The sequence below is a fragment of the Pleuronectes platessa genome, chromosome 18 (assembly GCF_947347685.1).
Source record: "Pleuronectes platessa chromosome 18, fPlePla1.1, whole genome shotgun sequence".
NCBI lineage: Eukaryota > Metazoa > Chordata > Actinopteri > Pleuronectiformes > Pleuronectidae > Pleuronectes > Pleuronectes platessa.
In genome coordinates this window covers 15,220,117-15,324,177 of record NC_070643.1, presented here as the reverse complement: position 1 = coordinate 15,324,177, position 104,061 = coordinate 15,220,117, and the positions used below count along the sequence as shown (strand labels likewise).

The window sequence follows — 104,061 nt, the reverse complement described above, 5'->3', positions numbered from 1 at the left end:
AAAAAAAAAATCGTATTTCAAATTCCACTTACTAACTTTTCTCAGAGCTTTCCTTTCTCGTAACAACTATGCAAGGTAAAGTGGAAAAGCTTTGGAAAAAGGTCTTATGACAGGATTTTGATTATTGTTTTTGATTTTGCATAACTACTATTTCTAAGGTCAAAATGAACTAAATCCTTGTTTAGTTTCATTTTAAGATTAATGCTGCAATGCCTGAGGGATGGAAAAATGATCCTGCATGTACAGTAATTCAGTGCAGTGATCATGTAAACATGATCAAGCGTTTCATCATACCTCAGCTACTGCATGGGAAATATTAAATATATCGTCTTTTAAAATTAGCCTAAAATTATGAAACCGCTGTTCCGTACATTCTGCTGTTAGATCAAATGACTGAAGAGTGTGGCTGCGCTGAATTGCAGGAAATGTTGGTGCTTAAAGGAATAAATCACACGTGTACATAAGCAATCGCACACACTCACATACAACACACACGCGCAAATAATTCATCAATTATTATGCTCTTGTATCGCCTCTCACATTTAGCACTTGACCAAAATTTACAAAAAGAACAGACGTTTAACACTGAACACTCAGGAACTGGATCAAACCTTTCCCATTTGCAACTGAGAATCCTGTGAAATGTAACTTCACCAGTGTTGGGAGGATACACAAAGAGGAACAGACTTTATACAGGAAGAGTTCAACTCTTTGTTTATGAGTGAATCTTCTGTTTTGTGCAGAAGATTCTGAGTGAATCTTCTGTTTTGTGCTCAGCAGTTGGCAGTTAATTCAACCTGAAATTAATTTTGAGGGCTTTCCAAATAAAAATAGGAAATTCGAATTAACAAGCAACACTGAAAACTATTCACTGAGGCTGTTGGACGGATGAGAAATAAAAAAAAAAAATCAAATACATCTGGAAATCTTTGCACACGTTCCCCCAAATCGGCCTTTTTTCGGTTTCATTTGACCACTCTGTGTTTTCACGGGAGATCTACAGGCACCTTATCATAACAGCACGTTTCCCCCTCTACCACATCAGCCTGTGAGTATTACACGTCCGTAAAGGATCAGATTTCTTTTTTACCTGGTGGCTGACATAAAGGGATGCAGTCGTTCTACCATGACACCAGCGTTTATCTCTACGTCTGTTAATCTCTGTGGGTCTGTTGGGACTTTGAAAGACGCGATCCATATTTCAGAGGATTCTGGGCTTACAATGGGGGGGTTGGGCGGGTAGGGGGGGCAGTCTGTTGGTGTGTGATGGGCAGCAGCTGAAGCTCTCAGGAAGGTTTGGGCTCTAGTGGTCAAACGCACTCCAGCTCTACTCTCCTGCCCACTGCTGGTCACCTGCTTTACTGCAACACTTGGCCTCTCGTTTCAGGCAACTTGGTTGCAAGGAAACTACCTGCAGCGAGCGCGCCGGCAGCAAAGATGATGGGCACGGCCTTGGTGATGCCGACGAAGGACTGGAAGATGCTGATTCCCAGTACGGCCGCCAGCTTGCAGAGAGCATTCAGGAAGCCAAACGCCGTGCACCTGCAGACAAGAAGACAAGAAGAGAGGGAGAAACACAGGGGAAATGTTTTAACAATACTGTTAATCTGATCTGTCATCAGTGTGTGTCTGAAGAGGATTTTTCCACATTTCTGCTGAAACAACCTCTTTGTTGTAAAAATGAATAAACAGTCGGAGAGAAATTAAATCACATAAACTTATATTTACAGCAATAATATAAGAAGTGTGTAACCAAGTAGTTAAATAAAACGATCTGTTAAAACTAATTCATCAGATGGTGTTGTTGTAGTGGTAAACATGCTACCAGGAGTCACCAAGGGATATTTTACTCAAAAGCAGAACCTATAAATAAATGATCAATGAAACATGAAATGGACTCTGGCTCCAGTCTGAAGCAAATCTAATTAAAAGCCTCAGTCATCTTCAGACTGACATTTAAATCATCCAGTTTCCATGTTGTTAGCCGTATTAAAGATATGCATAGTAACATAACATGTGACGTATTAGTCCACAAGTAAGTTTAAAAACCAGACTTGAATGGACATAAATGCTTCTCAGGTGGGAGATCATAAATAACTCTATAATATATATTCAATATAACAGAAATAGAAATACAATAAAATAAATGTATATATTGTTAGGACAACATCAGCATGACTAATAAAAACCTACGTTAAATTCAAATAATTCAAAATGAAAACATAATTAAAAGAAATAACTGCCACATCTATTGTTTAAATGTGAATTACAGACAGGTAGCTGCTGCTGTGAAGTCACAGGATGAGATCTTCTCAGTGGGAAAAAGCTGCTGTCACGTCACCTTTTATCCGAGGGGTAGAGCTCCACTGTGATCACATCCAGGGCGTTCCACGAGGCGATGCTGATGCCCCCGAACAGACACAGGAGAGCGATCATCCCCGACTCACTGCTGCCGAACATCAGGAAGAAACAGCTGATGCAAGAAATGACACTGGATCCCGCTGTTCAGAGAGAGAGGAAGCACGGTGACATTAGGTTGAATGGCCTCTACGGGTGCAGTGTGACGATCCTGCAGGGATTTCGATTTACTCACCCAACATCCGCAAACGACCAATCTTGTCCATTAATAGAGCCGACACGATGTTGCCAGGCAGGACTGCCAGTGTGCCGAGGAAGTTGACGAAGTAGATCATGTAGGCGTTGTTGAAGTCGTCGCTGAAGTCGAGCATGCAGCCCTCCTTGTTGTGGAGGAACGTGCTGTTGAGCAGTTTGCAGTTTTCCATCCTGTACTTGAACAAATCTGATGAAAGAAAGGGAGAAAAAATGTGTTAATACTTTGTAATATTAAATCTAAGGATTAGAAAATATGTATAAGTCTTTGTGGAAGCTGATAAATAAACATCCCCACATCTGCACAATGCAGGACTAGCACCCCCCCCCAACAGTATAAAGGGGAGGCAGATATTTCCTTCACTTGCTGGAAGTGGTTGACCAATCACAGTAGACTGGGCTTCATAAGAGACAGCAGCAAAAACCAAGTGTTTCGGACAGATGAGGAAAAGAGGAGCTGCAGTAACTGACATTATGAGGGAAGTGGTATGTTTCCTGAACATTAGAACATTAGAGCATGTCAACCTATGCAAGTAACAACACAAAGTTAATTTATGAATCTGAATTTGAGCAGAATAAGTCTCCTTTAAAGATTCACTTGGTATCTGCTGGTTTCATGGTTTATTTTGTGACTTCAGTGCTTTTCCCCCCAACTTCTGAAACCAAACCTCATACTTGCATCAATGACTACTTTTCCTAAAGGGCGAGAAGAAGGCATACAAATCATCTCCCTGCAGAAGCAGCCAGGACATACAAACCACCGCACAACTGATCTTCTGTCAGCATCTGTTTCTCATCAAAGTTCTAAACATAAAAACAGATTAAACTACTTCATCATTTTAGCTCCTGCAGTATCTTTAAATATACAGTGAATCAGGAAAGCAACAGAGAAGGTCAGGAGAGGTCAAACTACTTCTCCTCGATCTTACTCTGTTTATACCTCACTGTCTGCTGCCGCTGAAAACAGCCTGATTACATATTCTGCTGAAACTGCTTCCAATAACCACAACTGGTTTTATTAAAGAGAGTCTGGCATAAAAAAAAGTGCTGAACGATCATAAAAGTTTGGATGCAGAATAATGTATCTGTGGCTGCAGGGATGAGAAGTTAGTGCGGCTGTGATTGTTGGACCGGAGATGTTCAGATTCAAAACTAAAAATCTGTGAAAGCTTAGAACTGGAGGGAGAGCTACGTGGAAGAGTTTTCCAGTTCCTCAGATGTGTTTCCCAGATTGGAATCGGACATGTTGATTTAATGGCTCATAAGCAGAAAATCAAGACCACACACCAAAAACACACCAGCGACCACGGCCTTGGATAAGGAGGTATAGGGTTTGATCTCCAGCTCCTCCGGTCCGTATGCCAGTGTCCTCGGGCAAGACATTAAACCCTAAATTGCAACTGTTCCGACGTAGAGTGAATAATGTGCGGTAGAAAAGTGCTGCGTAGAGAAGCTGTTTGTGTGTGAGTGGGTGAACGTGACGTCAAGTGCTTTGAGAGGTTGTTAGGACTAGAAGCACTTAATAAAAGCAGTCCATTTACCCCTCTGAATACAGCTTGGACATAACAGAATTATCTTCAAGGCTTCTGTCACTACATCCATCTTTTCAGTGCATGTTTGTGTACAGGGACAGATCACATGTCAATGAACTATAGATACTAAAGAAGACCTAACTAAGAGTCAAAAACAAAAGCATATTCAAAAACGCATTTAGACAAAACAAGAGTGTAAGACAAAGTTCTTACTTATTGCTATTTTTTGTATATTATAATAAAATTACTCGTTAGATCAGCAGGTACCGTGTAGAGGACACTGACACTGAGACATAAGACAAATCTATATGTGGACATTGGTCTGTTCAGTATCATAAAAAGCTTTGGATCTAAGCATCCAGTTGATTTATTCTTCACATCTGTTTTTCAAAGCTCTGTTTCACATCCAATCAAATCGCTCCGCCTTCCAAATATCTGTTTTATTAATTTGTTTACGTTGCTACGGTAACAGCCCTGCAGCAGCGTAACCAGGGGATACTAGCATCACAGTGTTTCTATGGCGACAGACCTGCTGAGCTGCTCAAAGTTCTTTTTTTGTTTTTAACCTTTAAAGCTAAAATGAAATGGTTCTGAATTCATATTCAAGCTGGAATCAATTTAAATTGTGAGAATTAGAATCTGTGTTTAAAACTTGAGCTCAAATTAAATTAAAAAACCTTAAATTAAAAAATCAATCGCAAAACGTAACCATTAATTGAATTAAAGTTCTAATTAATGCTGTATTTCCATTGGTATTTACCTGTGTTGTAGAACAAGCTTGCAATGAAGGTGCAGTTTTTGAACAGGGTGTGTGTGGAGGTGATGTCCTCGAAGTAGCACTCCTCAAACACAGAGTCTTCAAACACCATGGATTTCATCTTCAGGTTGAGGAACCTGGAGAACAGGAAAATAAAATCCAGCTTTAGTGTCATGTCTGCACATTTGTATGTGTAGTGGTATTATATCTAATAATACCGCACTCACTTGTCATTGAAGTAGTGTCCCTGGCTATGCACTTGGTTTTCCAGTGTGAAATTAAAAGTGACATGCTCCACTCGTTCCTTGGTGAAGGTCTTTGTCTTTAAATCATACTCCTGCTTCTGGATGTACTTGATCATGTCCGGGAACCACACCGTCAGGCCGTAGTAGCTGCGGAGTTGAGTTGTCGAGAACGGAATCGAGTGAGAATCAATAGTGACCATGAAGCAGCAAAGATTCTATGAGTCTCTAGTTTACCTGAAGGACATGGTGAACCAAACGGCCATGAGCATGAAGGTAGTCCGCTTGTATTCAGGGCTGAAGCAGGCGAGGATGTTTTGCCGGATCTGAAACATGTGAACAGGAAGGTGAGGAAGACCTGATTCAAACTATAAATAAATGTACGGTTCATCGAATGACACTGAAGCTCTTACTTTAATTATACAATGTGATTTTTCTTTGTTATTCCTGAGCTGAAATATGCAACTTGCAAAGCTAGAATCCTCTTTATGAATATACATTAGCATTTGCAACATAATAGCCATGCAGGTTTTTTTATAATTTCCACAAAAAAAAAGCTCTAAACTATGTACTTATTGTCGAGGCTTTTCTCAGTAGGCGTTAGGTAGGCGGTACAGTAGCAGATTCAGAAGAAGATGTAGGCTGGATGCAAATTAAAATCAGGCACTGAACAAGTTTAAATGTATGAAAACCAAATGCAAAGGTAAAACCAATGCCATTGATTTAGTCAAACATACACGTATTCGTTAGTTTTACCTAATTCCGTTTTAAAGGACCATGTGTGTTGGATTAAGAAACAACTAGTGGTGATTCTGTACATTGCATCTAAATAAATACCCCTTCCTTTCCAACAGCATTGTATTTGTTTTCCTCCCTCAGCCTCACTCACCTGTTGGGAGAGGCTGATAATCTTCAGTCTGTAGCGTTTCCAAACCGGAGTGTCGGTGCCAGTGTCCGTCAACTCGTCAATCTGCTTCACCGTCTTGATGGTGGTGACCTGGGATGAAGGAGAAAAAGTCACTCAACCAGATGTCATGGTTTTGTAGCCACTGAGCTTTCCAGTGGGTTTGCTCTCCTGCTGCTTTTTTTGTTTGGGCATCAAAGTAAAAGAGACATTTTCTCCATGTACCTTATAATAAGGTTACACATGAGCCCTTTCATCACAAACTCTGTTTAGCTATTCTGTTTTATTCCCCCATAAATGTACAGTCCTGAAAACTCTGTTTGGATTTCCTGCTGTGAGGCTCCATTATTGTTCGGTGATTTTAAGGAAAGCACATTAGGTAGGTCCCAGGAGAGAAGTTTCATGTCTGCCGTGGTATACTTACAGAAAACACCTTCTCTGGGTGTCCCTTCGCTCTCATGTTTGTGTCGTGAACTTGCTTCAGAATCATCCAGCCCTCGTCGTGTTTGCCGTTCTGTGTGAGGAAAAGGTCATACAGCACATTTCATTGATTTGTTTTTTAGGAGCCTTGTTATATGAGCACAGGCGGCGACAACTGCCAGCGAGGGGCTAACACATCCGCTGACCTCCAAGTAGAAGCGTGGGCTCTCTGGCACGACGCTGAGGGTGGCGATGGCGGCAACAGACGGAAAAGCGCACACTAACACAAACACACGCCAGCTATGGAACTGGTACGCCGAGCCCATCTGGAAACTCCATCCTGAAGGAGACAGAAACAAAGCAACGCTCAGAACTTATTACACCTCAGTCCATAACGGAGAAGGTCAGACTGTCGATCTTCATGTAGCAACGGGTCTGTGGACAGACGTTTGCCCACAAATGAACTCGAACCTGCCTTTTCCTACCATCTGCTGCCAAGACCAGATATAATAAAGATACATTTCAAAGAATATACTCTGACATTCTGGGAAATATTCCTATTAGTCCTTTCCTTTAAGATTGACACCACTTCCATGTCTGTGATTTAAGTGTCAGAAAGGATGAGGATCAGCCAGTTTGGATCAGTGCAGAAGTAGCCAACCGTAAACCTTATCATTTCAGTGACGTGTGACCGGACTCACCGTAATGTGGGATAATAGCCCAGGCCATAGCCGATGCGTATATTCCCCCGATCATCCAGAACATGCAGAGCCAACTGAGGTGCTCGCCGCGCTTTTCTTGGGACAGGAATTCAGAATAGTAGGAAAACACGATGGGAATCGATCCACCGATCCTGCAAAGATGAGACACCAACTGAGCCAGGAGCAGAACAAATCCAGACATGCATACAGAGTTCAGGTTGTCACATTGACCTGCTTTCAGACATGCACTGAATCCCAGACCTTTTCCTGACGTTTTCCAGAGAGGCTGAGAACATCAGGTACTGGTTTACTTTAAATAACTGTATGATGGACATGACAGACACATACCACAGGTGGGAGCCTCTTACTTCTTCTGAGTCAGAGCAAATCAAGGGTTTAGTGGAGGCACCATCGCTCGAGTCACCAACCTCCAAACTTTAATCTACTCCGCTGGTTTGTTTTATTTGGTCACCGACGCTTTAAAGTAACTTTGGATTTCTCCTCACTTGTGATTCTCCATCGCTGTGGTGGAAAGACTAACTCACAGAGGCTCAGAGGGAATGGGATTGATTTAAGAGCAGAGGGGAACGACTTCAGAATCTCAATTTGCCACTGGGCTCCACCAGAGAAGCTGCTGTTTTTACTAATGTTATACATTTTTTAAACCATAGTCTAACAATACTTATTTGTTTTTATTTTAGTAATCTGGTAATCTATATACATTTCAATAATTCGTTTTAATAAATTTTACATTTATATAGTTAAGTAATCGCGTCAATCAAGTTTTGTATTTTTGTGTTTTCCTACTAGATTGTATAGTATACTATACAATACAGAATACTCTATATAAAGAGTGACGCAGCTGACAGGTCAGACATCAGAAAAAAACGGCCCAGATGGAAGAAGAATAAATCTTTCCAATTACCCGACACCTGAGAGGAGACGGCAAAACAGAAAGGTGCTGTAGCCCTGGACGAAGGAGGAGAAGAAGGAGAAGATGCTGTTGATGGAGAGCGAGATGAGGAGAGACTGCCGACGGCCTATCCGGTCAGCCAGAGCCCCCCAGAGGAAAGCCCCCACCATCATCCCGAAGTATACGATCAGACCTGAGGGGAAAGAGCAATGCAAATGTGAGTGTTACTCATCTTTTTTGGTGAAACCCAATGATCACACATTAACCTGTAAGTGTCTTACCCAGCATGCTCTTGTTCGGTTCAGACAGGCACATATCCTTCTCAGCACTTGGGAGGACGAAGCCGACCACGAAGATCTCAACGCCATCGGCCATGAGAGCGAGCCCCAGCACAAAGTACAGGGTCCACTGGAACTTCCCGTGACCGCATTCTTGCAAAATGGTCTCGTACTGTTGAGCCAGCACCTCTTGGTCCTTCCTCCTCTCAGCCTCGGCCGCTGCGACATCTTTGAACTGCTGAGCGCCGGCATCCACGGAGCCCGGCCCACCAGCCAGGCTGCCTTTGCCCGACTCGGCCCTGGGGATTCCTTGGTACTCGCCCTCGTAGATCTCATCGTCCTCATCGTGGCCCTCTGTGGAGTCACTGTGGCCGCCCTCGTCGTCATTGGCCGCCTGGCTGTCTCCGCGGTAGTAGCCTCCGTCCTGGCTGCCCTCCCTTGGGTAGTCGTCGTCATCGTCCTCTTCAAAGCGACTGTAGGAGCGCTTGCTGTATTCGTCGGTCACCCGATCCACTGAGCGCCCAACCTTCTTAGAGGCTTGCCGCTTGACCTCTTTGGCAATGTCTTTGGCACCTTTAATGAAGGCAGTCCGGTTTTGGTAGCCTTCCTCCATTTCAAAGAGGTTCAGTTGACGCAAAGGTGGTCAAAGGTGGTGGGAAGAGGCCTCCTGAACGCTCAGGACACACCTCAGAGATCTGAAGAGCTCGACTGACAACTGGCTTTTCTTTTCTAGAGAGAAAGTGGAAATAGAAAGTAGTCAATTATGTTTTGTTTCTGAAATCATCGAGGCATGTGGAGGAAAAGCAACACTACACATTTCTGGTGAACCATGAACACTTCTCGTTGGAAAGTTGATCAAACATCCACAAAAAGACACAAAGTATCAAAAGGAGACGCAAAACAATCACAAAGAAATTGATTTGAAATTAGTGCAAAACACAGAAAGAAGGACACAAAGAGATGCAAGACAATCACAACAAAGAAGCACAAAGTGACCGGAGAGATACAAAATGACTACGAAGAAATGCAAAACGTCAGGGAAAACACACAACACTCAAAAACGACAGCACAGAGAAACAACTTCCCCAAAGCAACATCCATGTTTATTGAACATATCGATGAGAAAGGGTGTGAGTTAACACGTCTGTATCAAGGAGCCTGACGTCCATCCCTATTGTCTTGTTTGAACCGATCATTCTTGTTTTTCCACTCGTTAAATGCAATTATTTAAAACGTAATTACACACTTCATGAGAATGGGATTTGGAGGGTTAAAACAGCCTGGGATATTTTACTGATTGACTGCTTGATTGTGGGAAAAGAACTTCCCTCCCAGCATCTCCAAGACAAAATGGTCTCCCCCCCTAAAACTGCCAAAGCACTTTATATGTTAATATTGTTGCGGCCTCATCCAATCGGTCTTTGAACTGATATTTATATTCTCTAGCTAACCAAACAAGCTTTTCCACACTACACCTGTTGCATTTCCAGATCTGCCCGGCATGTGCTCTCTGCTGAGTCACAGAAGGACGGAGCAGTAACTTACAAACAGGAAGGGACAATCGAGGATTTCACAGTGAGGCTTTTTTTTGTAATGCTCTTGTTGCATAGGTGCCCCTAATGCCTTGTTTTACGGTAAAGAGCTAGAGCACATCACCGTGACTCAGATCTACTGCTACTGAGATAATGATACAGAGGATGAGACACTAGCTCTTTGCTGTTTATATTTTCATCCAATAAAGCACGTTGACGTCTCTTCATTAAGTCGTTTACAGGCTGCTCACAGGATCCTGCACCACACTGTAAATCTGTGACTGTTCCCAGGCTTTCAACGTCAGGTCTGAAAAATATTGCACTAACATTATCGAATAAAGTTCAAGTCGTGGATTAATCAAATAAAACCTTCCTTAATTGAAAAAGTGAACAACTGCGGGTGTGGAGGCGATGCGCACTAAAACGACTGAAGCTTGAAATTGAGAAGACGCTACAAATTGATGTCCATTTTACGAGTCGGCTGCAGAGTCACATCTCCCCTTTGGGAAAAAAAACACTTATCCTGAAGAACACTTGTTAAAACCCCCTGACTGGTGCAGTTCAGTGGTGAGAGCCACATCCATATGTTCCTGTATTAAGACTCTGTGAGCCTCGGGTCAGCGTGGAATAAAACAACATGTCACTTTGAATTTGCGGCGCAGGGAAACAACAGACAGAGGATTAGAGAGAAACATCTCCGCAGAGCTCACTGTGGCCAGAACCGGGTCTGACAGGTTCTAACAGAGATGACGGAGCTTTAAATGTTTAAAGGTTGATATGAAGCCTTTAATACAAGTCCACAGACACAGGGTTCACCAATCTTCTACCTGCATTCAAATGTCAAGCTTTTATTCTCTGTAAAATGAATCTCTAAACTCCAAGCATATAAATCCAATGGAGAATTACTGAACTCCTTCATTATCTTTTTATTTATTTATGAATTTTTGGACTAAGACTAGACAGTAACTTTGGCTTAACAATATGAGCCTTTAAAAAACCACCATGAGTAATAACAGATAAAGGGCTATTAAGTTTAAAATTTTCTAAAATCTTCAAATTAGGACAAATGACTGTGAGTGTCCTCCGTGGGAGTTTCAGCATTAAATATTGACCAGGGAGAGGAAGTTAATGTTAATCAGCTCCTTAAAGTAAGATTAAAGAAGATATAAAAGAGACTAAAACCTTCTTGTCCTCCACAGTGAATTGGAACATTTGTCTTCGGGGCTTCTGCTCTACAGTGAATTCAATCGGTGACACCAGTAAAATCGCATCCTTGTTTGCTTGAAGGTGGAGATAATGCAAAAACAAGTGTCTGTAAATGAGTGGCAAATTTTTTATAAAGCAGAGATCTAATTTAAGAAGTGCTAATGTTTAAGGGAGTTGAGATCATTGATTTTTTTAGGGTATTTAACCAATTATTCATCAACAATTGGTCCTTTCATCTTGTAAAATGTGAGGAAATAGTGATAGAGGTCCATCCCATTATTTCAGAGGCTAAAATCACCCATTCTGTCTAAAACCTAAAGATTCTCACGTTGTTTAACATTAACAGAAAATTGTTGGTGTCTATCCTCAAAAACAGGACGTAAATGTAGTCCTTCCTCGCTTCAACTCTAAATCTACTTAGAAGTACGCCACCATCCGTATCCGGCTCAATACCAACACGTGGTTCATTTGTTTCCATTCAGTTTTAACTGGGATATCAAGTCCCATCACGAGGCCGCAAATCCCTCAGTGTCAGCAGGACGAGGCAGATTTACTGGCACAGACCGGCGGAGCCCCACCAGGTCTGGTCGTCCGGGCTAAACTGTGGGAGACTAAACTAATGATGTCTCAGACGGAGCCACTTACAGGCCTGTAATCACCATCGCTCCCAAAACACAGGCACACGGGCCTGGGTAAAATAATACCAGCATATGGAGCCGTGAGCGAACAAGAAAACACGTCAGAGCGGTTTGGTTTTAAAGCCATAAAACACACATTCACTCTCACAATCACACACACACACACACACACACACGTATTCAACCTGTTCTTTCGCTTTGCCTGATGGCAAAATGGTGGAGAAAGCACAGGTGTAACTAACACTATTAACCACGGTTGAGTTCTATTTAAATCTCTCAGTATAAGAATGCAGGGTCCATAAAACCGAAGCAGCTAAATCGAAGTCAGACAATCTTAAATTGTATTATTTAACACTTGCTGCAACATCAAAATAAAAGTAAAACAGTGACTCGGGTGAAGCTTCATCCCATTGCACCTACAACTGTTTTTAATTGTACTAATACCCAATGTGTCATTACCTCCACCAAGGTTTCCACTACTGTCCATTTGTTTGTTGGTTGATGTGTTTGTTTATAAGCAGGACTACAGAAAGACAACTAGACAGACTTCCATGAAATGTAGTGAAAGGATGCGGATCACTTTGTTTAACACTGTGAGATGCACACCATAGAAACCAAAGCTCATAGGCCATATTCATTATTAAGTGAAAAATAATGCGTCTCTGTAGGAACAATCTTAAATACCAACCACAGTAAATCAATAGACATTTAAGGCCGTTTAATTCATATTACAGACACACTGCACATCCCTTTAGATGGAGAGATTTAGAAATAATGTACGAAAAAGCAACCACAAAAAGATAACAATAGAAAAGGATAAGACAGGGACTGAGAACATGTCGGTCTTCGGCTATCGTCTGACCATGAATTAGCCCCTGAGGGCATGTTGGTTTTTTGTGGGTGTAGAGAACAGATATCTGGACTGAGACTCTCTCACAACCTGACTAGTGAATTTAATAACACGAGTCCAACATTTCTCAGAAAATAACAAAAAGCAGTGATACTTTTTGAAAATGTTTTAGGTCCAGAGGACATTTGGGCTCATCTCTATTAACAGCTATCTTAAATATGAATGCAGATCAATATAAAAGCTCCTAGTCGATGAATTTCCATCAATGTGTTCCACCTCTCTTCCTTCTCCACAGGGACTATTTACCTGCAAAGCCTGCTCAAACCTGATTGGTCAAACTAGATAACTGGTCAACCGGCAAGCTTTCGATTCTCCATATTCACATGCAGAATCTGTTTATAGAGATTAAATACATATATGCTGAAGTAACATTCTAGTTTTTTTTTGTACAAATGCCCTTGTGTCATTTGTATGTATCTTACACAACGCTTGTAATGGATCTTTCATTTTAACCCTTAAACAGGAGAGCAAACATTAGTCGTGCATGCAGAGGCTTGGTTTCTTACACCCGTGCATCCCACAGAGATAAAGACTCGTCCGCCTCAAAGAGAAAAGCCTAGAGCCCACTTTCCACACTTTCTCATCCCATCCATTCCCATTTCGCTGTCAAGTTGACAGCCTCTCCATGGCCCCCCCACGCTGCCTGCAACACACACACACAGCCCTGTCAGTGGAGGGGAGCGAGGAAGGCCTGAGGATGAGGAGGATGGCGGATGGAGAATTATTGCTCCCTGGTCTCTGTTTAAAAAAAAAAACCTTTTTCTTTTCTTTTCACCCTCGTTGAAAAATCAATCAGGGTCAGTTTACCACTTGCTTCCAAGGCCGAGCGGAGCAGATAGCCATCACATCACATGCACCAGAGCTTACTAAAGCAAGGGGGGGGGTTCTATCAGTCAAATGTCGTGCTGAATAACAGGGACACCTGAAGATAGCATCGCATCGAGAGAGGCAAACAACCCACAACCCCCAACCCCGAAAAGAAAAACATTAATATGATATTCTGCTTTAACAGGCCTGTTTAAATATCTGAGCTTCTTGTAGGGATTATTTCTCTAATAAATGGCAATTACGTGCGAATAGAATGAAAACGTGAAAGCAGGAGTCTGATTGAAGGTGAATGAATTGGAGGATCCAGTCGGCTTGTCTTCATTGATGATCAAGGGGGGGGGGGGGGGGGGGGGGGGCTCGTCGATTACACAGATATCCCCCAGCATTAAAAACAGGAACCTGATGATAAATAGCCGGTTTGTGTGCTCGCTCCCTCACATCTGTCCCTCGTTCTTAGAAATATCAGCCAACATCAGCATCTGGTCACGACTCGGGTTAAATCATACATAGCCTCGATTCAAAAAATCGATCCCGATAGCTGTGTGAAGCCAAACGACAGGAGAACACGCCCATCACCTCTTCCTCGTGATGATGTCTTAATGCCGGGGAAGGAAAATAAAAGAGACAAACAGAATCCCAGCCGCCATCGGTCCCCACATTTGGGGTTTGGATCTCACCTTCAGTTCCTGCGACGCTCGGTGCCTCCTCCGCGCGGAGATGGTGGTGATGAAGAATGAGGAGGATGAGGAAGAGGATGAAGCCGTAAGAGGCTGTTGCTGCGAAGCGGGTGATGATGCTGTGCGGGGCTGGAGGAAGAGAGAGAGAGAGAGAGAGAGAGAGAGAGAGAGAGAGAGAGAGAGAGAGAGAGAAGACCACGCCATCCATCCATCCACACACACACACTCAGTGATGCGCAGGGGTCCCCTCCCCCCATGCAAAATAAATCTCACGAGCACATTAACGCATTCATATCTGGGGGGGGGGGTTGCGCAGATTGTGTGTAGATCTGCGCCAAAACCCCTTTTTAACTAATTATGCGTTTTTTCCGCATCCAAAGGCTCGTGTGAGGTTTGCGCATCAAATGACTGCAAATGCATTTCGCATCAATTACATATATATATATATATATGTGTGTGTGTACATCCTCTCACGTATGCGCAGCCAAACACCTAAATTTCCCCATCATCTAATTTTTACCAATTCACGATTATTACGCACGTTAGAATAAAATTCGTGCGCACAGGCAGCACACACACACAAACACACGTGAGAGCACACCTGACTCCGGTTGCCATGCCAACCACTTGCCATCTTCTTGATCCCTCTGGCTGCATCAAGTCCTCACCAACAAGACACGCGAGGCTACACAGAGAGAAGCACCTCTCACGTACCGTTTATAGATCATGTGAAGCAGGATCTTTGTCTTTACGGCTCCAGCTGGGAGGAATATGATGGAAACTGTAAAGATGTATTTAAAAAGAATCCCCAATGCTCAAGGCAAGAAAAAGCCGGAGACAAACTCCTATGGTTGTTAATAAGCTGCAGGTGTCATTGGATGGTGTGAGATGAAGAAACTCTTGTACCATGTGTTCATGTCGTCTTGGCGGAGCAATGTCATAAATAATGGAGCACGACAAACTGATCATGATTCTGCTCCTTGTGCCAGTCGTGAACGTAAATGTAAGAGTTGATACTGATGCTTAAGAAGGTAAGTTATGAACTTAACATATTGAGATCTCATTAACGGGTACAAAACTCTATCTGATCTGTGTGTTGTGATCTGTTGTGTTCGGACAGCAAAACATCATGCTACGTGACGTTCTACTGATAATTGCTGACCGACCAAAAAATGAATTTATTAGTAGTACATCGAGGTGAGTACTTTTTTGAGCACTATATTAAAATAACTATAACTAGAGGACTCATGGGAGCTCACACCTCCACCAAGGCCAAACAGTCCCCTTAATAAACCACATTTAAATTCACTAGATCCAGAGAATCTCCACCAAATAGCAGTCCTCTACACAGGCAAGATTGTTTCGTCACGATCCATGAATTATCCATGAACAACAAATGTTGAAGAAATCTGTATCTACGGTCATGCCCCATCCCTACACAATATCATGGAATTTGGTTGAGTAGTTTTTGTGTAGTCCTGCTAACAGAGTAACAAACGCAGATGAAAATGAGCACAAAGATATTACTACTGGTTAGGATGGACCCACACAAAGCAGCCCACCTGCACACTCTGCTAAATTCCTGCTGCATCATCCCCTGTAAAGTGCATAAAGATGACATCAAATATTTTTTACATTTATTGACGAGGGCATTTGCAGAAATAAAACCAAAAGTCCAATGATCCAAAACTTGTACTAAAAACTTTATTCACCAAAAGGTCTTTCATCTGTACAACGACCAAAGAAATACAAACAGGTGGTTAAATTATTCTGGCGATAACAAATTTGAGTAGATCTGAAGATGTTAAAAATAAAAAAGCAAAAAGAGACTCCTTTTTCTGCCGTCGGCGGAGGACTAGGGTGGCATGGGAGCTCTCATAGGAATGCGTGGAGGGACACCAGGGGGTCTTGGTGGCATCGGAGGTCCTCTCTGGAAGCCAAACGGAGGAGGACGTGGAGGACCGGCTCCGTAGCCGGGTGGAGGCATGGGAGGAGGACCTCTCATACCTGGAGGCACAGGAGGACCTGGGAAAGACAAAGAGGGGTCACAACTACAGAAAACCTGCTTATGGTGAATAATGGCCAGTTTCAGGGATCCAGGGAACAATTCATTATGATGTCGAAAACCATCAGAAAACCTCCTTATAGTAAATTCCCATCAAATTCAGGTAAACTAAGGCTTTCAATAAATAGTTTATCCTTGTTTAAACAGGGTTTTATGTGGTGGCACATTCTCATAATCATACTCCGAACCATGATCAAATATTGACTCAAATATTGGTCAGAATATTTGATCTGATGTTGCAGATCAAATATGCCTCCATTTCGCACACTGTGTGAGAATGTGTGTCGGGCAGATATCATGTGAGATGTGTCAGATGGTGCAATGAACACCTGCTGGATCTTAAGATTACAATGTAAGACCAGAGATGAGACGAAAGCACGGAAATTATATCAAGTAGCAGCTTTCCTCTTAAGTACTTAAACGTTTTAAAGATTATTGTAAATTCTAAACAAGCTTTTTCAACACTCTTGACATTTAAATGTGATGGAAAAACTTACAAGGAGATGGTGAGACGAGGAGGAGCCGCCAGGGAAGAAAGAAAATGGAATTAGGATTTTACAAAGCGAGTGGTAAAAAAAATGTTACAACATTGAATTGGGATCATTTTGTACCAGACAGTTTATATTTTACAGAAATTCAGGACATTTCAAAGCTCCACATCAGCTATATATATAACTCATCTGTGTCTCATCTTATCTCGTTACCTATTCTAATCGAGGACACAAGACTATCCCTCACTTTTGTCATCTGTCTTTTCAGCTGTTCAACGGCTGAGAGACACAATTTGGTTCATCAATAGAAGGCTTATCCACAGTAGCCAATTTGTCATGGTAGTCATGGTAACATGGGTATGCATCAATACTACAAATCCTCAACGCTATTTTGCTGCATAATACAGATACAAGGAGTTAAGGTTATTGACCCTCAGTTCTTTCACAGACACTGAACTGAGTCGTTTTTTTTATCAAATCGATCTTTCCTTCAAATTTCCTTTCTCTGCTGGTGAGGTTTAAGACGCTTTTATTTAAAAACAAAGAAACGCAGTGCTCACCCATGGGATGTCCATATGGTGCTCTTGGTGGCATGCCCATAGGCGGAGGGGGCATGCCAGGGGGGAGCGGTGCCCGTTGGTTTGATCCTGGAGGAGCAGGTACCATGCCAGGAGGAGCGGGAGGAGGCATGGGCATCTGAGGCATACCTGTGTGACAGAAACAATGAAGTGGGTGGTGTTAACATCATTTGATGGAATATCTACCTTTGAATTCAGTATTACCCAGTAGTGGCCTTTAGATGGCATCTAACTCCTCTAAACCACAAGTTCATACCCTCCTTCCTTATTCCCAGATTTGAGTACATTCATTATGTAAAATAAGGACAATAGCAAACGTAAACGTTTTCAAAATGCCGGTCGTTAACTTTCCATTGGCAGCCACAATGGAAACACATCTTTTAAGTTAATAAGGCATTACCTGGATGCATGCTGCCTGGAGGGAAGGGTGGTGGTCCGGGTGGAGGTCCACCCCCACCACCCTGTTGGCCTGGTCCCCCTGCGTTCATAGACATAGACATAGACGGAGGCATTGATGGTGGCATCGATCCCGGAGGTGGAACAGGAGGGAAAGACCCAGGGGGTGGCATGCCTGTAGAGACACAAGTTGTATGAATAATATAAGTTATAAATTTCATATTACAACAAGCTGTTTGACTCATTAACAGATAAAGCTACAAATATGGCTGGTTACAGCCCGAAGAAACTTAACCAAAGAAAATAAACGCACGCTCAAGATTTAGATGTAGACTTTGACACCACATGGTGTCTTTGTACCAAGGTGGGAACAGTTTTGCAGCCGAATGTTAGCCTTAATATAATGTCATAATATGTTTGGATCCGACTGGTTGAGAGTCCAGCCACAACTTTTTAATCTAAAGGGAAATTAGGACTGGACAACAGGAGGAAATGTGACTTGACACAAAGCGAACAAAAGATGGTAGGACACCTTACATATATAGATATATATAATAGTATACAGATACTCCTACTACACACCTCACCATATAATATTTTCTCAAGGCTGTGCCCTGATATTTTCCAGGTAGTGGCTTTCTCATTCTTAGATGATAACTTAAAAAGCTTTACATGACATGAACAGTGCAGATAAATTAACTGTTATACAGGGTCGATTTTAACGAGTGGAAGATGTCCCTTGTTTCCATAAGGATGGAAACAAGGAACATCTTCTAGTCGTTAACATCGACCCTGTATAACAACTCTCGTTCAGTCATACCTTGCATGGACATCCCACCTCCCATTGAGGTCAGGACCGGTGTCGGAGCGCTCAGTGGCGGGGGAGCGTCTGCAAACAGCTGGTGAGGCCTGTCTGCCTGGGAGAGAGGGTTCTGTGCAGCCAGGAGTCGCTCTGCAGCTGAGCCATGTCGCTCTCCTTTGGAATCCTTCTTGAAGGCGTAGGACACAGTGATGGGCCTGTTGCAGAGGTACTGGCCGTTCATTGCCTCAATGGCGGCATCTGACGCGTCAAAGCTGGCAAAATTGATGAAAGCGTAACCCTTGGAGTTGCCAGTGTCTGGGTCTCGCATGATCTTCGGCGTCTGGAGGATCACGCCAAAGGCACTGAATGTGTCGTAGAGCAGTTTCTCGTCAATCTCTGGATCCAGGTTACCAATGAAGATGTTTGCGCCCACGTCCAAGTTTTTGTTGTGTGCCGATGCCTTATTAACTCGAATTGGTTTGCCATAGAGCTTTATCATATTCATAATTTTGATGGCATAGTCAGCATCCTCTTCACTGAGGAACTCCACAAAGCCATAGCCTGAGGAGAAAGAAAAACATTCAGCATCATATTTGTTATATATTTGGCTAAATGAGTATTGTTTTTTCCATGTCAGACATGTAGCCATCTCCACAACAACACGGTTTAGTTCTTAATGTCTGATACTCACCCTGGTGTTGGCCTGTGACTCTGTCTTTGGGCATGTGTGTGTTGACCACAGGACCAGCCTGCAGGAAAAGCTCCCATAGTAACGGCTCAGATACTTTCTCGTCCAAGCCGCCGACATAGACAGTGGCATCTGAAAAATGAAACCAATTTAAATTAGACTTCATGCAAGTATTTCTGAGAAAAGTCAAAATACAAATCAATCGAGATGCATACGAGACGTTACTTATTCTTTCATCTCTCAAATTAATACAGTGTGTAGAATGACTCTGAACTCTGGTCAACAGTGTACTTTCTTACAGAGTAAACAACTACATTTTAGTAAAGTTATTAACTACTAATTGAACTTTTGCAGCCTCATACAACTTAGACATATTGTCACGTTTATCATTTCAAGATAAGATGCGTGTTTATTTTATTTATTAAGGAGGAAATAGTTAATACAATTTCTGACACTAGCTAACAAAAATGACAATGGCGAGAGTCTGGCCTAACACCCATAATAATAACACGGATGACTGCCTATCTCCTGCCCCCGCTTCAACAACTGCTACGAAGGATCACACAAGACAAAACAACATCTGATTACAATGATAATCAACGTTTGATCATTTGTTTAGTCAGTTAAACAGAAGGAGGGGTTAGCTCCAACTATGTGGAGTTAGCTTGATAGGCTAACTGCTAGCCACCACAGCGTAGCACTGCTTCTGATTTGCCAACAACAAGGACCGCCACAGTGAACAAATCTATTAGAAAGAGCATCGCCACGTCTGACGTCCTCATCAGCAAGTATGTGAGATGAATTCAATTAAAGTTATTCGACTCAAATCGATAAATTAGCGGCAAACCAAGCTAGCGACGACTGAACACTTCCATGTGATCGAGCCGCTGGTAAATGTTCGCTAACCCGGCGGCTAACGACGCTAAACACACCGGCGCGGAGGTTTTAAAGTGCAGCGCACGACCAGGTTAACACACGAGCTCCACCGCAGAATGAAACGTGGATTTAAAAGGAGAAGTTACCTTGGTTTCTTTCTGAGATTGGTCCCGCTGCCATGTTGAATGAACAACGGAGGACGAGCGTGTTAAACTGAGGTCCCGCCTCTTCCTGCGCTGCCTACCGGAAACGGAACTAAACAAATTATAAAATAAAAGGATTTTTTATTCTGGTGCAGGAAACACATTTTACCATCTAAAACGAAGATACCCCAAGTCAGGGGCGGCTCCTGGGACAGGCGACATAGGCGGTTGCCTAGGGCGCAAAATGCCGAGAGGGCGGCACAAGAGACTGATTTATCATGACGTGACACATGCAATGTAAAACAACTAGTGTGTAACGTCTCACTATCGGGGACACACCGGAGGTATAAGCGTCGCGAAAAGCGGTCCGCTTCCTTTCCTCGCCCATGTTAAATACTTGGGCTGTTCGCACCGGCAGCGTAGTGCCGGATAGAACCCGGAAGCGCTGCGGCCACACACACAAGCACATAATCTCTGGTGGGGGTGTGGCGGCTACAGGCTTGCGTAGGTCAGTCACCTGTGACGACCAGCATCATTTACCCCTGAACCAGCGCGGAGAAATGATGATGATGATGAAAAATTAAATATAAAATTAAATATATATTTTTGTAATTAAATTAAAGTATATATAAAAACAATTAAATCAAATTAAATGATAAAAAAAAAAAAAAAACTGCGTGCGCACATCCTGCGCAGAAGCCTACTGCGCACATTCTGCGCAGAAGCCCATTGCGCACATCATGCAGCAGGCTTCTGCGCACATCCTGCGCAAAGCCTACTGCGCACATTCTGAGCAGAAGCCTACTGCAGGAGTTGCGCACGCAGTTTCTTTCTTTTTTTCTTTTTTTTTTAATTAAATTTTTTCCTGTTTTTATATTTAATTAATTTTATTTTTATAGTTTATGATATTTAGCAATTAATAGGAGAAATCCTGCCAAATTTAAGAGTTCAGTATATTGCCAGACTTAAATGGGCAAGAGTGGAACTCGAACCCGGGTCCTTCTTGTTCAGGGAGGGACTTTCTACCAACTTGGCCACACCGACCTGATGATTGCTGTGGGGAACTAAGCACTTTAAGAAGATGGACAAATCATCTTGTGCGTGTGTTTGTGTCATTCTATGCTGCTCTTGATACACACTTCAGAGAAAATATTTTCTACTTTACTACATATATTTGACAGCCGTACTTAGAAGTTACTTTTATATTTCTGGATTTTAGATCCTGGATGATTTATCATGCTTTAAAAACCTATTGTTAGAGAATAACTCAGTTCGGACGCCTTACAAAAATCACAGTCTGCTGTGATGTCCTGAGGCTGCCCCCTGCTGGCTGCTGGGTTCCTCTGCTGCTCCTGCTTGGTTTGTGCAGCTTGTGATTAACTAAAGTTGTCCATAAAAGAAGATCGTTATTATCCTTCAAAGGCAATTTGATTTACAACCAGCAATCAGTGCACAACAAAAATAAACCAATATATACAATGTAAATAAAACACAATATAAAAACCCTATAGACTAGTAGCAAGGGGAAATTTGCTTTTAATAAATGAATTGATAAGTCGACCAACAGAAAATTACCCGTCAACTATTTAGATATTCTCGAAACATTTCATTCTACTTTTAATTTCCTGTTGTGTTTCTAATAATTATAAATGTTGGTGACATGTCCTTGATAAATGGGTGGAGGTTTTATTACCTCTGCTAAGGAGGTTATGTTTTCATCTCTGATTAGGGCGCCAACATTGCCAGGATCGGCCCTGCCCCAAGTAATATTAATGATAGCAATACTACTATAGTAATAATAAAAGTAATACTGCTACTACAAATAATAATAATAATAATAAAGATCAATTAGCACGAACAGTTTCAAGGTGTTTTACAACTTAAACATTTATAATAGAAGGCAAAATTTGAATAATAATACATTAGGAAATCATTGAAAAGAGTTGGTAAAATTAGATTAAAATCATAGTTAAACTCCTCAAGCCTTGAGAATACTCACTTATAAAAAATGGGCCTTTAAGTGAAATAAAAGAGAATAAGGAGTTTGCCTGTTAAAGTAAAGTGAGGATGGTTTAAAAAGCTAATGAACCTTTCATCACATCATTCATGGTGAAGCAAACACTGCACGCATTGTTTCTATGGGTACACGTTAGGTACAGTACGTGGTCTCAAGCCAAAGTTCTGGTGTGATGTAGGAAGTCTCATGTAATCCCACACTGATTCCATGAAGTTGAGATCAGACTGTGGGGGCTCCACCATCTGCTGCAGGACTTTTTGTTCTTTGTGTGGCTGATGATCATTCTCCTATGTGACTCAGCCTGCCTGTGGTTGTTGCCATGGATAAGAAGTTTAATCTAGAGTGCTTAGAATGTTTGTACAGTGGCGTGGAGTGAGTAGAGCAACAGTACACTCTACTGCAAGAGATTGATTGTGATATAATTATTAGGCTAGGGTCCATTTAGTTTTGCTGTGAGTACATTTTGGTAACACTGAAGAAGAGAGATTAAATACGGATTAAATCAAGACATAATCTTTTTGTAATTTGGACTCTGCCTTTTATACCCATTAAGACTAATGTGGAAAGGCACATTATTTTATTGCAGGTATAAAACAATGATATTCTTTAAAATAGATATGGAACTACGGTGTGGTCATAACAATAATATGTAATTCCCAGAACTTTTTCGAAAATGTCTGGAAAAGCCATTTATAACTAGTACGAAATACACGCTATCCCATTAAACCATTTGCAATCTCATTACTTAATCCTGGTTAAAAATTATCCTAATCCTTTTTTCCAAGCAGCATAACAAGTCACATGACAAACCAGTAAAGATTTGTATCAGCCATTTATTACATCATATAAATCTACTAAAATTATAAACATGAGATACAAAATGTTCATAGAAAATACATACAATAAGGGTCTTCAGGAACACTTCAAAAACAATACTGTATCGAATATGAAACATAGAAAAACAGAAATCAATCAAAAACATCATGCATTAAAGCCAAAAGATGAAAAGCCCAAGTTTATTGTTTTTTTTATAAAGTGGATAGCAAAAAATAAACTGTTTTTGAAAAGTCTTTATTGATAATGATCACAAAGAAAGGTCAAAGGCATTTGTAAGAAGAATGGTGGTCTGAGATTAATGGCTTGCTGTCAGAAATCAAACACACAATAACAATGAGCGTCTTAATTAGAGGAAAAATGCAAAAACAAATAATTCAAGATCTCCAGCCTCATTCCTGTAACCTGCTCATTTGGAAACGTTCGATACGGGTGCACCAGCTAAAGCATGAAGTCGGACTTGAAATCGCTTCACGGGACGATACAATCACTGTGAAAGGAATCTTTAGCTGGGAGTCGTTGAGCGAATGTGAGATGAACGAGGCTGAATTCAAGCTGCTGAATAGAGTTCAACTGTCTCTTTAAACATTTCAGTATTGAGAGGACAAAACTTGTTTCTCTTGGTGGAGCTGACTCCATATTTTGCGAGCCCAGTACCAAACCAACGAAATATAATGGTTATAAATGTATAACAAACGTAGTGAGATTTAAAAAAAATCCTTCATAAGAACATATTAAGGTATTGTAACAGTAATATAGTGTGTAATCTGCACACTACAACATGTAACGTAACATCACCTCTACATGTAAGACAAAAGACGTAAAGTAGAGTAGCTTTAACTTTTAAAGACCCATTTAAATGGAGTTTAATGAGTCTAGCAACAACAGGCTACCAATTTACTTAAAGGCACAATGGTCCCAGAGACAAATACGGCAATAGAATATTCAAACGGATCTGGCTTTAATCGTACAAACATTCCTGCCCCCTTTGTTTTTAATTTGCAGGCTGCCTGAATTTCATGAAATCAGTTTCGGCTGTTGACGATCCAACATTGAGCAGAAGCACGAGCCCTCCCACTGTTTAACTCGCAGAACTCACTGCCCACATTTTTCATTCAAACCAGAGCCGCACATTATCAATTAAACTCTCAATCCCCTTTCACGGGGTCTTTAAAAAGGGACTCTTTGAAATGCCTTCATTCTTATAATGTAATAAAAAATACATTTTTAGATATGTCATACAGGGAATTAAAAGGATATCACATTTACAGTATAAAAGAGATCAGGTCCTTCTATGTAAAAAGGTGATTAAGTGCGAGTTACATTTGAGCTCGTGGACGTTCACCAGCACAGCTAAGAACCGAACTCTGCTTCCAATATCCTGAAAACCATAAACCACAAGCACTGGTGCTGTTTAGTATTGACGACAATGACTCACACGTGACTCACACATTGTAAATCGTCTTGTTAAAAAGGATCCTTTGACTCGTTTTTGTGTGAGGCTGTTTGTTGACGTCAATGAGACTCTCACCAGCTCTTCTGATGACAAACACAAACTCTATCATGGAGCAATTCTATCGCCTGGATAGCTGCAGTGGCTGAGTGCGCACTGAGAATAAACATTCAGCTAGTGTCCGTGAACGCTGGAATAGTTCAAACAAAGGATGGATGTTTTAAAAACCTGAGCTGCTGTCGGAGCGTTCAGTCTCCTGCTGAAGTATTTTTTCAATAATGTAACTGTTGCGTTCTTAAATTTAAAGAAGATCTCATTGTGATGTGCTTCCATTAGATTGCTGTTTCAGAATGATATTTTTCTTAGTGGTCACACGTAACTTGCTGTCAAGTTGAAGATTCTGGTTTTTGTTCTCTTTTGCTGCTTTATACCACTTTGATCCCGAGATGTGTAAGTGAACGCACCCATAACATTAAAGAAACTCTTTGATCAGATTAACAAATGATCGTCACCTCAGACGTGTTTGGTTTGTTGGTCATTTTACCTCATGACCTGTACATTCACAGATGAAAGGCAGGTTTTGTTTGTTACAGTCTGGAATAAAGAATAAAAACATGTGTTACCCCGTAAGCTGGTTCGCCAAGTATACAGGTAGTTTATAGAAAAGTAGTTTTCCTGTAATCACTAGGCACAAAGAGGTAACAGCTATTGTGGCAGGTGTTTGTTTGGTGGTGGGATGTGCATACTGTAAAATCAAGTGCTGATTACCTGGTCCTCGTGAAGAAACATATGATACAAAGGGTTTTAAGATATCAGACGACTCATCTTTATCTCTGTGAAATGTTCAATACTGTTACCAGGAATCCTGCGGGGTGTGAAGCCATGATTCCACGAGCCGGGCTTAGCGTGACGGCAGAGTGGCGGTGTTGGCCGCATTGAGCTGACCCACGGCTAACATCAGGATGTCTTTCTTCTCTTTGTAAAAACGCAGTTCTCTGCCCGCCAGTCGGGCGTCCTCCAGCTCCCGATCTGTGGAGGCCAGCTCCTGCGCGATGGTGCTCGCCACGCTCTGCTCTCGGTTCACCCAGTCCGCCGCCATCTGGGTGCGCATGTCGTCGTCCAGAGCCCGGTGGGAATAGTGGGCCAGCACCTCCTGCAAAGTTCAGGCATATAAAAGAGTCAACGTTTGAGGGAGTGAAGCCTTTTTCCCTGATGAAATATTCAACTAAGGGTTTTGAAAGAGTGAAGTTCATCTTCTGCCAGTGGAAATAAGCATTGTGATTTATATTATTTACTTTAGAGGTAAAGAATAATGTCTCTTAGTTGAAGTATTGTTTCTGATGCTTCACATGTCAGATAACCAACCAGGAAGTTAAACTATGAGGTAAATAAAATAAATATTTTAAAGCTGGAATTAAACTAATTAAAGTGGAATTTAATTTGCCAGGGAATAACAGTGCAATCACATAGTGTCGGAATAAGAGTTCCCGAAAATTCCCGTAAACACCGACTCAAGTACAACAACTCAAATGGTCAGCAGACATTTTGTTACACACAATCAGAAATTGGTACAAATTCCCAACTCTGGGAACGGGTCCTTGCAAGGAGCCATTAAATGTACAGTGAATGTAAAGTAATGAAACAATAAGGCATATTTAGAGGACTGATATGAATGAGTGTGTGTAATTTGGTGCAGCCTGATTGACTTTAAGGGGAGGTTGGACCTTGGCAGCTGTATGGGCTCCAGTGAGTTTAATTCTAGTTCAGGAACCTAAGATTAACAAAGAACTTCCTCTCTGCTTTACTTATTATTTCCAGCCTGCCACTGCTCTCATGCTGAGAGGGAGAAATTGGGTGATCTCTGTGGAACAGTACAGACCTGTCGTGTAATTACTTCACTGAAAACCACCACTGTTCTTGGATAATTGAACCCATCTGGGAAGTGGGCAGTTTCACATTCATTACCTGTCGGGAACACTGTCGCTCTCTCATGGCTTTGAGGCTTCCGTTCCAGTGCAGTAGCTGAAACACAGTCATCAGCTCCTGGAGACACAAACACAGCAGAGCACGCGTGAGACCAGACTCTCCTCACAGCACACAACATCTAGTAATGCAGTTATTCAAACCACGCCTTCAGACGTCTGCTTTCCAGTTCGAAACGAGGTCAACATGTTCTAGCTAAGGTCACGTGTGGGCTGCCACTACATGTACGTGCAGACCAGACGCCCACGAGCTGCGTAGCTGTGTCTGAGGAGCATAAAATGTGACCTAACACGACTCAGACATTCCTGATTTATATGCACCTGAAACTCCAGCATGGATTTTCCTTTGTTGGACTCGAGCATGAAGCGAAACGCTCCAATCCCCGTGTTGGGATTGTCGGCCTCCTCTCTGTTTCCCTGTGAAGCACAGCAAGCGGTTAATGAGCATATGGTGTGATGCTTGACTCATATAGGGTTTCATGGCTCACATATATACTTGCACTTTGACGTCAGCGTCACACAATGAGGGGGATAACTACAAGTTCAGATGCACATTGATATTGATAATTTACCCTGTAGTCCTCCCAGTCGTTTCTTCTTCTGATCTACGGATGTTGGTGAGAAATGCAGATTCAAATTTTAAAAGTTTGGCAAATGTTTTACGAGCAAGAAAATGAGATCCACACGCTGTCTAAGAGTAAAAGATCGACTCCATGTTTGCAGTGAGCAGCTTTGTTTACGCCGCAGGGTATCTTGTTAATGTCTCTGTGACATCCTCAATATTTTGCTTTCCAAAAAAATTATTTTCCGTAAATCCGTTTTCTTCCTCCAGAGATTTGTTGCATCTGTTTTTCATACGACTTAATCAGAGCCATGTTGACACACGCGAGTCTTACTGGGAGCTCGTCCAAGTCACGTAAGACTTTTTCAGACATGAACTAAACATGAAGAAGGCAGAAGGAGATCGTCGTGGTCAGACACTCAAAGCAACTGGCTCAGTTTGCATTCTCACATGGAGCCCCTCTATGGTACCAGTATGGCAGTCCTGGAAACTTGACTTTGCCTTGCTTCCCACTGACCAACGGCTTGATTCCTAAAGATCAACTTTCAGCTTGTTACCGTAACTTACATTGAAGGAGGCCAGAGCCTCGCTCACGCTCTTCTCGATGAAGTCGTCTGTGATGCGACGGGACGGATGTTCATTGAAAACAGAGTTCATGAGGGCGATCTTGGCAGCGCTGCGTCTGGCCTCGGCCTTCGTGGGACAGAACTGTCAAACAGTGGAGGAAACATGCACCAGCGGTCAGATACAAGCAGAAATACAGATGTTCTGCACAGTGAAGAAGGCTGGAGAACAACAGTGTTTATATCATGGATTGACTGTTTATAAAGATGGACGACATGTCGGTTCCCCAAGAGTGAAGCTAAAGCGTCTTGATTGCCCCCTTGCTGGCTGGCATGGAACCAAACTCCTCCATGTTGGTGGATGGGATATGGATCAAACAATATCTGGGAGGTTTTGGCTTCATTTGTTCGCGGGAGGAAGTGGAGACACGTCATCCATCTTTATATACAGTCTATGTTGAGTTAGCCACAATGTGCACGTAGCTTAATGTTTCCTCGTCTTGTGTTTAGATCCATGTTTAGGATGTTGTGTTTGCAGGCATGTTTGGATTCTGTAACCTTGTGACATGAACCTGGAATGACCATTTTTTCTCCATCACACAGTAAAGAAACAGGGCAGTGACTGTACCTGGAAACTTCCGAAGCAGCTGCCTCCTGGAAGGCTAACATAGCAGACATATGGCGGGTTGTTGGACGGGACCATTTCATAAACAACTAAAGCTCCGTTGCGCAGGTCGGCCCCTCTGGTCAGCTTCATCTGCCAGAACTCCTGTAAAGCCTCCACCACGTTTACTGCAGGGAACAGATATAAATAAACCGTCACACTGAGATATATCAAATCAGACTTTTATTATTAACTCTATTTAGAAGTAAAATGTTTTAGTGGCTGGAAATCCAAATGCTTTTTGTGCTGAGCTTAAGTGCCGTCGGTCTCTGGCCCCGTGCTCCGTAACATCCTCCCTAAGATGGATGGGCTGGGGGGGGGGAGGTCATTTCAAGGATGCCAGGGGATTTTCCCTGAAAATATTTATGTGGCTGCCTAAAGGAAATTCTGCATCAGCTCAGAAGAGCTGCTCGTTTAAAGAAGCACCCCCTCACCCCCGAAACTTTCATAAGCAAAAGTTGCATTCATGTGTTCCTCCAAGAGGAAACGGCAACAAAGAAACTGAGCCGTAAATAAGGATCTGAGTTTGCATCTGAGAGGGGATGGGGGCGCAGCCAACATTATCCAGGTCTCTGTCACTTCTGTCACCTCTCGGCTCTTTCCTGCTGAGATCTCGCTGTTTGATACGGACACAGACAAACTGAGGCTCCCTTTCACACAGACACACACAAACAGACACACAGAGAGAGAGAGAGAGAGAGAGAGAGAGTCTGGAGCCTGATCAGTATCAGTTGTTTTCAAAGCTGCAGCCTTGACGAACATAGAAATAGAAAACATATCCCGTCTTCGCATGGTAAATCACTAATGTGGGATCCAAAGCGGTTATTGCTTTTACTGTGTGAAAGTAAAGTGCTCACTATAAACTGTTTCTCTTGTTTTCAGTCAAATGTTAAGTAAGTTACCTTCACAAAAGATGACATGAATCTATAACGTGCTCTGCTGAAAATAACAAAATGCAATGTTTAACTCAAGTTGGCCCTAGATGTGTGGTGAGCTAGTGCATATGTTGTTTCCTCAATACAGAGGGTAAACCCAATAAGCAAAGTTCGGATCCTGACATGTTTCTGGAGCATCTATTCTAAATGGTACACGGCTGAAATGAGACTGTGAATTTCAGTCTGTTAAGGAGCATTTCCTTAAATCTACAGGACAAAGCGCCAGGAAACACCGGGAGATAGTGGAGGATGATTTATTACAAAGTGACAATGGTTCTGCTCCAGGCTCACACCCACAGAGCAGCAGTTTCCATTCACACTTTCACAGCTAGGGGCAAAAATCTGAAATGGGCTTTTTTTTTTAATTTCCACCTTAAAGAATTATTCATCCATATTAACTGTGTTTGTTAACGCCTGGTAAATCCCTGGTCCGGCACACTGGTGACTGTATGACATAAAAAGTGTGGATAACCCTGATGTGGCTGCACTTTTTGTTACCAAAATCCTGAAATATGACCGATGTGTTTATTTTGTAATGTTTGCAACAATTTACGCAACATCAACATTTTCCTCCCAAGAGTAACAAGAGAAATTGGAGCATTAAGGCACAAATAAAGCCAGTGAGGCGTCTTTAAGGTGCTGCCAATGTTGACGGTGTTAAGTAGCCTAAATGGGATCGAGGAGGGAAAGACAGGAGGGACAATCTTTTGGGATTAAATCCTATTAGCGCGGGACAGGAACACTTGTATCAGCTGTGACTGCCAACATTATTGCAGCATTTGGTGTAATAGTTGGTGTTAAGCCTCCTGCCAATGTGTTACAGTGAAAAACAACATGTTAATTACAGATCAGTGAACAAGGATCATTAGGTGATCATCAGCAGACAAGTTAACACAGATTACAGCTAAATCTCAATTCTGTTGTAAATTTAGCTACAAAGAATGTGAAATTATATCTAGAATCATTATTATTACATATAATATTGATATATGATGCAATGAAATATGTTTGTTGTGAGGTTGTTTGTTATTTGTGCTTTTTCTTTCTATTGTTTTGTTTGTGCGCTAATATTTGTATGGCTTTGTTTTTATGACATGAATGATACACAACTACCCACGAGACACAATTATCCATGTACTGACAGCAAATATCAATAGTTTGAAATATATGTAAATATTGTTTGAACTTTTGCAAGTTTAAGGTTATGTTTCATCTCAGATTGAGTCAAACTCTGTGAAACTGAACCAAAGTGTAATGAATAAATACATAAATCCTGCACTTTTTCTATTCTGTTCTTCAGTTTGACAGATATCATGATTATCGTTCTATGATTGTCTTGCAATACATCAATTATATCAGAATTGCTGTATCGTGATAGTATTGTGTATAATGAGTTACCCTGTGATTCCCACGCCTATTCGTCCCTTAAAAAAGTTTTTATGTTTTCAGAAGATTCAAAACTCAAGCTGTTCTGAGTAGGAGGCTCTGATCCTTGAAAGATCTTCATCCATCTGGTTTTACTTACACTCTGATGACTGGTGTGGATTGAAATATTCTGGCTACATATTGAAAGATGAATAAACTCAATTTTTCTCAATTAAAACTTAAAGGCTGATTTTACAACTTTCTTTTGTTATCTAACCTGACTATATTAACACTTATCACATTTAACGGGGCAGGATCAGTATTGTGTGGTGGCTCATGTATATGTATAATAGTTTATTGTTCGCAGATGTAAACCGGAGCCGTGGTAGTTAATCCTGAAATGAAGTGAGCTTGTGTAAATATCATAAGAAAAACATGATGGTGATGATACTTTAAGTGGAAATATTTAATCTACAAGGTCAATCTGGATACATGTGATATTTGACGCTGTGGAACTAAACACAGGAATGTAGTGTGTGTCTTTTTTTTACGTTGCTGGTCTATTCCCAAACAAATGGCGCAGCTAAAAGTGGTTTTCTGCCCCAGCTCCCTTCCCCAACTCAGCCTGAAACATCCGATCAAAACATGCTTATTTCACGCGGTTAACGGGACGTCGGCCCCGCGGGACGTTACCTCTGCCGTAGCCCTGTGTGTGTTTGGCGAAGCTGCGGACCACAGCCTCCACCGCTTCCTTCAGCACCGCCGGGTTCCCCGGGTTGCAGTGGCCGGCAGCCCCCGGCCCCAGCCCGGCCCCGATTCCGCCGTACAGGCTGTGGAACTGCAGCGGAGGCGGAGGCGGGGGAGGCCCGCAGGACGCGGCCAGGGAGGCCGGGGACGGCAGCAGCGGCGCGATGGGGACCGTGACCCCGGGCCGGAGCGACGAGGAGCGGAGGGTCCCGGTGGGTCCCGAACCGAATCCGATACCCGGCTGCAGCCGATGAGGGCGGATACTGTCCGGCATAAGGTGAGATTCCATTGTCCACACGTAACGTCTGCGGGGTCCGGGCTGTGCGGGGAATGTGCGAAGATCTGCGGGACGGGCTCGGGTTCGGACACGGTGTGTGAGAGCCGGGGGAGCAGGGCGGGATCAGGCTGGAGACAGTCACCGCCTCATGGAGCAGACACAGCCGAGTCTTCGACACATTTCACCGCAGCTCCTCATCCTCACTGCCAGGCTGCCCCAGACACAGGAGGCGTTCACTGACCCTGGGGAATCCCCACACTCTCTGACAACAGCTGCACGCCAGACAGAGTCTCTCCATGTTCAGACTGTTTAAAAAAAAAAGTTTAATCTGAAACTAATGTCTCCTAATGTCATTCATAGTATACACACTGTTAAATAAACCTTTTTTAATGTATCAGAAACAATTCAAGGACTCTGAAACATTAGTTATCCACTACAAATATCAATTGTTTATTATTGTGTTGCTCAATTCAGGTTTACATATACACACTTCTGATTTTACCGTATAGTACAAATATAACTGATATTCACCTGCTTCATGTATATGAACAACACAAATGTGTGTGTCAACCCTTGATCAGCTTGTTGTAGTGTTGCCCTACTGTCTTGTACAGATTCACTCTATTTGTACAACAGCTGTGTTAACTTTGGAGTCGGTTGTTGCTGTATGTCCATTAAGTATAAGAACCCTGAGAGCAAATAACACTGGAGTCAAAGTCCTAGTATGTGTACACATACATGGCAAATAAAGCGGATTCTGATTCCTCACTCAGGTTTTCCACTAATTCAATTGTGCCCACATACCCACCAAGTTCACTGTTGCCACATAGGCCACTATAGGTTAAAATCCTGATGACACCTTGTCTAGAGCACTGCATGTTTGTCAAAAAATGTGCTACTTTACAACTGGGCCACTGTTCACGTTCATTTTGTCCGGGCCCCAAGAAGGCCAGATGTGCCAAATCATTGTCTGAAGTGGTCAACATCCAAATGTACATTTGCCCTGGATGCTTGTTTGTTTGACTTCTTGTTATTGTTGTTTGAGTCTTTAATAAACTGGAACAGTATAATAAACAAAAAGGGAAAACATATTGTAACTATAAAATATCAATAGAATCTTCAAAAGCAAATAGGTACGTAAACACCACATTTCGGCAAATTGGTAGAGAGAAGTTATGGAAGTTATATGCATGTTGTTGTCATATTTCCTGCATTTTCCACAGGGCTTGAAGGCACCAGTGAAAAGTCAGAGAAATATCAAGCCAAGAAATCTGAGCCTGCTCTGTTCTCTCCTGTGGCTCCAACAGAGAACAACTCCAGTGTGGGCTCAGGCTCCAGCTCTGCAGCCTGAAGCATGTGATTAAAACCTGCAGCCACAATAACTGCGTTTAGTCAAGAGAGGGAGAGACACTCAGGTCATGTCTTCAACCCAGTCAGACAGAAACTGAGTTAGTAGTTAGTTAGAAGTCAGAAGGTTTAACTGTGAGTGAGTGGGACCACCAACCTCACACAAAACAAATAGTGGAAGGAGGAAACGGGACCTCCTCTCGCGCTTCCTAAGAGCTTTTTACGACTTTCTGGGCCTTGTGTAATTTCTCATCCTCGCTGTGGCCTGGGAGGAAGCCAGAGAAGTTCAGAGCAGGAACTCAGGAGCTTTTGATTGAATCTGTATTCTTTTTTTTCTTCCTGTTTTTCAAAGCTGAGTCTGCAATATAATAAACATTCAGTCATTGCACATCTGGTTCCACTAAAAAACACATTTTAAACCAATTACAGCAAAGTGTGAGGCTGAAACCCCCCGAGCAGACGAAGACGAGGCCCGTCTGACGTGGTTCACTACGGAGAGAGCAGACAGCAGAAAGAAGAAGGAGAAGAAGAAACAGACATATATCATAACTATAATGAGGCTGGAGGACGCCATCTGATTCCATGACATCAGTGATTAACCTCAGCTCCACTGCTTTACGTTCACATGACGTTTGGACCAATCTAATGTAATTCAATCTGCTCTAATCTAATGCTCAGTTTGCCTGAGCTGCTGTGTGTTTGTTTCAGAGTTAAAGTCATGTACTCACAATCAAGTTAAAGCGATAAACCAGGCTTCATTTAATTTGAATGTGCACGAGGCTTCATACCTCATTGCCACAGAGGATCATCTGACCTAAACATGAATGTACTGCAGGGCTGTATTCCATTTATTTGTATTGTTAAAGTATCACTATTGTAAACAACAGCCATTGTAAACAAAACAAAAACACAGAGACCAAAGAAACCAAGTATATTTACTTAAGTGCGATATTTAAATAACATTTTTGATGGATGGATGGAGGGAGGGAGGGAGGGAGAGAGGGAGAGAGAGAGAGAGAGAGAGAGAGAGAGAGAGAGAGAGAGAGAGAGAGAGAGAGAGAGAGAGAGAGAGAGAGACTTTTACTTTAAAGAGAGAGAGATAGAGAGAGATCAAAAAGGCATCCAGTGGCTTCAAACACACAGGGCATAAAAACGCCGTCTTTAATGTCTCTAAGTCCATTTATATTATATTATTGGTTTAGGTTACCAGTCATTTTTCTACACTATTAGAGTATTAGCAACAGGCATAAGAAAAAAAGCTACAAGAAGAACTTTTTTTTTACATTAAAAATTTTGAAAAATTAAGTTGAATTTGTCGAGTACTCTTTTATTCTTCCCTTCGCTCCTTCCCCGTTATCCATCTCAGGATATGTCAGATTTTTCTTGTGACCTTTGGACGGGTCATGGCTCTGATGGTCGGACTGGACATAACTCCAGTAGCATGCTCATATAACTCGGTTGTATCAGTATTAACATGATGGGTTTCATCTATTAGCAAATGTGTGTGAAAATGTTGCTGATTTGAACCTATACATGTTGATTTTGAGACTTTTACTGGAGTGTTTTAGTGAGTGTTTTTAAAACACATAACCGGTCAAGAGTTTTCATTCTGCATTCATGCCTGAACTAACACTAATAAATGTGGATGATTATTACTCTCTGTTATTTAGTGTAAATGTAGTGTAAAATCTTGGAATAAGAGTCAGGGTCTAGTTTCACCTCTTCTCAAGTTTTCATTCTGTATTCTGTTGCAACGTGAACAACTCACAGAGTCCAGGCTCATGGTGAACAGGCTCTGGACAGAGAGAATATTCTCTTGTTTAAAAACATGCCCACATCTGGTGTGGATTTGCATATGACCGTTAAACATCCAATTTCCTTCCAGATTAATAAAGAATTATTCACATTTGATCAAACAGCTCATGTTGTTTACAATATCTCGTCATATGTTAATATAAAAAAGGTGACTGGGGTGAAGTCAGGGTGGAAATAATTACTTTATGACGACTATAAAGATAAACTGGTCCCAATAACACGCTGCTGGATGTAAAGCAAAGGTAGAAGGTTTACATCCACATGTTGACTGTGATTCATGACCTCTCCCTCCAAAGTGCAACTTAATGACAATTCAGTCATACTTTTAATACATTTATATGGTATGTTATCAGATTTCTATGAAACTTGGTGGAATGGTGTGATGTGGGTCTGGAGAGAAACCATTTAATTTAGGCGCGGATCCAAATCAAATTGTGGAACTAGTTGATTTAAAGGTGGTTTCCTAAGGGGACTGTTGGGCCTGAAGACAGCTGACGTGTTGTAACGTTTAATCTCTATTCTTTATGTACTTATCTGTCGAGGCTGACACATAGTGACACTTAATGATATAAATACAATTCTTAGTCATAACGAAAGTAAGAATGTTTTTCCTGTGTACTGCTGTTGATACTTGATGATTGTCGGTGATGTGCGATCATAGAATCACATAATATAAAGTTTACATTTTACTTTTTGTGATCTAATAATTAGAATTAATCAATGCAACAAAAATACAATAAAACTTAGAAAGTGGAAAGACCCCGATGAGTATTACAAACATGACTTGTCTCTCCTTTAGACTGAAAACACAACTTCATGATAAACTTTATTTAAAGATCACTTTTCTTCACAAAAAGTTACAATATGCGCTCCATTGAAAATACATGTATGAGGTAAACTTTACAACTTTTTCAAGTACTTTTAATCTAAAAGTACTTGACAATCTAAAGGCCACGTGGACATAGTGGAAATCGAACAAACCACGAGACATTCTGTCAGTTCTCTTATTTGTTGTTGTATTTGTTCACGTAAGCAACCCACCCGGCCTCAGTGTTGTAACAGTGACGCTGCTGCTGCTGATGATTAAGTGTTTCGTTGAATCAACGTGATAAGATGAGCACTCAGGACGGATGTTGGACAGTCAGCAGAGGGACTGTTGGACTTTGGCTCGGTTTGCCTAGGTGGCATCATGAGCAGCAAGGGTCAGCGCTGTGATTCCCTCACTGGCACCAACGTCCAATCATGTCCCAGCTCTTTATCTTGTCCAATCATATTCACATTCAGCTGCATCACCGAGCTGGAGTATAAGAGGACTGAGAGTCCCACAGCTCGGCACCATCCGGTCCAACTTCTCCTGCAGTAAAGGTGAGTCTGCTCCTATTTCAAATCAACACGAGACACTTGGACACAAATCCCACAATTCTTCCTATTGTTCCTATTCCTATTGTATACAAAAAACTAGGATTTTAATTTGATCCTTTCAAAGTAACATATTCATCTTTCTCACTTTGAATGGGAAAGCTGATGTCAAATGATGCCAGGGCGGAATTTGAATACATTTTAAAGGAAGAATGTTCTTTCAAAGTTATGGCGTAATCATGAGAAAACGAGTTGAAGTCACATTAATAAAGTCAACTTCTTTATTTAATGTTTAGTTTTGCCTCACAGAGGTTTGTAGGAGGCAGCACACAGATATTGAAAATGTGACAGTAAAACCCTTCATCATTTAATTTCAAGGATATAAAATCACTATAGAAGAATCATTGTGTCACAGACTTTTCAAGCTATTTGTTAAAAACAGCTTACTGTAGTTTACATGAATGATTCTTGTATAAATGCAAAAACTGGCTTTTTTAAAAATACTTAACTTAACTAATTTTCCTTTAATGTAACATTATCGTGAAACTAGTAGTTTGATTCGTTTTTACACAAGTTAATGGTAAAGTTTTAATGGTGAAGAGAACAATAATCCAATATCAATGGTTGTAATGTGGTATAAAAAGACTGTTGATTACATCACAATACAAAAATAAAAATGTCCTTAAAATATTCAGATTTGAGACAAACGCACACCAAGGAATTCGGTAATAGAAAAGACACAAAAACCATTAATAAATATGGACCAACACATTATAGAAATTCCTTAATACAACATATACAAGAAGTCATTTATTTTCCACAACAGAAGTTCCTACTCTTTCTTCTTCTTCTACATTAAAATATCTAATAAAAAAGAACAGAAAATGCCAAATGTATAAAAAACAACAACACACAAACCAGGTTAAATATTTGTTTTGCTGCTCCTTCCTCAGAGCAGTAAAAAAACATGAGGATGGTTTTTTGTCTTTTCTTGACCTTATCTGTGATAAATTCTTTTTACAACTAAAGAATCCCACTGAACTGCAGCATGTCTGTGATAGGCCAGGTAAAGATTACAAGTTAATGTGTTTGATGTGGACAAACACGCAGGAGCTATATATTTATCTAAAACCCATGTGACAACAACAGAGATTCCTGGTAAACCTTTATCAGTGAGTCATCAGATTGAGCAACAGGAGGACGAGGCCTCCTTAGATCTGAAAAACAAACCGTGTAACTGATCTTTGTGATTAGATCCAGGGTAAATAAAAGGGAAGATCAACAACCACACAGAATAATAACTGAGCACTGTTTGTCTCTGTAGGTCTCCTCCACTCAACAACCATGAAATTCTCCCTCATCGCCGCCGTCGTCCTGCTCGCTCTGGCACAAGGTACGACCATCACACAGCCCCTGTTTGGAGGTGCAGCCCTGCTGTTCATTAGAAAGCTCTCTCCTTTACTGACTCCTTCTTCTTCTCTGTCTTCGGAAACCCGCAGGAAGCTTTGCACAAGATGCAGCTGACCTGGAGCAGGTCGGTCAGTACTTTGAGGAGTTGAAGAACAAGATGACTGCTGACGTCACCGCGTTCCTTAGCAGCCAGGACCTCGCCGGCCAGGCTCAGTGAGTACAACGACCCCCCCCCCCCCCCCCCCCTGGTACCAGCACCCTCACACACCAGGTCAAGGTTCAGTTGTGATTCACGGTCAGGATGATCGCATCTTCTCCCTGCTTATCACACTGGACCTTGTCCTCTGTTAAATACCAGTGTAGTACACTTGATCAAGTAAAAATCCAAGATACTAGTACTAGTCCTATCATATCTCTTTAGTATGACGTAAGTTATTAGTTACATTTAGCTATTATTAATTTACTTATGATTCATCATTATAGATTAAATAATTAGGGAAATTAGTAGTTACAATAAATACATGGTAAATAGACAAATCAATATGACTCTGACAGGGGTCATTCTGAATGAACAATTCTTTTGATACTTAGAGTATTTCTTGTTGCTGATATACATAAAATATATACAATTTTCTGTTTTGTATACATGATGGTTTATCTTCTTTTTTAACTCCACAGGACCTTCGTGGAGGATAGGAAGACCCAGCTGGAGCCACTGGCCACCCAGATCCAGGAACAGCTGAAGACCGCTGCCGCCAAGCTGGAGGAGCACATGAAGCCCCTGGCCGAGAACGTACAGCCCATGGTGGAGAACTTCCAGAAGCAGATGGAGGACCTCCTCAAGAGGCTGATGGATCAGACCCGTAGCGTTGCCCAGTAAACAAGCCGTCCTTCCAAAGGAACATGCAAACGTGCCACCACAACATCTTCTCCATCAAGGACTGAGCTCATGGAGCGGCTTGCATTCAAGGCTGGCCTGACAGCGCCACGGCTTAAAATGTGTTTCAGTGCTAGTTAACACTGATATTTATTTTCTTTGTCCAGAAGCACAATTAAAAACCTTGGAACACAAATCATGGTATTGAATTGTATTTGTTTTATCATCTCCATGTGTGAATGAAGGGTGTTGAATCAGGTCAGAAATATTTTGCTATGAACAAGACAATGAATATAAAATCATCACTTGTGTTTGATCATCTAAATTGTACGAATTGCTGGACTCTTTACCATAGATTGGACCCTTTATATTTAGATACTTTATATTTACCTGGGGAGAGGGTCTCCTCTTACAGTAATCTAAACTGGACCAACTAAAAACCCTTGGAGTTTTTATGAAAAATGAAGGATACAAAGGCTTCGGTCATGTTCAGGGTGAGGGCTATTCAGCTGCAACATGCAACTTCACCACTAGATGCTACTAAATTCTAAACACTAAAGCTTTATAAGAGATTGTGTCCAGGTTCATCATTTAAATTTGGGATATAACATGGAAATGTTTACATGCTCTAATATTCAAAACGCTTCATACTCTCCTTTGCTGTAAATCCTCTTTTCAAACTCTAGCTACATCCACACCACTACGTTACACCTAAAATTGCTTTTTAAACAAACTTTAACGATTTGTCCACCGAAGCAGTTTCACACCGCATCAGTATTAAATCCGATCCACACATCTGAAAATGCACATCAATGAAACACTCAACACTGGGTAGCCCACAGTGGTAACAGGAATCATTTGGTTGTTTGTTGCAAATTGCTGGAATTATAGCTAGTCTGCTACAAGTTGACAGTTACATCACAGTAAAAAGCCGAATTAACTGCACTGGAGCCTTTTCAGCTTCTAATGGATTATCCCTGTTTTACACTAATCACCAAGGCTAATGCCGGAGAGGGGTCATGTGATAACAGCCCAATGAATCAGCAGAAGCTACGCTATGACCACAGACCCCATCAGCAGGCAATTTTGAGTGTCTGGCTTTGTTAAGGGAACGATGCATTAAAGCCACTGGCCATGCATTATCGTATATCATCATGATGGTGCAAGTTTCGGCCCGACTACTGAAGAGGTGTTTCCGGAGCTTCTGTGTCGTCTGTGCAACCTTTACTACAGACTTTTGGCTTTTTAAGTTTGTAGACTTAAATCCTATTGAACACACTTGAGGGAAGAAAAACATTAAAACCTGTTATGAACATCAATAGAGGCTCATAATTCAGTATTTAAAATCAGTAACGTCTCCCACAGCCAACAACTGACACATTCATAATTTTGTAAAGTTTTATTGAAGCAAGCAACAAACATTCAACTGGGATAAAATGGCAGAAAGGAATGCTTTCAATCAAAACTCTTCTAAAACCCCTCAATCCTCATTTTTAATTTTAACTTTTCCTCTTTTTTTGTGCATTTTGTCTTTTTAACAGCGCAACTCGCCTGGTGTTCATGATGAGCCTGGCTGGAGACTTGTTTCTGTTTTTTTAACATATTTGACTTCTTTTACTTTGTTTTGTGTATTTTTTACTTTTTCACTGTTGGATTCTTTTTTTTGAATTTTTGTTTTCCCCCCCGTCGGTGAAGTTAGTCTCAAGGGATCCCCATTCCTGTAAAAACACAAAAATATGATGTGAATATACGTTTACAGTGAGAACAGTAAATTCACAGTACAAAGTTAAATCCACTATTAGTATTGACAGGTAAGTGGCAGTGTAATATGAGGAAAGTACCTTGAGTTCAGACACTTGGGGCACCAGCTGAATTTGTCGCAGGCTTCTGGGCAGTCTCCTTGGCCTGGTGGGCCTGAAGCACAGCCACTGCCTCATCCACCTACAAACATGAAATTAACTAATGTTAGAAGCATCACGTCATAGTGGGAACTCTGCTTCCACAGGATCTACTTTTCCTGTGTCTGAACGATACCTTCAATCTGTGTATTAGCCACTATTCTTTACATCTTTAAAAATCATCCGACTGATATCAGTTGAGCTCTAATATCATGGAACTGACCTTCGAGCGGAGAGACTCTGGAGACTCCAGCATGTGGAGCAGCTCGGAGTTGTCGATTTCCAGCAGCATGCCAGTGATCTTCCCGGCCAGGCTGGGATGCATGTTTGAGATCATTGGGAAAAGACGCTCACCTAGAGGAGGGACAAACAGATAACTCAAGTCAGGAGGTAATAAACACATACCAAGGGCCAAATGCTCAAATGTAGTCTTAGATGAATAATCTTGTGCCACCAGTCCCGAGTTATAGAAAGAATACCATGTAAATACATGAGTTATATAATGCACTAGAGGACCGAAGTAGCACATACTAAATGCTACATCATGCTAACACAGTATTCACTCATGAAGAGCCACTGCTGAATCTTACCCAGCATCTGCTTCTGTTCCTGTGGTGGAGCAGCAGCCAGCATGGAGGCAGTCAGAGGCTCCTGTCCCAGAACGTGGACTGCAGGCTGAGGGACACACAGAATTTTAAAGCACCGCCACACATTCAAAAATTTTTTTTTGCAACTAGAGGGCAATATAGTTGAGTGAGTCTGGCCGAACTATGGAATGTGCATTCCTACCTGCTGCATGGCGACCTGTTGCTGAGCAGTCATGTGCTGCTGGGGATTGCGGACTCCTGGAGCGTACTTGTACTGGGGGACTCCACGCACCGGAGCGGCTGCTGCAGCTGCTGCAGAGACTGGTCTGGGCCCCATAGACTGACCTGATGGGAGAAAAGCCAAAAAGGGAACATGCTTACATAAAAGAAACAAGAGGCAGTAACAGTTGAACCATAGTTGCTGTGCAGCTTAAAAGCTATTGACTGAGGATAGGGGACTGACCAACACGCTGTGTCATCATGCGAGGCACCTGAGAGGTAGGTCGCATGGTGCTGAAGGACTGAGGACGTGGGGCTGAGGGACGCATGGCACCTGGCATGTTCTGGAAATCTATGAAAACACAAAAACATAATGGCATCATGTACAAGTACAAACAGTTATTGTTAAAGTACTATAAATACAGTGATAGAGGGGTACATACGCTGTGGCCGGACACCTTGGGTAGTCCAGCGTGGGCCTGGTCGCAGCTGGGCCATCTGACCAGCTGCTGGGTAGTAAGCAGCACGGTTCTGGGTTTGAGGTATGGCTGCCATGAAGTACCCAGAGGGTGGAGGTTGCTGGTAGGGATTGATGACCGGGTTTGGAACTGCCCGCACGCTGGCCATGCGCTGCATGTACTGGTTGGTCAGGTGGGCTTGACGCTCTTCTTTCCTCTGGGCCAGTGCCACGTACAGCGGCTTGGTGGCTACGATGCGGCCGTTCATTTCAGTCACAGCTTTGGTGGCCTCCTCTGGAGACGAGAAGCAGACAAAGCCGAAGCCTTTGCTGCGCCCACCTTCCATCATCACCTGAGTGGAGAATCAAAATTAATTGGTTGCAGGTCAAATATTTACAGTAGTATGTACTACACATACTAACTCTGTAGCTACAGTGTCAGTGGTGATGACCAACTCAGCTACTGATAAAACCAAAGACTGTTTTTAAAGACGGGTCTCGGCAACCATCTGGTGACTGGCTGCAGTACAAGTCATAAACCCCGCCTCCTCTCTTATTAGATGGGCCAAACCAAAAAGTCAAAGTCAAATATATTTTTTTTAATGTTTCCGGCATTTGAGGTTGTTCTTATCGCATTGACTTATAACGTTCACTTTTCCTCTAGGTTTGGTTATAAACAGGGTGAAAAGTCATGATTGACAACGTTAGTATCAAGGATATTTGGGATTGATTTCTTGATAGTGGAAGGAAGTGAGGTCGTCCATCTATATTTACAGTCTATGGATAAAATAAGAGCTGAAATCTTACCTTTGCACTGGTAATGGTGCCAAATGGCGAGAACTCCTTTCGCAGGCGTTCATCATCTAGTCCATCATCGAGGTTCTTCACGTACAAGTTGACCCCCTACAAATAAAGACAGAAAAGAGTTCAAACATTTTGCTTCCTTATGGTAATGGTAGATATGAAGCAGGAAAAATATTCCTTCATAAGGTTTTTCTTGTCTGTAGTACATATTTATCCCCAGAGTCTATGGTGAAGACAAATGGGGCCCATGAACTACAATCACTGTTGCAGCTATTTTGGCCAGTGCAAACTACTGAAGAGGGAGCACTGAATTTGACAAAGCTGCAATTTTTAGAAATGACCGAGACAGGAATTCAAAACTGTCAGTATAAGGAAATAGTGTTGATGAAGCTGTATGCTTTGGTTTAGATTTGGTCATTTGTGCTAGAAAACTAAACCGTACCTGGTAGCGAGTCATGCGATCTTGTTTCATTTGCTCAAACTTGCGCTTCAGCTCCGTCTGCCGCTCGACCTTCTTCTGGGCGCGGCCGACGTAGATCAGTTTCCCGTTCATCTCCCTGCCGTTCATCTCATCCACCGCCTATAATGACCAAGAAAACCACATCAACTTTGTGGCCAGAAATGGTGGAACACTTTCTGGTGGTAAAAAAAAAGCTAGTTCCTCTTACTTTCTGGGCGTCCTCATGCCTCTCAAAGCTGACGAACCCAAAGCCTCGAGATTTTCCACTGTCATCAGTCATGACACGGATACTCATGGAATTACCTAGAAAACGGAGAGATCCAACTTCATTATTTATCCCCATAATCTTTTACTTCAGAGGATCTAAAACACTGCATATGCTTGTTCAGGAGCAGATTCATGTCAACCAATGACTCACCATAATCAACGAAGAGCTCCCTCAGGCTCTCCTCATCCATATCGTCACCAAAGTTCTTGATGTAGACGTTTGTAAACTCCTTGGCTCGGGCACCAAGCTCAGCCTCGCGTTCTTTGCGAGATTTGAAGCGACCGACGAATCTGCATTGAAATGGACATTTAGCCAAATTAAAATGCACTACAGGAATTAAATGTTTTGTTATCACAACTGAAAATATAACTGGAGTAGACCATGAGTTAGTTTTAACACCGAGCTAATTCGACACATTGTAAATAATGCACACAAGTCTTCATTTGCCACACCTTGTTATTCAGTCCCATTATAAAACCAAACAAAACTAAACAGACCAGGTTGAATACTTCACTCTCATTCACATGTTACCAAACTAAACCGCTAAAACGAAACAATTTTAAACTGGTTAAGGACATTCACTTACACTTTTCGGTCATTGAGCAGCATGCCATTCATTTTCTCAATGGCTCGTTCGGCGGCCTCCTGAGTCTCAAAATGCACAAAGCCGTAGCCTTTAGAGCCATTCTCATCACAAACCACCTTAGAGGGAGAAGACACATGCCGTTTTTAAAACTCCACACACATGCAGTAATAGTATGTTAAACTTGAACATTCTGTTGAACCACACCCAAAATATTACAGACCAATTTATTAGATTACGACTGATTGACCGGCCATTCTGGGAGACTCAATATAAAGATACATAAATTATATATTATGTATCTTTAATGTCATTATTTCGGAAAGGGCACAAATCCCTCCTATGCCTTGTCGACTCCACATGAGCTTTTATGCACTTAACTGGCATGTTTTTGCATTCCCACATCTGCCATGTCTGCATGTACAGAACCACTAAAGCTCTTATCTATTATTGATTTTAAACCAGCGTGAAAACTGACTCTTAAGCGGCTTTCAGGCTGGACATTTTCCTCGGGGGGGTTGGCTATATGTGAGACTGCAAATGTGCAAGTCAGTTGCTCTGGACACTTTCCAGGACTTTTTGTTGAGAGCTCATGTGAGAATACAGTACAAAAATATCTAGAAAATTCATGGTAACGATTGGCTGTGTCGAGGTTTGCAACAGTTGGAACAAACCAACAGTCAACTAAAATTTTCTGAACATTTTGTGAAGTTAATGGATTTAATGTACCAGTGTACCAGACTGGTATCACTGGGTGATGGCTGATTGTTAAAACTCTGTTTTTCATGACTCTACCGTCATGACAAAACAAGGACATTTACATTGTTCACATGCAAATATGCTACCACCCAATGCAAAACTAGAGAGGGAACAGTTGACCATCCCCCGTTTCAGGGTTAGTTAACAAGGCTGAGCTGGCCATGGCTTTTGTACCTTGCAAGACAGGATGTTGCCAAAAGCAGAGAAGGTGTCATATAGAGCCTTGTTGTCGATGGACTTGTCAAGATTCTTGATGAAGATGTTTCCCACGCCACTCTTTCTCAGCGATGGATCACGCTGCGACCACATGATGCGCACAGGCCGCCCCTTGATCACATCGAAGTTCATTGTGTCCAAGGCACGCTCCGCTGCAGAGAGAAACACAGGGACGTGGGTTAGTTTTTTTTAGAACACATACATTTTCAAGTGGCGGATACAGTTGCATATGTTAAAGGTGTTGTTCCTACTGGGAAACGAAATGGGTCAGAAAACTGGATCTACGAGTTTCTCCCCCAGCCACCCAAAGAAATGATAAACGGTCGTTGGCTCAAGGCTGCTGCATATATTTACATTTCTTAGTACCAAAGGTGTCGACTTTCTTTTACTCTCGAGTGGGTGTTAATGAAATCATCCCCTTGCCATGGTGTAGAATTTCAAACTGAAACGTCCTGGTCACCAATACATTAGCACAACTGTATTAGGTAACTCTGGCTTAGACTAGTAGGACTTCCAAGTTTGCAGTGTAATATAATAGTATTATCACACTCCATCTACAGTATATGGCATATTAAGAGGCTAGTGCAAAGGCCTCAACAGAATACGTCTGTGAAAACGCAAATACGCCCTAGAGAACCAAAGTGCAATGCAGATCCATGCTCTTATCACTGGAATGCAGACAAAGTCATGTGGAGGGTTGATACGTGGTTTCTTGGGTACACAGGGCTGACCTCTGCTTTCACACATTCCCTGAACTTTCCTAATTATTTTTAGATGAGTTGTGTGTAAAACCCCAAATGTCTGAGTCAGCTGCTCTGGACATTTTACTTTACCAGCCTCCCTTATAGAATGTCCAGAAATAGCTAGATGGCGCCTACGTGCTAAATACAGGAACATTTCTAGGAAATTGCCAAAGTGGCCATGTTGATGCTTCTAACAAGCAAACTGTAGAAATACTGAAAGAATCACAATATCTCAGCATGACAAAGTGGTGCCACACGTAGAAGACCCCAACGAACATATCAACTGGAAAAGACAACGAGATTGGAGAGTTAATGGCGATAAAGTAGGACCTCAGGGTCGTTACCAAATACGTGTGATTTACATAGTGGAATTCACGCTAACCGCCTGGCCCTATGTGAAAGGCAAACTGCGGGAAATGTCCAGACCCAGTCTTTAGCACGCCCTCCAGAGTGAATGTCTGAAAATGGCTCAAAACTGATGCATCGTATATCTTAATGGATAAGGACATGTTATTACAAAGCTGATATTAATTCTTAAATTGCCCCAGAGCCTATTTTATGGACATTATCCGGGGTAGATTAGTGATCACCGTTCTGATCGGAACAAATTCATTACATGTCCAGATGGATGCGGGCAAATCATGACCAGGAAGCTGTCCTGGACATTATCTGGTTTTCATTTTCTGAAAACCTCTCTGATCGGCCATTTTCTAAGTTACTGTCTCTATGCCCAAATCATTGCAACGCAGCATGCCCAGCCTGAATTTAACAGTGCCAGCACTTCCGGTCGAACTTGTGGGGTGTTGTCCCGATACATCTGCGATTAAAAGACCCCAATGAGCGTTGGAAACCCGCAGTGCTGTGCTACATTACTGGGGCGGGCCGTGGAGCCGTATCTACTACGCCACTGCTGGGGAGGTTCAGCTGAGGAGACCCCCTCTGACAACATGTCGGCCGCAGTCACGTGTAGCGCAAGCATGCTCGATCGCTCTCGCTTGTCGCAGTCTGTCATTTAAAACGCACACATCCATTTTACTCATAAACGCCTTTTAATAGTGATACATACCGTCCGCTGGCTGCTGGAAGTTCACATACGCGTATCCGAGGGAGCGTCGGGTGATCATGTCCCTGCAGACCCGGATCGACAGAATGGCTCCGGCGGGGCTGAATTTCTCGTACAGCATGGCCTCCGTCACATCTTGATGCAGATCCCCGACGTACAGCGAGGCCATGGGGTAACTGGGAGCGCTGGGATTCATGGCTAGTCGGCTGGGGTTGGGGGGGAGACTAGCTAAACACGCGGACGATGGCTAGTGTAACCGTAGCCGGTAAAAATGTAAAGAGAAAAAGTTTCGGCTACGGAATGAAGCTAACGGTGGCTAGCGTGGCGTAGGTTCGGGGATGGCGCACGTTAGCAGCCGTTAGCTTGTGAGTCGCGGTGTCTCTCGAGTGCAAAGTAAAAGCAATGCGTTTAAAATGTCGGCTCGACCTGACACACTGACGATAAAAGCGATAATCACGTTACTTAGCCTGAACACGTCGACTGAAACACTCGAGTTTAACCGCGGCCGCTTCCTTCTTCTCTACGTTACCGTCCTGTCCGCGGGTGTCTGCTCCGGCTTCACCGACTTGTTACAAAAAAGGAGGGGGAAAAATAAAAGGATTTTTTGGCTTTTTTAAAGGTTTTGAGTTTTTTTTTGTATTTTATTTTTTTATAGAACGTGTGCCGAGCGGGCTCAGGAGCACACGCGCACTCACACAGCGCTAACAGCCGGGGTAGAGGGGAAGTACGCAACGAGGAAGTGGTGATATATATACCCCGTGTGTCGTCATCTGAGCCGGCGAATCAGCGGCCCAGTGGGAAAAACGACACGCAGAGGGGCGTTACCCGCCGAACTGTGCGCATGATGATGAAATCCTGTAAAACGTGTTATTAAAGGCTCACAGTTATACACAACCACACATCCATATACACACAACCACATATATGCACACAATCACATACAGATATACACAATCACACACGTACAGACACACACACACACACACATGCATACATACATACACACACACATACATACACAGAGTTGTGTCTCCATGACTTTACGTTGACATATTCATGTCCAGAAGACTTAACCAACCCGGACCTGACCCTTCACCTAAACTTAATCTAAACATAACCCTGACCTAAGGTTAATCTTTACCCTTTTCTTTGGTGGAGCCTCGACTTCCTGCACAAGCCAGTGCACCCAAGTCTCATCCTGATAAATAAATCTAAATCACTCCTTCAATTTACCCGTAACCTAATTGTAATTTATATCGAACTCTAACCTTATACCTTTAACCTAAATTTAACCGTAAACCAACCCCAACCTCACCCCTAACCTAAACCTAACGTAAATTCAACCTTACCCTTAACCTTACCTTAATCTAACCCTATCCAAATTTGAGGGGACTGATTATTTGCTTTGTGTCCCCAATCTGACACAGAGACACACACACACACACACACACACACATCCAAATGGTCTACAGTCCTGGGGCTGTCAGGGTTTGGTCATGCCTTAGTTAGGACATTTTACTGCAGCACCACACGTGACATTCCTCATTTGACACGCATGTAAGTTAATTCAGGGAAATCGTACACACACACACAGACACACACTCCATCTCTTTTCTGAAATGTGGTATCTAGCCTTGAGGAGCCTTATCAGCATCAATCAAAGTGAGACAGAGCCTCGTTAGTTACCAGATTTGCTTTAGCCTTTAAAGGCTGTTGATCAAATCTATATATCTCACAAATGCCACTGTAATGAAACCTGCTGATGGAAGACTGGGCCTTGTGAAGTGACAGACTCACAATTGCTCATGAATATGTGGTTAACAACAGCGCGAGGCTGTGAAAAGAGGAATCGATTTTGGAATTTAACAGTAACGCAAAAATTTAATGAAAACTTGCTGTGTTTCCACTTCACCTTTATATTACACTTGTTTTTTAATTATGCAGGGTTCTACAAAACATTTCTGTGTTTGTGTGGAGATGCAAATCAAAATAATCAGGCCTGTCCACCTTGAAATGAACATATATTAAGTATCTGGAGTACATGCACCACAACAAAAAGCCATCACCATCTGCAGAGGGTAGTGTCAGTGAAAGATACAGTTCCTTCCTGAAAATCTCTGCATCCTCTACTGAGATAACTCCTTTCTGACACGTCACATCATTCAGATTTAATAAGATATTATTTAAACCCACCAGAACTTGAAAATCTGCTTATATTGTGTTCCAACGTTGACCTTTTGATTCAGTAGTTTTTTCTTCGACCATAATTTAGAGCCTGTGTCCAACATATTAGTAAAAATTTGGAACTACAGGCCTTGAACCTTACAAAGTTATTCAATCAAGATTACGGAAGTCCAGACTGTTACAAGTAAATGTATTGCAATGAAACAGAAGTCAGATCTCTCAGGGTTGGATTTTGGATCTCAGGAGTGAGCAGCTGTACACATCTGGGAAAGATAACCTACTCATTAGGAATTAAATGAACCTTTCCAATCAAACACAGCAAACTTTCTTTATCAATTTGTATGGCCTCTCTATTCCATAATATTAGTGTGCGTATCTATATTAAAGTTGCAACAGATTCTACCCTTGAATCAACATGTCATAAAAAGAAAAAAGGCAGACGAAAAATGTAGAAACCTCAGTGAGACTTCTCTCCCAGGGCGTGAAATGCAATAGGTGTTGCATGTCACAGCACGTCAACAAAATAACAATATAAACAAAATTCGTGAGAAATGACCAAGTCTAACATGAATGGAGAGGAGTAGTGTTTAAAGTATTTATGCAGATGGACATGTATAGTCGATGAAGGGAGCAGCAAAGATACAGATAGCAGTATTGCAAGGAAGACTACTGTACACACGTCATATTTTTGGTTTTTGATAAAATTATTTAAGAAGCTTCATATACATTTGTATTGTCATGTCTTTATTTCATTGTCTGCAATTTTACTTTTGTCATATGTAATGTGTTAGGGTTTTTGTATTGTCTAGGTGTGACATGGTGGGGTTTGTACACTAATGGGAAAAACTAAATAAAAACCTTTCGGGGGTTTCAGATTTGTGTCTTTAAAACAAAGACATTTCTGATTGTATAAATGAGGACATAGGCAGACACTGACAGTTAACCTGTGTACATCATGTGGTCACTGAGGATTTCTTCTGCTTGCATTATAAATATTGACAGGCCTAACTCGGCTTCTCATATGCATTAATATTGTAAAAGCATGATTCCACATGTACAGTAAGAAGAAAAGACACAAATAGCACACTTGATTTTAATGTTTTAATTCCACTCACATGAAAGCCAAATAAAGTACTCTTGAGTGTAAGTTGCAAATTCTGAATCTGGCATCCCATCTTTATTTTTAAAACCAAGATCTTTAATTAGAAGAAACCGACACTACTTGGTAACTTATGGTCACATCATAGCTTTCTATAAAGGTTCATTTAATAATCAATTTAGATTTAGAATTGTTTTAGTTGGTCATTTCACAATGTTATTTCAAGGAAGGAAAATGTTACTGTATAACCACCTGGTTTAAGCTAAATCCTAAGCAAAACCTGCCAGTTTCAAAGCACACCTAACCCTCACACCATACTACTGAGAACATACATACATTCCAGGAGTCAAATCAAGGGAATAAAATACACAAAATAAAGGAAAATACAAAAACACCTGAATAGAAAAGAGTAGAAAGCCACATATAAGCACATGGCCAAAGTATCTTATGCACTGCTGAAAGATAAAATATCAAAAGTTACAGTATTGAGCCATTTTATCAAGTTGTTCACTTTGTCTTAGGCTTTCTATACCTTGTCATGATGTATGAAAAAAAAAAAAAAAAAAAAAAAAATGCAGGAAAATTATAGTCTGTGCATTTCACTGAGTGACAGGATGTCCGCAACGTTGGAATGTAAATCCTCTCAATAAATATGCCCACTACAGTTTTCCAAATGTGGCCATTCATTCATGAAAAAAAAATGGTCCCAACGCCCAAATGCACACAGAACCCACTGAGCCAGAACATGTACCATCCATAACAATCACTACCTGCTACACTGGACACAGACTGGCCCGGCTGAATACAAGCAATATGGTGGTGGATCTTTACCAAGATGAATCCCGCCAGAGAATGAGAACTCACTGGTGGTGAATTCAGACTGCTATGAACACTTTTACAGTCGGTACATTTTCTACACCCAAGTGTCACAAATATTGAAAATGTTCCGTTCAAGTAAAAACATACATTATCAAACTTAGTTAGGTATTTATTTATTTTTGATTGTGTTTTCCTGCAACAGCAGCAGCTGCTACAGTAAATAAGGTTAAAGAGAGCGGCGCGGATTTTAAATCTTAGGGGGGGGGGGGGTTTTCATTTGGACTGAACCACGGACAACAAAATAAACATCCACTGACTCACATTGAGTAATGTCCCAAAAGAAACAAAGAAAAAAACTACCAGATCTATTCCAATCTTTTCTCTGTGGAGGTGCTCATACAATTAACACACACTTTAATGTATGCACACACATACTGTACTTTACACATCATGAGTGGAGTGTAACCATACATATATGTGCATGTATGTGCAAACAACCACACACACAACTTAGGCTGGTGAGAGGTAAAAAATGTGTTTTTGTTTGTTTTATTTATTCTCTGTAGTTCAGTTCTCAGTGGACTGCTCCGTCTTCTCCCCCTGCTCTCCCTCAGCCTCGCCTTCGCATTCGCCTTCTCCTTCTCCCTGGGCGTCCGACATCCACAGCTGCAATAAAGCGAAGGATATTAGGATTAGCACACACTTCTTTTCCAAATTGGAACGGGAAGAAAAATAGGTTCTCAGGTAGAACGAGGGATATCTCCTGGTGTGGTGTAATGTGGTATTCAATCCACATCAGTTTAGAAATGAGGGGATAGTAGAAAGTGAGAGTGTAAGACACAGCTGACGAGTAGGAAAATAAAACAGGCACGTACTGTCAGATTGTCACGGAGCAGCTGCATGATCAAGGTGCTGTCTTTGTAGGTTTCATTTTTGACTGTGTCCAGCTGGTTAACAGCCTCGTCAAAGGCCTAGAGGAGAAAACAAATGAACATGAAAGATTATGTTATAAACCAATTAACCAAATATTATATAAATCAGCTCTAAATCGTAGCTTCAATTGTCAAATGTTGCAGCTTTGTAACCCACAAACTATGTGTTCAGATCTCACAAGCACCTTTCAGCCAATATGTCCATTTTATGATTAATGTACTTCCAAATACATATTTTTTCAACCAGTTTCCAAAAAATTCTTCACAGGACACAATGTGGAGCTTAAAAACCAACAGACAAAAAGAAAGTGGGAAATATAAAAAGTTCTTACGTCCTTTGCCAGCCTGCAGGCTTCTTCTGGACATTTGGCAATCTCGTAGTAGAAGACGGAGAAGTTGAGAGCAAGGCCCAGGCGAATGGGATTTGTTGGTGGCATTTTTTCATAGCTCAATGTCAAAGCCTCATGGTAGGCATTTTTTGAGTTTTCGATAATGGCTACAAGTAGAAGACATGAAGCAAACATTTGAAATGGAAAACACAAAATATATCAGCCAGGCAAATATTTATACAGTTTAAGGATCTTGCCGAAAATGTGACATTCACTGCTCAAAATGTCTAGTGGAGGTAATGAACCAGTTGGTATATCATCAAATAACTAAATAAAATGTTTTGCAATTGGACAAATATCAGTGGTTTAGAAAAATATTTGAGGTGTACCATGACTGTTTAGTTTTGTCTATTTCCTATTAACAGGCAGGCTTTAAAACCTATTCTACAAGCAGCCACTAGGAGTCGATCAAGACCAATGGCTTCACTTTGGGGGGTGCCCCCCCATCATGTCATCCATTTTCTATATAGTCTGTGGTGCAAACCAGTTGTTTGCGGTCCAGGTTTGTCTTGGGCCAATATTTTGACTTGTATGGATGCAATACTGAAGAATCAAAAGGTGACAAACAACCCAAAGGGATTATTGTGCATTTCCTATTGAGAAAATGCTCTACATCACATTTTTAGTGGTGCTGAAAAACAATAACTTGAAATGTCATCACCCAGGCAGAGCCACTTGAAAAAGGAAACAAAACAAACAAAAACTAGTAGCCTGCACCAAGGTTCCCCTTGTTGCCACGGCAACCCAGCCGCAACTGCATTTTAGCCTGCAGTTTCAGGTCAAGGACGGGGAGGTAGTCAATGCTCTGGCCACAGACAACACCTGAAGCAAGCCTCTCCTCATCTTAAAAAAGAGGCTGTAATCAGCATTCAGCAGATGAGTTACAGATCATTACCATAGAAACAAAGGGCCCAATCACACAGCAGCGCAGGAGATGGCACAGTTGATTTTGTTTGTGTGTGAAGTGTCTTGCACACTGCTCAGGACACCAGAGGAAACAATCCCATTGGTGCTGCTGTCAGACTTCCTTGAGTGATTGCACCAAAGCCAGGTGGAGAGGCTACTTGCAGTGTGTGATGACTGTAGCCGGTTCAGGACACAGGCAAGTCTGCTTCACTCACCCGTCTTATCGGATGCCACCTCAGCCAGGTAGCGGTAGTAGTCTCCCTTCATCTTCAGGAAGAAAACTTTGCTGTCAGCCTCCACAGCTTTTGGGATCAGATGATTGTCGAGCAGATCCTGCAGGTGACAATTGTGCAGCATTAGGGTAGAAACTAAACAACACCAGAGGCCTGTACGAATAAGCCGAATTTCCTGGATAACTATGTTTGCTGGATAGCTGCTTAATTTGCTTGATTTTACTTTGGTTCTCGAGTCCTACGACGCTAAGATTAGGTTAGGTGTAACAGCTAAAAACCTGTGAATGACCAAACTGCTGATCACTGGAAAACCACAGTCATCCATTTACAGAAACTTCGCATATACACATCTTTGAATTGTTGTTCTGTTCCAGACTTTGTGTGTGTTCATTTCATGTGTTTATCACAGTAAAAACACCAAATGTATCTAATAATTTGTTCATCATCATACAATAAACTAAAATACTAATAGTCATAACCTAATCTAGTAGCTTGATCATCATTTAAGTATCACGTTGTTTAACATCAGCTTTGTTTATACCGTTACCAGCTCGACCACAAGATCAAAGCTTTTCGACTCAAATTAATAAGTTTGTTCACGGTTGTCACGATGCCGCTCATAATTAACTATTATATAATTAACTAACCCGCCTCTGTCACACAAGCACGCTTGAAGCTGGAACATGAGTTCACACCTTAGCAAAGGCCAAACACTTGCTTCCACTAGACTTAGATCACTAACTGGATCTGCACTAAACGGTACAAACTCATAAAGTTCTTCTAAACTCTGACCCATGTTTGGTGAAAATCATTCAGAGAGTTTGAACATTGAACCCTTTATTTATCATCAAAAAGGTGAAAAGCTAGTACTACACCACAGGGAACCAGAGAGAGTAAAGAAAATGAGCAGCTAATGAGCGAACTAGCCTGCTTAGGATTGCTGCTGTTACTCGCTGTATCAAAATAAGATCTCGGCCTTATGGAGACAGTTGAATGGAAAACTAGCAGGCAACACGGTGATGTAAAAAATATCTACTTTGAATTCCTCACCCTTTTGCTTGTATTCTTTTCTTTTAACTAGAACACAAATGTATAGAGCAGAAGTTTGCTATGGCAGACAAAAAATGCCATTTAGTTTAAGTAAAGTAATATATCCAAGTCTCTGCCAGGGACTTCTGAACCCAGGATTCACCATCCTTCTGAAATTGGGGTTTAAAGATATTTGGAATTAATTTCGAACTGTCAAGCATCACTTCTTTGATCTATTGTAAAGCTGCTCCATGCAACCGGCCCTGGGAATGTAGTTTTCTATGTGGATTCCCTAATTGAAATGTTTGACATTTTAAATGCCCCCCCCCCACACACGGTCTGTTTCTTACCAGGACTTCCTGGCAGATAGTAGTCAGCTCCTCCTCAATTTCCCCCTTGTACTTTGTGACATCAGGGTTTTTCCCTTCTTCAGTTTTCTGCTCAATGCTGGATATCACCCTCCAGGAGGACCTCTTAGCCCCGACCACGTTCTTGTAAGCAACAGAGAGCAGGTTGCGATCCTCACTCTCCAGCTCCTCACTCATCTCGGCAACCTTCTTCATGGCTGCCGCCATGTCTTCATATCGCTCAGTCTGCTCAGCCAACCTTGCTTTCCGTACCAGCTGTTCCTTGTCTTCCATGGTTCCTGTCTGGGGTGAGGAAGGAAGGACGGAGGAGATGGAGATGGGAAGGACAAAACAAAGAGGACAGGAGGTGGATTAAGAAGACAGAAGAGAGACAGTGTTGGGGGAGGGCAGGAACAGGGAGAGAATGAAAGGAGCAACATGAAGGGGAAGGGGGAGGGATTTGATCATTTTACTTGAACGCAGAAAGAATACAGACTAGATTTATTTATCTTCAAATTAAGACAGGTATCTGTTTGACCGAAATTCCAATATCCCCAACGTACTCCGATAGCATTTGACACGGAAAAGCAGGAAATCATCATATTGAACATCTGAATCTCAAAAATAAAGCACTTGCAGATACATTAGATTTAATTATCATGTGACAAAAATCAGCAAATTTTCAAAGCCGAAAACCAAGGATTTTTTTTGCTTGAGTGATCAGGTTGCGTTTGATTATTTTCCTGTCAATGAATGACCTTATTATACCTAATCATAAAAATCAAATGAGTGGACGTGCGCCAGCTTAGATGTATTTAAAAGAGAACCTTAAGAGAAAGACAGATGAGGCGAAGCAGATCATGTGGTTAACTTGGTCTAGTTATACATTTCTGATGTACTGCTAGATTATAAACCATTCAGACCCCTCAGGTCACCTGGGACCAGTTTGCTTTCGGTCTCCAGAGTCAAAACTAAGCACCGAATAGCAGCGTCCAGTTTTTATGCTCCCCTCGTGGAACAAGTTCCCAGAGACCTTCAGGCCTGCTCCAACTCTTAGTTCTTTGAAATCAATGCTGTAGACTTTCCTGTTTGCCACGGCCTATTATTAAATCAAATAGTTACTCAATTCTTACACAGAATTGTTACTTTCACTCTTATTTGATATTGTTGTATTCTATAAAACATTAAATGTATATTTAAAATGGTTCTTTTTATGTATTGTCTAATGTCGCTTTAATAATTTGTCAAGATGCTTTTTAAATTGGATGTAAAGCACTTTGAATTGTGCCTAACTAATAAACTTGCCTCTCAGTGCTCCAATCAAACCCCTGCTCGCTCCTAATTAGCTGCTTTTTTTACCAGGAATTGCATTTATTTCCTTTAATTTCTCTTTTTGTGCCGTCTGATGTTGCTTTTACATTCCATCATGATGCCTTTTTGTATTTTATGTAAAGCACGACAAATTGTTGAAAATGTGCTACACAAATTACCCTGCTGACCCGACGTCGCTGTTTTCAATCCAGAAATCGTTACATTTTTTAATTCTCTATCAAATTCTGTAATTTTTTTTATTGTTTTATTTGCTGTTGCTTTAACCAGTCATGATGATGCCATTTATAAAACACTACAAATATGGCCTTTTCCCCCCTTGTTCTGCTCCAGCCCCTGCTGACCCCCCCCCACTGCCTTTCATCCAGAGGTAGGCTCCTGTCTGTTTTATCGTCTCTAGATCTCCGAAAGCCTGCAGGACTGTTGCTGCTGCAGCGATGCAACAACACTAGCAAACAAAAGAGGAGCAGTTCCTCGCTCGCTGCCTCCGGACCGACCCAGAGAAATCTCACAGTGACTCAGATTTGCCAGCGATGCAGACACCTGCGCCCTTCTGAGGAATGTCGGCCACCCTGTTTCACGCCCCACACACACGCACACACCTGCACCACCGACCGAGCTCCCACGGTAGACGGGGTTGACAGACGGCCTTTGGTATTTCGCTTTAATTATTCGTACGGCTCCATGCGGGGAAATGTCTGAAAACGCCGCAGACGGGCCGACACGACCCGGTACCAGTGGCCCCGGATCGGTTCCTGCTGTAACCAGCGCAGCCTCGCGTAGCGCCCTCCACAGTGAACGCCCTTTTTTTCTTTTTTTTTTCCTCTTCCCGGAAAACGAGCCGTGGCTGCGGTTTACACGGGTTCGACACATTCGGTAGTCAAGAGGCCGCTTTCCTTCACTGAATTAACCGACGACGGGTCTCCTAAACACGGCGAACGAATAACAATAGATGGGTTAAAGTGCAGCGGCGCTTCCCATCCAGCCGCCGCCGAACAATGACCGATCAGCGGAGCGATGCTGGCTCCCACTCGCGGGCATTAACCTCGGCTTTTAAACAAAAGAGGCGACCCCAGGAGCACAAAGACGATTTATAGCGGTTCTCCGTCGAGCCTACAGCCGACCGCGAGCGCTATTATTACGGGGAACTAACCTGCGTTGGGTCGCTCCTTCACTCGGTGACGCTCCTGGTTCCCTGCCGCACAGCTGATGCTCGCTCCCGCTTCATCCACGGGGTTTCCCTCCAATCAAAGACGCAGCAGCACGGCCGCGCCGGGGCCGATGACGTCAAAGCCTTGTTGCCAGGGCGACCGAGTGTACGGCAAGAACAATATATAAAGGCCAAGTCAAACCGATCCACGTTCAGATTAACGAAATATGTTCAATGAAACCCTAATGTTTGCTCCTATTTTTATTTGGATGAAGTAACTTCTGAATAAAGTTATGCGCACGTCCACCCGCAAATACTCATGGGAGATGTAGTTGGTGTGGTGAGAGGAAGTTGAGATCTTCCTATCTATGTTCCTTACCGCTTGAATGTCGTTGAAAGATAAGGCACTGATGTTGTATACAAAATGTTAGGTGTACCAGGATCCAGGTATCTTAAATGCCTATTTGCCTTGTTGTTAGTAGAAATGTCACTTCGAGTTAACGCTTCGTTGGACCAGGCTTTGATGTGCCACTGATTTAATTTTAGGATCCTTAACGTCAATGGATTTATTTTGATTTTTTTTTATATTTCTAGTCTTTTATTTTAAGTTTGACTCTTGCACACTTACATCTGCTGCAGGCTAGGTTAGTCTAATGCACGACTTTGTGTAGCTTCAGTTATTAGGGCCTGAGCACTGACAGTGAGGATTATTATTATTATTTTTCAGGCAAATGAATTGGCTTATTGAGGGCTTGAACATGCTCAAATTCTTACCAAAATTTGAGAAAATTAGAAAGTGGTGAAAATGTACTTTTCATTTATTTTCTGTTATTTATTTATTTCAGTAGCAGACTGCGCACTTCCTGTGCAGAGGCGGACTTCGAACAAAAAAAAAATTGAAATTTTTTTTTAAATGAAGATATTGTGCAATGAATAGGTGGTTGAAATTCTGCCAAATTTAGTGGTTTAGTATCTTGCCAATGAAACTTCGACATGCAGATGGGGAAGAGTCGGGATCGAACCGGCAACCATCTTGTTGGAGTTCGAACACTCTACCCCCTAGGCCAAAAAATCCCCCCTACATCCCAGGCCACACCGCCTTTATATTAACATTAAGGATTGGATTACCTGCTCTTTCCCATCAGAAACTAAGCCCAGGCAGAAGATGGACACATTATTTTGTGTATGTGTGTCTGTGTCATTCTATACTTTTTTTTATTCACATTTCATTTATCTTTAAATCTGAATTTATATTTGGCTTCAATACTCTGCCACGGTTCCTTTTGTCTTTCGAACCCCTCCTACTTAAAATCTATTTATCAATCTATCTATCTATCTACGGGAAGTTGCATGCCCATTGTGTTTAGTAAGATAACATTTAAATGAGTGATACAAATGAATATGTTAATAAAAATAATACAAAGAATACAGTTATATTTGAAATCTGCAGACTGTGGGCGTAAACACTTGTGCACTGAAGAGAACAATATATCATGACCCATTTTTCTCCCACAAACACTGCATTATTAAATGTGCATGATTTAATGCAAAATTGATCATGAAAAGTTCCAAAAGTTTGAAGAGTAATCCAGTGAAAATGCTGTCACAGGAGGTTTTGACTCATCACTAAGCCCTACAGTGGGTGACAGGTTATAGCCCACATGATACTCCTGATCCCATTGAGACGTGACATCACATTTTGACCCTAACCTTAAATCTGTCTCTTGTCTGCTTCACTGGGCTTTACAGTTAATCTGTAGGTTTCTGCTTATGCTAAAGACCATTAGCCAAGCGACTGGCTTGGCAGGTATGCATCACCTTAAATACCCGTAAACTCATGTATATCTAGTTCTACGGGTTTATATAAAATGTATGGAATTACACCCCTTGACTTGTTATGTAAAAGGAAAAACAGGTTCAATATGAACTTCTTTGTGAGTGAAGAGTGCGGGTACGTTTCTGGGGTCATCGAGTGGGCGGCCTCTCAAAAAGAGCTTGACCTATGCTGGTGATGTAAGGCCTGGGTGCAAACAGAGATTCTGTAACACGAAGAGGAACTAGCAGATGTGTGTGTGTGTGTGTGTGTGTGTGTGTGTGTGTGTGTGTGTGTGTGTGTGTGTGTGTGTGTGTGTGTGTGTGTGTGTGTGTGTGTGTGTGTGTGTGTGTGTGTGTGTGTGTGTGTGTGTGTGTATGTTCGTATGAATGAACATGTCTTGTGTCATTCTCACTCACAAGGTTACAGATGGGAAGGAAGGGGGGAGGAAGGAGGTGGATAATGTGTGAGGATGCAGATGAACAATGCGAGTTGTGACTCATACAGCTGATCCGCAAAAACTGAACCTTATTCCTCCTGAAATTATTTTTAATGCAATAAGAAGATGACCAGTATTATATGACCTTGCTTTAGCTCAGGTCCGTTTAATTTATTGTAGTTTACTTCTAGTCCTATTTTCTGTGGGACACATTTTCCCTGTAAAGTTTACCGTAGATATTTATTTCTTTAGTCCGATTTTATCAAACTTGTTTAAAAGAGTAAAATCCCAGGGTTAGGCTGCTTAACATTGCAGCAATAAATAATTACAGGGTGTGTAAGAGCTTATGTTGAGTCCATCATGTCGTCTTTACAGCTACACGAGCGTGTGGATGCACGATCATAGACAGGCCCTTATTGTCTATTGAATTCTTAGGCATGTCTGTTTAAAAAAAAACGATATGCAGCCTGTAGGTTCAGGCCTCAAGGCTGTGATGCTGTTTCCAGACAGCAGCAGCTGAACCAGACTAGGGTGGCAGCAGTAACTAGAATTGTATAAAACATGGAAGGCAAATTACATTTACAATTCAGAACCTCCTTCACTGTATCAGTAGCAGTGTTGTGCATGAACGAACGCTTTTCAATACTTTCTTCGCAGGAGAGACGCTGTCTAAATCGAATGCTTTCATCATCTCGTTGCTCAGTGCCCGTAAAATGTCCGCGATTTAGCCTAACCGAAACCAACTAACTAGACTTCGCACTACGATACCCATCTCCCATGGCACACATATGCAGACCAAACAAGCAACGTATTCCAATTGTTTTCTTCTCTGGCCAGTGTCTCGGCTCCGTACCACACAACTTGGTAGAAGGAAGCTTCATGGATCAGAGACTATTCAGAGACTATTCAGAGACTATTCAGATACTATTCAGAGACTATTCAGAGACTATTCCCTATACGGCTCTATTGAGCCGTAAAGTGAATGAATCTGGAATCTTCTCTCAAAAAATACCCGTCGCTGTCAGATATATGTAGTAAAGTAGAAAATATTTTCTCTGAAGTGTTTATCAAAAGCAGCATAAAATGACAGCGACACACACGATAATTTGTCCATGGTATTGCTCTGCTTAGTTCCATGTGATAACCATCAGCTCAAGTGGCCTAGTCGGTAAAGCGTTCGGTCTCTAGAAACCCAGTCAATGCTATTTTCATGCTGGCACTTAAAATTGGCAGGACTTCTTCTATTAATTGCAAAATATCTTACACTATGTTAATTTAGATTAATTCAATAAAAAAACAGGAAAAAAAATTAATTTAATTAAAAAAAAAAAAAAAAAAGCTGCGCGTGCAATTCCTGGGCATTGGGCTTCTGCGCAGGATGTGCGCAATGGGCTTCTGCGCAGGATGTGCGCGCGCAGTTTTTTTTTTTTTCCCATTTAATTAAAAAAGATATATTCAATTTAATAAAAAAAAATTATATTTAATTTTATATTTAAAATGTTTATATTACATTTTATCATCATTTCTCCGCGCTGGTTCATGGTTCAGGGGTAAATGATGCTGGTCTTCGCAGGTGACTGACCTACGCAAGCCTGTAGCCGCCACCCCCCCCACAGGAGATTATGTGCTTGTGTGTGTGGCCAAGGCGCTTCCTGGTTCTTCCCGGCACTACACTGCGGGTGCGAACAGCCAAAGTATTTACCATGGGCGAGGAAAGGAGGCGGAGCGCTTTTCACAGCGCTTCTACCTCGTCCCGGGGTTAGAGGATGATGGTGTGACGTTAATGTATTGTTTTACATTGCATGTGTCACGTCTTGATAAATCAGTCTCCTATGTCGCCTGTACCCGGAGCCGCCCCTGTCACTGGTTATCTTGACTCGCTGTCTGGTCGGTAACCAGCCGTCCGGACCATATATCTATGGTCCGGACCGCTCCGTGAAGAAGGAGGAGATGTTTCTCTACTTGGAAGCGGCCACTTTATTTCTCGGATCTACAGCAGGAGCAACATTTGCATCACCTCTAGGTGGTCCGTCACTTCTCCTTATAAACACACTTTTAGCGTATTTTCCAACAATACCCTGGTGCACTACGTCACACACTACAAACTTTCCTTAAAGGGGCAGGCCATACCTGCAACACAACAGCTCTCGGTCTCATATACAGATTGAAGGAGAAAGCAGAGACGCAGACTCAGCAACTACATCCGAGATCCGATGCACCTTATTATTATCTGAGGGATTTTTACACACTGTTTGATGAACATTCCGACAGTAAAGGCAAGGGGTAGTGATGGATAAGGTTTTCTTTAACAAGTTAAGTCTTTCATTCTCACTTTCCACCGTAAAACTATGAAATGAACTAGTTCAGAATTTAAATGTTTACTTGTATGAACTGAACTTTGAACTTGTTCATGAGAGTAGTGAACTTGCACAACACTGATCAGTAGGATGTTTTGAATATTTCTCAAATGATCAACTGACAACAGATGTGTGAATGTCCAAGAACAGCAAGTGTGGAAACTTATTGGTTTTCTGTGATCAGTGTGGTGTCACATCAGCTGCTAGCAAATAATCATTTGTTCACACAAAACTGTCACGGATCGTTAACACAGCTTCCTGGTGTCCTAATTTCTCCCTTTCAACCAGTTAATCAGGCTCCCGAGGGGCAAAATCCAATACTGTGCATAGAAATATGATTTTTCACACAGATACTTTGACATGGGAAAATTGTCTCCTCACCATATGCACATCCAACGAAATATCACAAAAAAAACATTAAAAGAAACACATTCAAGAAAGGAGCAGGTATACAACAAAGTAAAATTTAATCAAATGCTATAATACATCATTGGAGGATGATTCATTTTTCCAAGTGTACAAATGTTGACAAGCTCCAGTGAATCTTTATTAAGTCGTATTTCATGAAGCAGCTTGGAAATGAAAATTTCATATTTTTATGACCCGACATAAAGTTGTGATTACGTAGATGAAAGAATGCAGTACAACAGGCCAACAGCAGAGTGGGCGGACTGGTATCAGAAAAGAAAATCTCACTGCCTCCATTTTAACACTCGATTAGCAATAAAAAAAGATTAGGTCACACTTGCGACAAACGGAAAATTAGAATTATATTATTTCTCATCCATTTCAGACATGTGCTTTGTAAGCACGCTGTTTACCTCATGTGGCATGCTGGCTATAAAGGTTTAATCACACACTCGATCTATTAAAGCTTCAGTTAAAGAGGTAATAGAGCTAGCGATGAGAAATATTCCTATGTCCACAGCGCATCGTGGGCAATAAGGAGTTTGTTCTGAGAAACTATGGGACTGAAGCGACAGTTTCATTCACCACATGGATTAGAAAGTTTGTCAGCGACCTGAAATCAAAACCAACATCTGTGTTTAGGCCCTGATGTGTTCAAACACAAGCAAAAATTAGGACTTGAAGGGGGGGGGGGGCAATCCAGCCTGTTAAAGCAGAAATGAGGAGAGGTGCTTCATGTTGTTTACATCGGATCATCCATTGCTGTAAGACGGAGATAATTGCAGAGTTGGTGCAGGGCCGTGGAAAAATTCAGTTCGGTATCCAGGGTGAGCAGTTATGCCTGCACTCCCTCTAACTCAGGGGGTAGAGGAGATTTTGGGTGCTTGCTCTCGAAGTGCTGCTTGAAGGTCTTCGGGTCGGGCATCTGGGACTGCAGAGGAGAAGGATACAACCGAAAAAACTTTTATAATTCAGCAGAAGTATTGCATGAGGTTGAAAATATGACTTCTTAGTGACAGGAGGCTTTTCTATTAAACAATTCTAAAAACTGAGCAAATGGCAGCAGAATTGATTAATTAATCCTGGCATCCTACCCACCTTGCACACAGCGCAGGTGAACACGAGGGCCGCCATGGCCGACGTCTTCTGATCATGACCCTTGCCCTTCTTCATCTCTGCCTGTTTCTTGGCATTTTTCTGCTGAGACTGAACTTTCTGATGCCCACGTGCCATGGCTGAAAACCTAGAGGAGGAGGAAAGCAGGACATTTTAAGCTAGTTTCCTGTAGTTAATTTTTGTAGTTAAATAGAAACAAAGACTCTGAAATGCAAACAAACAGCCAAGAACTACCAGTGAGCCAGGGTCAGTCCGAGCAAACAAGATACAACTCCAGTCCAACCTGTACTTAAATGCACGTGTTGCAGGTGAAACACAAGCAGACTCATAAACCCTCGTCATGCATGAGGGTGGGGATTGTGCAGTTCGTGAAAGGCGTTGAGGATGACGGGACAAAAACAACATTAGAAATGTTTAGTCTAGTGGCTGAACGTGGACCTTCTCCACAAAGCAGCTTTACAGAGTTATCTGGACTTCGGATGTTGATGGAATTCTGCCTAATGATTTGTTCATTGGGGAAACCTAGACACAAGCTGTTTTACTGACAACATTTTTTTACAGAATTACTAGTTTCTCCCATCTACAGCTCAGATTGCAGTTATAATAAGATCCAGTCACGATGAAGGGTTAAATGGATCAAAATGAAGATTTGGATTAAAAGGTTAAAACTTCAATTGCAAAGGGAAACTACAAAAAAGTAAACCATAACTGCAAATGCAGCTTTTGGCCCCTTGAACTTGAGTATTAAATAAAAACTCAGCATCCACATTAATGTCCTCATTTAAGTTTATGTAGGATTGAGCATATACTCTGACATCTGTTAAATTAATGAAGATGCCAAACTCTGATTAAACCCGAGGCAGCCTGGGCCCCTGCAGGTCCACGCACTTTGGGGCAGTTTCCCATCTTGCCCTGATGGGGATCCAGCCTTCCTCACTAGCAGCTTCTATAAATAGCTAGCTGTTAGCATTGGTTAGCTTGTATCAGCCCCATATGTCACACAGCTGGTTCAAACACCTGTTCTATCAGTGCTGGTGCCCGAAGCATTCAATGTTATGAATAATTACAGAGATGTGAGTATTTGGTCCTGAACTAATCCAGCTGTTGGCCCGAGCTAAGCCACCAGCGTCCACGAGCTCAAACATGGTTAGCTCACATGCTAGCCCCAGCTCCCTGTGGCTAGCTCGTCGGCTAACCCGATGAACACGACCTTAGGGGCTGCGGCTGACGATAACGAAGCCCGGGAGCGTTTATATCTAATTTCAATACGTATAAAATCAGCGCAAGTCTCACCTCTTCAGACGGAAGTGCGTGTCGTGAGCTGCGCGTCCACCTGGTGCCCACACGAGTGTGACAGCTGCTGTGTTCACAGGCTAGCTAATGCTAATGCTGCGTTTGAGCCCAGTCGTTACAACTGTGCTTCGTTATTCATACCGAGTTTCCTGCGTATAAACGAAACAAACAATTCAAAGGGTTTTCAAACTCAACCAACCCAACAGTGGATAGAGGTTATATTTTGAGCGGGGGGGTGCCGAACTCTGATTTGAGTGGATAACAAGATAGCACAAATCACCTATTAACATAACTGATATTAGATTTTACGATTATAGGAGGAGTCAGTGAATGCACCAGTTTCAGTCGCTATGCTTGCGTATACACGACGGTGACAGCGTTGCCCCCAGCCGGCAGAGTTGTGTTATTACATGTTATTACAACGTGGATGATACATTGGTACAAATTACAATATATTTTATTTATTATGATGATCAACTAAATTTGATTCCGTTTTTTGCTACTATACGGACACACTGCTGATGGTGTTTCATTATTGCTTTGGAAATCAAATCATGTCAGTATGAACACATTTGTTTTTCTGTGGAGAAATGCATTACTTTCCACAAATTAATTATATATATTTTTGACCATGATTATGTGTCTTTAAAAAGAGCATTAAGGAGCATTCTCACTTATTTTCTTCTTACAGCTGCAGATACTGTGATGCAAAATACCTGGATAGGCTTTCAATTATCCGCGTAGTTCCCTGTTCCTGTTTGTATGATATTTGATGATATTCAGCTAAAATCTGCCAGGCTTAACCGGTGCATGCATTTTTTATATTGTGATCAATGCAATTTATGGAAAATCTTTGCATTCCTGATAGAAAAGAAAATGCTTGCTCAGAGCTAACACTAGGTGGCAGGCCCTGTGTGCTCTGAGTGTTAAATCCTGCTGTTACTTTTCCAGTGCCCAAGCATCCACAATATGTCCACTGTCAAGATTCACAGTGTGAGGATGACACATTCAACACACAAGCACAAGCTGATACTGATATACACTATAAAACTGATAATGGTTGAAATATGAAAACAATTTGTATCATAATAACCTCAATTCAAAGACTTACCAATGGGCCACTGACCCAGTAACACATCATTTTCACTGTTAAACATTTATTTTTAATCTCAGCTCTACAAACACTCCAGTGGTGTGACCTGTGCAGACCATAATGTGATTCTCTGGCCTGCAGCAGACACTTATCTTTTCCATCTGTGACTGTGGTTCAGGGGTGGGAACAGTGGAGCTGTTCTCCTCTGCTCGGTATTTGACTAAATTCAGCTAATATGTAAATTAAATGCAACTCCAGCTCCATCGGGATAGAAACACAGAAACGGATCCACGGCAATAATCAGTCTCTAGAGAAAATACTCCGTCCATCTTCTGTAATGGTTACCCTTTCTTTGCAGGTCGTGAGGGAGGATGGAGCCAATCCCAGGTCACATTGGATGAGAGGCAGGTCACAGCCTGGACAGGTTGCCCGTCCATCACGGTGCTGACATGCAGAGACAAACAATCATTCATACCTCCTGTTAGTTAAGAGTTTATAATTAACATAACCCTATAGTATGTATGTCTTTGGATTGTGGGAGGAAGCCAAAGTAAAACCCACACAGGCACGGGTAAAACATACACACTCTACACAGAAAGGCCCCTGGCCAAAGTTGGATTCGAACCCGAGAACCAAAAGGAAACATTGCTAACCACTGTATCGCCGGGCCGCCCTCAAGAAAATCATGATATCACAGTTGCCTTAATTTATTTGTCTTTATTAGAAAAAATAACTCAAAGTAAACAGAATTCTACAGAGTTGTGTGTGTTTGTGTGTGAGGTCATGGTTTAGATTAGGGATCAGGTTAGGCGGTCCATGATAAATGGAAGTCAATGCAAAGTCCTAACAAGTATGGCATCTATATATGTCTATTTATATTCACCAGCAGACACTGCAGCACTCATTCCTTCGGGCGTCACAACCTCCTTCAGAGAAATCTTATCATTGTGAGAAAAGTCTCCGACAAGCTATTGTGTCCCCCCCCACTCCACTTTTTTCAGGCCCTCTCATCACAAGAAAAGAGAGACAATCCCTCCTGTCTTTTGTGAAAAGGGGGTGAAATATCTCTCAAGAGAGAAGGATGTGATTATGCCTTCAGAAGGGGGCAAAAAGTAAAAGAAAGAAAGAGAGGAGGAGGGGGTGGCGGTGGTTGACAAAAGCCTTGCAATGCTCAAGTTCCCCCCCCACCCTGGAGGATGTTGTGCAGGGACTTGCTAGCTTAAGTTTGGGGTGGGGTTGACCTGCCCGAGGGCCTGCGTGAAAGCAAATCTTCCAGGTGTCAGCGATTCAATAGGAGAGGAGAATATTATCTGGTTGTCCATTGTGCGTGTGAATGAGCAGGGGTTTGCCACAGACAGCCTGAGATTTAAACCCCTCCACCGTCATTTGGGTCCTTTTCTCCCGCCACAAGGGCTTTCAGGTTCACTCTCGGCTCAGCCACGATGTTTTTTATGATCTCTTTGTTCTCGAACCACAAATTAGAGACTCTTCCACATGTTAAACCAGGGGTCAAGGTGGACCTCTGATCAAGCATTTCAGGGTGAAGACTTGGTTTGGCTCATGAAAACCCGTCGGGGAACTAAACTGCACGCAGAGCGGGATGAAACATCAGCTCTCAGGGGGTGAGTGTGACCTCCTTGATTCTCTGGAGGCTGTTGAGCGAAGAGGAAGTTGGATTTTCATCTTCCCCATCAGTCACTTCCTCTGTCGGCTACCCCTCCGACACTTTTTTTTTTTTTTTTTTTTTACAAACCAACAGGTTCTGCCACAGTCCTCTGCTGATGCTGCTTCTCCACTGTGACAAGCCACAATGTTGCCGGACCAGTCAGGCTGTACACAAGCCGCGACACCGTAACAACACATCCACATGCTGGTGGTAACTTTCACTGCTGCCGCCAGAGGACGCGTGACTTGTTTGACATGTACACAACCCACTCACACGCAGGTACCGGTTGTGTATTTAGGTAACAATACATGAAATAACACAAATAATGAATATCCCACACATCTCTGCACTTGACCTTTTGCCTGGAAAATAGACCAATCAGAGAGCGTGTGTTTGTCCACTATGACTTGCAGACTTGCTAATGTGAAATGCTCTGAGGGAGAAGAAATTAAAAGTAAACTCAATGATTTACTATACTGATACAACTTCCATTTCCCCCGGTTGTTTATTTGTTTGAGTTTACTACAACTCAACACGAAGTTGAGTGTTTTTGTTTTTTTTGCAAACGGTCTTGTTCATTATTTCTTTTAAACTGACCCCGAGAAACTCACAGAAATCCCATCAAGAGGGCAAACGATGCCTTCAGGGGAAGAAAAGGTTAATTTCTTACCTTCAGACTCGCACACACACACACACACACACACACACACACACACATGGTTACTTGCTGAAGGAGAGAGGTGAGGTCTGGGGTCGGGCAGACAGAGGCTGATTGTGAAGGTGGTGACTGTGCTCACTCATCTCACTAACAGCAGCTCTCTGATACTCGGGCCAACCTCAGAGAATCAATAACACTGGCTCGAAAGTCAGTTTTAAAACAAAAGCAACTGTTATTGAACTTATCATTATGAATGTTTTTGCTGCTGTAATGTCTGCTCACTAGATATTAGGGAGACTGGGATCTCACAACCAACCCTCTTGTTAGTGTACGACCAGCTCCACCTCGTGAGCCACAGTAAATGGTATAAAGTTGGAAATAGTAATAAGATGACTAATTATTAAAATACTACATATGCAAAAAAAATTATTCAGGGCCACATATAGCTTGTAATGACAGTAGTTTGGTAACTTGGTTATCTCTGTGGCAACTCGATCCACTGACAAGGACCATTACAGCCAAGGTCTAGTATGACCTTAAACCCAGTCAACTTAATACTCAGTATTACCACTAAAACATATTAATTATACTATCAAATATACAATGCTAAATGTAAACCCTTACACCTAAAATTATGTTTATATATAACCAGAAAACAAGATATATTCCTCTGCAGTTTACCGATAGCGATGCAAATAAAAAAAATCTAAAATTAAGGGAAATAAGAATAGTCATCAAATGAATGTATTTTATATCCCAGAAATTCTTCCTCATATATTTTCCTTTGTGGGGGGGGGGGGGGGGGGTCCTGAACCCCAGTTTTTGACTAACATCTTTAAAACGCATTTGACTGCATCAGTTGTTTTTAATGCAGCTGGATGACAAATTAGAGGAACCTGCGCTCAAACAGCTCCGACTCAGACACCTAATCCTGGCCAAGTCCTGACAAGCTGCTTCTCCTCACAGAAAAACTCCTGGTATGTTGGATACACCTTTCACCTCTCTCACAGACTGGGAGACACACACACACACACACACACACACACACACACACACACACACACACACACACACACACACACACACACACACACACGCACACACACACGCGTGGAGGCAGGCAGGTATTCCGTGGCTCTCGGCCCTTGACTCTGCAGTGTGCTTGTGGCAGCTTGTACAGTGGCCCTCGCACTCTTTCAGCTGTCAGAGCGCCGCATGGCAGACATTCCATCAGACACAGGTCATGAAGGAAAATGTACAGATAAGAGAAAGTTTTATACATAACCATTTTTGTGATGGAGGCAAGAACAACATACTTCTCACTTTGTTTTGAGTGAATGATAAACGACTCAGTCATTACATGAGACAACGGGGCCCTTGACACATCCTGTGCATCACAAAGCCCCTCCCCTCTGCATACACACAATGCGGGTATGACACACAACACTGTCAGACACACAAACTTTTTTTGTATGTCTCTGTGTTAGTTTTACTTCTCATTTGAGATGTTGTGTTGTAGTTTGTTTTTGTTTTCTGTCTGTGTGTGTTAGTTTTGTATCTATTTGTGGTAGTTTTGTATCTTTTAGAAGTTGTGTCTTTTTTTGTGTGTGAGCAAACAAGCTTTGTTGTGGTTTTGCATCCATTTGTGTCTCAATGTGATAGTTATAAGCATCTTTGTGGTAGTTTTTGCAACTATATTTGGGAGCTTCACACATGTTTATGGTTGTTTTGTTCCTTTTGTGTTGAGTTTTTATCTGTGTGTGGCAGTTTTGAGTCTTGCTGTTATAGCCGTGAGCATCTTTGCGGTAGTTTAACTCTGTGGTATTTTTGTGTCTTTTTGTTGCCCAACTTTTCAACTGTAAATGTTAACAAACATTTTTTTGACACAGGTAGACCTTTTGAGTAATACATCCAAGTTCATTGGGAAAAGTGTTAATAAAGTTATAATAGAACTTCATCAGAAAATCATCTTTTCTACTTTCTTCCTCTGCGACTTTAAATCTTCTTCCTCCCTGTTTGTCGTCTCTCTCGTTCATCTCTCTATCTGTGTGTATCTATGAGAAGAAAATGACCCCACCTGTATTTATCTAGTTCCATTGAAACACACTCACACCCAGAAAGAGAGAGAGAGAGCTCTGCGGAGGCCCAGGTGTTCTGAAAAACAAATTAGACAAGGGAGGATAGCATCATCCACAGTGCACGCAAACACACACACAAACACACACTCACACACACACACACACACACACACACACACACACACACAGACAAAACACCAGTGACGGTTAAACTGAATCTGAAACACAATTTTTACATTTCCATACGAGGCCGCCTGAAGGCATCCTTAAGCAAAATGTCTTTATTTTGTCATGCAAATTCTTGGAGAAGACATCAAACCAGTTTGGAAATCATATTTTCTATGTTGAGCGTGTTTGCCTCTGAAATGCAGCAGAACCTTTATGTTAATTCCTGCATTTAAAATCCTAAACGGAAAATATATCTGTATAGAAGTATACTCACACACACACACACACACACACACACACACACACACACACACACATACACACACACACACACACACACACACACACACACACACACACACACACTGTTTTTCTGTTTGCTTTGGCACTGCAGTCCCAAACACTGGTATCTCATTCTCATACAATGGCTTCATTAAGGAGACAATGGCCCCGTCCGCTAATGACAGGGCTCCTCCCTGGCTGCCTTCTGTCTGTTCACTCTGAGATTACCTGGAACACACACACTCACACACACAGATACACGCACACACAGGTCAGTGATACATGTAAAGAAAACTTGAGGTCAGGGGTCATCTCAGAGCTCCTTCCCCTCCATCACTAGAAACATTGGTTTCCTAATTGATTTAATTGATTTTTTTTTCTTAATTTCTATTATAATGATAAAAGTAAAATCCTATAGGAGTGTTTGTGTGAGCCTCAGCTGTGTTTTCCTGCTTCTCTCTCTCATCCCGGTCTTTACACTCGCAGGTGAGGCGGGCCCTCTACCTGCCTCGCTCCGGCCTCAGCCAATCGCGGCTCAGCTCGGCTCCGCGGCGGCCAATCAGCAGCGACCCCAGACTCTCCCTCGCCCTGGAAGGCACAGCGCAGGAATTCCATCGTAAAGTTGCCGCGCGGCCATTAAAGCGAGCCAACGCAATTAAACGTGATATTATCAACGGCCCGATGTGTTGATATTTGTCGCCATCTTGGTCCAGAGGAGACGCAGGAGGAGCGGGAGGAGAAAGGAGGAGGAGGAGGAGGTCTGAGGCGGATCTACCTGCCAGGTGTCGCGGGGGAGAGGCCGCCGCTCCGAGGGGGGAAGGCGGAGGAAAAGTCGCCTTACCTGTAGCTCAACTTCTGGAAACTCGCTCACTCTGTTACCTGCTCCGACCTGAAAGTCCAGTTTCTCAAGGAAGGATCGAAATATGTCACAGGAGTCAGACAAGTAAGTGATCGAGCCGCAGGAGAGGATCTCCCATCAGTTCTGCCATGAGAGGACAAGCTGCCTTCTCATCAGAGTCTTTTATCTATTAGGGGAAAACACTGCTTTTATTGTCAGAATCTTGTTATTTCAGGGATGGAAATATTTCTTTTTCCTGTTTTATTACTTTTGTTAATAATGAATAGCGAAGGAGACTTCATTTAAAATCTGAGGCTCTGGAGGAGAAGTTGTCATTTTTTCTTGACAACTTCTCCTGGCTCCGTGGATTTCGTTCGAGCTGAATTCGCCATTTTTGACTGATGGAAGGGGAGGGGGGGGGGGGGGGGGGATCCTGCAAAGTGCACAGGACTCCAATTTTTTTTGAAATTTTAACAGTTTAAGCTTTTGTTCATGTTTCAGGCCTTTTGAGGTGCGATGCATGTGTTTGTGCAGCTTGTTGGTCTGAACTGCGATGTTGTGTGTTACACTAGAAACTCCCATTTATAGGCTTTGTACCTATAGCAACTAACAATCGATCATTTCATTTCTTTAATATCTGGGAACAACACCTCCAATCTGCTTAATTTTTCATGTTTAATATGATTAAATATTACAAATAACGTGGTTTGAATCAGATGAAACCATCTCAAAATGTCAAGGAGCATATGCTATATTTTAATCCAACAAATAATATAGAACGTTTTAAAATGTATATACATTTTAATTCTATTCTATCAAAAAATGTTGTGATTTCATTTCTTATTTAAAAAGTATTATAAATTCATTTTAATAATGTTTATATAATTATGAGTAAATATTTCAATTAGAAGGTAGATTAGAGGTTTCTCATTTTATGATAGCCTTCTTCTTCTTTTTCTTCTTCTTCTTATTTTTAGTAATAGTAGTATTAGCAGCAGTAGATGATGTGGCCTCAACACAGTCATATTTACTTATATGTCAATGCAACCATACTTGTGTATGGGGGAGGGGGCTGGGTTCTTAGAAAATTCTTAGAAAATCCAATTCTGTTAGTGTGTGAATGTGTGTAGCTGGTTTCTCTCTGCAGTGCGTTGCTGCTTCATGTTTCCCGCATCAGTTCTGCTGTGACAACAGGTGTCTGCTGTTGTTCCGACACTGTGGTACCATTTAGTCAGATCCACCAGAGTAGAGTTGATCACATCATAAACATCATCACCTCCATCTCTATTCTGCCTGTGGAGTTATTTAAAAAAGCAGGTGCCATGGAGAGAAATTTATTAGAATTTGTGATAAATACACGATCGATGAAATATGGAAACAGCTCGATTAGCTGCTGTTGAAAGAGATTTAAATATATGACGTGATGATCTGTAGGTCAGACACGGTGGAGCCGATTCTTCCTGGTTGTTGTTTTCTGTTCCGACCTCTTTTGTTCCACGGTTTCTCAGTGTGACATCACAGACATGGGGGCAGGACATGTGTGTCCTATTTGGCTCGGGAACCTGACAGGCAGCAGTTTGTGTCACTTAGAGAAACCACACATGCAATACGAATTAGTTTATATCGAAATCTATATTTAGAATGTCTGGTACGTATACAGAAAGAAATTATTCCATATTAACTCATCTTGTTGAGTTGTTGTAAACTCAAACAAATAAACCACGGGGGGAAATGGAAGCTTTATGAGAATAATAATGAATATAATGTATTGTGTTGTATTGTTTTCTTAAAGGTGTGACTTTATACCTGCGTCACTCATTTACGAAGTGACAGTTGACTCATTCAGAGCCGCCTGTGTTCAAATAAATGTTGTGACAACACTGTGTGTCAAACTGGTCTGTGATCTCGACTTAAGTGGGCCTCCAGTGTAAAGAGAAGGATCCGCACCTGTCAGGCAGGAATAATGAGGCAGCAGTATTTTTGATGGCATATAGAAAATAACCCAAACAATGACAAATGAACAGATCTTTGAGTTTGACTGTATAATTCTGCCTTGTCAATCCGCAGGCCAACAAATAACTTAGTTGCAAAGTAGGAAATTTGCTTTTAAGGAAACCCAGTTGATTAAGTGATAACATCTATACACAGTCAACCTTGAATTCAAGTGTCTTTATATGTGTTTGCTAGTAAGCGTCTGGTGGTGGTGGTCCCCAACGAGAGCTCCTTCCCCGCAGTGCGTCGGACCTACACCAGCGAGGACGAGGCATGGAGGACGTACCTGGAGAACCCGCTGACCGCCGCCACCAAGGCCATGATGAGCATCAATGGAGACGAGGACAGCGCCAACGCCCTGGGTCTGCTCTACGACTACTACAAGGTCCAGAACCGTAAAACATACAACAAGAACATATATAACATATGTGGAATTCAGGGGTTTAAAAAGTATAAAGAAGAATCATTTTTAGTGAAGCAGGTTCAGAGATGGACTCAGATGCTCCAAATGTTTGTGGTGCAATGCATTTGTGATGAGAAATCAACATCTAATACTTTGAATTAATCTGCATTCATTATTATATTATTAACTGCAACTTAATGAAATTAATTGACTATGCTCCGACTTATTCAAACCAAATACAGAGATGTTGTACTTCCTGTTTTAGTTTTGAATGACGTCGTCTTTTTGTCCTTCCAGGTGCCGAAAGAAAAGAGGCTCCTGCCAGTTTCCAGAGTTGTTGAAATTACAGAGGAACAGGAGAAGAGGTCAGTCAAGGTTACATATGCACAGACAGGACCATGTGTCTGTGCTTGTGTGTGTGTGTTTGTGTGTTTGTGGAGTTAAATCACTAAGTTCAATAACACAGGTATTTGACCTATATAACAGTTTAATACAAAAGGCTAAGAAATATAAGAATCCTCATCTTGACGCAGAACTATGAGCTGAAGATAATAAGACAAGCACTTTGTGTGTATGTGGGGAAATATCACCAGTGAGTGACTTTTGTTCCGGCTCAGGCTGCACTGAGGCCAGTAAAAAAATCCTCTTGATGAATGACAGAAGATTTCATGATATGAATCTCCTCTGAAAACATGGAACTAATGTGTAGTTAGTGAAACTGGTCTGCACCATTTAGCAGTTTATATGAAACAACATCGCCAACATTTTCTCTTTCTTATTAGCACATGCTAATTTTTGTGAGAATTACATTACATTACAAAAATCATCCATTCTTTGAAGCATTTCTTGGGGACTATTTTCAGCTGCGGATTAATATTCATTTGATGCGCAAGATAGTTTTTATGTTTATCATTGACAGGGTTTATGTGACAATAAGTGTGTGTAGAGAAGGAATTCCAAGCATAAATTGCCAAAATACATCATTTCTAATCCACCTGTTTGTTCAGGTCGACGCTGCCGGGCAGCCAAAGCGAGATGGAGACCCTGGACAATCGTGTTCAGGTCCTCAAGTCCGTGCCCGTCAACCTGTCGCTGAACACGGAGCACCAGGAGAACAAACGGGAGCACTTCAGCGGCTCGACGGGCGGCGGTGGGGCCGTGGTGTCGGGGGCCGTGGTGAAGGCCGAGTTGTACACGTCCGTCTTCACGACGGCACCGGGGCTTCACTACCGGGTGGAGGCAGAGGAGCCGGCGAGGGTGATATACGAACAGAGTCCGTACGAGGTGACCACTGTCAGCCACAGCTCGTACGTGAAGGAGGACCAGCAGAGTCCGCCCGACAGCCCGTATGAGGACGAGAGAGACGGGGTGAGGAAAGAGACAACACACACTGTGTTGTCACTGTAAAGGAACAAGACACACTAACATGGCGGTTCACAACCTGACGGAGGGAGATCTCTATTAAAGTTATTCAAATGAATGAATTCAAGAAGGAGACATCACATTTCAACTGGTTCAACGACTCAGACATATTAAAACTGAGGTCACACAAAGACCCGGCTTTGTTTCCAGGGGGAAACCAGACAAACAGCAGTATTGTTCAAAAATAACCTTTGTTCCATAAATTTCTAGGTCAGTTTCATCAGTTTTTCAATTTGACACTATTGTTGCTGATAACTTTCCAAATATATACATTATAATAAGTCAAATAAATAGATTTATTTTTTGATATTTAGCAATAAAAAGTAAAGAAATACCTCATAAAGGCCTCAAATTCAAATTCAAACATATTCACAAGGCAGGTTTTACTTCAAGAGACTATGTCAGCATGACTTTCTACAAACCACAGGCACCGTGGGAAATGTAGGGAAGTGTAACAGTCAGTGAGTGTTGGGTGGAGCTGTCGTTTTTTCATGCTACGTTCAGACAGAAAGACGTTTAACTATGAATCACTGAGTCCAAAGGTTTGTTACCTGAACAAGAACATACAGGTGGATGTTGATGTTTTTTCTTGAGAACGCCATCGTCGTCCTGATCTGAGTGGATGTAATGTATCATCACAATGCCACTGCTGAGCACTTGAACGTTTCCTGTTTAACCAGTTCCTCTCTGAGAAAATTCCCATTTCACTGTGTCCAAATGGTTAACTGGTGTTTCTTTTTAACAGAAGTACCACGCGCCTTCTTCCATGGCTCCAGACGACTTCATGTTCCATCAGGAGAGAGTGTAAGTCACTGAAAAGTCAATAACACCATCTCAATAAAAATGATAATACGAGTGGGAGTGATCTAGGAAGGAATACAACCCCCCCCCCCCCCCCCCGTCCTGCCTTATTATTTGTAATAATATGTCATTCCTTATGCTTGTGTGTGTGTTTGCACAGTGACAGCTTCAGGTACACACTGGACGCCACTCGCTCGCTGCGTCAGAAGCAGGGCGAGGGGCCGATGACCTACCTGAACAAAGGCCAGTTCTACGCCGTGACGCTCAACGAGCTCAGCGCCAACAACCGCCTCCGTCAACCAATCAGCAAAGTGCGGGTGAGCATCTCAGTCCCACCTCCGCTCCTTCACCTTATTAGGAATAAGATTTATTATTTTTATTGCTTTTTTTCTGTGTTTTCATACTAACAAAGGATCAGATGAAAACATGCACGGGAAAGAAGTGTTTTTCATCCAATGATGATAATTCTGAAGTTTCCTATCATCTCTTAAAAGCATTTTAGCTTCTTTAAGCTCATTGATTTCCTTTTAAAATGCACAGCAGCCTGGATTCAACATGGTTTTCTGACTACGGTTGGGTTTGGTTTAACACCTGTGCGATTGTCAGACTTCTATTTTGCAATATCTCGGATCCCAGCAATTAGCTGGATGAGTAATTGTTACTGACATGAGTAGTGGTGGTTAGTGCAGAGATAAGACTCAAGTTGGAACTGGATGAAGAGGAGATCATCCAGGCTACTACGTTTTCAAAAGGCATCACTGTTGCTATGTCCACACCTGTCGTCCACACTCCTCTGGTGTTTTCGGAGAAGTTTAGAAATGCAGCTGGTGACGTTTTAGATTGAAACCTCTGGTGTTGCAGTGCAGACGGGCAGAAACTGAGACATTAGGAAATGGATGACAAATAAATCTGCTTCCTGATTGGCTCGTATCACTCGCTTTCCTTGACCACCAGCGATAACAAGAAGTTATAAAAAACTGTCCATGGAAATAAATCCCGGCTCGTATTTCTCACCATTGTTGCATCTTGTTCATTGTGTTTTCTGTACCTACACAACCAGTCTGCTTCCTGTTTACACCAGCACATGTACGTGAAGGGCCATTTGATATGTGTTGTCAGGTTTCTTGGTCGGATGGAAATTATTGCTCAAATCACCGCCTGGACGGAGATTTGTTGTTGAACAGAAACTTATTAGAATGCATGTAGCCTCTGATGGAATTTGGGGTTTTACACAAACCCAAATTCAAGCACTGGATCTTCTCCTGCAATCACCTGAACTTGCTTCCTGTCTCGTCTCTGTTTTCAGAGTGTGGTCATGGTCGTGTTCAGTGAGGACAAGAACCGGGACGAGCAGCTCAAATACTGGAAGTACTGGCACTCCCGGCAGCACACGGCCAAGCAGAGGGTCCTCGACATCGGTGAGATTTCTATCGGCTCCTTCCTCCGTGTTCCCGTGTGAGCGTCGGCAGACTCGGAACCGAACAGAGCAGCTGAATAAATGAATGAGAACAGATGAAAGAAAAGGGCGGTGACAGATTGATGTCATTGCAAACGCTGGAATGCGCTCAGCTGATAAACAAGGCATGACCGAAGGGAGAGCAAACAAGCCCCCACCCAACTGTCTGCCTGAGGGCTGTTCAAGTGTCCACCACCTTCTACCATCAGACACACACACACACACACAAACCCACCCACCCACACACACAGTAACCCACACACCTCTAGGTGTTGCTGAGACACTCAACACAAATCCTCTAATCTCCCCTACATCGCCTGGACGATTGAGCAAAACAGTGATTATTGTAAAAATAAAAAACAGGAAAATCAGACAGACTTTCTCTCCCGAGGCGTTTCCCACGGGCGAGTGTGTACGTGTGCTGATCTGCAGCCTCACGACTGTGATCCGAGCTCTTCTGACCTTTTGTCTGCCGCTGTGTTGTTTTTTTCGGTTGATGGATTTGAATGTGAACCAAAATATTTTCTACGCCTCGTGGAACAAGTGTGTGTGAAAGGCTTGTAGGCAGTTTGCGTTTGACAAGCCGGGGCCTGTCAACAGAGGCAGAGAGTCAGAGGTATGTGAGAGAGAGACGAGGGGCGGATGGGACACACACACACACATAGACACACACACACACACAAACACACACACACACACACACACTCCCTTATACACGGCTTGTTGGGGCAGGGAGAGGAATGCTAGCCACACTGTTTCCTCAGCTGGTCTTGGTCTGTTAAAACGGATTCTTGCCCAATTTAGCTGGGTTTTTATATTCTATATTTGCATGAACTGAGAAAAAACTCTTATCAGTTGACAACACTTCTTCATTTCTAACAGAACAGCTGGTAGCGACCCGGCTGTCGACAGTTAAGATGTGAGATGGACACTGTGTTTGGAAATCTGAGAAATCAAAGTTCCTTCTGTTTGTCACAGCGATAACGTGAGAAGTCTCAATCAAACTTGGATTAAACTGGGAACGTTGGTTGAGAGTAAAATCAGGAACGGCCCTATTGATTTTTTTTCACATCAGTCGAGGGTCAAGGTCACAGGCTGGGATCATAGCTGTGCCTCAGGAGGTAGAGAAGGTAATATTATGTATTATCATATCATGAATATGGATAAAAAAACATTGGACAATCTGTCAGCTTAGGTGTGTCTTAGGTTATATCTTATCATAACACTGACAAGATATTATATAAGAGGGAGTGTGTCACCTGCTCCAGCATGGTTTGTTTTGGCATCCTGTTTGGCATTTCCCATTGTGATGAGTGTGTGTTTGCAGGAGTGTGATTGTGTGTGTGTGTGTGTGTGTGTGTGTGTGTGTGTGTGTGTGTGTGCACCATGCAGTAGACGGACAGGGTGTATCTAGTGCTTGACCCAGAGGACTTGTGGAGTACTGTTCCCATCATGCACCTGTACACTCAGATACCTAAACACTCACTGTCTGCATGTCAAATATTGGACAAGTTTATGAGTGCGTCTGTCTGTGTGTGTAGTGTTGTGGGGGGGGGGGGGGGGGGGGGGGGGGGGGGGTTGTCCATTCAAACATGTCTTTAGGTCAAATGACAGACCACCCTCCACCCGTCTCCTCAGAGTCAGGTGGGCCTGTAGCTGGATGCAACCTGTAACCTGAAGCCGTCCACAGAGCTGATTTGAATAGCGGCGGAGGGTTTATCAGGGTGGGGGAGGGGACTGGTGAATAGATCATTTGAATGGGGTTATCTAGCGAGGGCTGGGGGGGGGGATATTGGCAGGCCGGCATGTTGCTGCCCGTCCTGCTGCTTCGTGAACCTGCCGGAGAACCAGGAAGCGTTGGTCAGGAAGACAGAGGAGGTCAGACGTTAGTGGACGAGGCTCACAAGCAGAAATGTTTCCCCTGCAAAGACAATCGGTCCAGTTTGTGTCTGTGTCTCATCAGATCTGCGTCTGAGATAGTTTTCATCCAGGGGGAAAGGTAGAGGGGGGGATTTCATGAATTCACTTTCTTCTGGCGTCATCAGTGGAAGTAATCAGATGGTTCAAAGCTTTAATTCTCTCACTGTCTACAAATCCCAGGAAAGACTTCCCACTGCTGTCTGTAGCATCTCTACTGAATATGTATGTGGTTTACTTTATTATAAAAGTCTGAGTAGTTTCCTAGAATAGCAAGTACTACATTTAAAATAGCAGTTAAAGTTTAGAGTATAAAGGAAAATTGTATATCTTCTTAATTACACTTATTCAAGAATTGGGATAGCCCTTATTTTAACTTAAATATCTTAAAGTCCTCCTTAAATTCAATCAAGCTGCACCAAATTTCACACACTCATCGATATCAGCTCCTTAAATGTGAGTGATTGTTCTCCATGCATTATTTCTGGGGACACTCACTCGCAATGTTAAAGAAAGTGGAAATTAATTTTCCAGGATCCGCCCACTGATCCGGAACTGCCCCAAAATGTAATAAGCCCCTCCCTGAATCAGACTGTATCCTTCAACCAAGTTTTGTGGCAATCCCTTCTGTCGTTTTTGTGCAATCTTGCTTACAAACACACAGACAAGGGTCATCCCATAAGTTAGATAGACACCTCCATTCACACTATATCGAGGCTCTTCCCCAGCACCCGACCTCTGCAGCCACACAGGTCAACAGTGCTCGTGCTCCTCGGCCTCCCTCAGTCCTCGGAGCCAGAACAGCCTCCTGTGTTTCCTCCCGGGTCTTTGAAGCCTGAGAGTTTGTTTGCTCAGGCAGATAAGCTTTTATCTTATATAAATTGAAGCGTGCCATTTGATTGCTTATCTCAACCAACAATGGCTTCCTGCTTGTGTCATTTATTGACCAATCCGTGCTGTAATCACAGGGGGTTTTAAAGCCCTATCAGCCCAAATCGCTAAAGAGGATTCGGTGAATGTATGAGAATCTCCCTGTAGGTGGTCGTGATCACGTGAGTAACTCATGTTCCCGTTTGTCTTCACAGCCGATTACAAGGAGAGCTTCAACACCATCGGGAACATCGAAGAAATCGCCTACAACGCCATCTCCTTCACCTGGGACGTGAATGAAGAGGCCAAGGTACGCTGCACAAATATTACGTTTGTCATTTTCCCAGGGACAGGTTTACTCTGGGAGGTGTGTCGTGTACGGGTGGAAAAAAAGCAGCAGGACAGGTTCTTTCTTTTCTTATTGTGATGATTCAGGTGTTGGCAAACAAACGCACTCACTCGACAAATGAAGCGGCTCTCGAGTGTGATGCAAGCGCCGCGGCCTGTCGACATCACAAACACTGCAGAGCTCGGCAGTTAATGAAATCGTACAAATGTGTTGTCAGAACAGGAGAATTGGAACGTCGCGTTGTGGAGCGTCCCACATACGGGGCGAGCGTTGTGTACTTTTTTCCCTCTGTTTGTCCTCCTCGTCTTTGTGTGGCCCACTCCTTTTGTGACCGCTCCTTTAAATGGAGCCCGGTCGCTGTTTGAACTCCAGAGGCCCCCAAGGGCCAACGCACAGCGATCCCGGGACCCACCCTCTGTTGTTTGTTTTGCCCTCATTTCTGTGTGAATGCGGGCGACTGTGTGCGTGAGTCAGTCTGCGCCCTGTGTGTGTGTGTGTGTGTGTTGTGTGGCTCTTTCATTCTACGAGCAGCCTGGGGACAAAGACGTTGCTGGAGGAAATCCAAGCGCACTCCTCTGGGCCAATATTGACTCTTCCCCTCTCTCTCTTTCTTTTTCTATCCCTCTCTCTCTCCTCTTTCTTGTGATTGCTTGAATATACCTGTGGCAGCGAGGGAGCAGGTGTAACAACCAGGTAGTCGGCCTGCTGCTGCTGCTGCTGGTGGGGGGGGCAGGTTTAAAAAAAGACGAGGTGAAAGAGATATTTTAATCTTCTTGAATTACTACAAATGAAAACTAGACGTTGGCAGAATGAACAGGACACCTGAAAGAGATATGATGGGAAACATCATGTTTTCTACAAGCCCGTGCGTGTCTGTGTCATATATGAGGGAAAGTGCAACTTAAAAAACCATGTGAAGTAATTTAGATTGTTACTTTTTCAGGGATGACTAAAAAAAGAAAACAAACACCAATAGAAACTAGATAACAATATCATTTGTATTTCTTTGGGTTTAACATTAGTATTTATTGTCAATCGTTTAGTTTTTGCTCTATTTGTAACTTGATATTAAGAATAGAATAGTAAGGAGTGTTAACTATGTAAGTACATTGAGAATAACGCTTAATTCCCAGTGAGTGCATCAGTAGTTTGCCAATAATGTAGATTCTGATTAAAACCAGGCACAACCTTCCCCCAGGAGCCAAAATCAGCTTATAAACCTAAAAATAAACAATCATGTGACATATATCGTGATAATTCTCAATATCTAATGATATGATATTATGATATTTTTACCTTGATGCTATTTTTGGCCACATGGCCCAGCTCTACCATCTATTGTGTTTGTAACTTCTGTGTTTGTATGTGTGTTTTGAGGAAGCACCTTTTTTTCCGTCATAGACAGATATATCTGGGACAGAGAAGGACAGGTGGAAAGGAAGTGTGCTGGCAGTGGAAGTCCCAAAGAATCACATATAGAGAGAAGAGGCCACCGTTAAATAAATGATTAAGTCCAGCTTTTCAATCACAAGCACAACTTTGTATGGAGGTAATCCTACAGCTCCCAGTGTCACCAAGTGGACCACACCCAAGCTTATTGGGCAACTTAATGGGATAGAGCATTTGTAGTTCTCAAGAACAGGACAACCCAAAGACACAAGACCTTGTAAAAACAATGCAGACACAAAAGAAATCGAAATAATAGCCATTCATACAAATTAGTAATAAAAGGGAAGGACAGATTCATAATAAAGAGAAGTTTGTCCATTTGATCTCATCTACAAATTGCAGGATTACGCTTTGATGCATCTAAACAAAGCAAAGCAAAACAATAAAAGTGGTAAAAGGCCAAAAGTCTTGTTTAACCAATGATCTCGTCGTTAAATTCTTACATTGTACTTTTAGCCGTCACCCCCCCACTCAGTCTGAGAGACACTTTAATGAGGCTTTCCTCGTGGCTGCTGCGGCTAATAGAGTTTTTATGGCTCGAGTTAATGACCAACCTCCCGGTCTCTCATTCAGGAGCACATTTAAAGAGCTTGGTGACGCGTGTTATGATGTGTAGAAGAAGAAGAAAGGCAGACACTGTTTCGTCTCAAGAATCACAAGAACACATGTTCTCTTTTGGACAGAGCTATGCAGCCGTGCACTCACACGCCGGTTTGATTCGTATCTACCAGGACTTTCAGATATCTCAACATTTGACTTCAGCCGAACGCAACGGAGGGGAAAGGAATTTGGTTTGTGCAGCTCCAAGCATTGAGAAGAATATGTTCCAAATTCCAGCAGACGCAAGGTTCAAATCACTTGTGATATATCAATGGACATTTTTCACTTTGGACTTTAATCTATGTGGAAGTATTGATGAAGTATTGAGTCCTACACATACAGATTGTAAAGGAAACACTGGCCTAGGAAGCATGATGTTTCTCAAAAGGAAACAACGACTCTTCAAAAACTGTCCAAAGAGATTTAGTGTCCTTCACTGAGAAGTTGCTGTCTGCACTCGTCCATATTTTGAGTTGCTGCGTATGTTTTGACAGATTCACTAATGAGCTGAACGATGAAAACTTTCTTCTTCAGCATCTATATTTCATTCTATATTTATAACCGTCTTCCCCTCTCTGTGTGTCTCTGTCAGATCTTCATCACAGTCAACTGTCTGAGTACGGACTTTTCCTCTCAGAAAGGGGTGAAGGGTCTTCCCCTGATGATCCAGATCGACACGTACAGCTACAACAACCGCAGCAACAAGCCGCTGCACAGGGCCTTCTCCCAGATCAAGGTCTTCTGTGACAAGGTGAGCAATCACAGAGAAAGATCGGATCTTTCTATCAGTAAATAATTAGCTAATTAATAAGTGTACTAAGAGTTTCCCGTGCTGAGAGTTACTGCTCTCCGTTGTCTTTATGAAACAGTAATTTTTAAAGCAGATTGAAATCCGTCCTCTTAAAGAGGGGCTAACACTCAGCTGTGGCTAGAGCTGAACTTAATTAATATCCTGATTATTTTGTCAATATATGTATTGTTTCATTCATAAAACTAAAAAAAGCAAGACTGTAAATACAATTTATTACTTTTAAAATTCAATTTATGATGAGTTTACACTAGAATGTTGTCCTAAGAAGTGTTTTTGTTCGTGTTGGAATAAACTTCAAAGCTTTAATTAAGTCACACTGTGCTCTTTGTTTTGTATACATGTATGTATTTGTACTTCATATACAAGTACAAAGTTCAATTCTTATTCGTCAAAAGTCATCAGCCTCATGTTGAGATAAACAAATGCAACAAACAGAGAAAAAGAAATGTCTCAACCTAACTTCAACATATTTAGAAATAAAAACTATTTAAGAACTTGTCAGGTTTCAGTGATCAACTCCATTGTTTCAAATCATTTTTCCAAAGGTTCAAACTGAGTTTCGTCTTAAAGTATTAAATTTTTTGTACAAAATCTTGCAAACAACAACATAATACTGAGAACCACGTGTACAACAAAGAAACTCAACTCGTTGTTTTTTTACGCTGACGCTTAAGGGTTTGAATTTCGACCCCGTCTTTATAGCTGAATCTGATTGGACACTGACCAATCAGAGGACAGGTGGCTCCGTCACCTTTGATGGTGCACAGCTTCTTCTGATGACGCTGTGATTGGATCGTTAACCATCGTCCAATCAGATTCAGGTGTAAAGAACAGGGTCACATTTCGCACATGGAACTTCCGCCTCACACACAGTTTAATGCTGAGTTTTATCAGCCTGCAGTTTAATATTCAATTACAAACTTTGTAATTAGTTGCGATATGTGTGATAATCACTTTATACGTTTTTCACTTTTATTCAAACAACATAGATCTTCACATGTAAACAGCTTTGAATCATAAATGTGTGACAGATGTAAGAGTGTGTACAGGGAGGTGGAGTGAGGCAGTTCAACAATGACCTCAGTGCTCCCCCTAGTGGTCTCACATGCACATTGAGCCTCTGTTGAACATAATACAATATACAGTGTTCACTGTATTTACTGTGTAAATACTGGTTGTTTTTACACACATGCTTTTGTCGCCTGTTTTTAAAGTTGCCTTTTTTTTTATTTATTTTGTAGGGAGCAGAGAGGAAAATAAGGGATGAAGAGAGAAAACTTTTCCGTAAGAAGTCCAAAGGTTTGAGCTGCATGAGGATTATTTATTCTTATATCGAAGGCTAAATAGTTATATATATGAAATCATGTTAAATATAAATATTTTCTTCCTGTAAATAATTGTACCTACGAAGGCATTAAGTTTTTGTTGGATAAATCACATGTTAGATGTTTTTACATGTTTCCTGACCCTTAGTGAATCCTTTCACCCAGCTTCCTGGAAACCTGTTTTAATAGATTTTGGGTAATCCTGCTTAGAAACAACAAATCAACAAACAAACAGGCAACAAGATCACCTTTTCCTCTTCTTGGCTGTGGAAACGTATCTGTTCTTTTCTAAATGTTCTCTCTTCCTCCACCTCCAGGGAAGGACGGAGGTGTGGGTGTGATATCTGCCCCCAAAAAGTCCGACGCCACGTATTTCAAGACCATGACCGATCTGGAGTCTCAGCCCGTCCTCTTCATCCCCGACGTCCACTTCGGCAACCTGCAGAGGGCCGGACAGGTGCGTCACCTCCACACACACACACACACACACAGACACACACCACACACCACACAAAACCAGTTTGCTGTCAGCTGAGTTCAGGCGCTCTGAGGTGAAACTGGAGTCGGTATCAGAATGACCCTATAGCTTCATTTAAACTTCCTCGAGAGCCGATTCTTTCTTCCTTCCTGACGTGACCAGAAACATTTGTCTTCTCTACGTGAATGTGACACTTAACGCGTTTGTTTGGATTCATTTCCAGGTGTTTACCTTCAACACGGAGGAAATTGAGAGAGACGGGTGAGTGTGCGCCTCGGGAGGAAATGTGCATTCCCATTTACATCGGGTCACACAAATATAAAGCATGCAAATGAACACAGGTACAGATGCCAAGCTCGTGCGGAGGAAGCACGCGTGACCGCACATGCAAAGGGAACGCACACGACATGTTTGTTTGTGTGTGTGTTTTCAGGGGAGTTCTGGTGAAGAGGATGTTCAGGCCGTCAGATGAAGACCTGTGTTCGTCGCCTCTCAAACAGATCAAAGAGGAGACGCACAAGAGAGGTACAAGATGGCAGCTTCCTCTTCTTCTGTCTGCGCCCTCTTCCCCTCTTTTATCTTCTAAGAAATCAAACAGTACATGAGGAGCTGGACCATGAGCGGAGAAACACCTGACTCGATCTGTCAGGAAATAAGAATAACACAGTGACTATTCTACCAAAGGACAATTACTAGATTTTCTTTATACATTGGGGCTAGAACTGTTATTTTTCTTTATTAAAAAAGACGTTTATTCAACAACACGACATTCCTACGGGAGATGAGGGGAAGCGAGTTTTAAGAAATCACATTTTGACACCGGAGCTCAAGTGGAAATGTAATAAGAAATCAAATGGAGGCATTAAGTGAAACGACTTTAAGTGAACTGCTCTGATCATGTAACGTGCCTCCATGATCTGCTGCTGCCAGAAACATTTAAAATGTGAGTGAGACTAAAATAAGACTAGAAACAGAATCGATAATAGCGATACTGTATAAGCTACAATATCAATATACATGTGCAACATTAAAATAATGTGGTAGTTGTCTGAGTTTGCCCCTTTTGTTGAAGAGTCTGGATTTTTTAAAAGATTCATCAGTAAAAGGATAAATTGCAGCTGTTTACTACCCAAAGTTTTTACAGTTTTTCAGATCAATAGTAATAAAACGCAGTGAAACTAGCTTGTTGTGGCTTTTGTCATTACTTCTGCCTCTATGAACGTTTTAAGACTAATCAATTCAAAGGAACAAATATCAAAATATGACATCATAATGAAAATAGATATTTATAAGTTACAATCAAAGCTACATTCCTCAGAGCATAAATATGATAAAAGCCCAGAAAGAAGGCTGATGCCTTTTGAGTCATGTCACATATCATAAACATACAGTATATATAATGCTAACACAAAATCAGCCTCAGGAATAATATCAACTTCCTCCTCTTTTCTCCACAGTGCTGTTGTACGTGAGGAAGGAGGCCGACGAGGTGTTTGACGCTCTGATGCTGAAGTCTCCCACGCTCAGAGGCCTGACGGACGCCGTGAGTGGACGTCTTCCCGTTTGCACGTGAGAGCGCCGTCAGGAAGAGGAGAGCAGCCGATTAAAGACCCTTTGAATTTTGTCATCCGCAGATATCCGAGAAGTACAGCGTGCCCACGGACCGAGCGACCAAAGTGTACAAGAAGAGTAAAAAAGGGTGAGTGACAGAAGGACGTCTTTCATTTTCCCTATTTCATCCAATCCGATTCGATCAGAAGGTGAAACTAAAAGTGGCTTCTGTTGTCAGGATCCTCGTGAACATGGACGACAACATCATCGAGCATTACTCCAACGAAGACACCTTCATCCTGAACATCGAGAGCCACACGGACGCCTACAAGGTCACGCTGACGGAGATCTGACGGCTCGCCGGCGCCCCCCGAAGGGCGACACGCACAGAGACTGCTGGTTGGCGGAAATCCCAGAGGCTGCTATGGACCGGCTGATAAGCTGACTGCCACATGGAGACAGCCTGTTTGTGGAGCTCTGAGGCCCACCTGCCCCCCCCCCACCAACCCTCCCACACTGTTACACAATGAAGCAAGTCGCATTTTCCACGGACAATTGATAAATACATAAAAAAGGACATTTTACATGAACTGGTTATACTCACCTCCTCGTAATTCTCCTCTTCTGTGCTTTAAGGTGAAATAAGCGAGTGCAGATCACTGTCCTCGAGCTTTTTTCTGAAATATTTTTATTGTATAAAAGAATTTGTATGTCTATTCTCATTCTGTACAGTGTGTTAACGTTGTGTTTTTGCCAAACACCCCATCAGGAGCAGCCTCATACGAATGCCTGATATGTAGCCACATCTTGAAATAGTTGGTCCTCAGTCATTTAGCAGCTTCTTTTGCATGCCGGCCTTTTTTTTGCTTTCGCTCGATGTTTTATTATTTATTAATGCTTTTAATGGACATTTTTTGCATTTCCTTAACAATTCATTTCCAAGAATTTCAAGTACTTTTCATTTCAGTGACTTTTTCACAGTCACCCTCTTTTAAAAAAGAAAGAAAAGAGTCCTCAATGTGTTTTTAAATGTTGTAATATTTACATGTTAGCAAATAGCCAACGCTTTTATTTTGTAGAGCTTTAAACGACATTGTAATGAGTAAAAAACAAATTCTGAGGGGTGACAAATGGCACGTGCGTATGTCTCATGTGCTCGGCCTGTGATAAAAAATGAATAAAGATATAATAGGTGTAATTTGTTGGGTAAAACAAGATTGTGAGTACTGTCATAAAAGTGAGCAACAAACTGTGAAACTGGTAGAAAGTAATTAATCATATTATAGATGGATAGAAATGTAGCAACTGTTCCGTTAGTTATCAAACTGAAATTCCAAGCTCCTAACTTTTTTTAATCCAAATTCCACTTTTCTGTATTTTGATGTTTTCCGTTTTTTAAAAACAAATCATGGATCGTGAGCCTCCATCGCAGAGTCTTCGAAAAAGAGAGAGAGAGAAATGTTTGGCTCATAAAAGTCAGAGCTGAGGGTTTTGAAAGTTATGGCATCAGTTCGATTATCACGAGTCGCTGAGGAGAACATGAAGAGTGAATAAAAAGTGATGGTTATCAAACAAAAGTGAATGTCACGGTGGCGGTTGAGGTCATCACTGAAAACATTACGATTTCATCCTCTGGGGATCATGACCGTCACAAATTTCATGGCATCAACCAACCGACAAACCAACAATGTCATAACTCCGGTTACGCTGTTAATGTGGTGAATTATATCCACATTGTGCCTAAATAATAAAAAATAAAACACCATCAACCACTTTTCCCATTTTGCCTTTATTTTAAATGACAAAACGGACATCCTACACAGCAAGTTAACAATACAAAATCTACAAAATGATACAGTGACAAAGTTTTGTTTTGTTCGACAGGTAACAACTGTACAGTGTAAATTGATACAATACTGTGTTTTTTATTCTTTTATTTACTCCTCTATATTTGGCACTTGACCACAAGATGCTATTGAAGTGAACGGTGGGACTGGCGCCCCTGATCACCTACTTGAAATGTGCAGAAACCCACAGAATTCATCAATACTTCTTCTTCCCCCTGAAGTCGTTACTCCATTACCTGTGAAAACTGCCTGGATCTGATGTTGTTTTCAGAGCAGCAGGTGTTAAATAAACAGGATGGAAGCAGTAAAGAGTCATCAGGAAATCCTGGAAACTGACACGGTGGCTTTTGGTTTGTTACTTGCAGTGTTTTAGTTCTGTCAGTTAAGTGTCGGTTCCGGTGTGTGGTCGTCGTCAAAGATTCCTGCCGTCTTTGTCGTCGCTGTAGCACAAAACTACACAATTTCTCCACTTGTTCCGCAGATGACAGAAAAAGATGAGATGTCACATTTGCGCTAAAGCGTGAGATTTTCAGACATTACCGTTGATTGTTTTGTTTTCACACTTATCACACAGGATATCTTTTTTTTTTTTTAAACTTAACGACTGCAAACCTTTTACTGGCTTCCAGGGAAACATGGACTCAGCGTGTTTTTTTTGGGGGGGGGGGGTTCAGGAAGGAAAATGTTTGAAATCAGACGCTATTTTTTCTCTGTTAACAGTAAAAAGACGCTACTCAAACTAAATGTAGCTGATGATGCTCGAAGTTGAATGCATAGCAATATGTGTGGTCCTCTCATTTCTTTTTAAAACATCCCTAGCATAAATATGAGTGAATACAGTGCAATACTTCTTTCATATCGTAAAAGAAAAGGAAAATGTTAATCATGACATTGCAATAATTAATACGTCAAAATCATGTTTTTTAAAGTGAATCTCTTCCACTGCAGCAAAACGCCACAGTGTTATCACAGAGTAAAAGAATATATAAGCACATACTATATATTCATATAACATCTAACCTCTTTTTAGTTTTTGCTTATACACTTGTTTTAACCATAATTGAAGAAAGAGAATCACAGCTCGGTACGTATGTCAAGTTCATGTATTCATCAGTGAAATTAATGTGTGAATGTCTATGTTGTGTAAACTGTGTGTGTTTTTTTTTTGTGGACACAAAACTTGGCATAAAAAGTCACTTTCGAAGAACAGATGGGCAGAATCGGTGGTCAGAATATTCCCCTTCATTTTGAAATCTGAGTTTTGGTTTCATGTAACGTTCCTCCTGAATATACAATAAAAAGGTATCGTTCATCCCTTCTGAAATCCCTCTGATTAAAATCCAGCCACACGTGGTCATAATGCAAGCTGTGGACACTCGTAGTCCCTGACTCACGCTCTTCATTTCGTCCAGTGTCCACGTGGAGTTAGATTGGAATATTATTTAAAGTTGTCACGCAAAACAACCGAGTCAGATACAAGAGAGAAAAATGAACATTTCAAATCCCTTTTAAATTCAGGACAAATGCTTTCAAAAAAAACATTGAATAAAAGAAATAAAAAAAAGAAACAGCAAACGGCTCAATGTACCTCATCAATCTGGTGGATCCTCCTCACTGGCCGTCCTCTCACACAGAGACAGCACAGCTCTGATTCAGTGTTTAACAAGTCCTTGATGGGATTTCAGTCCCTTGAGTTAGATTTGTACCGTATATATGAGAACCATGATGTCTGCAGCTTTTGACCAGGCATAGAGGCGCATGTACAACATGTTCATGTGAGTAAGTGGTGCTTGCTTTATGTACTTCTGCGTGTTTTGTGAGTCTGTGTGCATTTTGTGTGTGTGCATGTGCCTCTATAGCTCTTATGTCAATAATCTCAGGTTGGTCAACTGGGAGAGATTTTGAACGTTTGTTAAAATAATAATAAAAATGCGATGGTAAATGTCCAGTTCTCTACTGCCCAGCACTGCTGGGGTCACACTGGAGCAGTCGCACGATGGAGGGGTCGCTCTTCGCTCCCTCCACAAACTCCTCAAGAGACAGTTTACCTGAGAGAGAGAGAGAGAGAGAGAGAGAGAAAAGCATGATCGAAAGTGATCAAGAATATGCTGAAGAGCAGATATGTTCCTAAAAGCAAAGTGCCACTTTAACAACAAAGTTCTTTTAAATTCTTTTTAAAGCGGTTCATTTAAGTCTGGCAGCGACTTCCTGCCACTTCACCTAAAGAGACTAAATACTGCAGAGCGAAGATTTTTGCAGCAGAGCAGATCTGATGGATCCAGAAGTTCTAGACTTTGTAAAAATTACTTTTGCTAAAGGAAGATAAGAAGTCCTACCATCTCGATTTGTGTCCATCTGCCTGAAGATCTTATCTGTGCGTTTCTCAGGTGTGGACTCGTCCTCAGGCATCTTCATCACAGCGGAGACCATCTTGTAAATGGCCTGAAGACAGAGGGAACAGAGGCAGAGGAATCAGAGACACACAGACTCTTACTGGAAACTCTAATATTATTTATCCATTTATGAAAGAGTTGTTTTCCTTCCTTTGACCATGTTTTACATCAGTTATTCTGACAGAAGCACAAATGTAAGGTTCCATTAGCTGGCAAAGTGCAAAACAAACATCCTACATATGCATTTATACTGTATAATATATCCATTAATCTAATCTACTGACTCTTCTGAGAGGAAGGGGCTGTTCACTGCACAGAAACCAACAGGAAGTAAGTTTGTCTAAAAGCATCCGCAGCAGATGGAACTTTTTAATATTGTCTGTGTTTGTGGAGCTGTTAAACAAATATTTTTTCAAACCCAATTCAATAAATACTCAAAAGCTTTACAATTCATAACTACAGTAAACATCTGCTGCTGTGAACTATAATTCAACCCGATGTCTGGCTGTGAGAAAAAAATAAAACAGAGAACGAGTCGCACCAACAGAAAACCTGTTTTTAATTTTCAGCCCTGTCACTCCTTCACTATCGCTCCTCGCAGCTCTCACTCCTCGTCCACTGATCTCCTGGAATCTGTCTGACAGAGTTTCCAACCTCAGAACAGGATTTCCCCTGATCACTCTGAAAAGTTTTTCTATTTCAACACACGCACCAGAACAACTGTGCTAATCTGCATCCACCACACAAGCACCACCAGCAGTCATTAAGAGCTGCAGACATTAATTACATTCATTATCAGCTAATTAGCTACTGTATTGATTTCTTAAGTAGTTGATCAATCAATCTGCTAAATAAAAGTCTGATCCGCGGCCACAGAATCGTAATCATTTAATTACATATAATGATAAATGACAGCGAAAAGCAAACTGCGCTTAACTACTGTGTAGCACGGACCAGCAATGAATTATAATATTACATTTTCTGTCAATTAATTAATCAATTCGTCAGGTAGATGTCAAAATCTGGAAACATAAGTTTATTAACTTGCTCATTTTAGGGATTTATCTAGCAAATATCTGATTACAGCTTCTCAAATGTGAGGACTTGCTGCTGGTCTTTGTTTTAAATCAATTATTGTTTAGATTTGGACAAAATCTGTGAATTTGAGAATTCATGTTGGATTTGTGGGTAATTTTTATGTAGAATTACAATCTATTAATCAACCAAAGGTCCTGGGGCCTGTGTGAGAACATTAGTTATTCTGTGGCTGCTGAAGAAACTATGCAGGGACCTATAACAAGAACCACACGTTATCTGGTTGTACTGCTGAGTCACTGTGAGGATCAGAGGAGGGACGCTCCCTGATGGAAATGCACCACACGCCGAGTCTTATTTAGGGACGTCTCTGGACCCGGGAGGTCTTTACTGCTGGTTTCTAAAATTAGACGGCATCTGTTTCCCCTGCTGCGGGCAGTCACATGGTGTAGAACACAGAGGCATATGGATACATGACAGAGCAGCTGGTGTGGATGGCTGAGCAAATTGTTGCTTCGCTGCAGGAGCAGTTTAAAGACCAGGGAGCACGGTGTTACTACAATGGCATGCGGTGGCTGTTGGCAGCCCGAGGGCTACATGAAGCTAGAGGAGCAGAAAGTCTGAACAGATGAGAGAACAGAGGAGGCAGGAGAATAAAGATAGAAAGCAAGAACAAGAGAGATCACCACACCCACCGTTACAATCTCCAGCATCTCTGCCTTGCTGATGTATCCGTTCCCATCCAGGTCGTACATGCTGAAGGCCCACTTCAGCTTCTGGTCCAGTCGCCCACGCGAGGTCACACTCAGGGCAATGATGAACTCCCTGAAGTCTATGGTCCCGTCTCCGTTGGCGTCAAACGTGCGGAAGACATGTTCGGCGAACTTGGAGGCGTCGCCGTAAGGGAAGAAGTTGGCGTAGATCTTCTTGAACTCCTCCATGGACAGAGCGCCGCTGGGGCAGTCCCTCAAGAAGCCCTTGTACCACTCGGTGATCTCGTGCTCGGTGAAGTCCGTGTTGTCCATCAGGTCCTGCATGACGTCAGGACGGAGCTTGCTGTTCTGTTTGCCCATGGTCGCTGCTGGTGTTGAGGCTGTGACTGAGGTGCGACAGCGGCGAGGCTTTTGACTGCTGAGGAGGAAAATGACAGAATGAAAAGGGTTGTTAGAAATCATCTGAAACGGCCGGAGTTTTTTCAATATGGAGGAAGGACGGTGATGTCACAGTGGAACAAGAGTACATAATTATACATATGTAAACTAGGTGGAGTAACCTCCCTCATAAAGGAAACCAATATCTGTTGTATTGCTTTTGTTTTTCTAAGTATGATGTTACTGTTATTTGTGAAAACTTTAGGAGACAAGAAGTCCTGTTTCATACATATTTAATTATTTGAAACATGAATTTAATTGCTTTTTACCCTCTTGTATTCTAGGCTATGCGTTAGTTGACAAATCAAATATATGGGCTTATCTTCTCTTATCTTGTTTGTTCACGTTTCATGACAAATGCAAATAAACGTTATCATAAAAATAATGACAATACGCCAGATAGAGATGAAGCAGTTTGTTATAAACTGAGCATTGGGTCTTGTGCAAATGCAGAATGAAGCTCAGTCTCTCAAACAGCTGCAGCATGAGACCACCAAATGCTTTCATTGTGCAAAACTAAGACACACAACCACACCTACACTACAGTGCAGCACACACATTGCTGATAACCCTGATGCATGCGACATCATCTGTGCGTGCATCTCTGCAGCTGCAGATTCTATTTCCGGCAGGAACACTGATGCACACACATCTACATCTTCTGTATAAATACTCAAGGTGGTAAACTGACCACATTTGAGTCTATAACATTGTCAATTCTCAGCCTTTGGTTGTTCAAGCTAATCTAACAGTGTGTGTCTGAATCACATTCCTCTGCAACAAAAGTTGAACTTAACTCTCAACAGTTCATCCTCTAACCCTGCAGCTGATGTGCTTAGCACTCTCCCCCTGTCGGACCGCTAGCTGCTGCTCGGCTCTCCGAGAGAGAGACAAGAAGGAAACTGTTCTAAGCTGAGCCGAGGATAACGACAGATAAAAATCAGCAATGTTAGGTCAGGCCAAAGCAAATCACACCAGTGTTTGTTCCAGGAAGGGACATGGACATCCTTCACTTCTGTGTCTTGAGTTTCTCTTACTCTGTGCAAAGAAATGTGAAAGAGATCAGATGGGGCCTATAATCTAGACAAACAAATCAGTTATTGTCTTATAAGGACTATGTACTCTGTACTGTTTAGCCTAAATCCTAGAGCAAAGCATTCCTGGATGAAATCATTTTAACCCTTACCAAAGTCATACAGGTACAGACCAGCATTTTTCTTTTTAAATAACAACTGCGACAGTTATCCATCACTCATTCATTTAGCTGATCCATTGACTGATCACGGCTAACTGAGGAAAGATCCATCACGTTTACTACCCAACAAAGTGAATGCTTCAGTGGAAACGTGCTCTTTTTGTAGATACAAAACTTATTCAACTTTAATTAAAAAAAGTGCTGCTACGATGGCAAATTCCTGAGGAAACACTTTGGCAGAACTGTCAAAAACCAGGCAATCAATACACAGGCAGAGGGCAATGGAAACTTTAACATTATTATTATCATCCATGTCATCAGGGAACTTTGGCATTGTAAGTGAAACTGTGACAGAGACTTGTAAGGAAGTGAATCCAGTTCGGTTGAAGTTGCCTGTGTCGTCATTTGTTTTGCGGCCTCGTCGTGTGCCTTTACTTTTGCTCACATAGACACAAGTTCCATAAACAGCCAGTTATAATCCTTTAATTAACTCAGAGTAAACAATGGGCTCTAGCAATGCGGCAGCTGCCTCTAATGCTGTTGCCTATAGTTGACTTTAATGTGTGAATACTCGAGCAGCGTGAAAAGGAGATTAACACATGTTTACAGATTTAGACACATCGCTACTGGAGCTAAACACATCAGCAGCTGCAGCGAGCGTCCAGTGTGAAAAAAACAGAGTGTGTGTGTGTGTGTGTCTGTGTGTGTGTCTTTATATCAGACAGATGAAAACAGTCCTGATGCTTTGATAGACAAAGGTTAAAGAAGTAGAATCCTGGAGTAATCTGTTTAAAAGGCTGTCACAATGCATTTTTAAATTATCTTCAAAGTTTGGTTAGTTTGAATATTATCTGCTTGGTCTGGCTCTTTAGGTTTCCCCACAAACCACATCCCATTCAACTCTACACAACATTGAACGGACACAATGTGAATATGTAATTAAAGACATTTCAAAAACCTTACACATCTGCTGAAACCGACCTTGTTGTGTCTCTTCTGAAGCATCCTTAACACTTTTCAAAATTTGCTGGAGTTTTAAAGATCATTTAAAACAACTTTGTCTCTTAAATTAAACCAGAAGTTGTCCTCTGCAGTAAAACACACGTCTGTGGCTACTCTCAAACGAGTAGGAGGTTTTTGTTTCCGTTCCTTGTTTTCACCAAGGATACCATGTGTGTATAAAACAACACAACCCCACAGCAACCAGCTGAAGCGATTGATTATTTCATTCATAGATTCGTGCTTTGTCTGGTCGGTCACATCCTCTGCAAACTGCTTCTTAAGTGCTTAATGGATTTTGGAGCATTTCCATGATTATTGAGGCTGCATTGTCATGACAACTGACTATAGAGACGCTTTGTTTTTGACATTTTTATTTCACAAATCCCCTTTAAGTCAGAACTGAATTCAAAAACCTGTCGGCTTGAGTTATTGTTTGTTTGCTTTAAGCTGCAGTTTTAATCAAACAGACTCAAGGCAAGACTGTTTAGTGTGGACAAACAGAGCCGAGTAAAATGTTCCTCCATTATTCTAAATGAGGGAAATGAGGTTAATTAGTGTTGGTCTCCATGCATTGCAGGATGTATTTAGTCGGACGATTGACTTTTGTTACATAGAAATATGAATCTATATTGATCTGAGGATGATCTTTTTCCAATTGTTTTGTCTATAAAATCTCAGGAAATGGAGAAAAATGCCCAATGTGCAAAAGAACAAGAAGACAAAATTGCCTTTTCTTCACTGTTTAGTTCTAAAAACAATATGACAAATTTCCTGGTTTTCTTCCAACAAAGACAAGCAGCAAATCCAATTAGTAGGATTTAAATAATGTTCAGCTTTTTATTAATAAATAGCCAACGCTATATTTTAAGTTTCCATATTTAGCATTTAGAAGCAGGACTTTGCTAAAAAATAAGTTATAGTTTATGGGTTACTATAAATGGAATTTTGATGTACACTCAGACAACAATTGACAATATAGTAAACAGTTATCAGGTGTACTATATGATCATAAAAACATTTGTTTTATCCATTTAAGTTTTAGCTGGTCTCTTTAATCAGAAAGGAGGCAAAGATACCTCGAAATAAGATTTTTTTTAAACCTTGCATTACGTTCTATCTGACTTCTGGAATTCTTCCTGACCTCACTTATTACTATATGATAGCATATGATGGGAAATGGTTCTCTGATCAATATAATCTTCAGATTGTTTCTTGAGCCCTATTATTTGCAGAGATATCTTGGAAAAGGTTGTAATTTAATTGAACCAAATATTAAGCTCACTTGAGGAGCAGGCTGTCTATTCATTATAGGGTTGATCCTTCGATCCCCAGCTCCACACTACCTAAGGGTAAAAATAAAATCAATTTTGGACAAAATTAGTGCCCAGCTAAATTAAAAGAATTTAATTAATTCTATCCCCATACATAATTATTCTCCTTTCTGGCAGAAGGTATGAGAGTATTAAATAAGAAATGATGGGAAGAGGGCTCAGACCTCCACTGAACATCCCTTTGACCAGTCACCCTAAGAACTCAGCTATTTCTGGCTCTCTTGAGATCACCGTCTACATTTAACCACTAAGACTATTACCTGCTGCTGCTGGCAGACCTGTGATGGCACCATTACATAACCGAGGCTTTGACAAGCGAACACGTCACGTGGCTGAGACAAGTTTCTACCTTGACCTCGTCCTAAGGACCTAAGGTCAGGACAAGTGAGTGGACGCTGGTTTAACCTCCTGGGTCGTGTCTGAGAGCAGAACGAGCCTGAGATAAAGGAGGTGACCTCTGGGTGGTCAGGTATTAACAAGCAGAGAACAGGCTGTCACTTTCTGTTTCTAATGACACCGACGGTACAAACATAACCATTTGAGTATTCCACCTGCTGAGCGCTGAGACAGGCTTAACTCCTGAAACCACAGAGAGAGAAGCTCAGAGGGGGAACCATCTTCTTATCCAACCACTACCGACAACAACACATGAACAAAGAAACTACAGTTATGGATTATTGGAGGCCAATACCTTTATTAAGTTAAATAAATATTAAATATATCGAGTACCGATATATCAATACTCGAGAACAAGTTTTTTGTGGCAATATCAAAGAATACTTTCTCAGTACTGCGGATTGAGTGAATATGAAGATTTTTTATATTTTTATAAGCCTTCAGCAAACAATTATTTTCATTACCAGGTCAGCTGTTGATTGATTATTTCCATGAAACCTCAGTGACGTTAAGTTAAAAGGTGAAGTATATAAAATCCCACACTGTGCAGATAATATTTTTGTTCTTTAGTATTTCTGTACAAACCTCTGCACAGCAGCACTCCACCCCTTCTTGCTACTCGAATCAAAAGCCCTCCACACAGCGTTCATTCCAGAACATCTTGTTGCCCGCTTACATAACACCCAGTTGTCTCCATTTATATCCTGCAGGTAAATCTTAACACAAGTCCCACAGATAATCCAAGAACAGGGAGAGCCAAAGAGAGGCTGGAGGCCCCACAGGGGACCACAATGGCTGCAAAGAGCCTCGACCACAAACAGTGAGCACATGAATGAAACATTCATAATGCAATATGATCCATCTGTCACCAGGGGGGAGGGGGAAGGGGGGGGGGGGCATTCTCGACCTTACAGGCAGACAGTTCAGAGACCTAAAGGTTTTGTAACCTGATATATTCACCTGTAAGTCAAAGTGAAATGATTTTGTTTCAGCTGCGGTATTAAAAACTTTAACCTTATCAGATATGACTGGTTCAGACCGAGGAAAAAGTGATGAGTTCAGAGACACATGATGCTGAAGATCGCTATTTCGTCTCTGATTATCCGAGTGATTTATCAGAAATTGAGCTTTGCCTAATTTTAGTTTGCAAGACCTCAGAGGTGTTTGTTTTATAACCACAGTCAGGGTCACAACATCTGCAGCTTTATTATTGGTCAAACCTATTTTAAATGCTGTTCTTGGGTCTTCTCCAATACATAAGCACTTAGTAACCTCGTTAAGATAAGTGCTATGCAAATAAAGTTATTATTATAATCAACATTAAACCATAACTTTGTTGTTTATTGCACACTAACCATTTATTTTACATCTTTACATTTACAGCTGTAATGTATCGATGCAGAATTCTTCATTCTTGTTCAATGTCACTCAAACTACTCAACCTGTCAGTGTCAATAAAGTTGGCCTTAAGAGTCTAATTCTTACTTTACTTTAGCAAGGAAATCTTCATAGAAGGTTTGTGGTCATTTAAATGAAGTGTACATTTATCAAATACATACGACAGCCATATGTTTGACTCTGGACTTGCTGTATTTGAAATACATTTTCAATTCCTCTCTACAAGAATGTGGAGAAAGTTATGACTTTCTGCTGAAAAACATGCGAGTAATGAATGGTTTATTTTGAAAAGACCTATTTTAAGCTTCAACCACATTTTGTGAACGTCAGAGGGTTGAAGCAGCTCATACTCCAAAAAAAGGGGGGGGGGGGGGTGAAACCACAGAAGAACATTCAAGTAGCTGAAAGTGATGCAAAGCTGCTACAAACTCATTTCACGTCTTTTACCATTGCTTAAATTTCTACAATTTGTTTTACTGTAGATGACAAACTGTGCTGTCATTTGGTGCATGAACATGTCCCATGAAACCCCAGCAGCGCAGCCTCGTCGGCCTACGAGTGGGACCTTCAACCTTTCATTCAAAAGATAAGCATCAGTGTCATTCATGCACACTGAAGAACCGTGCAGGAAGTAAGATACTGATGGGGTGACAAACTTTCTACAAACACGAGTGAGATCCTACAGGATATCGAAGACTTGACTCGTGTCACCTCTTTTGACCTCAAACTTAGAGGTCGTATCATATGTGCAACAGACACATAAAAATGAGAGATCACAAGCGGTAAATAATCTGAGTTTTTAGCAATGTGGCCAATATGAACTGCAAACTGACTCATCCTGGCTTTCTCATCTGTGCCATTTTGGCTCAGATTTGACTATTTCTAAAACTGATGATCTGCAGCGCTTGTCATCATATAGTCACACCATGTACTCCTGTTCCCTACTTCTGTTCGTGTTCTGGCTGCAGCACCATTTGTGATCACATGCCTGATCTGCAACCATGTGATGGCTATCAGAAGCTGCTGCAGCATGGCATTGCTCCGGGAGCAGCCGTGCTCACGTTACAAGTATCATGAGCGGCGCTGTTCACTGTGGCGTGCTTTGGCGACTCCTTGAATATTTGGCTGCAATTCTATCTCCTGTTTTATTTAGTGCAAGGTCAGAACTGACCCGGCCTTTATCCGTAGTCTGAGGGAACTCTGCTAAAGGTTTCATTCTGTTACTGTCGGAAAATACAACATCACCGGGCACTGGGCAGTCAGCAAAATGTTATGACAACTTACAACAACAACTAAGTCAAGACATCTTGGTAAAAAGGCGTCTCAAAGCTAAATTAAGACTAAAATAATATTGTGAGACAAGTAAAAGCAGAAGTAATCTAGCTGAGTTGTATATAAAATGAAATAATGTTAAAACAAATATAAAAACAGCGAATGCGACAATGAATTTCTTAACACGTGTTCTACTTCATCAAACAAGGGCCACATCGAATACACTTGTAATTCTGTGTTTGTTTGTTAACATCAAGACTGGGGGTTTGTTTGATGCCGACAGCACAAACATTATTGAGTTAAGAGGTGAAATATCTCACCGACTAATTGATTAGTTGAAGCATTGACAACTATTTGGATCGTCAGACAAATAAATAACACGAAACACACCAAACCAACAGTATGCTAAACACTAACCTGCGGGAAAACTGGCGTCGATGCAAATTTTTTCAACACTTGCTCGATAAAATATTTTAATTGATTCACACAAGCTCACTCTTTGGAAATAACATTGGATTCAACTTCATCCTGTGATGAAGATCTTCTCCTTACTCAACAACAGAGAAGGGATCAGATTTGATGAAATTGGCGTTATCTATTTTGAATCACAAATTGTGGATCATCAGCAAACCTCTCTCCACGCTGTCAGCAGCCTCACCAGCACTCCCTCACTCTGCCAGTTAACTGAGCTGTTCACATAATACTGGTAACTACAACTGTCAACAAACCTTTCTGTCCTTGGCTTTCAGTTACTAAAACAAGTTTGTTAACACACTCAGTGAAAATTGGTAGTAACCAACCTCTATTGTGTATTTTCACTACTTTTATTTGACACCTAATGGATCTTTAAAACAACAATGGCAAACTTTCTCTGGTACACGTATCTCCAACGAAAGGATTTACTGCTTCCTCTGTATATGATTTAGGTGACCTGGGTAAACTGAGATACAAGTAGACCAAATGATTAATCAAGAAATAAATCAGAAGGTTAAACTAATAAAGTAACAATTAGCATCAGCCCTAATCCAGTTTTTTTGTGTTTCTTGTCCAGCGGATGTACATAAACCACAGTTCATGTAAATTTAAAGATATTTTTCTCAAGTATTCTTTCTTTGATGCAGTCTTAAACCACTTCTTCATTTCTTTAAACTTCACTAGAAATCCCAACCATTGTGTCATTGAGGGACTTGAGGCAGCAACTTCATCATAACGCAGCACACATGAACTGCCACTGTCAGCCGAGGAGTGTTGTACGTCAACGCATTGCACAAAACCACAACCATCACAGAGAGGACATTATGAGGCAGCTAAAAGACAGGATTATTAGTGTCCCCGACATCAACTGCAAGAAGGCAGGCGGAGCTGCGGAACAGATATAGAGCTGAACAAACACACACAGACACTGGCAGTTAATTGTCACTGATTGCACACACAGGCAGAGCGCTGTTTGCTTTACACAGAGTATCTAAATGTGCCTTTCTCTCAAACGGCCTGTTGTAAAGACAAATGCTGCAGAGATGTAAATGTCAATCTGTCCCATGACTAAACATCTCCCACCCACTCCACCAGTGGTATCTGCTGCACAGCACGCAAGACATGTGGTTTTCTCTCCGATGACTTTATCTGTGCGTCTCGCTCTTTATGTCTCAGTCTCAGAAGCTCTTGCTCTTTCAGCGTCTTTCTGTTTCTCCAAATCACCTTCCCCCGGCTGCTTCCTCCGACAGAAGTCTAATTCAATTCAGAAAGAGCATCGACTGCATCTCAGACGAGCCTAACTACAGAGGATACTGCCAGTGTGGCCAGTCTGGCCCAGAATGAACCCACAACACACCCACATCTTCGAAAATAGATCATCTGTTCAAATTTAGTGAACATTTGTAAGCGTTCAGCATCTTGAAATGTTTGGAGGGATGGTTCTGACACCAAGGGGGCTATTATCTTGACTCCACCCTTCTGACAGCACCTTCACAGGTCTTTAAATGTTTCTTGTCGTGGAGAGAGGAGGAGCTGTACGGTGTATTTCATTTCAGACACATCTCCTAAAACCTAATCGAGCCACAGAGATTCAAAGACAGGAAAACCGAAACAGTCTGTGTGAGCAAAACCTCTTCCCTCTAATCTCCTTCATCTGAATTTGTTTTATTTATTTCTCTCCATCTGCGTCCACTCACGTCTTTTTTACGCCCCCATCTCCTCCTGAACAGTTCACTGGGACCAACAGCTGAAATCCAACCATGACAGGTTCCTGTTTACGTCCCACAACAAACAACGCCAACGGCATTCAACCACCACAAGCCACCAGGCCAATAGGAGTAAATTTGCACAAGGACAAGCCAGGTCTCTTAATTCTACAGGCCACTTTGGGAGGCAGCAATCTTGTCCTGAGTCTCTATAATCCTCAGTTCTACTTTAGCTGCTCGTCTGCTGGAAACCTGAAACCTGTTAAGGCGACTCAATGCAAAACTGACCATTTTCCTTACAGATTGATCGAATTGATCTACTCTACATAGCACAATAAAAGGAGTGGACAATAAGTCCAAAACTTTAATATCAGTTGATATCGTTAAATATCATGATAAATTATTTCTCTGCAGTTTAAAGGCTGTTTTCTACTCCTGAGTGAAGGTTGCGGGTTTAAACTCAAAGAATCACAAACACTTTACAAATTTAAGGTAAATAGTTTGTGTTACACATTCTCACTGCGCTTCCACAATGCATAAGCATTATATTGATGGGTATTAAACTTTTGTTTTATTGCTGTAGATGAAAATCATTTTGCAATGATTAACAAGATTGTTTTATCGCTCTGCCCCAATGTCAAATGTCTCACTAAAAAACTGCTGTATCTGTGGTTTTGACATAATTCTAGGAAAGTTAAATATTCAACACAAAAAACAAGTGTAGCAGCAAATCCTCTCAACTAAGATGCTGAAACCGGCAAATGTTTGACAAATTCTTGCTTGATAGATGGAATACCTCAGTCATAATTGTTTCACACTATTTTCTGACAATTTACTGAGAGGAGAAATTGTTGCAGTCTTCCATAACTGATCTAGAATCCTCCTGCTGTTACTTCCCTCCCCGCGTAGGTCCGGGCAATAAAACAATACCAATTTATTGCATGTCAATGGCATCAGAACAAAAGTCCAATATATATTGATATATTGCTTGTGCATATGTTCCACTTTCGATTTGTAAAAATGTGCAGCTTGATAAATGTTCATAAAGATAAATGTAAATGCACTGAAGCCCATGATAATGACAAACTGTACTGTTATACTGTATTATTACACTGTACTGTTACAATGTACTATTGCACTGTAGTGTTACAGTGTGCTGTTAATGTACACACACGAGACATTCATTGACAGGAGGACAAACAGTTCCACTCACTTGTCAGAGTAACGCAGCAGCAGCTCAGTGAAGTCTATCCACCTCCTGCTTTAAATCCCCTGAGTGACGGAGTGACTGAGGGGACGTGTGTGTGTGTGTGTGTGTGTGTGTGTGTGTGTGTGTGTGTGTGTGTGTGTGTGTGTGTTGTAATGAGATGCCCTGCCTCAGGACTCCTCTTTCATTTCCTGTTCCTCGCTCCAACATGGAGAAAGTATAAAAAAGCGAACCAGCGCCTCTCCTCTGCGGCTCAACGCAGAACCAGAAGAAGCGGCTTCATATTCCCATGAGGAGCGGGGCTGAGGCTTCATCCGCCCGCTAGCAGCAGCAGCATCATCATGGTGGTGCTGCTACTTTGTAATGTAGAAGTTCCGGAGGAGGACACGGTTTGAAACTGGAGTAACTGTTTAGTTGAACTCCAGTAGACTCAGGTTGTTTGGTGGTTTGTAAACATTGATCCTGTGTGAAACTCACCGGAGCTCCACGCGAGGGGAATAACAACAAAACAACAAAACAAAAGTAGGAAGCGGAGAAAGCGCGAGGGAGGGAACCGCTCAGCGACAACTTACCTCGCGGTGAAGTCGCGGTGACGGAGCCGGCGAGGAGAAGCTCTAATGGTCCATTACCTCCTGGTTACCGTGTGTGTGGGGGGGGGACGTGTCTCACGGACGGAGGGAGGGGAGGCGACAGGTCGCAGGAGCCACACGCGGAGCTTGGGGGGTTCGCCGGCGGCTGCTCGCAGTTCGAACTCCGGGGAGGATGTTTCCTCCAGCGGCGGCGCTCACTCCGCTTAGCCCCGCAGCCGTGACGTCAGGGCCCCGAGCCACGTGGTGCGGCAGGCGGCCAATGGGGAGCCGCGTTGTCCTGGCAACAAGAACTCGGTGACTCAATGGCGAGTTGGTGTGAAAGAAAAAAAAACACAAGAAGTTTGTTTTCTGACGAGTGGAGTCTCAACACAACGGGTTTTAATATTATTCATTATTTATGCTTTATCATTATTATTTTGTATGTTACCACAAGCAGCTATGTGGTAGTGGGCTACGTCTGTAGTGCTTTAAAGGAGCTCTATTGGCTTGGCTATATTTAGATATGATAAGTATATTAACAATACCTTCAGCACACTATTTCAGTGAGAGAGAAAAAATACTAT

General features: G+C 41.9%; 9 protein-coding genes and 1 non-coding gene across 11 annotated transcripts; 2 read left to right on the top strand and 8 right to left on the bottom strand.

The window, feature by feature from the left end:
- Positions 1–1,358: 1,358 nt before the first annotated feature.
- Positions 1,359–8,970, bottom strand: LOC128461849 (synaptic vesicle glycoprotein 2A). Its single transcript, XM_053446987.1, has 12 exons — positions 8,361–8,970; positions 8,092–8,272; positions 7,167–7,318; positions 6,672–6,805; positions 6,470–6,559; positions 6,031–6,138; positions 5,379–5,467; positions 5,127–5,291; positions 4,903–5,036; positions 2,594–2,800; positions 2,342–2,501; positions 1,359–1,542 (listed from the first exon to the last, which is right to left on the bottom strand). Exons 1-12 carry the CDS (start codon positions 8,968–8,970, stop codon positions 1,359–1,361), a joined length of 2,214 nt encoding a protein of 737 aa, XP_053302962.1.
- Positions 8,971–15,838: 6,868 nt separating this feature from the next.
- Positions 15,839–20,318, bottom strand: sf3b4 (splicing factor 3b, subunit 4). Its single transcript, XM_053446721.1, has 6 exons — positions 20,191–20,318; positions 19,172–19,300; positions 18,499–19,041; positions 17,683–17,853; positions 17,265–17,411; positions 15,839–16,155 (listed from the first exon to the last, which is right to left on the bottom strand). Exons 1-6 carry the CDS (start codon positions 20,222–20,224, stop codon positions 16,004–16,006), a joined length of 1,176 nt encoding a protein of 391 aa, XP_053302696.1. The 5' UTR covers positions 20,225–20,318; the 3' UTR covers positions 15,839–16,003.
- A 2,699-nt stretch (positions 20,319–23,017) lies between these two features.
- lix1l (limb and CNS expressed 1 like) lies at positions 23,018–31,824 on the bottom strand. The gene is made up of 6 exons (XM_053447010.1): positions 31,256–31,824; positions 28,227–28,390; positions 27,603–27,743; positions 26,795–26,890; positions 26,457–26,534; positions 23,018–25,644 (listed from the first exon to the last, which is right to left on the bottom strand). The coding sequence occupies exons 1-6, from the start codon at positions 31,596–31,598 to the stop codon at positions 25,393–25,395; spliced, it is 1,074 nt and encodes a 357-aa protein (XP_053302985.1). The 5' UTR covers positions 31,599–31,824; the 3' UTR covers positions 23,018–25,392.
- A 4,197-nt stretch (positions 31,825–36,021) lies between these two features.
- LOC128461525 (type-4 ice-structuring protein) lies at positions 36,022–38,590 on the top strand. The gene is made up of 4 exons (XM_053446480.1): positions 36,022–36,113; positions 37,432–37,500; positions 37,607–37,730; positions 38,196–38,590. Exons 2-4 carry the CDS (start codon positions 37,452–37,454, stop codon positions 38,395–38,397), a joined length of 375 nt encoding a protein of 124 aa, XP_053302455.1. The 5' UTR covers positions 36,022–36,113; positions 37,432–37,451; the 3' UTR covers positions 38,398–38,590.
- Positions 38,591–39,778: 1,188 nt separating this feature from the next.
- On the bottom strand, positions 39,779–47,200 carry pabpc1b (poly A binding protein, cytoplasmic 1 b). Its single transcript, XM_053446479.1, has 14 exons — positions 46,455–47,200; positions 44,604–44,797; positions 43,674–43,789; positions 43,238–43,377; positions 43,028–43,122; positions 42,802–42,939; positions 42,363–42,458; positions 41,542–41,908; positions 41,343–41,450; positions 41,082–41,224; positions 40,883–40,967; positions 40,516–40,646; positions 40,236–40,335; positions 39,779–40,112 (listed from the first exon to the last, which is right to left on the bottom strand). Exons 1-13 carry the CDS (start codon positions 46,645–46,647, stop codon positions 40,243–40,245), a joined length of 1,899 nt encoding a protein of 632 aa, XP_053302454.1. The 5' UTR covers positions 46,648–47,200; the 3' UTR covers positions 39,779–40,112; positions 40,236–40,242.
- On the bottom strand, positions 42,551–42,685 carry LOC128462250 (small nucleolar RNA SNORA5). The gene has a single exon (XR_008342337.1). It is a non-coding gene; the product is annotated as a small nucleolar RNA SNORA5 (small nucleolar RNA).
- A 2,522-nt stretch (positions 47,201–49,722) lies between the features above and the next one.
- ywhaz (tyrosine 3-monooxygenase/tryptophan 5-monooxygenase activation protein, zeta polypeptide) lies at positions 49,723–57,005 on the bottom strand. Its single transcript, XM_053446667.1, has 6 exons — positions 56,872–57,005; positions 54,393–54,692; positions 52,996–53,113; positions 51,818–51,981; positions 51,429–51,524; positions 49,723–51,219 (listed from the first exon to the last, which is right to left on the bottom strand). Exons 2-6 carry the CDS (start codon positions 54,681–54,683, stop codon positions 51,121–51,123), a joined length of 768 nt encoding a protein of 255 aa, XP_053302642.1. The 5' UTR covers positions 54,684–54,692; positions 56,872–57,005; the 3' UTR covers positions 49,723–51,120.
- Positions 57,006–61,925: 4,920 nt separating this feature from the next.
- On the bottom strand, positions 61,926–64,428 carry znf706 (zinc finger protein 706). Its single transcript, XM_053446570.1, has 3 exons — positions 64,295–64,428; positions 62,984–63,128; positions 61,926–62,816 (listed from the first exon to the last, which is right to left on the bottom strand). Exons 2-3 carry the CDS (start codon positions 63,116–63,118, stop codon positions 62,721–62,723), a joined length of 231 nt encoding a protein of 76 aa, XP_053302545.1. The 5' UTR covers positions 63,119–63,128; positions 64,295–64,428; the 3' UTR covers positions 61,926–62,720.
- Positions 64,429–70,819: 6,391 nt separating this feature from the next.
- Positions 70,820–88,270, top strand: grhl2b (grainyhead-like transcription factor 2b). The gene is made up of 16 exons (XM_053446482.1): positions 70,820–71,182; positions 73,265–73,454; positions 73,770–73,837; positions 74,480–74,840; positions 75,640–75,698; positions 75,856–76,012; positions 77,002–77,113; positions 80,154–80,248; positions 82,929–83,087; positions 84,389–84,446; positions 84,790–84,929; positions 85,174–85,211; positions 85,384–85,475; positions 86,408–86,493; positions 86,585–86,649; positions 86,740–88,270. The coding sequence occupies exons 1-16, from the start codon at positions 71,163–71,165 to the stop codon at positions 86,852–86,854; spliced, it is 1,815 nt and encodes a 604-aa protein (XP_053302457.1). The 5' UTR covers positions 70,820–71,162; the 3' UTR covers positions 86,855–88,270.
- A 1-nt stretch (position 88,271) lies between these two features.
- On the bottom strand, positions 88,272–103,670 carry ncaldb (neurocalcin delta b). Of its 2 annotated transcripts, none has more exons than XM_053446483.1 (4): positions 103,481–103,670; positions 92,472–92,907; positions 90,685–90,790; positions 88,272–90,396 (listed from the first exon to the last, which is right to left on the bottom strand). In XM_053446483.1, exons 2-4 carry the CDS (start codon positions 92,847–92,849, stop codon positions 90,302–90,304), a joined length of 579 nt encoding a protein of 192 aa, XP_053302458.1. In that variant the 5' UTR covers positions 92,850–92,907; positions 103,481–103,670; the 3' UTR covers positions 88,272–90,301. The 2 variants fall into 2 exon arrangements, with proteins under 2 accessions (XP_053302458.1, XP_053302459.1); XM_053446484.1 differs by lacking the exon at positions 103,481–103,670 and adding an exon at positions 95,104–95,252.
- Positions 103,671–104,061: the final 391 nt, after the last annotated feature.

What these genes read in the sequence shown, in the direction of transcription:
- LOC128461849 (XM_053446987.1), bottom strand. Translation starts at nt 8,970, where the DNA reads ATGGAGGAAGGCTACCAAAACCGGACTGCCTTCATTAAAGGTGCCAAA. An exon ending in TTATCAGCCTCTCCCAACAG is followed by an intron (nt 5,468 to 6,030) that starts GTGAGTGAGGCT and finishes CACATGTTTCAG; the next exon opens with ATCCGGCAAAACATCCTCGC. An exon ending in GGACACTACTTCAATGACAA is followed by an intron (nt 5,037 to 5,126) that starts GTGAGTGCGGTA and finishes CCTGTTCTCCAG; the next exon opens with GTTCCTCAACCTGAAGATGA.
- sf3b4 (XM_053446721.1), bottom strand. Translation starts at nt 20,224, where the DNA reads ATGGCAGCGGGACCAATCTCAGAAAGAAACCAAG. An exon ending in AGTCACAGGCCAACACCAGG is followed by an intron (nt 19,042 to 19,171) that starts GTGAGTATCAGA and finishes CTTTCTCCTCAG; the next exon opens with GCTATGGCTTTGTGGAGTTC. An exon ending in ACCATATGGACATCCCATGG is followed by an intron (nt 16,156 to 17,264) that starts GTGAGCACTGCG and finishes CTGTGCCTCCAG; the next exon opens with GTATGAGAGGTCCTCCTCCC.
- lix1l (XM_053447010.1), bottom strand. Translation starts at nt 31,598, where the DNA reads ATGGAATCTCACCTTATGCCGGACAGTATCCGCCCTCATCGGCTGCAG. An exon ending in CACACAGGGCTACGGCAGAG is followed by an intron (nt 28,391 to 31,255) that starts GTAACGTCCCGC and finishes TGTTCCCTGCAG; the next exon opens with TAAACGTGGTGGAGGCTTTA. An exon ending in AGCGACAGTGTTCCCGACAG is followed by an intron (nt 25,645 to 26,456) that starts GTAATGAATGTG and finishes TGAACTTTGCAG; the next exon opens with GAGGTGCTGGCCCACTATTC.
- LOC128461525 (XM_053446480.1), top strand. Translation starts at nt 37,452, where the DNA reads ATGAAATTCTCCCTCATCGCCGCCGTCGTCCTGCTCGCTCTGGCACAA. An exon ending in CCTGCTCGCTCTGGCACAAG is followed by an intron (nt 37,501 to 37,606) that starts GTACGACCATCA and finishes GGAAACCCGCAG; the next exon opens with GAAGCTTTGCACAAGATGCA. An exon ending in GACCTCGCCGGCCAGGCTCA is followed by an intron (nt 37,731 to 38,195) that starts GTGAGTACAACG and finishes TTAACTCCACAG; the next exon opens with GACCTTCGTGGAGGATAGGA.
- pabpc1b (XM_053446479.1), bottom strand. Translation starts at nt 46,647, where the DNA reads ATGAATCCCAGCGCTCCCAGTTACCCCATGGCCTCGCTGTACGTCGGG. An exon ending in ATCGCATGACTCGCTACCAG is followed by an intron (nt 42,459 to 42,801) that starts GTACGGTTTAGT and finishes CTTTATTTGTAG; the next exon opens with GGGGTCAACTTGTACGTGAA. An exon ending in CAGAGTCTCTCCGCTCGAAG is followed by an intron (nt 40,336 to 40,515) that starts GTCAGTTCCATG and finishes TCATGTTTGTAG; the next exon opens with GTGGATGAGGCAGTGGCTGT.
- ywhaz (XM_053446667.1), bottom strand. Translation starts at nt 54,683, where the DNA reads ATGGAAGACAAGGAACAGCTGGTACGGAAAGCAAGGTTGGCTGAGCAG. An exon ending in GGTGGCATCCGATAAGACGG is followed by an intron (nt 51,982 to 52,995) that starts GTGAGTGAAGCA and finishes TTCTACTTGTAG; the next exon opens with CCATTATCGAAAACTCAAAA. An exon ending in TGCTCCGTGACAATCTGACA is followed by an intron (nt 51,220 to 51,428) that starts GTACGTGCCTGT and finishes GCTTTATTGCAG; the next exon opens with CTGTGGATGTCGGACGCCCA.
- znf706 (XM_053446570.1), bottom strand. Translation starts at nt 63,118, where the DNA reads ATGGCACGTGGGCATCAGAAAGTTCAGTCTCAGCAGAAAAATGCCAAG. An exon ending in TCACCTGCGCTGTGTGCAAG is followed by an intron (nt 62,817 to 62,983) that starts GTGGGTAGGATG and finishes TCTCCTCTGCAG; the next exon opens with TCCCAGATGCCCGACCCGAA.
- grhl2b (XM_053446482.1), top strand. Translation starts at nt 71,163, where the DNA reads ATGTCACAGGAGTCAGACAA. An exon ending in ATGTCACAGGAGTCAGACAA is followed by an intron (nt 71,183 to 73,264) that starts GTAAGTGATCGA and finishes TGTGTTTGCTAG; the next exon opens with TAAGCGTCTGGTGGTGGTGG. An exon ending in ATGAGGACGAGAGAGACGGG is followed by an intron (nt 74,841 to 75,639) that starts GTGAGGAAAGAG and finishes TCTTTTTAACAG; the next exon opens with AAGTACCACGCGCCTTCTTC.
- ncaldb (XM_053446483.1), bottom strand. Translation starts at nt 92,849, where the DNA reads ATGGGCAAACAGAACAGCAAGCTCCGTCCTGACGTCATGCAGGACCTG. An exon ending in AGATGCTGGAGATTGTAACG is followed by an intron (nt 90,791 to 92,471) that starts GTGGGTGTGGTG and finishes CTCTGTCTTCAG; the next exon opens with GCCATTTACAAGATGGTCTC. An exon ending in GATGGACACAAATCGAGATG is followed by an intron (nt 90,397 to 90,684) that starts GTAGGACTTCTT and finishes TCTCTCTCTCAG; the next exon opens with GTAAACTGTCTCTTGAGGAG.